The sequence below is a fragment of the Cibotium barometz genome, chromosome 20, assembly GCF_041138505.1.
Source record: "Cibotium barometz isolate CiBa-2024 chromosome 20, ASM4113850v1, whole genome shotgun sequence".
Classification (NCBI taxonomy): Eukaryota; Viridiplantae; Streptophyta; class Polypodiopsida; order Cyatheales; family Cibotiaceae; genus Cibotium; species Cibotium barometz.
In genome coordinates this window covers 14,594,961-14,739,139 of record NC_141065.1, presented here as the reverse complement: position 1 = coordinate 14,739,139, position 144,179 = coordinate 14,594,961, and the positions used below count along the sequence as shown (strand labels likewise).

Genomic DNA, 144,179 nt, shown 5'->3' with positions numbered 1-144,179 from the left:
AGCTAAAATGACCCTAGCATCCTTCTTTCCATCATAATTTTGAAATGTGAAGGCTTTCCGACTAATCTTGGATTCTTTTTGTGACCTTTGTGCTTGCAATGTAGCATTTACAGCCCTTTGAATAGTGTCATCTTCGTCATCAAAAGATAGCGAAGAGTCACGCTTGCGTCTACGACTCGAGAGCTGTCTCTCCAATTCAATACGCTTCTCTCTTTCTTCTACAATTTGATGTTGTAAAGAAAGGAGTTGCTCTGGCGAGATAGGCAAATCTGCCATAGTGCTTGTGCAAATGATGTAGATAAATAAAATTTTACTTTATTTGATGTAAATAAATAAAGCAAAAATGAGTACTTATCTTGTTTTTCTCCCGCAATTCGATCTTGGTTGAAACTGAACAAGACGTTGTTCAATGGCTGAATTGAATTCTCGTCGCCTCAAACAAATCTCGAACGATTCCGCGTGATTCAAGAGTCTTGGACTAGTCGAATTGTTGATGAAATAATTTTTCTGCACTTTGAAACCTGCTGAAACAGTCCTGTAAACCTTGCTCAAACTCTGTAATATTTTTTTGAAATTTTCAGAAGCGATTTCGAAATTTTCTGGCCTTTTCTAGGCAATTTTCAAGCTTTTTTAAAACCTGTAAATCACTTTTCTGCACCCAGAAATTTTCAGAATTGGAAACCTTTGAATTTCTCCTCAAATTTGAAAATAGGGAAAAGTAGAGGTTCAAAAAGTGATGTGACTTGCATGGGGATTGGGAAAAGTAAGCTTGATTAACTTTGGATTAGGGAGTTGATTAGCTTATGAAGAGGATTAGCTTGTGGTATTTTTTTTCTTCTCCACACGCCGTTTTGCGCCGGCAGGCTGCCACCGTGCGCTTGCTCTTGGATTTTCTTTGTGTGATTTATTTAATGGCTTTTTACATGCTTAATCTGCTCCATCCATTATAGGTTTGCTCAACCTTGAAGCTTTCTGATTTCTGAGAGATACCCGTGAGGTTTTTGGCTATGAGGATTTCATCCATACGGTCAGATTTTGATTTCACTGAGTATTTGGAAAAACCGCTTTTTGATAGAGAGGGATGGTTTTGCAGGGTGGTGAGTGGGTTTGAGAGTAGATCTAGTTTTGAATCTTTGACCTTTGGGTAAAGACCTGGAAAACACCCTTCTGTCCACTGGATAAATTCCTGCACTTTCTTGATTTTTGAGAAGTTGAAGCCCTTTCCTACCTTCTCCACAAATCTCCTAGCCCAAGCTCTGATATCACTGCAACCAGAATCTTATTCTAGGAATTGATTGTGGAAAGTAGAGAATTAATTCAATCATAAAAACCATTGCTTGTAAGCTTCAACTAAATCAAATCAATTGAAAAATTAAATACTTAAACAAAAATACTTAGCTCCAAAAAGACCATATTGGGTGCAATCTTCCCCCCTCTTGTGCGTGGCCTCTCCCCACACAAGAGTATTTCTTTATTAGCTTTCCTTTTCACCAAAATTAGGCCATAGCCCCCAAAATACAAGATGTGCTTTTTAGAGAGAACGGCACTCTTCTTTAACAAAAATAGAGTGTCAAATTGGGACTAGGGTAAAGCCATAGGCTTTAATAAATTCCACAAAAATAAATGTATCTTTCCTAAAGTTCAAAATGGAAAAATCATTTAATAAGTTTACAAGCTACTATGCTTGCCAAAAAGGAAATGTGATGATCCAAGACATTTCTTCCAAAGTAAACTCTTCAATTCCCATAGTCTTCATCACCTGAAAATATAAGCCCAATTAATTATTAAATTAATCCCACAAATATTAAACAGGCACAAATCATCACCAACTCATAACTACCAGGCGTAAGTATCCCAGGAATCACCCTGCCATACAAACCTAACTGAAATAATCATAGGTGGCCTCAAACATACGTCATATATTGCACGTATTAATATTTATAGTGGTATCACCCACGATATTAACCTAGCCGGCATGACGCAAGAGTAATCTAGGCGTCCCCAAATTACTCAAGAGGGGATAAATAATATTTTTCTAGAGGACTTAAAATATATTCTCATAACAATGTCTTTAGCATATCACTTGCAAATCGATGGTCAAACTGAGAGAATCAATCAAGGCATAGAAGACTATATTCACAGTTATGTTTGTGCTGATCAGAAGGATTGGGCGAATTACCTTGAAATCTTGGAATTTCATTTTATAACAATTCAGTGCACAGTGCTACTGGATATACGCCATTTGAGTTGTTGGCCACCGATAAAGAGGTCATTACACCTCTAGCAATTGCTACGGGAGATGTGCATGCCGAAGATGCACATGCAGAGGATTTTTTGCAGAAATGGCAGAAGACAATGCAGGTTGCACATCAAAATCTAGAAAAGAGCAAAGTCAGATATGTCAAGCATGCTAACAAAAAGAGACGTGATGATGAGTTTCATGAGGGGGACTTGGTCCTTGTTAGTGCCCAAAACATTGCACTGCCTGCCAACCTCACGCTGAAATTCAACCATCACTTCTACGGCCCGTACAAAGTTCTCAAATCTTACAATGGAGTTACCTACAAAATAGATCTGCCTGCAATTGTGCACATACATAATGCATTTCATATCAGCCTACTCAAGAGGTTTGTTCCTGATACCCGTTTTGGCTGACATGTACCGATGCTTGCCGATGGTGCCACCCCCGCCGTTACGCCTTTTGAACCAGAACTCATATTAAAATCACGGTTCCGGCGGGAAACGCCAGAATTCTATGTTAAGTGGAAACATCGGCCCATGACAAATTTCACATGGGTCCCAGAAGGTAAAATGATTCAAATGGCACGTCGGTTGGTTGTTCTGCAGTTTTACAACATCGTGCCCGTTGAAGTGAGATACAGCCAGAATAATGGCTTGAACAGGACTTCAAGCTCTTCAAAAGGGGGGGTGTATGTGAGGCATGGGATTCTTGGGATTCCTATCCGGCCTCACATGGTGCTCTCAAGGGATGCTTGGAGGCCCCGAATTCTTTGCCTCTATATGGGAGTACCTTGAGGTGGAGTAATGTGGCCTAGCCTGACCTCTCCTACCTTCGTTTAGATATAAGACGGCTTCTTGTGGGCAAGGGATCCCGCACCTCGGCGGATACCCATAAGTCTTTTCTCTCATCACTCTTGTGATCCCCATTGTAATCTCGTCGCGTGTCAGCATTGAATCAATACAAGTTTTTGGGTTGGAAACCCGCATTTGGGTGATACCATTTTCTACCGTAGCTTGTACGTTTTTGGTCATATCTCCTTCATACACTGTCCGTTTTCGAAGTTCTAGTACTCAAAACGACCGACTTGTCGTCCTCTTCAAGACGAGCTATAGGTCTTTGTGTGCAGCATTCAGAAAGTATTCTCTGTTTTCAGTTTTGTATTGGATTTTCCTAGTCCCAAGCGGGAACTCGGACCCAGAACACGACCTGAGATGACCGCTCCATGACATCCTCCACCGTAAGAAGATTAAGCTTGGCATTCACCGCGCCTGTTAGTGATGTTGGTCCGCCTTGTCTCGATGATGACATAGTATCATGCCAGTCCCAAGATGACCACTATTCGCTTTTTGAGTAACACCCCGTCTTGTAAGAGTGCCCCTCAAGATTGCAAGGCTACTTGAGGCCGCGCAAGTTGTGCTGGCTACGGACCAGAATGATGACATCTTCTATACTATTCTTCTATGCTGCTTATCTCGTTGCTTCTGTTGCATATCCCTCTGGCGCTGTGGACCAGGTACAAGAGTGGGGGCGGGGTTGCAGACGTCTTCTCCTCTTAACTATACTTGCTTTCTCTGATGGTGGATATTGCACCAACTAAGTGGGGTGTACATAGGTGGCCTTTTCTCCTTCTCGTCTTCCATTCGCCCCTCCTCCTTTCCTTTCTCTTCCCTTTTTCACAAATACTACTCTCTCGAAACTTGCCAATCATGCATTATATGCCAAATATGATAGTGATCAATAGCTTTCTGACGCTATTCGGGAATTACATCATGGACATACCATGCTATTACACCATGGACATATGATGTTGATCATGGACAACCCATTCTAGACCAATCTAAGCATGGACACTGCATTACAAATATGAACAGGCCATTCCAAGCATGGATAGCCTACTCATCAGTGTATAGAGAATCCATTTTCAACATTTTAATAGAGTCGGCGGCCATGAATACGATGGCTCATAAATTCATTAGCCCATGTAGCACGAGTCGTACTACCATATCACTATCCATGCAATTTCATAAGGAGTCCCATTTGGCTCATCGTGCCCTCTAGAAAGCTCCAATCCACCCTATCATATGCTTTCTTGAAATCTAGGAGAAGCACAATGAGGTCTTGTTGCTGCATATCTTGGCTGAAGCTGTCGCCTCCCAGAAGGTAAATATGTTGTCCAGGATTCTCCTATCCTGAACAAAGCTAGTATGAGTGTCATGGATCAAGTCTAGGAGAAAAGGTTGAAGTCTCCTGCTAATGGCCTTGGCCAATATCTTATAGGTTGTCCCAAGGAGAGTGATGGGTCTCCAGTGCTGCCGGATCTCCAATTTGTCACCACCCTGGGAATCAAGTGAATCAAGCCCTTTGAGAGCCTCTCCGAAATGGCACCTGTAATCATAATGTCATTGAAGGCATCTTGAAGGCCACCTTCCATGAGGTCCCAATGGTGAAGAAAGAAGCCCATCCACCCCTCGGCATTTGCCCCTGGGAAGTGCCATAAATGCCTCCGCCAACTCCGCAATAGTACATGGTGTCAAAAAAAATGACCGAAGAGAAGAGGGAACCACCTCCCTCGTATGCTGCCAGACCCTCTCGTGTGCGTCCACCACCTGGAAGATGCTGGGGCACCAGTGAAGGGATCAAAAAAAGTTCATGGGGCGATGGCTCTCACCTGGGGGGATCTAAAACAATAGCTCCATCCTGGCCACGCAACCTGCGAATACCATTTCTCCCCCTATGGGGTTCGGTTATCTGAAAGAAATCCCCCTGTGACTTTGTCGCTTGCCTGTGTCCAGAAAGAGGCCCCCTAGCATGATACATGTACTCCACACTCCTCTCCTCTATGGATCTAATCTCCGTGCAAGTGGCGGCAAGCTTATTTTGATCCACTGGCTATCTGGGGACTCAAGAGAATCACTCATAAATATGTAAGCGTAGCATGTGGGTTCAATAAAAGGGGTTTTTAAAATCCCTTTTTTACACATTTTTTTACGTACAGGATAGTGCTATTTAAAGTGGATATTTATAGATTGAATAGAAAAAGGGTGTGTTTTATTCATAAAAATTTTACAGATAAGGGGGATTTTAATTAGGTCTTGAATGCACGTGATATAGAGAGTTTACATATAGTGAACCCCCCAAGTCCGCCGGGGACCTCTCTTGAAGCTATAAGAGGCAAGACTCCTCCTCAAACTCCTCTCTTGCTCCCAAAAATCCTATAATCTACTCTAGGCTACCTCTTGTAAGAAACTTTTGATCTCCCCTAATCCCTCATCCAATGTGCACGCGCAGCAGAGCTTGAAAGAAAATCCTATCTCACCCATATCTACTCTATCTTGCTGCTGCTTATCTCAAGGTCCTGAGTGAGGATGTCCGGAATCCTTGAGCTCACATGCCTATGATGCCTCCAGGAGTCCTCTAAAGATAAAATAACTAGGGCATGATTAGAAAAGGAAGTACCTACCAAAATACCAATCATAACCCCGCGGTTCAAGCCCACTCATCAACATAAAACCTGTCAAGTCTAGAGAGGTTGGGGCCGGTGCTCCTCCTATCCGATCTTGAGAAGCAAAGGCTCCCAAGGCTACGTCCAAACTTTGAAAGATGCCAAGGGTCCTATCCCCTAACTGCAAGAATCATCTCCTCCCAGGTTGAGTACTTTGCTCCTGAAACTATGGCCGTGCCACCTCCAAGCTTGTCCTTTGCTGCCTCAAGCATGTTAAAGTCACCGCCCAAGCACAAAAAGTCAGCAGCCTGAGGGAGGGCCTGCTATACTGAGCTCCAAAAGAGGGCTCTACTTGCAGTAGTGTTCGGAGCATAGATGTTGAGGAAGCCAACACTATCCTCTCCAATAGTAATGGTAATCCACTAAGCCTGGCCCGAGACAAGGACTCCTAAGCCAGTCTCACTGTTGGCAATAGTTGCTCACACTGACATAAATACATGCACCTCCCTACGTCCTCTTGAGGGGCCGAAGGATGGGGAACATAAAGTATGACTCCTGCCTGGAAGAATCTTCGGGTGCACCCCTTTGAGAGATGATGCTCCTGAAGGAAAAGAATATCTATGGGTCCACCCACTATGGCCCTTTAAGCTCACCTCGTAGGAGGACACCTTGTCTCTGAAAGCATCGAGGCCCCCCTAAACCCTGAATGTTCCATGAAACAATCTTGCATATAAATCCAGTGTGATGCGGCACTAGTAGAACTGCCCTCCACTTGAAGAGTCTTGGGCGAGGGTTTAGACGGGGAATAATCACAATTTGTGTGAGAACGAAGGTGCACTAGGTGGGCACTAATCCTGCCCTCCATGTGACTCCATTGTTTATGAGCACGTGCATATGCATGCTCCGGACTCCATCGATCACATTATAGGTATCTGTAAGAGGGGGGAAGAGGTACCACAGCAGAGGTATGCATGAACACAAAGAGCAGCACCTCCAGACTGGAGACTACCATCTCTTCATCCTAGCCTCGATGTGGTGAACCTCCAAGCTCCATCCTAGCCAGAGTCCAAAAATGGGTCAAAATGTTGGTGATGCGGAGATCATGGAGATGGTGGGAGAGCTCAACTGCCTGATCTTGAATGGTAGCTACCACTAACTCAAGATCCCACTTTGTCCCTGGGGATGCGGGAAAGAGAAGATCATCATGCCCTTATCTGGCGTAGAGGGACTGGAGTGGTGAAAAACCACACATACCCGAACTGGGGGGCTACTATCTCCTCAAGCATGTCAATCCCTTCCGGTAGACAGTGGAAGAAACTGTAGTCCACAGACTATTCCAAGATCAAGGGGGCCCCACCTGGGGACTCTAGCAAGAGAGCCCTCATGGGGAGAGGCATAAATGGTCATCTCTACCGAATTGGAGAATTGGTGAATCAAGCGAAGGACTGATCCCGTTGGCTGCCCCCCTTCGCACTGGGTCAGGGGCTACTGGGGGCGACGAGAGTGCTTTGTAGAGGCAAAAGGGGGGGAGGGAGAGCTCGGATGACAAAGACAGGGCGGAGTGTGTTGCAGTAGGTAAAGTTGATGATGACAAAACTAGAGGAGGAGGAGGGGGAGGAGGTGGGGGAGGCGTCGATGAGAGAGGTCGGAGGGGCAGAGAGGCTGGGGAGGGGTGCTGCTAAGGGAGACCCATCAGAGATAAAAGCTAGGGGGAAGGGCTCGCCCCGGGGGCTCAGAGAGGCCCATCCTTAGAAGACTGAGGGTCGAGGGGGGATCTCGATGAGGGATAGGGGCCCGTCTAGGACTAGAGAGGGTGCATCACTAACGATCTCTGATAGAACTCAATCCTCCTGAGATCTGCTAGCCTAGTGCGCTCAGCTCTAGTGGTCATCTGTGGTGGCCCGGGCGCGGTCCAACCATCTGCCACTCACCGTTCGCCCACTAGGTCACCCGAAGTCGGGGCTTGCCCCTCTCTCTACCCCCCTAGTGAGGGTCAGCGAGAACCGGGGGGGGGGGGGGGGGGGGAACCACTGGAGGCAGTCTCCTGGACTGTCGCCAAGGGCAAGCTCTAGCTAAGTGACCCATCTGTCTGTAAATGAAGCATTGGCTTGGGAGGCTGGAATACTCCATGCGCTGTTGTATGGGATCCCCTCAAATGCTAAGAATAGAAATACAATGCAGTACTGACTCTGGCAGGGCCACATAGATGCGGAGGGATGGAATCCTAGCTTCCCTTGTGAGGGTCGAGGTAGTGGTAGGGGGGACTCCATCACTCTCCCAATGGCACCACCAATTAGCGGGAGAAGAGGAAGGTACACCTTCCTAAGGCTTGGGAAGCAAACTGTCACTGGGAAGCCCGAAACACCAGCCAATGGGTTAGACGTAGAATCGAAGCCGTGCTACCACCGAGCAAAGAAGGCATGCACCATATGTAGTGCAAGGGGACTCAACTACATGACTCAGTCTGATGTCGATGGCGAGTTGAACTCCATCTGGTAGTATCTGCATGAGGGTGAATATCGGTGATCTTTGCAGGTTTGCCCCAATGAGGGTGGCCTGAAAAAGATCCTTGAGCTATCTACGCGTGGGGAAAGTACCAACAATTTTGCAGACTAGGGTGGAGGCCTCAAGTGAGGCAACAGTCATGGCAAGAACCTATAGATCCACTTCGGAAGAGAAGGAAATGCAACCAATGGTGGCTTCAATCAGGAATGATGGAGCGGTTACCATGGAGTCCTCCTAAGGGTGAAGATGAATTTCTAGAAGCTCTCCGATTTCACACAATCACATGCGGTGATTTGGCCATTGCTTCTTGAGAAAGCTCCACAACATAAGCCAGAGCGATGGTTCCCCTGCATAGTTGTTGACACAACTAAAACCTGCTTAGTATCTGTTTACAAAATTCACCATAGTGTGATTGAGACCAAAGTGGCCCATGGTTCACAAGAAAGCATCTTTGGGTACATTTAAAATAGTGTCATTTAGCAACCATAGTGTTGTGCTATTTAATAACCAAAATGTTCTTCGCTTGGTCCGTAGAGATGCAAGCCCTCATACATGGTGTAAGTCACATTACCCTTGTGCATGGGTTCTCTTGGCAATTTCTCCATTTGTACATGCTTTGAAGATTCTTGACAGAACTCGAGATATATCCAGCATGGTTGTGTGTATGCATGGGTACATCCTGTGAATATGCAGAATGTGTAGTTTGCAATTGTCGAGTATATATGGATGTACATGCTTGCAGATACATGTTTGCACATCACTTTGTGGGTAGTCATAGTGCTACTAAACATATGTGCACACCCTTGGATTGGATTCATGGCCGTATATAGTTGCTGTAAACTTGGTGCCCGTAATGGTTTTGTGATTGTTAGATATCTATCTCTAGACAACAAATAAGCATCTTGGGAGTATAGCATAGTGTTTTGTTGTTTGACAACCGTAGTGTTGTGTTATTTAACAATCGGAGTGTTGTAAACTTGGTCCGTAGAGATGCAAGCACTCGTGTGTGTGGTCTATAGAGAGCCCTCTTGTGTCTTCTCACACACCAAACAGTTTATGTTTCACAAGAAACGTGAAACATGTTTAAAATTTAAACATGGACCCAATGTGGAACAAATATTTTGTTGCAAAGATGTCTGGGTCAAGTAGATTTAAGGTTTGTGGTGATCTTAAATTCAGGGAGGGGAGGGGGGGTCGTAGTAATCCCAAGTTTGGAATCAAGGGATTTCAAGTATGTATAACCCAAGTATAAGGACATTAACTATTGGGGTTCACTGTGCTTAAGTTGAGTATGTAGTTGCTCCATTTTAGGTGGAACATGGTAGATTCCATCTATTCAATAAATTTGGGAAGTACATGACATGTAATGTCATCTTGGGAAATATTAGTGTGAATTTCCTCATGTTCGTTTTGTAACTCCATAAAATTTGGAAGTCCAAGTGGTTGGAGTTACATGTAGCCCAAGATTTATTGGATTAATTTATAAGTATACTCCGGAGTGAGTATTGTAGAATTTTGAGATTAAAATTTAAATCTCCTAAATGCTGAACACTTGGTTAAAATTTATGCCGAGGTTTCTAAGGAGAAGAAGAGTGAGAGCTCTTCTAGAGTGATCAAATGAATCTCTTGGGTTATGTACTAAGACGGAGTGCTCAAGGGTGGACCCTTCATGCCCACTTGACCCTATGTCAGATGGGGGTGATAAAACTTATCGAGGGGAAAAGTGATAGTATATTTTAACTGATATTGGGTGTTGACTTCCAATGAGCTCAAATTTTATGGAAAGTCACATACCTAAGGTGCTTGTTATTTTAGATAAAGCCCTAAACTTGTCAATTTAGTGTGGCCAAATTGCCAAGAGTGTTCAGTGTGTAGTTGGGTTGGTGTGGAAGTGTTTTCACACTATGCTCAAGCATGGCAGGTAGCCGTGAGGTGGATCCACAAAATATTTGGGGCAAGTTCTTGAAGAACTTTGCTATTTTTATTCACAATGAAAGTTGAGTCTACGGCTACTATCACGGCCTAGGAGGACTGATTATCTAGATACCGAACCATAGAGTTCAGAGATTAACATAGTTGTTGTAGATGTCATTGGATCAACAAGGATTGGGTGCCGGCATGCCCCTAACTTTGTGTTGTAATGCCAAAGGTTTTACTTCAATTGAGGTGAGCGCTTCATAGTAAGTGGCTCAGCCATCTTGTAAGAGATGGCTCTTTTGGATATTTTGATGCAAGATAGTATATCCATGAGTATGGAGTTACTCAACCAAATCGAAGGGAAAGATTTGGCATTTTGATAGGCAAAGTAAAGTGGATGCCATTCTTCTTTATTTTGCCAAGAAAAGCAAACTTGTACATTTTTATGTTTTGTAATATGTTTATAAAGTGCTTATGAGGACCATTATTTATTCTTTATTGGTCATCGATTAGATTTGGGTAGTATATTGCCACCTATAGGTAGGTAGTTGCATTGCCACTGTAAAGAGGTAATAAATAAATGTTATACGTTAAACTTCATATCGGTATTGAACAAAAACTAGATATTGTGTTATAGAGATTGATTTTGTTTGTCTATCAGTGTAAGGTGTGTTGAAGGCATACCTAATCCACATATTGTAGCATATGTATATACATACTGAATAAGCAATAAAAATTTCTCATTTATTGCTTTATAGTAATTCATTTCCCATAATTGAAATGGTTTACGATATTGTTTCACCTAGTAGTAGAGGTGTCCAGTGAGATCACACTTGTAGAGGTGTGTCTAGATAATGCTATTAGCTTTTAGATGTGACCATAGATAGTCCATAAACATGTCCATAGAGACATGGTTGGCTGTAGAGACATAGATACATATTGCCAAGCAACCAAAGTGGTTTCAGGAGTAGACATGTGGATAGGCATGTATCTACTCATGGGGTGGGGCTAAGAGTGGTACTCTTATTGGTACATGTTACTCTTGATTTTCTAGTAGTGCATGGACACTATACATCACATAGACAACGAAAATCATCTTCGTTTACAAGATGTGTAAACTATTCTTGGAAGAACGTAAGAACTTTTGTAGAGAGGAAAGTGTAGCTTTCCTTAGACTATGTGTAAGATCAACTTTACCACATTATAGAACAATTTGCTAAAGACTTGTAACAATTGCATAAATTTGTTGAATTAAAACCGTGTGGTTTCCAACCACAAGATAAAAACATCTTTGATGTCATAGAACATGCAAAGGATTCCTTGAATGTTGGAGCACATTCATTATGAAGTTCTTGAGGATTTGAGAACTTCTAGCGTATACTAAAGGCATGTTGTTTTTTGATGCCTTAGTAGCAATTTGTGTTTTATTGACAACTCTCATAGTTACAAGTCGCAACTATGGTTTGGTGTTCCAGATGAAACACGAGTGTTGTATGTTTCCTTGGTCATGGTACTTAAGGAAAATATGTATAGTATGTCTTACTTTCCTAGTTGTAGTACTTAGGGAAGTTACAAGCATAGATGACCATATGGTCTACACATAGACACTTGTTTATAACTTTTTGAATTATTTTCATGGACAAAAACTCTTCTTGAAGGGAAGAGTAAATAGGTTGACAAAGTTTCTTCCAATTAAAAAGATGTGAAAACATCTAAGCTCGCCAGGCTCTTTATCAAACATCACTTGAGCTAATGGAGAGCTCTCGAGTACATCTAGTTTTTCATGTCAGTGGCATGTGAAAACAATGTATCACTAAGGCAACATAGTTTGTCTTAAAGTTGTAGTTGAGTCCTTGGAGTTACTGCACTTTCACATGAACCAAGAAGAATTCATAGGTTCAAAGATCAGAACACGAGGTGTACTATGTACCAATAGGCAATTGTTAAGTGGAAGGATAGGTCAAAAAAGGTTTCAAGTGAGAACAACTAAATGCGCTTACCAAAATCTTTCCCCGATTGTTTTCACACAAAAACTCTTTAGAAGGGGGGGGTAATGTCACGTAGCCTATAATGGCGCGTGGGAGCTCGACCAAATGCGGAGCCCAAATGCTAGAGTGTGGACGGGGAGTGCAACCGCCGGGGTCTAGGGATAAGGACAACCAAGTTAGAGCATTTGGGGGGCTGGGTAGGCTTATGGGTGGGCAGTAGACCCATAAGTGCCTAGGAGTGTGGAGTTATCTACACTATCCTCTATGGTTGGGTGGTGACCATGTCGGAGCCCTCCTTGGCTATGGTGGCATACGTAGTGATGCAATATGAGGAGGCATACTTCTATCAAAATGTCACCATTTAAATTGTCCATGAATAAGATTGTGGTAGTCAAGTTAAAGAGGGATCAAGATCGATGAAAAGACTATTGTGATAAGAAACACTCCTTTAGAGAGTTTACTGAAGGAGATATGGTCTTTTTGAGAGACAAGACAAAGAATAACAATATGGAATTGGTAGGGATAAAAGAGTCTTTTTCTTCTATGGTCCTCTGAAAATTCTAAGGAGATTTGGTAGACTAGCCTACTTACTTGAATTACCAACAGAGATAAAAGTTCACCTATAGTATTTCATGTAAGCTTGTTAAAAAAGTATGTTATTAACCCTACTCATATGCTGCAAGATATGCATAAGTTATAAGGAGATGGCACATAGCAATGAAGCGTGAAGCAATACTAGATATTGAAAAATGAGCAACTTATGCTGCAAGATATGCATAAGTTATAAGGAGATGGCACATAGCAATGAAGCGTGAAGCAATACTAGATATTGAAAAATGAGCAACTTAGGAAAAAAATAATCAACAAAGAAGTCCAATGCATATCATGTAGAAGATGCCACTTGGGAAGAATGGGACGAGTTTGAATTATAATATCTAACCTTTTTCTATGAGGTTAGAGCCTTTTGAAGGAGGGATGGATGTAAGGTCCCAAGTCATTGGACATAAAGTTGAAGTGGTTAGACTAAATGATGATTAGAAATCTAAAACTAAAGTTATGGTTTATACTCACTTCACATGGAAACACCCTCTAGTGGGGTAGGGCTTATTAGCTTAATTAATTTAGATTATGTGGGGGTGATTAGTTGAGAAACAAAAACTTGGGTTAAGTAAACCATATGGTTGGAAACTCATCTTGAAGGTGGAAGGTCCATGGGGAGTTGAGGTGTAGTGAAAGGTTGGCAACTCAATTAGATATTAAATGGGCAATAGGGGACACAACTTTAGCATCCCCAAAGTTGATGACTAGGGGAAAATGATGCCAAATTGTTGTGTGAAATCTTTGCATATTTTTTCATTTAGAAAGATGTTGGCTAGAGCCCTAGGGAGAGGTACATCATCACTCTAAGGAGGAGTCCTTAGGGCCAAACAACTAGGTTAACAACCCATGTGGAGAGAGGCTCCTAGTAGGAGACAACCATCATAAAAATTTCCCACACACAACTACCAACACCACGACCCACATGAAGGAGGCATGAGGAGCTCTTTCTTTCTCTTTAATCTCTTGAGGCAAGTGAAAATTCCATTCTTACTTATATAGTTTAAATTTTAGCGTACACTATGTGGGATAAAACCCCAAGTATAAGAAATGGAGAAGCCTTCACAACTTGGGTTAAAGTGAACCATATGATAAAAAACTCATCTTGAACTTGACAAGTGGAAGGCTCATGGGGAGTTGAGGCGGCATAGTGCTCAATTGGATATCTAATGGGAAATAGAGGCACAACTTTGGCATCCTTGGAGTTGATGAGAGGAGAAACACTACCAAATTGTTGAGCAAAATCTCTACATATTTTTCAATGCAAAAGGTGTGCATATCAGAGGAGTAAAAGGGGCGCACATTGGCATGCCCCTCTTTTTTACACCTAGTGGGCAAAAGTGGGAGACTAATTAGTCCCAAAAGAGGGCCACACAAAAAGGTGTGTGCTAGAGGATTGCATCATCACTCTAGAGGAGGATAAGGGCACAACTAAGCATCTAGTCTACATAGGGAAAGGTGCCCCCATAAGCTCAATAGAACACACAAGCATGATAATTGCTCTACACATAGCCACCAATAGCATGACCTATGTGAAGGAGGCATGAGAAGCTCTTTATTTCTCTCTGAGCTCTTAAGGTGAGTGAATTATCCCTTATTGCCTCTATATTTTAAAATCTAGGTTAAGAGTACACTATGTGGGATAAAATGCAAGTGTAGGTTAAAATCTAGGTTAAGGGTACACTATGTGGGATAAAATGGAAGTCTTGGAAAAGGAGACGCTCTCCCTTGGGTGCATAAAATTGGACACATCTTTTTATTTACATGTAGTTTGCTTGTTTTTTTCTCTAGCACGGAGGATTTATACTTGTGTGGGTGGGGGTAAATATACCAGAACAACAAATCTAGTAGAGTTGACAATCGCTCAAACATAATAAAGGTTACGGCACCTATATTAGGACAAAGAACCTCTCGTAATGCTCTTCAAGTAAGTGAAGTGGCCATGTGGCTTGTGGATAGGCCCTCATCTGGCTAATGATAGGCCCTCCTCTAGCTAATGATATCTCAATCTCAAGTTAAGTGGCCCACGTGGGTTGTGGATAGGCCCTCCTCTAGCTAATGATATCTCAATGTCAAGTCTTTATAATATTCTCCTCATGAGCATCCATATCCATAAGAGTAACTTGCTGAGAGATTAATACCCTAATCCTTTTTGGGCTCTCCGACCTCCTAGCACTTTGAGAGTCTCCACATACACTATTTTGTATTGCTCAAGTTTTGGCCCATGTTCAAAAGGGTATCGATGAAGTACTATATATATCCAAATGAGATGAATTTCATGGGAATGGAAGAAAGATTTAATTTTGAGCCTAATACATCTTTTAAATTCAAGGCTAAAATTGAGATCTTAATAGACATTAATTTTTGCATGTTTTTCAATACCATCTTCCTTATAGACTTGTCTTTAACCAGTTGCCATTTGTCATTCTCTCTCAATCTATAAACCGGTTGTCAACAAGTTGGTAGGTAGTTGCCATTTGTCATGCTCTCAATTTATAAAGTGGTTGTCAACTAGTGGTGGCTATAAACCCTTCCAACACATAAATTGGTTTCAAAGGGGTTGGAAAACAAGGGTTAAAAACCATTAAAGTGGCCCAATTTATAATCTGGTTTTTAAACCAGTTTTTAAGTTAACTACTACTGATGTTTATATAACTAGTTGTCAACTTATAAATTGGTTTTAATCATTGGGTTGTAAACCCTCACAACCTATTATCAGCTCGGTTGGAAACCTGTGGGGTAAAAAACCCTTTAGGGGTGCCCCAACTTATAAACTTGGAATCCACCAATTAGACAAACCATCAACTAGTTTGCAAAGCTCTGTGTTGCGAATCACATGCTTTTCTCCTAACCTCAAAATTCATAGATGAATTACTATGTGTTAAAGCAATTTGTGTATGTCTTCTTCTAATCATTTGAAAGATTTGCTACTACGAATGAATTTCAAAATATGCAAGCTACACTTCATCATCGTCTTTTAGTAGGCAAAAGGAGGGGTAGAAGTAAGACATGAATATGTTGATCTGAGTGCGGTTGTGGAGCATAGGCTTCTCCTTCCCGTAGCATAGGAAACCCCAGAGCGAATGTCTCGTGTGGGAAGAATGCTTGGTGAGTGTTTTTTGATCTCAATCATCATGCTTTCACATGATAAGACCACATTATTGATTCAATAAGTGTTATCATTGTTGGCTTTGAAGAAGGGGAGGGTGATGTCAGACCAAATTTGTCGATCAACGTAATGTGAAATGTTGGGCATGGCAAACCAAAAGGCAAAGATTCGAATTCAAAGTTTGTGAAAAATTACGGTCGCTGGTAACTGCGCCGGTATACTCGCCAGTCAATGTAATATGAAATGTCAAGCATGGCAAACTAGAAGACAAAGATTCAAATTCAAAGTTTGTGAAAAATTACAGGCGCCAGTATCAGCATCGGTATACTCACTGGTGGTAGTTATTTTAATTATTAGTGACCTTTATATTGATGCCTATACCGGTGTCTATACCGGCGACGTAGATACCAGCGCCCATAAAAATTACAGAACTCTGCCGCACGAATGTTATTCCTCCTTCTAGAAGTTTTTTGTTGGATTCAGAGGTGAAGCTCCTCATCACCCTCCCCTTTTTTTTCATGTTTCCCTCCTTTGTTGTTACCATGGATTTACTAATTTGTGTGTGTGTGTATGTGTATTTCTATGTGTTTGTTTTATTTTGCAGGTTTTTTTTCTTCTTCTCTTTCTTTTCTCCTTCTCTCACTACTCAAGGTAATGGTGTCAAAAGCAAGGGCCTTTGTTTTCTTTACCTCCCCAACTCTATTATGGCCTGATTTGCACTTGTTGGTTTGCTTGTGTTGTGTGTATTTGCAGATCAAGTTCTTTACACAACTCTTCACTTCCAGGGACCGTAAACCCTTACTACTTATGTGGTTTTTTCTCTTTTTTTACTTTATACTAGAGGCCTCGAGATGGGGAGGTAGGTAGATAAAGCTTATGTATAGGATTTTTACCTAGTATAGAGTTTATGCAAGAAGCTCATGCATAGAGCTTGCATAGGCTTCTTGCAAGCTCTATGCATAGGCTTCTTACAAGCTTGTATGAAGCTTATGCGCGTAGAGCTTACATAGGCTTCTTTACAAAATCTATGCATAGGATTCTTGCATGAAAGCTTGCATGAAGCTTATGCATAGAGCTTGCATAGGCTTCTTTTCGCAAGCAAGCTTGCAAAATGAAGCTTATGCATAGAGCTTGCATAGGCTTATTACAATGGCTATGCATAGGCTTCTTGAAAGCTCTATGCGTAGGCTTCTTATTACAAGCTTGCATGATGCTTATGCATAGAGATTGTATAGGCTTCTTTTGCAAGCTCTATGCATAGGCTTCTCCTTGCATGAAGCTTATGCATAGCGCTTGCATAGGATTCTTTGCAAGATCTATGCATAGCCTTGCAAGCTCTTGCTTAGGTTTACCTCTATGCAAGCATAGGTTTATCTCTATGCATACTTCTTGCATAAGCTAGATGCATAGAGCTTAATGCATGCATGCTTCTTGCATTAAGGTCTATGCATGCATTGATCTCTATGCATCTAGCTCTATGCATGCTTCTTACATACATGCTTAATGCATCAAGCTCTTTGCATGCATTAATCTCTATGCATGCTTCTTGCATCTAGCTGTATGCATAGATCTCTATGCATCTAGCTCTATGTATAGAGCTCTTGCATCTAGATCAACTCCTACATTGGATTCACTCACAATGTTTCGTATGCATCACACGTATTCATAGAATACACTACACGTTTCACACGTGTCAGAGCTAGTTGGATTCACACACAACCAACTAGGGTCACCCTCATCAAGAATTAATTCAAAAGAGTTGATTGGATTCACTCACAATCAAACTCACATATTTCTTACATGCGTCACACATGTCACAATTGGTTGGATTCACTCACAACCAAATTAATCACTTGGATCACCCAAGATATTCTTTTCCTCACTTATTGGATCACCTAATAATAAATTAATTCTCGTGACACTTACATATCCTTTTTGGAACTCTATCCAGGGCATGACACCCACACACTTAGGAGTTTTACTCCTCCTTGGTCATAAATTTTGGTGAGTTTAGAGATCACTCGCATACTCGTGTGGTTGTGACTTTTTACAAAGATTTTGGTGGAGATAATAGTGCATAGAAAATCCATACACGTGTCTTTTGATTGCCCCATGCGAACACCTCTTAAGGAGGACTCTTTTACACAAAAAAGGAAAATAGATATATTTTCAAAAATTATTTCAAAGAGTTTTATGTGGTCCTCATCATTTTATCTCTTTCTGATTTCGTCAGCTCTACTGTTGCAACAGAGCTGCTCTGGTTCATCTCTGATGTCACTACCCACTGTGCTCCTCAAGTTGCTCCTATTTCTCTGCACGTTGTCCACTACATTGTGGCGATGGAGTTCTGTGACTTTTCTTTACCGGTCATCTATGACGCTGATGCTTTTGTTATGTTGACGAACACAAGCAGGCTACCTTATGGGAGTTCCCACTATTTGCATTGGGTGTGCCTTTAAGGCAACCACTCTCTTCTTATGCTGTGGCGTACTGAAATCATTCCACCCACTGCTTCTCTTCAGCCGCGTCGCTGCTGCTAAAATCGTGCCACCACGAAGAGTTGTTCAAACAATTGATGGCTCTTTCTCTAGTGGCTAGTTGCCACATGTGTTTCTCTTCTCATAGTCTTGGGTTTGCAGCTCTTCTGGTCTCTGTGTTATGGCCTTTGGAGATGTGCTATCTATGCTACTATCAATTCTTTAGATGCTCAGTCTCTCCCTTCCTATGATATGTGGTGCTATTGATTGCAGCCAAGTTTACAATCCATGATACTTCTTTTACTTGGAAAAACTGGCTTCTTCTCTCTACTCTGCTAGAGACAAGCCTCCTTTTGTCTTCTCTACTTCGAGCTCACTTTGGTGCCTTCTTACTACGCCTCCCTTTGGTGCCTTGTTTTGTTGGTGCCTCCTCTACCTTCAGTTTCTTGCCTTACAGCACCTAGCCACACAACCACGACTCTTGTTGCTATCTTAACTATAAGAAGAAAAAGACCCTAATTTAAGAAACCCTAATAGCAAAGATAAAAGTCTAAATATATTTTTTCTAATTAATTCTCTAATTAATTGTTATGGACAACCCTAGGTGGCTCTGATACCATGTTAGAATACATGAATCTAGGGTGGCTCATAGCAAGTGATTAAGTCCATAATGAACAACTAAGAAAATGCTAATATGAGATTAAGAAAAAGATTAATCAATGACACAATGATTAAGACACAAACTCCATAATCTCATTGCAATAATCAAGTTCCATACACCCATATTTATAGCCTTGGAAAGGGCTTCAATCCATGCTTTGTGTGCACCCTAGTGCCAACCATGTGTTCATTAATGCTCACACTACATGTGCCTCCTTGCACTTTCCATGTGCTACCTTTTTGTCCTTTGACTTCACCTTTTACAAATCACCTTTTACAAATCACCATACAAATCAACCTTTGTCAATGTACCCTTAGTCTATTCCTCTTTCTAATGTGCATGCTCCTTCTCTTGCTCATGTGACTCACTCCCTACCTTCCTTGTGCTCCATGGCACCACATTTCTCAACATAAAAGAACATCCAAAAGCAAGTAGAAGAGCTTTTAGCAAGAGATATGACCTAGTAGTTCACCTTACGGAGCACCTATGTTTTTAGGAAAAAAGAAGAATGGTCACGCAATATCATTAATGTCTATCTATCAGGGATCTAACTTGGACCAACTACTCACTATGCACTTGTTTATTGAGCTATGTAAAAAGTGGTCATAGGCTTATCTTCAAAGGTGATATCTTCCTTGAGTAACTAGTAGACATTTAAATTCAAAAAGGGAATGCAATTATAGCAAATTACCAATCTCGGTGCTTACTATTAAATAACCCATGTGCAAGGGCAAACATAGAACATATAATGATGAATGATGACCAATTCAGAGAGCCTCTTGTCTTGGGAAATGAGATCATGGACCATGTTGAACAATGGACTACTCAAGAAGGCCTTGCACTTGTGCGGGCATAGCAATGTAGGTTGGTCCTTTGGCTGTCATATATAACCCAAATGACAACCCAACTTGAAGTGAAAAAGGTAGCCAATGGCTTCTGTTTTACCACTGACCATGTGGCATATCCCACCTTTGGGATGGAAAGTAATGAAGCCTTGGACTTTATTAATGATCTAGATAAGAATTTGAGAAGTTCCACAAGTTGATGGGAGACCACCATGACCCTAAGGGCTCGGGCAAAGATATAGAAGATGTAGAGAAAGATGCAAAAGAAGGGAATAGGGAGCCACCCTCTATAGAGTCATACCAAAGGGTTGGTAAGGAACAAGGAGAGGGGCCCTAGGATGTCAATTTCCCCGACCTAAACATTGATCCCTTTGATAAGCCACCGTAACCACAAGAAGTCCAAAAGCCACTAGAAGAGGGTGAAGTCCCACCAACACTAGGTCAGAGAACCATGCCTCAATGGGCACGAGACCCCCGCTTAGGAACTTTTAATCCCCTCACCTCTTCTTTGAAGTAGAAGAGGTGAGGGGGTAGGTGCCTTCTTCTTTGAAGTAGAAGAAGGCACCTACCAATCATCCACAACTATACTGATATTATCTACAAGGTGGTGAAGTCCATTCCCTATAGAGAGCCCATCCATACAATACACAAGCTGCTCGAGATCCCATTGATGTAACTTTACCTCGAGAGACAACTTGACTACAAAATACTCCAATACAAGAAAGAGGAGGATACAAGAGGATGACCAATGACAAAGCATTTAATAGTGTTGAAATGAAGAACCAACTAAGATGGCGGCTCTGCTACCTCATCAACTCGGATTGTGGGTCACGTATTGTGATGTGCCGAAATGAAGAACCAACCAAGATGGCTTCTCTACTACCTCATGAACCTGGATTATTGGGCCACGTATTGTGATGTGCCAAAATGAAGAACCAACCAAGATGGCTTCTCTACTACCTCATGAACTCGGATTGGTGGGCCACGTACTGTGATGTGCAAGACAATCAAAGAATCAACCCCATGCATATGCCACTACGCAAACATATTCAGTGGAAAGAGTATGAAACCAAATAGAAGATCAATTTGCTACTCAACTTTTCAAAGTTTGAATGAGCTTCATTTGGCATGTCCCAATAGAGGATTGGATGTGCAGACAGATTGATTACACATAGTTTATCACTTCCTATCACGTGGTCCCTAAGACATCCATGAAGTTCTTGGATACCATTCACATTTGCCTCCAGGATTTCAAAGAAGAGATAGCTCTTATACAATGATACAAATATGATGAATCCTATGCAAAATGTCATGCCGGGGGGCGGGGGGGTGGGGTCACTTAAAAATATGTAAGTCTACCATGTGCAATAAATAGGAGGGGTTTTTTAAACCAACATTTTGAGAAAAATTTTGTCAAGTAGGCTGTAACGCCTGTGATCCACGGCACGGATGGCCATGTCCAGGGTTCAGTAAGAGAGGACGCCCATGCGGAGTCATGGGTGGCCAGGCTAGTGTGGACGGCACGCCACACACTATATAGCCTGGGGGGTGAGGGGAAATCCTCATTCTTCCTCTATGGCTAGGTGGTGAGCCAGAGGCCATCCCCTCCTGTGGTAACGCCCGTAGCGGCGTTACGGATATCTAACACTGGTATCAGAGCATGGTTCGATGGGGTCGTCAGGGTCGTGTGCATGACCGGGGGACTGGAGCCCACTCAATGGTTTTCAACCATTCATCTCCTCATCCTTATCTCCACAATGGAGTGTGTGGAGGGAGGCAGCCAAGACATTTTTGAAGGGAAGAACTCTCTCTCTCTCTCTCTCTCTCTCTCTCTCTCTCTCTCTCTCTCTCTCTCTCTCTCTCTCTCTCTCTCTCTCTCTCTCTCTCTCTCTCTCTCCCTCTCCCCCCGTCACACACAACAAGCAATTTGCAGGTAAGATCTCGTTTTTTTTTCTCTGCGTTGAAGCTTGTGTGCAAAAAAAAATTTGGTTTGGTGTGGGGGGGGCGAAGACCAGCCCCACGACCCGTCTCTACTGTTTGGGGGGGGGGGGCGAAGACCAACCCCACGACCCAATACGGACGAGAGAATGTTGAAAAGCCAACATTGATTCTGCGTGGGGGGGCGAAGACCGCCTACTGGAGCATTGCGCCGTTTGAGGTGGGGCAAAGAACCCATGTGCGCCGTGCTGGAACAGCGCAAGCATTGTTAAAGGGGGGCGACTGCTGGAGGCTCGCGAGCAACGACCCTCGTTTAAGGGGGGAGCGAAGAGCCTGGGGCGGCTAGCCTTAGGCGGCTAGCCCAAGCGACCAGCCCAGCGGGCGGCCAGCCTAGGCGGCCAGCCAGGCGACGGCCAGCACCAGCAACGCGGCGGCGGCCAGCCAACGGCCACCTAAAATACCAGCAGAAGCAGCCGGCGAACTGCCAACAGAAAAAAAAAAAGAAAAAATTATCATATTTATTTTTTCATATTTTCATTATTCATTTTTTGATTAAAAATGAAAGTAAATTCACACGGATCCTCTCTCTCAGCTGGGGAGGGATAATCCCGGTAAGGGATAACCGATTTTTTCAGGCACAACTTTCCGAGCGAATTAAATTTTTTATGAGTTGCAGGGATTTTTTCTCTCGGATCGGAGCATCCCGGAGAAGCGGCGCTGTCTGGAGGCTCGCAGCGCAACACATATCGCGACAGGCGATCGTAAAGGGCGGTGACTATTCTCTCTCCACCACTGCTCATTTTATTAGCGTTTTTTTTTAGTAATTTCTGAGTTCTCGCATTGTTTTTTGCAAGAATTAAAGATGTCTGCTAGGCGTAGTGTGTCCCCACCGCCTTCTACTTCTCTAGGTTTTTCAAGTCTCTTGTCCTCGTCGGTCGCGGGTTTGACCCCGATCGAATTGTCAGGCCGTACACGCCCAACCATTGTTCGGTCCGGAGTGCGCTCGTCGATCACGCGTGATCCGCCAGTGCCCTTCTCGTCTATTGACCCCGCCTTAAGACCCGGCGAGCGCGCAGCCGGCCGCATTGGCAGATGACCCCTTTTTGGCCGACGAGCCAGAGGACATGAACACCGATGTCGCCGAGGGGACCGAGGAGGACCTCTTGGATTATGACGACGACGTCGTCGAGGGGACCGAGGAGGACCTCTTGGATTATGACAACGACGATTATGACCTATTGGACCCTGCTGACGTCCTGATAGAGACGGAGCTCTCTAGTGGACTGTTTAAATATCTTAATGCCAAACTAAACAATATGGGTAAAGTCCAGGCTGATTTAGTCATGATGCTATAGAGCATCTCCACACGGTTAGATGCACTGACAGCTGCCTCGGCTAGTACTCTGACTCCTCGTGGTAGCCGAGCTCCTACGGCACGGGTGAGCGTAGCCTCGCCAGTTGGCAGGAGTACAGGCCGATGCGCCTGCGGGGCCGTCCGTAACAACAGCTTCGTCGTTATTAAAAGACTTAAAGCCGCCTAGTTTTGGTGGCGAGAAGAAGGAGAGAAACAAGGACTTGGTCAATATGTTTCTAGCGAAGTGGTCAGATTTGCACGCGCTGCGACAGCAGCCTAGTCGGATACAGCCCGTAGAGGCTAGCCTCTCATTAACCGGCAAAGCGTACAAGTGGTGGATGAGTTTGACAACTCGTCCTGCCACTTGGACAGAGTTTGAAACGATGTTTCGAAAAGAATTTTTGCCTGTTAATGAGGCAGAAAGAAGCTGGGACAAGTGCTCGATGGAGAACAAATCCCTAACTCAGTACATCTCAGACTATAGGGAGATAGTACTCAAGCTAAAGGGAATCGATGCATTCCAGACATTGCAAGGCTTTAAGAGAGGCCTCAAAGATGATTACCTTGAGTACGTAGAGCCCTTACAGCCTAAAGACTTAGCAGAGGCAATTAAATATGCGCAGATATTTGATGACATCAAGCGTCGTAGTGCGCGTGGTGGTTCTAGCAGGGTCAAGGGTAGTGAAAAGAGGAGGTCAAGCCTCAAAAGAAATGGGTTCCGCAGTGATAAACAAGAGGATAGGACGGACCAAGAAGGACACGGTGGTCATTGGTCTAAAAAACCGCGACCATCCAAGAAGAAAAGAGACAGCGAAATCCAAAAGAAAGAGCAGTATATTAAAGTGCGAAAGAAAAATCACTGCTTTAATTGCAATGAAGTAGGGCACACAGTGTCCAAAGCCTAAAGCCAGCACGAGTGGCAACGAGCCCAAAAAAGATGGTAAATCTTCTAGGCAGTTGCATACAGTGCAGACTCCCTCTCAGTTCCGCAGAGTTCAGAGAGGTGACAGTGTGTCATTATGATGACCATCACGCTTGTTCAGTGACACCAGCGATGTGGCAGCCTAGTGTAGGTCCGCATGACATGGTGCGCATGTATGGCACCATAGGTGGCCGTAGAGTCACAGTTTTTATTGATGATGGAGCTAGCCACAACTTCTTGAACTACTCGTTAGTCAAGAAGTTGGGGTTGACTGAGACCCGGAGTGATCATGAGTATACTGTTGGCCTAGCCAACGGATATGACAAAACGGTATGGAATACCGTAGTATTGGGGGTCCCATTATCTATGCAGGACTACGAGGCTCCGCTTGACTTTCAGGTCATGCACTTAGCCAGAGTAGACGTATATCTAGGCAGGGAGTGGCTGTATGGCTTGGGCCCTAGTCTAGCTCGGAATTATTTACATAATATGCTATGTTTTGAGCACGGAGGTAGAGTCATTACCCTGCAGGGCGACCGTACTGTCCCTGCCACACCACTTATTTCCTCCATGGAGCTGTGTACAGCGGTCCGCAGAGACCAGATAGCAGAGGTATATGCTTGTTACCCTCTTTTGAATTCTGTTTTCGTAGATGAAACAATAATTGATGTTTGCGTAGACAAACAAGAAAAACAAAATAGCCTTGGACGAGACCCACTGTTTGAAAACCCTGTTTGGCATGCGTGTGATTCAAACAAGAAAAAATCCAAGGTGAATGAGACATTAAAGAAAAAGTACGTAGATACTTTAATGAATTTATTAGAGGAATTTCAGAATGTTTTTCCTGATGATCTACCAGATGGTTTACCAACATCTAGAGAAGTAGACCATGGCATCGAAGTTATGCCAGGATCAAAACCTATAAGCAAACCTGCTTATAGATTAAGCCACTCCCGAGGCACAGGAGGTGGAAAAACAATTGACGGAATATTTGAACAAAGGCTTTATTCGGCCTAGTTCAAGTCCGTGGGCATCGCCTATTCTTCTGGTAAAGAAGAAAGACGGATCTATGCGGATGTGCTAGACTATAGGGCTCTTAATCAAATAACGATTAAGAACAAGTATCCGATGCCATGCATGGATGAGTTGTTTGATCAACTCTATGGATCTAGATACTTCACAAAAATAGACCTGAGATCTGGGTATCATCAGGTTAGAATTAAACAAGAAGATGTTGCGAAGATAGCATTTAGAATCCGTTTCGGGCATTTTGAGTTTTTGGTTATGCCATTTGGGCTAACCAATGCTCCAGCGACATTTATGACGCTGATGAACAATATTTTACATCCATATCTAGGAAAATTCATAGTAGTTTTCTTAGATGATATTCTTGTGTACAGTAAGACACAGAAAGAACACATAGAGCATTTGCGTCTCGTGTTCGAGTTGTTGCGAGAGCACAAACTATTTGCGAAGAAGAGTAAATGTGAATTTTTTGAAACAAAAATTCACTACCTTGGCCATATTATATCTGCCGATGGTACGCGGATGGAGCCAGAAAAAGTAGAGGCTATTCTTAAATGGCCAGCGCCAAAGAATCTCGAGGAACTGCAGATTTTTCTTGGCATGTGAGGGTTTTACCGACCGTACGTGAAGGACTACGCGAAGATCGCAGTCCCGTTGACTGATTAGTTACGATCAAAAACTAAAAATATTAGTTGGGGGGACGCCCAACAGAAAAGCTTTGATAAGCTCAAGGTGACCGTAGCAGCTGCACCTGTTTTGACTATTGTCGATCCAAATGAGCCGTTTGTTTTGGAAACAGACACTAGTAATGAGGCCATTGGGGCCGTACTTATGCAAAGGGGACGCCCAATTGCATTTGAGAGTAAAAAGTTAGATCGTGCGTAGCGTAACTACTCGGCTTACGAGCGAGAGTTACTAGCGATAGTTCATGCACTGAAAAAGTGGAGACATATGGTGCTACTTTTGAGGTCCGGACGGACCATGAAAGTCTGAAATGGCTTTCAAGTCAAAATGAACTGAAGGGTAGAAAAGCTCGGTGGGCAGAGATTCTACAGGAGTTTGACCTTCAGATACGTTACCAGAAAGGTAAGTATAACGTGGTGACAGATGCACTTAGTCCCATGCCACAGATTAATGAACTTAGTTTCACAGTCTTCAAGAATGATTTCTTGGAGTCCCTACGTGGTTTATGTGAGCACGATCCATCTTTTACAGAGGTCTGGCGCGCTGTACGCATACGCACTTCTTCACAGACGCGACCACCTCCCTCATTGGCACGGATTGCTAGTCCGGAGAGACTGGCCGAAGGTGCAACGAGAAGGGAAGCGAAAGTTAGTCCGGAGAGACTAGCCGTGTCTTCCGGGTATAGTTGGGAGCTGGAGAGCTCTGACGTAGGCCCTTCATCACCTTTGACTGCCACGGCTTCAAAGGGGAGTGATAAACTTCGTCGGGGGGAGAAATATGCTAATTACTCCATTGACGATGGGTACTTACTCTACAAGGGTAGAATATGTGTACCAACTATTGGTGACTTTCGGGCCCAAATTCTTAAAGAAAGTCATGATAGTCCAAGTGCGGGTCATTCTGGGATTCAGAAGACCTATGCACTAGTAAAAAGATAATTTTATTGGCCTAGTTTGTTTAAGGACGTCCAGACTTATGTGCTGAAATGCAATAAGTGCCAGGTCAATAAACATGAACGTCTTAGGGTTGAAGGACTACTCCATCCGCTGGAGATTCCTCAAGGGAAATGGGAAAGCATTTCCATGGATTTCATTACCAGACGAGTCGAGGGAATGACTCGGTGTGGGTGGTAGTGGACAGGTTAACTAAAATGGCAAAGTTTATTGCCACGAAGAAAACTGTTAAAACACCAGAGTTGGCAAAACTCTTTATTGAACATCTCTACAAGCTATATGGCCTGCCCGCGCAGATATAGTGTTGGATAGAGATAGAAAGTTCAACAGTCATTTTTGGAGGGAAGTCTTCAAAAAGTTGGATACTACTCTGAGTATGAGTATGGCAGATCATCCGGAGTCTGATGGTCAAACTGAAAGAGTTAACCAAATTCTAGAGGATATGTTGCGTTCTTATGTTAGTAAGAAGTAATCTAATTGGGAAGAGTACTTGCCCTTATTGGAGTTTGCCTATAACAGCTCCAAACACTCAGTGCGACTGGATTTACACCATTCATGTTAATGTATGGATTCCAGCCGAGATCTCCGATGGCTGTAGGCCTAGAAAAGGAGAAGATTCAATCTGTCAACAGGATTTCCTTGAAGATATGAATGATATGCTCAGAGCCGCACGTGAGAGCATTCGTAGCACTCAGGATCGCGCTAAAACTTATGCGGATAAAGGACGTAGAAAGGTGACCTTTGCAAAAGATGACTTTGTATTCCTCAAGGTTCCTGCGCAGTCAGAAACCATGAAAACGGGAAAGTGTGATAAACTTTCTCCGAGATATTGTGGTCCTTTTAAAATCCTTAAGAAGACTGGGGACGTAGCATATAAACTTGAGTTACCGGAGAGTTCTCAAGTCCATCCTGTCTTCCATGTCAGTAAACTGAAGAAATCAGTTCACGAGTTAGAGAACGTAGTTTCTCCAGAGATTTTGGTGGACTTGATAGAGCCACCAAAGATACCACATGAACCTGAAAAGATTCTACAGTATCGTGACAGACAAACCCGACATAAAGTGTACCAGGAGGTACTTGTTAAATGGACAGATAGGGATGAGGATGTAGCTACCTGGGAACGCCGTAGTGCAATTTCCAAAAGGTTTCCCCAGTTTGTTTTCGAGGACGAAAACTCTTCTTAAGGGGGGGGGTAATGTCACGTAGGCTGTAACGCCTGTGAGATGACCGACGGTGGCAGACCGGATGGCCATGTCCGGGGTTTAGTGGGAGAGGACGTCCATGCGGAGTCATGGGCGGGCCAGGCTAGTGTGGACGGTAGGCCACACACTATATAACCTGGGGGATGAGGGGCAATCCTCATTCTTCCTCTATGGCTGGGTGGTGAGCCAGAGGCCGTCCCCTCCTGTGTGGTAACGCCCGTAATGGCGTTACGGATATCTAACAAATTTGCAAAAATCTACCTATATAAGGGGGTTTTAAATGGCATTTTGAAAAAACACTCGAAGTTTATAAAGAAAAAGGGGTCATTTTATTAAGTCAAAATTCACAAAAGGGTATTTTTTAATACCCTTTAAATGCACGTTGTATGTAGGTCTTCCTAAAAGTACACCCCTCCGAGCCTTCAACCTTAACATTGACCTTCGATATCTAGGCTATTTGTATGTGTCTAGTTCCAGGAAGCCTACATGAGTCAAGGCTTTTTAGAGATGTTCTCCTTTGAGTTCATTCTCTTCTCTGCAGTCCTACAACTTAATGTTCACCCGCAACAACAACTACTCCAATGCTTAAAGGTCGTGCAACAATTCCACATGCAAAGGCCGTTGTGAATATAATAGTTGAAGATGCCACCACTGATGAAGATCAGTCAAAACTTGCGAGGATGGAAGCAAGATATGACAAGGAGGGTTGTTCATACTTTCTGTACATTGGAAATCCCCGCTTGTAGCCTAATAGCATTTTACATTAGGTATGGCCATGGGCTCCATTGACGTAACAAGTGCCCATTATGGTAGGTATGGCCATGGGCTCCATTGATGTAACAAGTGCCCATCCATAATGGGCACCCACTTAAATTAGGAAGCTAGGCAAATCCCCTTATATATATATATATATAACTTTTAATAATGTGTAGGGGCCAAAGATTAAATCTTGTTCATCCTAAAACACAAACATATATTCACTTACCCTAAAAACTAGCAAATGAGGCTGCATTTTTTTTATTTAAAAAAAAACTTGAGCAGCAGGGCAAGAATGGCATGTAGAGAAAAATCATATGCAGAATAGAGAAAGCCATGCACCCCAAAAGACGCTTAAAAAGTGCTTTTTCACACTTGACGGGAAAAGCTTCCCTTGGACCTTTCCCAGTTACTCCTCAATCAAGCTTAGTTACGCATGTGAAGATCTATATGATTACTCAAGCTGCGCCTAATTATTTGTAGGTAAGAATCAAGGCATTGAGCAAGATAATTAAACCAAAGCATTATAAGAGGCAACAGTGAGAGTTTCTCCTAAAAATCGCATAAGTGAAAAGAATTGTCTTCTCAAATATATAAATGAACTGGTAGGAATCCTCTGTAAAGCTCATCTCTAAATTAGTTAAGTGAGTACAATATAACAAAGGAAATCATGCGACTCTAATAGTGAGGGGAACATTTACAGTAGCAACTATGATAATAATAATAAGAGATACCAGTGACAGTTAGGGTTGGGTACTAGGGTCAAAGGGATTGCAGATCATCCACAGAATGATGGGATATTGAGGCGGCACCGTCATCATTTTCAGCAACGGCTGCATCATCTGCACCGCCACCAACATGATTGCTATTACCATAATTATTAGCTGCGGCGGCGGCGGCGGCGGATGCGCCGCCATGTAGTAGTGTTGCTACAGATGGGGGGGGCTGCACAGGCTCATGCTTGATGTAGACCTTGCCATCAGCATCGTTGATGGAGATGATGACAGTGTCCCCAACCTGCAGCTTCTTCTTCCTGCGGTAGTCGCCCCAGCCGGTCCTCAGCATGAAGCACTTGCTGGATTTCCAGAAGCCGAACTTAAACTTCATACTCTGCCCATCCTCCTGGTCCACCAGCTCCACGGGTATGGCCGCCTCCCTTCTGGGTATGCCCCACAGCTCCATTAAGGAAGTCAAAGTTTGCTTCGACCTGTTCAGCAGCAGCCTCTCCTGACGCGCCACCACATCGCTGCGGAAAAGCCTCTTGGAAAACAGAATCCGCCGCCCCCATGCATCCAACTCAACTACTCTCCGGGCTACCCCATTAAGCACCAGCTTCTTAAGCGCATCATCATCCCAATATTCAATCAAGTTCTTAGCCTTACCCTTGCAGCAGGAGCGGGGCGCCGCTCTTCCATCATCGCTCCCGTAGCGCCTGATTAGTTTAGCCTTACCTTTGCCTAGCTGTCCTGCAAATGACGCACTAATTTCCCCTGCATCGTTCATCAGTTTAGCTCCTCCCTTGCAACCACTTGGCTCTCCGAGATGAACGTCACCTATAAGTCTAACCTTAGGTCGCCTTGGATAGAGTAGCTGCTTTTCCTTACCTTTTCCTTCTAGTTCGCGCCGTTCAGTACCAGCTTCGTCTTTAGTATTATGTAACCTTGGACCTTCATTAGAAGTGCTCGAGAATCTTACAGCTTTTCTCTTTTGGGGGTCTTTCGTAATGCAGGCCGGAAGTGGTTGGCTCAACGCACATCCTTCCAAGTTGGTGGTGACCGGAAGTGGGTCGTGCGCTGATTTGATCTTCTTTATGGGCGGAGGGGCGCCGCAGCCCACTTCTTCAATCTGGTTATACAGGCCTGGCAGTGCTAGCGACAGAACGCTGGCCAGCTCTTGCTTTCTGAGCGATTCTGCAGCGGTGAGTAGCTGCAGTGGAGAAGCTCGCTTCGTTTTATTACGATGTTCTGGAGCAGTAAATAGGGTTAGCTTGAGGTCCAGCCAGGTGCAGTAACTGGACTGCAGGGGGAGGTCCGGGGCAACATGTTGGAGAGGAAAGCCTGGTGATGTCGGGAAGAGGGCAAGGGTCGCACATACAGCATCCGAAGAAGACGAGTATGGAAGTCTGAGGGTTGCCCTCCTCTGCTTGCTGCTGCTATCGTCCCGCGGAGCCATTTTTGATGGCGTTGGTGCTGCTTGCGAACAAATACCCACCCTCCTTTTTATATATATCGTGGAAAAGCAGGTGAAAAAGCACGAGCGAGCTTGTATGTGAAAAAGCACGTGACGTGGCACTGGTCCTCAATTAGAGGTGAATTCGACGATCGCTATTCTTGTAGAAAGGAGCTTTAATAACTTAAAAGAATGACCAAAGGTTATTTGAATAGGAAGGGATATACGTTTGAAAATTAAAATGAGGCGTCTAAGTTAATCTTGCTTTAAACGTTAATTAATAACATAAATAATTATTATCGAGACATTTTCTTAATGTCAATTAAATTACAAACAATAACTAGAATTTAAGACTATTTAGGTATATGTGTCTAGTACAGTCATATAGATGAACTTCGAAGGTACAGAAATTTTAAAACACACACACACACACCCAAGTTTTGAACATTTGGAGTGTGTAGAGCTAGCCAAGTTTTGCTCAAAGTTTCCAATATGGTGTATTGGCTATCAACTTGTTTACAAAACAAAGAATGGGAATCATCTAGTAAGGTACATAATGCATCATCAATAGCTTAACATAATTCATCAACAATTAAGATACAATATCATAATCATGGGGCATAAATATTGGGGATTTTTCAATAGGGCTTTTTTTTGGGGGGCGGGGGGGAGGGGGGGTGGGGTGTGGTTTGTCATCAACAATTAAAAGATACAGTGGAGTGTTAGCATGGTAAGGTGGATCAAAATGCTTGTCCATGGACACAAGCTATAAAGCAAGACTTTGGATCATATATTGTGTTCCAAGAAATGACATTTATTAAAGGTAGACTTCTTAGACGTGCGACGTAACTAACATCAAAATTCAAGATTGTAAACTTTCTTGAAACATCAGACCATTGGAGTTATGTCCTCTAGTGCAATGGGTTTTAAACAAAGATGAAGGATTCTGAGCTCCAAGTGGTCACATGATGTCCTCAGCAGAATTATTGGCGTGAGTTTATTTCTCTATGCTCTTTCTTTCTCACCAGATTACTGGCTCAGGTTTTTGACATAAGATAAGATCTTTTATTTAGCTCAGTCAAAAGCTACAAGATACATCAGGCTGTAAGCATGTTAACGTGCTCTAAAAATGTTGTCTGGGACATTGCTGCTTGTTAGCTGTATTTTAAAATGTCCCACATTCTCCTTTTTCAATTTCAAATGTATTTGCAAATGTCATTCCCTCCCTTTCCAAAGTTTAAAAATAATGTCTTTACAATATTGTCATTCAGTTACACACCATAACGTGGACACGTGAGCTAAGCTCCATCTCTCTCTCTCTCTCTCTCTCTCTCTCTCTCTCTCTCTCTCTCTCTCTCTCTCTCTCTCTCTCTCTCTCTCTCTCTCTCTCTCTCTTACACACGCACACACCCTCTCCCCCCACCCCGTGTTGCCCTCTCTCTCAGCATCCCGACAGACTCCCTTCTTCCCTTCCTCCCACATCCTCTCCCTATTCTCCCACTCTCTTCCCTTCTCTACAAAGATATGGAGAACCGTACAGTGGAATCTAATCAGGCAGGTGTTTTTGCAATCAATGTCTTCAATGGAGGTAAAGAACTTTAACCACTATTTGTATGAAGGCATGCGTGATATCTTGGAAATTTTCCTGACTAAGTATCATTACGTATGTATGTTTGCACTTAGCAAGAGAAACTTGCAGAAGGGATCCATTACGAATGATGGATCCCAACTTATAGGACCCAGCTCTTACCGTCATTAGGGAGTATGAGAGAGAAAGGAAGAGGAAACAACCGGAGGATCAAAAACGCAAGAAGGGTGAGGATGAAGTACATGCTCTGATGAAGAAGAAAAAAACAAAATATCTTCTGCGATAGTGAAAGTTTTCAAGCAAAGGACTAAAGGCTTTGTTACAGAAGTGAGACGGGAAATCTAGAATCTAGTCATTCAGCATTCTGCCATGCAAGCAATCCAAGAACAGTCTACACGAGAGGAGGCTGTTGTTCAAACCGCAATCATTTCCAATGTGCGAAACACATTGGCGCTTATCAAGCAGCCATGTTGTAAACATGAGTTATTTTTTAAGAATACAACGTTGTCTATGATGTTGAATTCAAAGGAAAATATGCCTATTGAAAAATTATCATGGGTCCTTGAAGTCCCCCCTCGTAGCTTGTACAAGGCAAAATCCCGAGTGAAACCTCATGCTGATGGATTGTTTTCATTAGCTGCATGTCGTAAGCAACATTGCCATAGCCCAATCACAGATGAAATGAAAGAATTGGTTTACACATTTTGGAGAGATGAGACACGTGTATCCCCTAACAAAAAGGATGTTTGTCGGAAGGGAATGGGGAGGAAAAGTTATATAAGTCACCCCGTGTACCTGCTCGATGAGCCTCAGGTGATCAATCTAACTCAAGTGAAATAAATCAAGTCTCTACTAATAGCACTAGTGATTTATGTTTTACTCTACTTTGAACTCTATGCTAATTAGTAGTAGTAACTTCTTCTGCTAGTTAGTCCTTCATCTCATAATTAAAGCTTCCTATGATAAATAGCACTGCAAAGTGTGCTATCTAGCATCACATCTAAAAACCAACATGGTCTTACAGCTAGATGATGCTAACTATAATGGTCTAATAATAACAAGCATGGTCTGATAACTAGCATGTGCTAATAACTAGATTATGTTAACTAGCATGGTCTCCTAACAAGCACGGTCTGATAATAGCATGTAATTACAGCAAGTAGATGATGCTAGCATGGTATAATAACTAGCATGGCCTAATAACTAGACGATGCTAGCCTAGCATGTCTAATAACAAGCAAGGTCTGATAACTAGCATGTGCTAATAACTAGATTATGCTAACTAACATGGTCTAATAACAAGCATGTGATGCTAGCAGGTAGATATGCTAACTAGCATGGTATGATAACTAGCATAGCCTAGTAACTAGATGATGCTTACTCGCATGGTCTAATAAGTAGCATGTGCTAATAACTAAATTATGCTAAGATTATGCTAACTAGCGTGGTCTATGATGCTAGCAAGTAGATGATGCTAACTAGCATGGTCTGATAAGTAGCATGTGCTAATAACTAGATTATGCTAACTAGCATAATCTAACTAGCATGTGATGCTAGCAATGATCTTCGCTAGCAAGGTCTGAGAACTAGCATGTGCCAACAACTAGACTACGCTAACTAACATGGTCTAATAATAAGCATGTGATGCTAGTTAGCTAAGATTATGCTAACTAGCATGGTCTAACCAGCATGTGATGCTAGCAAGTAGATGATCTTCACTAGCAAGGTCTGAGAACTAGCATGTGCTAATAATTAGATTATGCTAACTAACATGGTCTAATAATAAGCATGTGATGCTAGCGAGTAGATATGCTAACTAGCATGGTATGATAACTAGCATGGCCTCATAACAAGCATGCTAATGACTAGATTATGCTAACTAGCGTGGTATAATAACTAGCATGGTCTAATAACAAGCATGCTAATGACTAGATTATGCTAACCAACATGGTCTAAACATTTACTGTTAAAATTGACATGCAGATATGTTACTTAACACGTGATGCTATGAAAGGCAAAGTGCTAACTAGCACTGTTTGATAACAAACAAGACAGTGCTAGTGCCAACTATCATCTACTAGTTCTAGCACTTGCTATTACCTTTTAAAGCCAAATCAGGTGATGAGTGCACATGTCCGTCTAGAACTGAGATTAATGCATTATTGTGAAATTTCACAGGTTGAGTTCTTCCACAGGTTCAATGTAAACTATCCAGACTGTAACATTGGGATGAGATCTTTTGAGATACTGAAGCCATTTTTTGTACATCAATTGAAGAACATATACACATGCTACTGTGAATACCATGTGCAAATGTCCTTTCTAAAGGACACATTGAACCACATGCAATCTCATACCTTTGGGCTCCATGAAGCGGGATGCAATTGTACATGTGGCATTTGTGCCACAAGTGCTAGCACGAGCATTGGTTGCTCGGCTTCACTTCACATTTTCAAAGGTGTCACACATCTATGGGAGTCAATACTCTGCCCAAAGAAAACAAATGCATCTTTCCATGCAGGAAGTGTCTAATAGGAGCACGCAAGAATTGTGGTGTGAAGAAGTTGGAAACATGCATCTTAGAGACAGAAAAGAAAGGTAAGACCATTACTGTAAAAGTATTTGAATATGTCGAAGGTAATGAATAAGCATGGAAACAGAAAAAAAAAATCTTTTGAATAAAGATATGCAATGATGGAAGTTTCTTCAACTCTTGAAAACCAAGCTCAAGCTCTTCATCACACATAACTACATCGCCGGATGGGGCAAGCACAACAATTCAAGGAATGTATACTTAAATTTCTTGATAATGTGATTGTTTTAGTTGTAGATTTTGTAGAGAATTATGCATTCAAGGAGACAAATGAGATCCAGTCCATGCACTGGCACTCAAGTCAAGTAACCATTTTTGTATACATAACGTACTATCAGAAGGCAGGGGAAGAAGTCAAAACAATCCACTTCTTCATATCAGATGACAAGGTGCATGACACATTGTTTGTCCAAGCATTGCTTTATGTTGCATTATGATTGGCTATGAAGACAAGGTGTCACTTTGAAACAACATTGGGTCTAGTCAGATGGTGCGACCTCACAATTCAAGGCTGCTAGGCCTTTCTATTTTATTGCAAGATATGTTGGACTGACAGGGATGGAGATGTTCTAATTCTTCTTTGGAATAGGGCATGGAAAGGGAGAGCATGACGGTGTAGGAGCAGTCATAAAAACAACATCGACACATGAACAATTAAAGAAAAATGGGATCACTTTAAAGTGTGCAGCGGATGTAGTTGGTTTTTATCAAGCCAACTTGTCTGAGGGAGCAACCGTAGCATATCCTTCCAAAAAAAGGGAATGTGCACGTGTGTTTTGGGAGATTAAATTGGGAGATGTGAATAGGGATTTTAAGTGGAATTGTGCCACTATGGAGAAGTCTCACTCTTTGTATGCAATTCGTGGTCACACAACCCACGGGATCCAACTACCCTTGCAACAAGATCATTGGCATGCTTTTGTGATGCGTGCATGCATTCATTTTGGAACCGTTGCACACTAACAAGGCCCATGTGTAGCCTTGGGAATATCACCATATGGTGCCATTGCCTGATGATGATGAGGTCCCTTTAGATGAGGTCATCGGATATGATGGATTCACTTATGAATGCCATTATGATGTGTTAGATGAGTAGATATGACGGATTCGCTTATGAAGGCCACTATAATTTGTTAAGTAGCGCTTTTGTGTTGGGTGACACTTTTGTGGTAAGTCCAGATGCGACAACCAATGATGAGGATGTAGATTTTTACCTTGTTAAGTGCATTGCAATAAAGGAGAAGGTAGAAAAGGGGTACATTGATGAATGGAAGAATTTAATTAACAAAGGTTCTTATGTTGTGCAAGGACTGTATTACAAGAAAATAGATTCCTACTCCTTCAAACTAGATAACAAGCAATCCACTATCCACACACTTTTAAATCTTGTGCGTTGTATCAAGATACCCATGGAGCACATGCCAAAAAGGAGGCAAGTGTACACAATCACTCCAAAAAGTTATGAAGAAATCTATAACAGCATGCCCTTTGGGATTTGACATGTAACTCGCTAGTTGTCAATATACTTTTGTTGATGCCTTGTTTGTCAGTTGTGGTATGCTAGTAAGTAGTTTGGGGTTATGTCAATAGTTTTCTTGTTGACAATATGTAAGTAGCATACCTATGACAGCTAACTAGCACCTGTGTGACTGTAGCACCTGTTCCAGAGAGCTGTTGTGTGACTGCTAACTAGCACCTGTGTGACTGCTAACTAGTACCTGTGTGTACCAGAGAGCTGTGTGACTGCTAACTAGCACCTGTGTGATAGCTAACTAGCACTTGTGTGACTGTTAACTAGCATATGTTCCAGAGAGCTGTTTCTAGATAGACTACTAACTAGCATATATTCTAGAGAGCTGTTTCTAGACATACTGCTAACTAGCATAGTTAGTGACTACTAATTAACATAATTAGGATTGCTAATTAGCACTTGTAGACTATTAATTAGCACATGTTTTTAGCACCTATAGACTGATAATTAGCACATGTGTGACTGTTAACTAGCATATGTTCCACAGAGCTATTTCCAGACAAACTGCTAACTAGCATATGTTCCAGAGAGTTATTTCCAGACAGACTGCTAACTAGCACGTGTGACTGTTAACTAGCATATGTTCCAGAGAGCTGTTTCCAGATAGACTACTAACTAGCATATATTCTAGAGAGCTGTTTCCAAACAAATTTTTGCTAATTAGCACAGTTAGCGACTATTAATTAGCACCTGTAGATTGTTAATTAGCACATGTTGTCAGCACCTATAGATTGCTAATTAGCACATGCTATTGGAGATGATGACAATAAAAGACTTGTAACAAAAATAGACAAGTAACCATGTATACTATTTATAGACAAAAAATATGTTCCATTTCAAACAATGCTTTGAATTACAAAAATTTGTATCATTACAAATAAGGTCCTTCAATTATAGGGGTCCTACTTTTGTGGCTTGATTTCATAACAGGACGTTTATACTTTTTGTGGTTTCCTTTCCTCTTTATTTCTCAGAGATCTTTCGCTCTACTCTTTGTTTCCTTACTCACTCTCACTCTCATGTAACTCTTATTACATTTGCCTTTCCCTCTCTACCCTTTTCGCTTCCATATCGGCCTCCATTTGCCGTTAACGGTTTTATGCTCTCCACCTTGCTTCATCTCGCACTCTTGTTTGATATTCCACATGACTTAGGACTACATCTGAGAATTTATGTAATCCTAGTTCAAAGCAGTTTGCAAGCGTATACTCTTGACGATCCGTGTTTTAAAGCCACAAAAATAGCCAATCTTTTACTATTTCTTCCAAGAAGTGTTCTCATTTTGCAAGGCAGTTTGGTGTTGCAGATTTGGAGCAATCAGCCAAGTCCCTTTTGGGTTCTGGCACACCTTGTATTTATTGTCATCCACTATCAAAGAGTTCTCGGGCGATCCAAATCCTAGGTGAAGATGCCAAAAATTTGTTCAGTCTTTTAAAGAACATTGGTTTATTCTGAACTTGCCAATTACTGCCACTATAGTCCTCTTTTGATAAAACACGTGCTAACCTAGATTTATGGGATGAAAACACCGTTTCGAGTATGCCATTGACTTTGGCGAATTTTTTTGTACTCCATATGAACACATGGAAAATTCAAAGGCACCAATCTAAAAATCAGTGAGCATCTTTTCGGTAGAACACGGTAACGCTACCATTAATGGGTTGCTTTACCGAGTCCTAGCTATAGGGAGGCGGTTGTTGACCAAATTGGCTCTCGACAACCTTGAGCAGTACCCATTAAAGCCAAGGATTAGATCCCGTCTTTCATCTTCTAAGCATTTGGGCACCCATATTGGGTTGGGCAGAGGGTGCCAATCAAGGATAATCACCTCCCAGATGGGTGCATGTATTACAAATAAGCATTAATTCTACACAGGCGCACAATTAAACGGTCATGCTGCCTTTCAAATTGAAGATGTTGTCTTTGGATCTGCCTAGCCTTCCCGATTTGCCATTTTTGACATCTAAGCATCTGGTTTACAAAGGGCAACTCCAACAATTGTAGATTGCCTGACCATGCACAAGAAAGTTACGTATTCAACAAATCAAAAAGGACATAAGCTAAAAACAAAGAGTAACTGAATGTTGTGATAGACAAGCTATGTTTGACAAGAATAGTTTCATGCCAACAATATGAGATGAAAATATTTTCCATTATAAATATTGGATACATTACATCACTGTGCAATTCAAGGCATAAGAGACAAATTCAATAAATTAGGACACAAGAGCAAGGCTACACAAAACATGGCATAACAGGACATAATAGAGTCGGGTTCATCACAGTTTTTTGCATGCACGGGAGCGAGTGGCCTTTTGTGCACCTACAGCCCCCTTCTTAGCACTGTCCTTAAGCACCTCCGTATCTTCTTCATAAGGTTGCTTCACATTTTTAGACACAGATGCTCCAGCCTTAGGGACTTTCCTCTTCAGCATACTCCTTTTCACAAGCCCTGCCCTAGAGGGTTGTTACCAACATCCTCAACTAGATGTTCACCCCCACTCCCATTCGTGAGGAGTCCCTCCATTGTGTTCACACCAAATTCTTTAACAACAGCAGCAACTATTGTGTTGAAGTCAGAAACATCAAATTGATCTTCAGACTCATGTTCGCCCGTCCCTGTTGTTTCAACTTCAACATGCAGAGGCTGGGCTTAGTTGAGCTTCTTTAGCTATACCAGAGGTATCCTTCTGGCGGGGTACTAGGACAAACTCATCACCTTCCACTATAACATCATAAGCTCCACATTCTGCTTCAGCATCATGACCTCCACCTTCATTCAAAACATCCTCCCCTTCAGCATCTAGCATGCCCTCCACTTCCTCTCTCTCTCCACCACACCCTCACTTTCCTTATACTTAGTTTGCATTCCATTGGACAATTTGGCTTCTGCACTCCCTCCCTTCTTGCAATGCTTGTCAGCTCAGGAAAAATTCTTCTACAATGCTCTGTTTTAACATACTTATCCATGGAGATGTGGCCTTAAGAACGATTTTAGCATCTACACCAGACAGACAGATGCATACAAGGTGCTGGTCAGCATACATAAGTGCTAGTTAATTAAACAACAGTGCCAGTTGTGCACACAGGAGTACCGATAATTCTAAAAGGACTACTAGTCAACAAACATCATTTATTAGTAAGCACACACAAGTGCTAGTTATCATACATAAGTGCGAGGCAGCATACGAGTATCACACTAGTATACAAGTTAGCATATTTGGATGCTAGTTAGCAAAGATAGCATACAAGAGTAATAACCATTCGTATAAGATGTCTAGTAAGCATAAGAGATTACTAGATAGCATAGAAGGGTAAGTATACTAGAGTGGTTGTTAGCATACAAGATAGCTAGTTAGCATATAACAATGTTACTTAGCATTCTAGATATGCTAGTTTGCAATCTGGATATGTTAGTTAATATACAAGAGTGCTTGTTAGTGTACAAGATATTTAGTTAGCATATTACAATGCTAGTCATCAACACTCTGGATATGCTAATTAGCATACTAGATATGCTAGTTAGCAAACAAGATATGCTCGAACGCATACTAGATATGCTAGTTAGCATACTTGATATCCTAGCCAGCTTTGTCATATGCCAACTAACAATCTAGTTTGCTAAATTTTCTATGCTAACAAGCATATCTGGTATGCTTGCTTGCATATTTGGTATGCTAACTAGTATATATAGTATGCTAGTTATCATACTAGATATGCTAGTTATCATACTAGACATGCTAGTTAAGCCAGCATACTAGATATGCTAGTAAGCATACTAGATATGCTAGCATACCAAATATGTTCGTTATTATAGAAAATTTAGCAAACTAGATTGTTAGTTGGCACATAACAAAGTTGGCTAGCATATCAAGTATGCTAACTAGCATATCTAGTATGCTTATGAGCATATCTTGTTTGCCAACAACTAGCATATCTAGTATGCTAATTAGCATATCCAAAGTGCTGACTAGCATTGTAATATGCATACCATATATGCTAGTTAACATACCAGATATGCTAGTTAACATACCAGATGTGCTAGCTAGCATACTAGATATGCTACTTAGCATAGAAAATTTAGCATACTAGATTGCTAGTTGGCATACTAGATTGCTAGTTGGCATATAACAAAGCTAGTTAGCATACTAGATGTGCTAGCTAGCATACTAGATTTGCTAGTTAGCATTGAAATTTTAGCATACTAGATTGCTAGTTGGCATATAACAAAGCTAGTTAGCATATTAAAGTGCTAGTTAGTGTACTAGATATGCGAGTTAGCATAATAGATATGTTAATTAAAATAGTAGATATGCTAATTAGCATGCTAACAGTGCTTAGTAGCATATATAATTATGTTGATTCGCATTGTTAGCACACAAGAAACTTGCTTCATTAGCATATCTTGACCTGCTACTCCATTAACACTTACCTGAGTTTGGTGTGATTGGATCCCTTTGTCCGGACAACCTTACACAACCAATTAGAGGGTATCATTTTCCCATATCTTGTAGCCCTGCATCCAGGCCCAAGCCAGGATGCACTTACAAAGCATAGCAAGTGATACCTATGCTTGCTTATGTGTGCACCCACAAAACTTATATGGGAGGGATTGAAGCTCATACTACAGTGCTCTCAGCTCTAAGAAGCTCCATACAATAATTAAAGTGCAATAGCTCAAATGACCAAATGGTCATAAAACGTAGCAGTTTGACATTATTGGTGAATGGTCTTCTCAACAAGAAGAAGGTCCAACATTTTACAAGGTTACAAATGTGTTGTGTGTGTGTGCACCCACGAAACTCATATGCTGCTAAGTCTAGATTGGGTGAAATTTTCTTATATGTTGCAAAGGTGTTGTGTGTGCACCCACAAAACTTATATGCTGCTTAAGTCTAGATTGGGTGAAACTTATATGTTGCAAAGGTATTGTGTGTGCACCAGGAAACTTATATGCTGCCTTGGGGGGTGCACTACTAGAAAACCCTAGGTAGTAGGTGCATTCAAAAGGTATTTAAAAACCCCTTAACTAAAAATTTTCCCCCAATTAAATTACCCCTCTTTACTTATGAATTAACATATTTTTTTTCTAAAGTTGAATTAAAAAACCCCTCCTATTAATGTAATCCTGTTAATTTTTCTCAATGTATCTAATTAAAAAAACCCCCCTACTGAACTCACGTGGTACACTAACATTTTTTGAGGTGAACCCCCCAAGTATGCTGCTAAGTCTATATTGTTCAAAAGATCATCAAACCATGTTTTCTTTGGCTCTATGCAAAAGACAACCTCGTTAGTGACATACTTAATCATGAACTAAAAGAACTCATCCTTGATTTTGGACCTCACAAACATGAGTCTCACCGAATAAGAAAGATGTCAATTCATTTAAGGCATGGTCCAAAGAAATTCACAAAGCATCCTATCCACTTCTTCGATGAAACACAGGTATGGATATGAGCTTTCTAGCATGTTTATTGCTGCATAATTACTCACAAAGTCAAAGTTGTTTATGCCAGTTTCAAGCCAATGTTTGACTAGCTTATCCAATTCTTAACGTATAGCAAACCCTTTGCTGCTATAAAGCTTTATGTAGGAAATTACCACTTTTGTTCAACCATCAGATTGTAAATTTTTCATGTTCAATTGTGTGCTTTATAGTACTCAAGGCACTGAATTGCACTAGTTTCATGTTGCTATTGTTATATATTAGTATTATGGTAGTTTAGCTCAATTCTTTTTAGTTATCTTGCATTAGTTTCATGCTGCTGCTACTATAAAGCAGATTGTTTTACTAATATAGTAGTGCCATAGTAGTTTACCTCAGTAGGAATTTTCTACATAGTACTAATAAAGGTAACTGCTAAAACTATATAGCATCTACATGTGTGATATAGCAGTTTGAATAAGCTACATAGATGCTCCCTGTGCTTTATAGCAGTTTGGGTGTGAGAAGCTCTCCTAGAAGTTAAGGCAAATGTTAGTTCTATATAGTTGCTCTCTATGTTATATAGTAGTCTCATGGCTACTAGCACTTCAGTATAGCAAAAAAATAGCTACATAGCACATCAAAGAATGTAACCTAGTTTTATAAACACTATAGAGTAGAAACAAAATACTACTGCTATATAGTATAAAACAGTTATATAACACTCTCAGAGAATGCATCCTACTATTATACATGTATTAAAGAACTAAAGTACTACTACATAGCAAAAAACAGCTATATAGCTATTTCAGATAAAGCAACCCAACTTTGAAAACATTATATACAAACAAAGAACTACTGCTATATAGTAGAAAATAGAAACCTAGTGTTATAAATAGAAACAAAGTACCACTATATTGAAAAATACAACTATATAGCACTTTCAGAGAGTGCACACAAAGTTGTTTATGGTAATAATTTAGTATGCTATATAACAAAAAAAAGTTGTTTATGCTAATAAATTAGTATGCTATATATCAGTTTAGCAATTCAGGGTGTGAAATTACATGTCTACTTTGCATTGTAATAAAATTTTAACTTTCTTTGGATGCAGACAGAGTTCTTTCTTAGATTCAAGGCACAATATCCATATGTGGTGGTGGATCAACACTTTGTACGAAAACTCAAGGAGAGAAATAGCTGCTATTGTAAAGCTCATATGCAATATTATACCTGAAGGAAGCCCTTAACTGTATTCGCTCAGAGAGATTTGGATACCATGGCTTTTCATGCAAGTGCAATGTATGCTGCAAGGAGTACTTCTTTGCGGGTTTTGGAGGAAAATGCATGGCTTCACAGTCAACATTTTTAAAGGTATCACTGAAATGTGGGAGTCTTGTTTGTGCCCAAAACCAAAAGACAACACTTATCATAATTTGCCTTGCCTTCTAGGTAAATGCAGTAGGTGTGGTGTGAAAAAGTTACAAATTTTTCATCGTGAGCACACAAAGGGTAATATATTATAACCCGTCAAGTCATTTGAGTACACTCAGAATGTGGCCAGGATAGGAAAGAGGACAAAGCACATTGAGTTGTTTGCAGAAGGAGCTCCCTATGTGTGAGGTATTGACGACAATCAAACAACATACACAGAAGTTTATCATCCACAATTTCAAATATAGATGGCAATCAAAGTAGTTTCAAACACGCATAGATCATTTCCTGGAAGATGTGATTGTTTCAGTCGTGGATTTTGCAGAGAACTACTCAATCTAGGAGCAGAATGAGATTTAGTCACAACATTGGCATACTGAGCAATTTACCATCTTGGTGCACATCTCGTATTGTCATGGTAAAAACAATGATATAGCCAAAGAAATTCATTTTTACATCTCTGTTGATAAAACACATGACACGTTATTTGTCTAACATTGTTTCATGCTCCATTTCAAGTGGCTACAAGATAAGGGGGTGACTTTTGCAAGGCATTAGGTATGGTCTGATGATGCCGCATCACAATTTGAAGCATCTAGATCATTCTACTTTGTTGGCAGGCATGAAGATTTTATTCTACATCTGAATCAAATTCCTCTTACTTGGTCTACTAGTTTTGATTCCAACCTATTTTGATTACTAGGTACATCGGTATGACGAATGTTGAAATGACCTAGAATTTCTTTGGCTCTCTGGACATGGTAAAGGTGAGCACAATGGTGCAAGAGCAATAGTAAAGAGATCTTTATCACATGAGCAACTAAAGACCAATGGTGTTGTCTTGAAAAATTCAAAAGATGTGCGTTTCTTAAAAGAAACAAGGAGTACAAGGACATTCTCTACATATCAAAAGGAGAAGACACAGATCCAAAGGCTATTCTGGGAGCATAAGTCTAGGTGATGTTGATAGAAGCAACCCTTGCAGCTCAAACAGTCGAGGGAGCTTGTGGCATTCATAGCATTTGTGGATTTTGTACAGTGGATACTTCACAGGTGAATATAAGGACGTTGAGCTGCTTTTGTAATGCATGTATTACGCACGTAAGACTTGGAGGAGCTACAAAACAAGTCACATGTATTATGTACGTAGGACTTGGAGGAGCTACAAAACAAGTCACATGTAGATAAAATGGTCACATCTGAAGTTAATGCCTGCACAAGCCCCATCAAGTGATGAAGAATTGACAACACTAGATCCTATTTATGAGGGATACGAAGGGTTCTTGGCATACTTGCTAGTTGTGGGAGATAATTTCCTTGTGAATGCCAAAATAGGAAACAGGGAGCAGGTTGAGTTTTATGTACTTCGATGTACAAATCAAAAGAGATAAGTAGCATATACTATGATAGAAGCATGGGGTACCAAATGCGAGAAACACATGCACTATGTTACTGGCATATACTATGAGAAGCAAGATGAGCACCACTATTGTTTAATGCTGGAGAGCCAACAGCAATACACTACACAAATCATTTTCGAGCTATTAAGTTTCCCATGGAGCTTGTGGACAAAGAAACAAACACATACTACTTGGCCATGGATGTCATTGAATCTATCTACTGCTATATGAAGATTCAATCATGTGACGTAAAATTTCATAATGTTGTGGAGACTTCTTATCCAATTATGGATGTATCTCTTTTATACAAAGAACTCCATGTTCAGACTCTTTAACCATGTGGTGTATGAACACATATAATAGAAAATTAGATGAGCAGCAAAAAAAACTCCATGTTCAGACTATTTAACCATATAGTGTATGAACACATATAACAGTAAATACAAGGATGCAAAAAATATGTATTAATTGTTTTCCTACAAGAGACTATATATCAAAATGGAGCCAGAACAACACACAAGCTCCCACTAGTCTCTTACAAGAGACTTTCTTACAAAAATACCTCTATAAACAAAATGCATGGTCGATGTATTGGCTAGACCGGTTCTTACAAAAGGCATAATCTTTTAGAATTCTTCCTAGTTCCTGTGGACTGAAAAATTTCCCACTCATCTTTGAACAAGAAATACACAGAACAAATCTCCTCAACCTGTTGGCAATACTATATTCATAGTGGTCAAGAGCCAACAGCCAATCCCAAACCCATTGCACCAGTGTGGTAGTCATGTATTCATCCATGTTTGCAGCAGTAAGATTCTCCAACTTAGGAAGAACCATGCAACAACCTTGATCATTGTGGAAAATCTTGTATGCATTATCATCCACGATCACGGTGTTGGCAATATTGTAACCCTCATTCTCATACCAAAAGGCTTCTAGTACCTTGAACATCACAGCCTTCTGTGTACCTGGAATGGTTATAACTGACCTATTAGCTAATTCCTAGCCATACACCTTAGTAAAATTTTCCCCCTTCTTTAGGGAAGCACAAAGACAAGAGAGCATCCACCTTGGGATGCCTTGCCCAGCTCCAAATAAAGACATTGAAGTAATCAAATGCCCATGAAAGAAACATCTTCGTGCCCTTATGAATGTACTCTATAGCTTGAATCATTATCCTTTACCTTCTCTATATGATGCACATAACGTGGGAGCACATCTCTCCAATGGAAACTTGCAAGAATAACTATTTTTCAATAGCCATATGCTCATTCAAATTCCTTGTTGCCACTCATGTAGTTGTGGGTCGTTGATTTCTTTATGCCCACTCAGGTAGTCCTCTGCCATAATATGTGATAGTTGTGGGTCTTTGCCTTCTTCATGCCCCCACAGGAGTTTGGCTGCCCACCATCATCCACATTGTTTAGCTTGGCTACTCATTGGGTCCACTATGTTGTAGCTCTTCACTTTCATCTTGTTGTCCAGCCATATTCTCCAATGTGGCTATACGCCAAGCTGCTCACGAGATGGTTGTACATGCAACGCACATCATAAGGTATACTCTACCCATCTTCATTGTTTCATTGCCCATTATCCACGCTATTTGACTGCTCATTAAATCCACTATGTTATAGTTTTTCACCTTCATCCTACCATGTAGCCAAATTCTCTAATGGTTGTACGTCGCAGGCGACTCATCTGGCATGTAGTTGCCCATCATAAGGTATACTCTGGCCATCTTCATTATTTTCTTGCCCATGTTTAACTGCCCATTGGGCCCACTATGATTTATTTTTTCACCATCCTTCTGTGCAACCATATTCTCTAAAACGGTTGTACGTCATGCGGCTCATCTGATGGCTAATACATGTAGCTACCTAGAGGCATACTTTGTCCATCTTCATTGTTTAGCTGCCCCATCATCATGTTGTGCATCCTTCACCATATGCACATACTCTTTCTAGCCATCATGCTTCTTTTAATCTTTATTCTTACCATAATCTTTCTAGCCATGAAATGGGGATGCAGTGGAAGCTTTTATGCATTCATTAAGAATAGAAGTAGCCCATTTAACTCTTGATAGGAGGCGAGAAGCTGGGCTATCCCCTAAGTGTTGACACAAATCTCTCTCTCTCTCTCTCTCTCTCTCTCTCTCTCTGTGTGTGTCTCTCTCTCTCTCTCTCTCTCTCTCTCTCTCTCTCTCTCTCTCCAAAGACATGATATATGGACCAACACCAAAACTAGATCAACAACAATGAGACAAGACACTTATGGTAGAAAAGCCAAACTTTGTATTAAATATGGCAATACAACGAGAGAATTGATGCTCGATGGGCATCTGATAGGGGTAGAATAGCTTAGGGAATATCGGTAGGCTAGGCTATTTCTTAGGAGAGGTCACTGCAACCTCCAATATCTTGGAAGATCGAGGTGCTATACCATGGGGTTTGTCGTCCGCCGAATGTTCTCGACCTCTTCCAGTGGTGTCTCACTAACCCCTCTCGTCCCTTCTATGCTATCGTCCTGCTAACACCTGTCCAAGTTTAAGACCATTTACATCTAGTATTCAATATCTTTAGCATTCACCCAACCTAGTTTGCATGCAATGTACATACCTTGGGTTGCCTCTGTAGTCGTCTTTCGCTTGTTCTTCTTCTTTGGCAACCACGCTGATAAAAATCACTCAAGAGAGCATCTTTATCCTCAACCACATCACTTTCCAATGTTGTCTCTCCCTTTGCACCCGGGTCATCTCAGCAGTTGCTACATGGTCCTCTCCATCATTTGGTAAATGCTTCCCCTCACACACGAGAACCTTATAGAATTTCAATTTTCTTAGCTGAGTCTCCTCAACAGCAACCTAGCATTCTTCAAGCATGGTCTTCAATTACACAATGCTCTCTACTACTTTTTACTCCATATCACGCAATGCTTGCTTCCCTTCATCATTTCTTGGCCAAAATTTTCATCACAACATTGTCAGATTGAAACATTTCACAAGTAGGTGAAGAGAACAGCTAGTAGAACCTCCTCTTCTTCACATCAAGGTCACCCTTTGACTCACATGCATGCATAATGGCTTCTGCTTCATGATCCCAATTCACCTTATATTTATCCTTATCAATAGCAAGGCAATGCAGAATTGCAATTTACCCAAACAAATCCCTTGGGACACCTCAACATAAGGCCCCATTAGCTTTGTTTACAACTCCCGCTTCACCCAATAGTAATTTAATTTGTTGCCTGCTTCCAGCTTTGGGCATGTGAAAATAGAAAACTAGTCCTCATCCAAAATGCTTACAAGCTTTAATCTCCATGGACTAACTCCCCCCTCTTGCCAACCATGTACCTCCCTGAACTCTTCTACTGTCCTGCAAAATTTCCATAGTGTACCAAAGTTGACCTCTAGGAGGTCAAGGCTTCTTGAGGGTCAAGTGGAGCTAGAACTAGGCTAAGAGGTCAATTTCTTAATGGGGCTTCTTTTAAATTTCTTTGATGGGCTTGTCTTTGCCTTCTTTGGAGACATGTTCACACGAATATGGTAGCGTGCTTCACTCAGAATCTACCTGCATAAGACATAGAGAGAGTTAGAATTATCTTGACACACAAGCGGCTTTTAGTTTATTCCTCAAAGCCCTTAGCGAATTCAACAGCTTGGCTATATACCTTTAACATTCTCTAAGGGTTCAACAATAGTAAATGCATCTCTCTCTCTCTCTCTCTCTCTCTCTCTCTCTCTCTCTCTCTCTCTCTCTCTCTCTCTCTCTCTCTCTCTCTCTCTCTCTCACACACACACACACACACACACACAAACAAAGTACTTGTGCATCAGTGTCTCAATCAAATCACAGGATATGTAGCTCATATCCAACAAAGAAGAGTCACAGTGCAAAAATGGCCTCGTCAAAAGATCGACATTTACATGCTCATTTGCAAGAACTCGTCGTGCACATGTGTGTATCATGAGATGGCCAGCCTTATTTGAAATATACTAGATAGTAGCCTTAATTGAGCCCTTTATTTTTCACTATAAAGAGCCCTATATAGTTTTCAAAGTGATCCACATTACCATACTAACACCCACTGTCATAATAGTGGGGGCATAACTATTGAGGATTTTTCAGTAGGGTTTTTTGGGGGGGTGGGAGGGGGGTTTGTCTCCACAACTATTGGTTTTTTAATACAAGGGCTTGCTTTTTAGGGGTGGGAGGGGGATTTCTCTCCACAACTATTTGTTTTTATTAATACAAGGGCTTGCTTAAGATGGAGGGAGTGCATAGGGAAAGGCAGGGATGGGGGTCTCTCTCTCTCCAAAACTATTGGGGATTTTTCAATACAAGGGACGCTCGAGAGGGAGGGAGGGCAAGGGGTGTAATGGTGGGGATTATGTCCATCTATATAATTTTGCATTGAAAAATCCCCAAAACGATTGGGGATTTTTCAATACAAGAGTTGCTTGGGAGGGAGGAAGGGCAAGGGTTGTAACGGTGGGGACTATGTCCATGTGCATAATCTAGCTTATGGAACAAGATTTTATGGCCCAAGGCCATAGTCATAAGGCCACACAAGTATGGAAGCTAAGGGATTATGAATTCTGAACATATAGGGCTAGTATAAAGGAGGCCAAGGGATTCTGAAGTGTGAATGCATGGGGCTAGTATAAAGGAGGTCAAGGGATTATGAAGTTTGAACATATATGGGGCTGGTATAAAAGGAAGCCAAGGGATTATGAACTATGAACACATGGGATAGTATAAAAGAGGCCAAGGGATTATGAACTGTGAACATATGGGACTAGTATAAAGAATAATTCATAAGCCCTAATGGAGGTTAATTACTTTTTACTAACCACAATCAACAGGTTTCTACCTTTTGAGCTCATGCTCTCAAGCTTCCACGTTGTCCTCTCCCTCATTAGATTGAAGTTGTGCATACTCCAAAGTAATGAGTGCAATTTCTTCTTCTCCCTTCCTTTCATATTAGAGCTCCATGTTTTGATCCATTCTACACGCAAACCCTAATTTTTGAATTTTTAAAATTTCCCCTAATTTGTAAAATCTTTCGTGAACCATTTGCAAACCATGTCTCTCTACAAGCTTTCCAATTTTCTTAGGAGAGCCTTCCCTTGAGCACTATTGAGCCCAAGCTTCATCAATTTTTCTCAAAACAAGCCCTAAAAGTAGTTTCTATTTTTCCCCATATTTTAAAATTTTCTTGCACGTTTTGGGCCATTTTCACTCACCCTACCCTCTCCCAAGTCTTACCAAGCCTACCTAGGCTTGTAAGGGCTTCATTAAGACCTTTTAGACTCTAGCTTTGGCAAGAGCAAACCATAAAGAGGAAGTGACTGAAAAATGGGTGTTAGACGACTAATTTTGGAGTCCATAGTGCATTTGATGACCATGATGCTCTCTATCAAGTGCACAAAGGATTCATTATCTTGTATGCAAGCCTTGGTGAGTGTTTTTTGCTATTTCTTGGCCTTTTTGACCTAGAACTTGGTTCTTGGGTGTTGCTTTGTCCTTCTTGAAACCCTAGCCTCCATAGCTATGGGGCTTCTTGTTTCTTCCACAAATAAAGTCTTTTACTTGCATGTGATGCTCTCCTAAAGCTCTTTGGACATTATCGATGCTCTCTTGAAGGCTTTACAATAATTTCTTGCTTTCTTGAAGCATTTGTGACATTTCTTCATCATATGGCTATGGTGCCCTACAAGTGTAAACCCCATTTCTTGGGTTCCATAACCAAAGGGGATATTTCTCTCTTCAACTCATCCCATGAGTGCGGCATGTTCCCTTGTTTGACCATGTGTCTCCACCATTGACGAGCATAGTCCTCCATATGCAATGATGCAAATTGAACTTTGTCTTGCTCATCTTTTGGTTAGAGCTGAAAGAATGTCTCCAATTTAGCAATCCATTCCTCCAAATCATATGGGTTTGAGTCATGGCCTTTGAACTTTGAGATTGTGGCCTTGTCTTTGACATCCTTCTCGAAGTATGGATTGAGTTCCCATGATGTGGTGGAGGTTTGAATTTTTGCATTCTAGAGTAAGATTCCAAGAATTAAGAGAAATCTTTGTACTCGAGCTTGATGAGATTAGGTAGTTTCATCCATCTATCATGTGCATCACATTGCCTCTCTATTGAGGACATGATCCCAATCTTGTGTATCATGCATGACCTCTTCTTCATCATGATACATCTCCTCTTTCACCATCATAGATTGATTTGCCTTTTGTTGGGTAAACACCCTCTTGTAATCCCCATAAGATGTATCCATAGTTTTGAATGGTACTTGTGGTGCTTTCCCATTCAATTTAGATGAACCGGCATGGAATGAAGTTGGTCCCATATCCTTCAAAAGTGGTCTTCTAGCATCCATCATGAGTCTAGTTGAGGGAACCTTAATGTTGAAATTGCAGGTAGCCTTCAAGAACGCCTCTTACCTAGCTTGCTTTCCTTCCCTATGGCTTTCAACATAGTTTTCTTGGAAGGTTTGCTTGCCAATGCCAACTTGATGCCCACCATTCCTCCCTTCATAATTACCGACTTAAGGTTGGCTTATGGGTTGGGTCAACCTTTCCTTCATAACTCCCATCTTTGTGACCATGGTGTCAAAATTGGAGCTCAAAATATAGTTGATAGAATCCAAATTCTCCATGAGAGGTTTGAAGTCAAGTTAATCCATTAGTAGTTGAAGGAGGGCGTCATTCGATGTGGGTTGTGCAGCTTGAGGATTCGGCTTATGAGCACTCCCCACATTATTCAACTCCTCTTCAACCTCCCTTGAGTCTTGGCCCATAGTGTCTTCCACATTGTCCATAGTCTCATGATCATTCATATCCCCTCCATCCATTTCCTCAATGGCCAATGACAACTTCCTCGGTCTCCCTTTTGGCTTACTGGCCATGAAAATACAGTTTTTTCCAAAAGTTGATGATAAAATAGACTAGAGATGTCGGAATGAGGTGATCTAAGACTTGTTAGAAAGCTCTATCTATCTATGGAAAAACAAAGGAAATTGGATGTGCCCTATAGGGTTGATGATAAAATAGACTAGAGATGTCGGAATGAGGTGATCTAAGACTTGTTAGAAAGCTCTATCTATCTATGGAAAAACAAAGGAAATTGGATGTGCCCTGGTGTTAGGGTTAACAGGGATATGGCTGAAAATGAAAATTTACCCCTTAAATTCTCAAAACTTATCAGCATTTTCTTGGCTCTTGAGAATGCTCTAGGAGTGTACTAAACAATGGTATAAGAGGTTTGATCTTGGTCAATGTGCAACCATTCTCTATTTTGACTTTTAGGTCAAAGTCGATCCTAGAGATTTGACCATCCGAATTGGGTGTACTTTGGCTTGTTGGAGAGTCCTAAGGTTTTATAATCATCCAATGATGTCAAATTTCTCAAACAAGTTGTTTTTGACTGGGCCAAAGTTTGTCTTTCGGTGAAGTTTGGCAATTTTTGGAAAGCCAAACGGATTTGACTAGTTGACGGCTTGATAGGAAGATCTAAGGGATTAATTTGAGAGTATATAAATGTTGAAACCTCAATCCAAATGTGCACAGACTGAATTAGAGTTTTCCATTTTTGTAGGAATTGTCAAAGTAACTCCAAGTAGATTCCAATTGTCTTCCAATTGCATTAGGTCATCCTCCCTTGCATTATAAGCATAATGAACACTCCAAAGCACATCACAATCACCATATTTTCCTTCAATCCCTTATGTGCATAGAATTTTGGAAAATTTTTGACATGGTACCCTTTGCACTTAAAGCCAAATCTCAATTTTCCTATAGGAGCCAATCCAAAACTCTATCAATGACTTGCACTTGAACACATTACATGCATCAATTAGCATCACTTAATGCAAACTCTTTAACCAATTCATGTGTAAATGTGTCCATAAATGGGCCCCATTGCCTACATGCAAGTATCCTTTGAAGTCTTCAAGTGTCGAAGAAGTGCATTGATGCTTGCCGATATCCTAACCAGGATCTTCCTATCCTCTTACCAAGTTTATGTCCAAGGAAAGAGTTGGGGCCACATCTTCACACCGAGTACCTAATCCCCTCCCATACCACCTTACCAAAGCACTAACGGCATGGTTGGTTCAAGACATGCTCCCCTTGACCTCTCCGTCATATGCCAAGGTACCCTCACACATCACTAGTATTCTAGGAAATGTAATGTGTGAGTACAATGTCTAGTGTTGGTGTATATAAATTTCAAATGTAAGTAGAGATAATTACAATGAGTTTAGCATAAACTCATGCCACAATTTCATATCATTAACCAACTGAGCATGGACTAATGCTTTCTTCCATTGTCCATAGTAGCTCCCAAACATTAAAACCACAACCAACAACCACAACTCATGCCACATATGGGACTAGAAATCGGCACTAGCCTCCTAGGAGGTTTTGGAGAGATTCACACACACACACACACACACACACACACACACAATTCTCCCAAATGTAGATGGTGTGCATAATCATTCTTTGACATTTTAGAAGCTTAAGATCACCATTTCTAGGGCTTCTTGGCATCATGAAAAGAGGGAGAAAAAATAAAAAATCCACACCTCAAAAATACCTCAAAATGGTGCTCTATGTGTTATTAAGAATGTCCTCGATCAAAGCCCCAAGGTTGTGTTTGCAAACGGCTACTGTGATGAATCCTAGCCATGGAAAAGCTTAGAAGAGAAGGCAAAAATGAGATTATCAAAAAATTAACAACTAATCACTCCCATTTAGTTCAAATTTAGTCCATAGCCTTTTAAAAATTTGGTCATGTACTCAGATTTGGTCTAAGAACCATAGTCTAACCAAAAATGTGCAAAAATCAATGGAACCATGGATCAAAACACAAGATCTCTAATACCAACTGAAATGGAGTGACCATAAAGCTGAGATTTGGGACAAATCATTTTGTAGATTAAATACAGTTAGCAAGAATCACACCTAATGCGTAAGTGGTTTAATCTCACACCATGGGAATGAAATAGCCTTCCATAAGTCAAAGTATGGTAGCTCAAGGCTCCAAGGTTCATTCAAATGTCAAATGATCAAATGATACAAATGAAGGTCCATAGAACTTGCCCATGCCCTAACTAAGGTTCCTACTTCATTATACTTATTGTCAAAAATTATTTACACAACAAAACTATCTATTCTATTTAGTTTTTATACTAGGCCGACCAAACTTAAAAATTGTCCGACCTCTATTACTAGTCTTAAGGAACTATGTATACAGAGTCCGTACGCTTTCATTATTTGACATTAAGTACAGAGAGTAAGGCCGCTTTATATGTTCCAACATCATCTTGCAAAGGATAAGTGTATGTTTGTATGGGTAAGATGACAAAGCACGTTTACAATAGGTCGGGTGGGTGAAGCCATGTTAACCTACAGAGTCGTTAATAGTTTATTATAGATTATCTTTAAGTTGATTGCCTCACAGTAGCACTCGTTGATGAGGAGTGATATTTGGATTAGTAGAGGTGTTCATGGACTGATTCTTGGATTGGTAGAGGTGGTCATGGAGCTTTATGCTCATAAGGAACTCTTAGCCTTTCTTTAATACTACATTGCATGTGGAGATACTTGGTTCTTGTGATGTAATCTCTAAGAGACTCTTTATCCTCCTTCTTTAGGTAATAAATTCAAGTCATAGGGCTCTATCTCACTCTGTTTACGACAAACACAACTATGAAAGTGCATCGTAAGTAAGCTTTTTCCATAGGGTTGAGCAATCTAAACCATTGCCCGACCTTGCCTTCTAACATTAGGGGGGATACAGACACCAAAAGGGACTCATATAAGAAATCCATTAGGAGGTAGATTAAAAGTTTAGCCCTACTTACTCAAATAGGAATAAGATGGTTTTCCATGCCTTTAATTTAATGAAGGGATAGGTGATTTTGGGTGGTTTTGTTTGGAATAAATGAGAGGAAGTGGTCCCCAGTCATGTATTAGAATATAACAAAAAGCTATTTATATCTAGCACGTATTAGAAAGAACTCATACTGACGTCATTGAATGCAGTACAATTATTAATTAGGTAAGATCGTTGATGTTGCTAACAATTTTTGAGATCGAAGAAATTCTCTACTCCAAAAAATCATCAGCAACTAAATTTTAACCCGACGGATTATACCTTAAATTTAACCTGGCATAATTGAAACTTTAGAAGTTCTAATACAAATTTCCCCCTAATGACATGTGGCATGCTCTGATTTGTCAAAAACACGATCGTTGTTAATCCATGATTGGTCAGCAAATGCACGTTTCAATGCCGTTTATTTTTTCAAAATTAGACATGGAAAGTACATGAATTTTAAATTTTTAAATACACCGGTTTGAGGTAGATTGTCATGCCTACTTTTTCTAAAGAGAAAATAAGGATAAATATTATTATTATTATATAGCGTTTTGGGGGCTCTCTATGGAGTTTAACTATAGCTGTGCTACTCCTAACTTTGAGGGTTCATTAAAAAGTAAATGCATACTTGGATTGTTTTTTAGAAGATTCGAAAATTCTTCTTGGGGACTTTTTTGAGCTTCTAAATGTAAGTTTTCGCATTTCGCACCAATTACGCAATTTCCTTATAAAATGCAAGAAAATCAAGTCCAAAAATTGGAAAATACAATGAAAACGTGAAGAAAACACTCATTCAATCACATAAAAAGACGTCAAAATTCTATACATTTTGGTTGACATTTAGGCAACTTTGGGTAGGCCCAGTGCCTAGAAAGAAATAGACACTAGAATAGAGCTAATAAGCCCTTGAACTTATCCTTGGCAATGGTGTGCCAAAGCTGTTCAATCAAGCTTACTCTCTTACCCTAAGAACACTTGTGTCATGGAGACTTGTCAAAGAGCAGTAAAAGTAGCTTTCTTGTGTGGGTGCACTAGCCTAGAGTTCGTATGACACCCCCTCATTGTCGCACTGAGGAGCTCATTTGCTATGAAAGCAAAAGCTAAAATCATACAGTAAGGCCGTTTTGTGCATCTATATGTCAATGCTTACAAAAGACGTAATTGTAACACAAACAGATGGCATATGGATACATTGTATCCCTTTCACAATTTCACAATTTGTCCAATTTGAACGAATCATGATTAAAATTTAATATATCCTCAAAATTTCAAGGAAAATAGTGACCACAAGTCAACTTCAAACAAAAAAGTAATTTACAATGGAGGAGACCAAAACAAACGTCTCTTTTGATGTTGCATCATGCAACTACCCTCCTGTGCATTTTTTACACCCATAAACCTAGCAAAGATCAATCTTTGTAAATACAAAATGTGAATTTTCCGTTTAAATTACTAAAAAATATAGTGTGTACATGAATGTTATCTATGTTTATCTAATTCTAGATTTTCGGAGTAGGTTCTTCCTTGCTGTGTGCTATCTATTGTAACTGAAATCTTAAGATAAGGTTGGTAATCTAAAAAACCTACAATGACCATTAAGTTAAGCTTTAAATTAAAACAGATAACATGAAATAGGGTTGAGCTTATTTTCAAGAAAGTTGCAACAACTGATCATAGGAAACTCATATGCACTTGATATGTGCATAGCATACCGTATCCATCTCCTAGGCCTTTTAGCATGCACTACCATATCACTGACCCATGAAACAAAAGCTCACTATATCAGTGAAGGTAAGAGAAAAGGGAAGGGAGGGGGGTGCGGACTACGCTACCATATCAGTGACCCACAAAGCTCACCATCAAACGCTCACCAAAAAGACAACCCCAAAGTTTTGTAATGAGATGCAGAGATATAATTTAAGTGTACTGGAAGAAGACAGAGAGGTACTTCGCATGTGAAAACAATTTTGGAGCGATGAAACCAAATGCATTTTTCAATCATAAAAATTTAAAAAAATGACATGGCACATGCACTGAGATCTGGCACCACTTGGTGGTTTCTGAAGACCTATGCCCTCAATTGACCAAAGTCACACATTTGATTCGAATAGAAGTTTCCCTAACTTAGATGCCTTCCCCATAAGTTACTCCTCCAGGCCTGGTCCAGTCTGCTGTAGAACAGCTAGAAAGGATAGCCCTTGCTTTCCGGCAGTTTAACTGTTTTTTATGTTATTGGCACTCCTATTTTTCTGATTCGAGGGGATAATCATAGAACAATATATATTACATTCGACGTAAGAATGCCTACCTTGACTTATACGCCAGCTTCAACGCATGCTTCTTTGGGACATACAAAATAAGGATTAAATCAAAAGGGGGGAGAGAGAAAGATAGATGTATTAAGTGTCTACTAATAAAGACTGGGCCAATGATACCAAAGCGATCAAATTGAGAGAGAGAGAGAGAGAGGTCATTAAAAGAAAGTGTCATCAAAATCAACCTCTACAAACTCAAGATGGCAATCACTTCTCAATATGGGTCTTAAGAGTTATCCTTCACTTTCGGGTAGAACTCCACATGACAACAAATTTGTGCAACTGAGATTCCAAGGAAAACTCAAGATACTACACAATCTCCTACAGGTCTCTCAAATCCTTCCCAAAAAAACTACCCAAGAGTTTACAAGTTACAAGAAAGTAACCTATTGAAGGCACCAAGTTGTGAGTGTGTCCATCCTTTTGAGCACACAATATTTGGCCACAAAATTCTCTACTTTGTAAAAAGGATGATAGGCAAGATATCTATACTTGATGTCCACCCTAAAATAATTAGAAGAAAGAATTTGTGCGTTGTATATGGTGAAAAAAAAACTTTAGGTCACCGGTCTAGAGAGCAGAAGATGCTGTGAACTCAACCGACGTAGAGATCCACTCAGCTGCCCAACCGAACACCTCCGGATCAAAGTGCATCATTAATCCAAGCGGTGTTATTGTTACCTGCAAACATTAAGAGCATTTGCCAAAGAGTTTGATTCCTGGTCTACCATAATATGATGCTTTGGCTACACCCACAACTAGCCTACAATTAGATAGCAACCTTGCCAAGAGGGAATAGAAGACGGGAACACTTACATAACCTTCTTGCAGGGCTCCAAAGTCGTACTCGCTATTCACGTCCCCAATTTCCATTTCCGCAGACTGGCACATGCCACAAAACCATGTGTCAAAGTCTAGTTAAGATAATAAATGATCACCCTTTTGATATAAATTGAAATCTAATGGGCTGGTTAAGGGCTTGAAAACAGTTAGTGTCCACGAGCGTCTAGCCTAGTGGTGAAGGGTTTTGCCTCCCAGGATGTGGGGTTGGTTGTTGGGGTGGGGCGGCTTGAAAACTAATAAGTTTGCTTTGATGTATGTAGCAGCCTTGATCAGCACAATATCAAAGCACTAAATAAACCATACTGCTGATGACATAGCGTATCCATCCAAATCATGTCATTGGAAGCACAAGGTACCATTTTAACCTTAAGAGGCCAAGTGGCAATCATGTGTCAAGAGCATCCCGCCCTCCAACCAATGCAACCCGTAAAATCCACACATCAGGCAGCCAAGCTTGCTGGCTGCCATAGATCATTTTGTATTTATTTGCTGAAGGAGAGCAAGTTTGTCAACAGTGAAAACATACAACTTCCCTGACTTCTCGCTATATAAGAGACCTCCGTGGTTCATGATAAGACTCGAGAAACTCGTGCGAGCCCACTTGCAACACAAGAAGTTCGCCTTCCTCATATAGAGAACCAACTCAAGCTTACAGGTCATCTCTTAGCTTGTAAGGCTTCAAAGTTAACCCATTTAAATGGCCCATGTGGTTTCTCAAGCACCCACATGGAAACATGCAAGCAATTGAACTCCAATAAACAAAATATATAGCAAGAATGAGAGTGTTGAAGGCTGAATACTGAGGGAATATCAGTGTCTGACAAAATGGCAAAAACTAAACTTGAAAAGTTCGACTTAAATCACGATATTCGGATCACTACTTGACTACCACAACTAGTTTCTGCTTAGTTCTGTCTCTGCCTTCAGCTTTCTCCAACTTTCGTGCAAATTCTTGGGATTGCAGAACAACTAAGTGGCCAATATAGGAATTTAAGTTGCTGTCAGCTGGATGGGGTTTCTCCTCTTGTTCTTTCCGCCTCTCTTGGAACTGCTATCATCTTATCGGATGATGAATGGCCAGCTGGCCGGCCTACCCACCATCTGGATCTGGTTAAGTTGGTTGTCTGGGATCTAGATCGCCCAGAAACTGGCCTGCCCATGCCTTTTTGTCTGGATCTGGTCCTTGAGATATATATACTACACATTCCTATACCGTTGGTCTTCTGGCAGGGTCTCAGGTCCATATCTTGATCCACGTCTCTTCTTTCTGGTCTCCAGATGACAGGTCCGAGTTCTGGTAATCGCTCTTCCCCACAATCTTCCTGCCTGTCTGGCACAAAATTTGTGAGGTCATACCCACTGTATATGTGCCAATACCCACCCCATCTTTTCTGTCTGCCCCTTCCATGTCTGGGCTCACTTCAATTTTGGCATCCGTTATGGAAAGCAGGAAGGGGAGACTGGTATCAGAGGATATGAGAGAGAATGGTAATTCATGCTTTGTACCAAAGTGTAGGCTTGTGGTTCAAGTCCTTAGGGTCATGAATAATGATCTAGACCGGTCACTAACTTTTCGTTATATAAATTGATCAAATTCATGCGAAGTACAAGAAAACACATTTAAGCTCATAAAAAAGAGAGACTGGGGGAAAAAGTAAGAAATTTTTGAAAAAAAACTAATTGCAGTGAAAGGAATAAATAAAAATTCATAGGGTAGGATTGTGAAAACATAGTTCAAAACTCACATCATTCCGAAAATGCAACTTCTTCTGAGGATCAGAAGGTTCGGGACCATTCTCAGGACCAGCCACTGACTCGATCTCTGTGTTCTTTAAAGGAGAATTCAACCGACGAGCTGCCCCCTGCAGAATTGCAAATATGAGCATGACAGCTTCCTAACACAAATTCACTTCACATGTACTCGAGTTTACCAATAAAAATTACAAACCTTGTTGCAAGAGAAAAGCAACCTACTTAGACATGAAAAAAGGTTACTCAGCCATTGGAGTACTATTTGTGAACAAGAATGATGATGAACAAGCCAATCAGAATCATGGTACTGGGCATCCATATTTATGAGGTCACTTTACTCATCAGGTGACAACTGTACAAACACAGGCTATACAGGCCAAGCTGTGGCAAGTAAAATCAGCAGTGCACGGACATCGGACATATAAAGGGCGCATATGAGTAAGCAATGTACAGACACAGCTAGACATGGCAACTGTAAAGACTAACGCATGCTGTATCTGTAGGGAAAACTTCTGACTTAAGCCCAGCTCTCCTCCATTATGTGTGATCTGAGTTTCCACCAGAGGTGCACCTGGTAGCGTCTGAGCTCAATTCATTTGTTCAGTGTAACCAGTGGAGTTCAAGGACAAGGATATTGAGTAAGAAGATATGCTTCCTCCAATGTGGGATACGCCCAGTGGTGGGATGACAACCACGTCCATCCCCAAGAACCCCTATGATTGGCTAGCTCATAGGTGGCAGCTGGATTTGAGGAAGCATGTTGGATCTCTTTGTAGTCAGTGCCCAAAACCAGTGGATCTGCAGAGGCACGTTGAAGTCTGTGCACCAATCCAAGGATTCAACTCCCATGCCAGAGGCACCAAGGAGGAGTGCCTAAATTCTTAGTGAGCTTACATCAGTAAAGTTCACATGTATTGGTAATGGTGTATACAGAGCCAGGAATCTTTGTATATACATACATACATAGATATGTATGTGCATCTTTATGTTTATCCAAGAGAGACATTGTGACTCTTGGACCCCATTACATCGGTATCAAGATCAGGCTTTCATGCTTGTGTTTTGGAATACCGAAATTCGGCATTGGACACTCTCAAGATCATGGTTTTTGAAGTTATGGCTTAAAATTTCTCAGTTGAGGACAATTGTCTAAGGCAAGGGAGATGTAGACCACGTGTACCTATGTGCTAGGGAATCACACACAAGAGTCCTAAACTACTGTTTGTAGTATGTACAAGAAAGAAGTAATACAACTAAATATCTAACACTATGGATATGGCTGAGTGAAAGCGTCGACTCTGTGCAGCCCTATGACCGGGACACTCCCTACTGCACTTCGCCTACAACAAATCGCTATGTGACGTCCAATGTTGAGGAAATCAAATGATCATGACGATTTGTCAACCCACGTATATACATGTACCAATGCTACTCGTCGTTTTGTTTTCTTGCTATCAGCCAGGTGCACGACCTACCACGTCGTCACATGGCACCTACCCACGGGCCTATCTCCATAAAAGGAAAAGATTCAAGCAAAGCTCATCCAAGGTACCCAAGATCCCGATCACTGCTAGCACTTCGCCTACAACGAATCGCTCTGTGATGTCCAATGTTGAGGAAATCAGATGATTATGATGATTTGGCAACCCATGTATATACATGCACCAATGCTACCGGTTGGTTTGTTTTCTTGCTATCAGCCAGGTCCACGACCTACCACGTCGTCACATGCCACATGGCACCTCCCTGCGGGCCTTCCATAAAAGGAAAAGATCCAAGCAAAGCTCATCCAAGCTACCCAAGATCCCGCACACTATGAGACCACTGAATCTCTGGTACAATGGATATGGCCAAGTGAAAACGTCAACTGCAGTCCTATGATGGCTACATTCCTGGCTAGCACTTCGCCTACAGAGAAATGATCTATCAAGTCCAATGCTAAGGAAAGCGGATGATTATGACGATTTGACTACCCACATGTGCACGCACGCGCGCGCACACACACACACATATATATATATATATATGTGCACCAATGCTACTAGTCGGTTTATTTTACAATTGTCGACTAAGTCCACGACCTGCCACATCATCACTTGCCACATGATACTTGCGCCTGCCCACAAGCCTATCTTTTGTGTACCACGGGTGAGGTGTGAGATATCACCATTTCCAGCATTTTTCATTTTCACATTTGTGGAAAGGTACTAGGACGCCCACCTCATGAACAAGTCGTACAAGCTTTAGGAACGGAGAATTATCCAATACAAGAGATTACGGGCACCCTTGAACCATTGGGAAGGTGCCCATACAAAGTTTCTTGGCAAGCACATGGAACTTTCTTGCTTTCTCTGCACGGGAAACAACCCCGCCCATTCCCTATGTTGTGCGGAAGGTCACACGTGTGAATACAAGCTTTAACATGGGCATTTATTATGGTGTTCACATCATTAATTGAAATAGTACGAGTATGCAAGGCAAAGCCAGAAGTCAGATAGCAATTGACAAGCAGAGTCAAACAAGGCAAGTGATACGTGGCACTGCCACGTGGTAGTAATGACGTGGTGGTGGTGAAGTGGCAATTGGGTATAGCTAGCCAACAACATTACTACTAGCCAACTTGAAGCATTGGTGCATATATATACATGGGTAGCCAAATCGTCATATACATCTGCTTTCTTTGACGCTGGACTTCATATAGGGTTTCTTCGTAGGTGAAGTGCTAGCCAAGAGTGTACAATAGGTCATAGGGCTATGATTTGACATCTTCATTCTCAATGCTCAGCCACATCTTGCTTAGTACACGTGTGTGTTGTATGTGTGATTCTGTCACTCTTCTTTCTATCTCTAGAAAACCAAGTGTTCTACATGACATTTTTTAAGATGGGCATCCCGGATTGTAAAGGGATTCACGCTCACCTATGGAGGGTGGACAAAGTGTCATTTGGGCACCTTGTTTTTCATGAGTTTTACACTCATTAGGACACCTGGAGCATTTTTACAAAGTTTGGGCTAGACATCTCAACATATGGAAACCCTTCGATGAGTCGTGAATCTCTACATTGAAAAAATTTACCAATGAGACCGACTTTTTCAAAATAGAGTAATCCTTGATATGCTTGGCAAACCTTACTCTAACGGTTGCAAAAACATTAAAAGAGCTCACATTAATCATTATTGCCAACTTTCTCCTATATCTTACAAAGTGTGTATCTACCCATACCTTCCGTACAACTATCGATTCATGTCTATACTTTCTCCAGTGTCCTAACCGTACAGGTTTGAACCTACTGCCTAAACCAATGTATCATTGCTTGTTAGCTTGTATGGCTATGAAGAGATTGTTCCACATGGATACAACACGCACACACACACATATAGTAGAGGACTTGATGAGCACGCAGAGAGCTTAGAGTTGGCATTGGAAACTCACACGTCAGTGGGTGGGGGTGGGTGTGGGTGAGGGAAAATTTCATGAACTGAAGTAAAAGCCCCTAAATCAAAGACCCAAAGGGGTCCAACCATAATGTGCTGTGTGTCCCTATAAAGGTGTAAGTGACCATAGGGTTTAAAAACCACTCAAATTAAAATGCTATAAGGCCTAGTGTGCCTAGCACCAGTACCTCCTAACTCCTACATACAACTCCACTGCAAATATGCATCTCTCCTACAAATCCCCCCTGTAGTGGAAATGTATATGTACAGAGTAGATCAATCCCCAAAAGGAATCAAGCCCAAAGCTTTGTAAAAAGCTTCTAACTTCTCATGAGGAAGCACCTTGGTGAAGAGATTTGCCAAGTTGTCATGTGATGGACAATAGATGAGACTAATATCAAATGCATGAAGCCTCCTACACATAATGATAATGTACCCTATTTGTGCTTGGTGCATTCGTGGAAAACTGGATTCCGAGCACTCTAACTGTCTGTTTGTAAGTAGGTGAGTAGCGTCCTAGTGATGGCATGCATACAAGTCATCAAGTAACCTCCTCAGCCATATGCACTCAACCAACCTCCTCAGCCATATGCCCTCAACCATGGCTGTGAAGATTGCTCTACTCAGCTTCACACGAAGATGTCGCCACTGTAGGTTGTTTTTTTTGCTAAGCCATGAGATAGAAGAATTCCCCAACAAAAAGCAAAAACCACTCGTTGATTGTCGTGTATCAAAGTCACCAATCCAATCTGAATCACTGTAAGTGCAAAGGTGAAAATCACCTCCCTTGGCATAGAACAATCCATAAGTTTGTGTACCCTAGACGTATCTAAAAATGCGCTTGACAACTTACCAATGCTTACTCCCTGGGCTATGCTTACCAATGCTTACTCGCTGGACTATGCATAAATTTGCTCAACAAAGAAACACCATAAGCTATATATGGCCATGTCGAACACAAATATATATAAGGCATCCCACAGCCTAGCTATACATGGTAGCATGAAAAGGCTCACATGCATCAAAGCTACTGAGTTTTATCCCTGTCTTAACCGGTGTGGCAATAGGCTTGCAATCCTGAGATCCTCAATGCAATACCTTTTCAAAAGCCCCCAAACTTACTTTGTTTGGGACATAAAAATGCCACCAACATGTTGCATAAACTATATGCCCAAATAGAAATGCAACCGACCAAGATCTGACATCTCAAATGCCTTCTGCAATTCAGCATTGAAAACTGATTGTTCCCTATCAAGGTCACATCATCCATATATAAAATGACTAAGACAATGTCTGAACCATCTCTCTGCACATAAAGTGTACTCTCAATGGGGCTATTCTGAAATCCCTGGCTAGCTAAATGTGCATGAATCTTCTCATACCAAGCTTGAGGAGCTTGCTTGAGGCCATAGAGTGCCTTCTTTAAAAAGCCATGCTTTGCTTTCATGTCCTGCAACCACAAAGCCTAGAGGTTGTTGTACATACACCTCTTCCAAAAGATCCCAACCATGGTGAGCTGCAAATGCAATGCCTGTTTGAATGGATGTCATTTTTGAAGTTGGAGCAAAGGTTCCTCATAGTTTATCCCCTTGGGAATAGCCTTTAGCAACCAACCTGTCAATGGATCCATCTCGCTTTCGTTTGATCTTATACACCCACTTCATACCAATCACATTCTTGCTTGCAGGCAGGTCAACTAGTTCCCATGTATTGTTTCTCTGTATGGAACTATACACTTCCTGCATGGTTGTCTCCTAATGCGCATTGCCATGAGCCTGCTCATAAGAGGACGGTTCCTCAAAATCAAACATGCTACCCATGCAACATAATCCACTTCATGCCTACTTGGTTCACCTCTTCTTCCTTCCCTTGTCCTCCTCTCAAAGGAGCACCAAGCTTGCTTTCTTCAAGGGTATGGATCAGCCATCTAGGGACTGTTCTAGCCTCTTCTATGGCTGTCCAACCATCCCTTACAACTTCATCAACACCTATATGTCTGATCCCAAGCTCATCCGGAGGTGTTTGCTGTCCCAAACCCTGCTGTCCAGAAATTTCAGTATGTGGGAATGTCACATGATGACGAAACAAGTCATCCACGTCACCAAAATCTTGCTTATGTGAAGAGGCAAGAGGCTGAACCAAATTTTCAGCAAATATGACGTCTCTACTTATGATAATCTTGTGAGTCGAGAGATCATAAAGTCTATAACCTTTACTCACATGATTATAGCCCACGATAATGCACTTCACGGCCTTACCATCCACCTTGGTCCTTTTCTCTTGGGGTACATGTGCATATGCCAAACTACCAAACACACGAAAGTAATCAACTTTGGGATTCCACTCATGCCAAGCCTCAAGCGGTGTGATGGTCTTCAAGGCTTTCGTGGGGCATCTGTTTAGTACATGACCTGCACATAAGATGTGCCTCAAGCCAAACCTTGTGTGGCAACTCTTTACCTCTTATCATGCACCTAGCCATTTCGATCAAAGATCTATTCTTCCTCTTGAGTATATGGCACCATGCATTGATGTTTAATGCCTTTCCCCTGCAAGTGTTCCTTCAAAGCATTGGACATATATTCACCTCCTCTATCTGTACCAAGAGTGTGAATTTTAGAACCCACAACATTCTCAACCATTGCCTCGAAGTGCTGAAAATGCATAAATACCTCGGATTTCTCCTTCATTTGATACACCCATGTGAATCTCGAGTAGTCATCAATGAAATTGACAAAGTACAAGTGTCCTCCGAAGGATGGAGTCCTCACAGACCACAAACATCGCTATGTATGAGCTGTAATTTACTTTCAGCTCTCACCACACCATCACGAGGGAAGGGCTTTCGGTGCATTTTGCAACTTCCAAAGTTAACATGCCCAAAGTGTGCATACCACAATTCAATTGCCTGCATAGAGGAAGTATCACTTGCAATTGAACATACATTATGTGCCTGCAAATCATAGGTATCCAACCTATACAACTCCACATGCAAACCTTGCATAGCAATAGAAGACAATGACACAAAGTTCTTATTTATGCTTGGCACATAAACCACATCTTTCATTTGGATTTTCTTGCCACTAGCAAGCACCAAGGGCACCTTGACTATGATGCCTTTTACACGGTGATCTGCCCATGACGCTCCTTTAACATGCGGAAGCTTGGTGAATAGAATAGGTAACTTCATTGTCAGAATTCAGCAATCTTTTGCGACAAAGATAACGCACAAGATAGATAGAGACGTGCACAAATAGAGAGAGAGAGAGAGAGAGAGAGAGAGAGAGAGGGGGGAGGGGGGAGGGAGTCAGGTACAGTATTGGGTCCCGAATACCCTCTATAGGGCCCCCACCCACGAATGGTGCATTTGATTTGTTAGAATGATGCAAATCTGCAAATGAAATCTGGTTCTCGACCTTTCACCTTCACCTTGGTTGAGAGCTCCCCTTGGCTGTCCTGGCCCTTCGAATTCAGCAACCCCTTGTGAATGATCAGATGCTTGACTGAAAATCATGCCTATGCTTTTATAAGTTCTAATGGTACTGGTCAGCTGGCTCAAACAGGGGTTGAGCCTGTAGGAAAATACCCCACGACCTGAATTACCCTCATGGGCAGCACTTCTCACACTTGGAAGTGGCCGCCCCTTTTCTGCTGTGTCCAGGCCATGCCTAGGGCATGCGATAGCCTACCCAGGCTGTCCAGCCTTACTCGCCGACAGGCTGGCCGAGGCCCAGGGGCTGGCCGACTTGGCCTATAACCCCTCTAGGCCTGGCTGCCTTGCTGCCCAGGCCTTCCTGGCTAGTGGGCAAAGGCCATGGGCCATCTTGGCCCCCTTGGGTGGCCTAAGGCCTACCCTGTGCCCATGTTCAAGGGATACCACTCCCTTTCTAGGGTAGCCCTAAGGGCTGCCCCCTTCTACATGCTTCTAGACCGATGCCTGGCATCTCACTACAAACCAAACACTCAAGACACCTGACATTACTCCAGAGGGAGACCACAGTATGGACTGGCACTGCTTCATCTGCAGGACAATGCACACTTGACCAAAACCATGTACGGGACTTGTACACCTGACCTTGGACGCTTAGAGTGAAACCCTGACTCGTTGATCCCGGACTAGGGCTCACATGGGACCAGTTTCCACTCCTAGTCCTACACTTGCTATTCAGATATGTCCACGTGGCATCCAAGTGCGGGATGCAAGTGACATCCCCTTTTGCTTAACTTGACGGAAGCTACATCACCTCTAGATAGTCCGTCAATAAAGCCAGATAGTCTTCGAAGAATTCTTTGCCAAGCCAAACCGCTTTGTGAGTCCCTCGATCTTGAAACCTTGTGAGAAACTATCTTTGTCTTTGGTTGGATCCATGCTTGAAGCACATGGTTGTAGCCAACTGACATGAAACACATCGTGCATAGTCCAGCTCGGAGGTAGCTTCAACTTCATTGACACCTCATTGACCTTTCACTGTAGAGAAAAAGGTCCAAAGCTTCCAAACGATAACCTTGGGCATCGCTTGCCCACTGTTTCAACTGTTGCTTCATAATCCCAAGATAAAGCCAATCTCCTTCCGAGAAGCGACTGGAATGGTCTTCTAAACGCTGCTTCACAAGGAGTCCCGCTAATAGTTGAAGAAAATGAATCATTCAAAACTACTTGAACTAAAGGCAAATATGATTCTAGAACACTTACCTTGCTGATCATGGACATAAACACTTCAGCACGTCGAAAAACCAACTGGTTATAGATTTCTCTTTGACCATCTATCTGTGGGTGAAATGCACTGGAAAAGTTCAATTTAGTACCAAAATTGTCAAACAACGCCCTCCAGAATTGACCGGTAAACTTGGCATCTCGATCTGGGAGCAAAATGATCCTAGGAATCCCACCAATTGGATACCAATGCCGAATGACATCTTCGGCGGTCACATTGGCCCTGCATGGAATAAGCATAACAAATTTGCTAAATCTATCAACAATAGTTGAGCATTGAGTTTTACGCTTACCCAAACTGGGAGGCAAATTTGTAACAAAATCCATCGATATATCTTGGAAAGGTCCGTCGAGAATGGATAAAGGTTGTAACAACCCTATCTTCTTCCCATGAGGAGCTTTCCCTTTCTCACAAACATCACAGTGTTGCACATGAGTGAACACATCTCGCCTCATTCTTGGCCAATAATATTGTCTTTTTAGCTTCTCCGAAGTCGAATTTATGTCCCTATGACCACCAGTGATGGCGTCATGGAGAAGAGCTGTCCTAAACGACTTCATGACACAAAGGTGGCCTTTGAAAAAAAGCCGACCATCTCGTATCAAAAAGTGACATGGTCTTGTGGCATCCAAGGCATGTTCCCACTATGTACCGAATTCCTCAAAATCCGCGTACGTGTGCTTCATGTCATCTAGTCCTCTACCAACAAGGTCAAGTCTAGTATTCTGAATCAGAGTCACTGTTCAAAGCATCGGCCACTAGGTTGGCCTTTCTTGGAAGATACTCAATCATACCACCATGTTTCAGGGCCTGAATTACTGCTAGGAGTTCTCGATCATAGACCAAGTAATTCTTTTCTGCAAGTAGTAACTTATGGGACATGTAAGCTATTGGATGGCCATTATATTGTAAAACAGCTCCAATTGCGATGTTACTCGCATCGGTGATTACTTGGAACGGCTTGTCCCATGAGGCAAGCACTAGACAAGGAGCTTCTGACAAAGCTACCTTGAGGTTCTTGAATGCCTCCAAAGCTCGTGGAGTCATTTGGATCCGTTGCCTTCTCGTCTTGACACCCTTAAGCAGATCTGCAAGATCCATCGAGAGGTCAGAGAATATGTCGATGGGAGTTGAATATACTTTGCATATGTCCACAAAGGATCCGATATCGAATTAAAAAACAATAGATAAACGTAGCGCGACCTACTCTCTCTCTCTCTCTCTCTCTCTCTCTCTCTCCCCCCCCCAACCCCTTTCGCCTGCTGCTCTTGCACCTCCCTTCCTTCTTCGAAGCTGTGCCCCACCCTCCCCCTCTCAACGCCGACCCCCCATCTTCTATTCTTTTCTGCCCCCCTTCGTAGCCTCCGTTTAGACTCGCTTGCCCTTCCCTCCCCCTCTCCGTGCGCGCACACCCCCCGCCCCCCCCCCTCTCTCTCTCTTAGCTTTTTCTTTTTCCGCCCCTTTCCCTTCGCCGCCTTCTTTTTCTTTTGTCTTTTCTTTCTATTCTTTCTTTCTTTCTATTTCTTCTCTTTTTTCTTTTCCTTTTTCCTTCTCTTTTCTTTTCTTTCCTCTTTTTCTTTCTTTCTTTTTCTTCTGTTTTTTCTTTTCCTTTTTCCTTCTTTTTTTTTTCTTCTTCTTCTTCTCTTCTTGTCTTTTCTTTTTTCTTTCGTTTCTTTTTCTTTCTTCGTTTTTCTTTTCCTTTCTGCGTCCTCCGCCCCTCCCTTTCCTCTCTTCTCCACCATCTCTAGCCCGTCCTTGTTCCTCCGGCAACGCCCTCAAGTTGTGGGTATTTCTTCATTGTCTCGGCAATTTTCAGCCTCTTCTGGTCTTCGCCCCCAAGAGGACTCCATGGAAACCGCTCCGTCTCCCCCCACCGAGGCCGCTATTACTTGCCTTTCGTTTTCCGAAGCGGACCTGCAGCTTCTCATTAAGACTGTCGCATCCCTAGAGGCCTCCACTCTGGTATGCAAGATTGTCGGTAGCCGCCCCGCGCGTGGCCAACTCAAAGATCTTCTTCAGGCTAGCCTCCTAGGTGCGCTAGCAAAGATCACAGATATTCATCCTTTAGGGTGCAGCTACTACCAGGTTGAGTTCGACTCACCCCAGCGGTGTCTGATCTTGTCATGCAGCTAAACCCCATTGCACTGCGTACGGCCAAGGCCTTCTTTGCACGGTGGCAGCACGGCTTCGACCTGGCATCTGGCCCATTAGCTGGAGTTTCAGGCTTTCCCGTGACAGTCTGCTCTCTAGGCCTCAGGAAGGAATGCCTTCCTCTTCTCCCAGTAATTGGTTATGCCATCGGGAGAGTGATGGAATCCCCCCCCCACCATTGCCTCGTCCCTCACACGAGCAGCGGGGATTCCATCTCTCCGCATTTGTATTGCCTCGCCGGATTCTGTGCCTCACATGATATGCATTCCCAGTCTTCGAGGCAATCCCATTATGTAGCGAGTGGAGTATTCCGGCATTCTAGGCCAATGCTTTATTTACAGATAGATGGGTCATCTGGCCAAAGTTTGCCTTCGATATCAGACTAGGTGACCGCCCCCGGTGGTTCCCCCTCCTATCTCCCACTCAGATCCTCATCAAGGGGCCAAGGGAGGAGCAGGTTCCCAAGCCACGGAGCACAAGGTTCCGACCATGGATAACCCATCAGCCGAAGAGTGGCAGATGGTTGGTCCCCGCCCCGGTTGCCAGCCCAGCTCCAATGCTAAGCGTCGCCGTCATGCGCACCAAGCTGGCAACATGCAGGAGGATTCGGTTCTGTTAGAGAACCGTTTCGAGCACTTATCACAGCACCCGCCCGCCGCAGACGGCGGACCCCCTCCAGTCACAGAGAGGGTCCCCCCGCCCCTCCCGAGGTGGCGGCCGATTCCTCGTCGACTTCTCCTCTGGCCTTTAGTGCCCAGTGGGGCAGGTTGACCCCACCCTCGCTTCGTCAAGCCTTCCCCAGCAACCTTCCTCTCCAATGGATACCTCTCAGCAGCACCCCTCTCCAGCCTCTCCGCCTTTGCACTCCCCCTCGCTTCTCCCCTGCCGCCTCCCCTCCCTCCCCCACCCTCGCCTCCCGACTCTTCTCGCAGTCGCTCCATTTGCCCCTTCCTCTTTCTTTGCGCCTACGATCCCCCCCCCTTCCGCCTCTCCATAGCATTCCCATCGGCCCCCTGCAGCCCTTGATCCGGAGAGGGAACAACCGGCGAGTACCGTTCGCCACATGATTCATCGTTTCTCAGAGCCGGTGGAGATGACCATTGCGGCCTCACCAGTGAGGGCTCTCCCACCGGAGTCTCCAGGCGGGTCCCCCAAGATCTTGGGGCATCCTGTGGATTATAGTTTCTTCCGGTGTCTTCCGACGGAAGGGACAGACGGAAGGGACAGACAGGTTCGAGGAGACCGTAGCCGCTATTTGGGTATGTGTGGTCTTCCACCACTCTAGACCCTTGAGCACAGTCCCCGAGACAAAGTGGGATCCAGAGTCAGTGGCTGCTACCATACAAGATCAAGCAGTTGAGCTATTGCATCATCTGCAGGATCTCTAGATCACAGACGTACTTACTCATCTATGGCCTTTGGCCAGGATGGAGCTTGGTGGATCAGCACACTGAGACTGGGAGGGAAGACGGTGACCTCCAGCCTGGAGGTGCTACTTTTTGTGTTCATGCATACCTCTCGCAGCACCTCTCCCCCCTTCTTACAGATACCTTCATTGTGATCGATGGAGCACGAAGTATGCATACTCTCGCGCTTGGGCACAGTGGCAATACATGGAGGGCAGGATCCACGCCCACTTGTCACAACTCCGCACCAGCACAGATTGTATACCTAGATGAATCCAGGAACATGCCCAAACTCACCTTTTAAGAGCGTGCATGTTATATACTCATGGTAGTCAACCCACAAGACTATATAACTATCAACTCCATTATGCATAGTATGGACTATTCCCTGTCTAAGCCCGTGCCCAAGACTCTTCGAGTGGAGGGTAGTTCCGGTAGTTCCGTCTCACACAGAGATTGATATGAGGATTGTCTCATGGAACATTCAAGGCTTAGAGGGGCCTCAGTGCTTTCAGAGATGAGGCGTCCTTAGAGGAGAGCTGCATCAAGCTATGGTGGGGGGATCTATCGACATTTTTTTCCTTTAGGAGCACCATCTTACTGAGGGGCAAACCCGCCACTATGGGAAGATTCTACCAAGCAAGAGTCGTACTTTTTGGTCTCCATCCTTCGGCCCTTCAGGGACGCAAGGAGGAGTGTGTCTCTCTATCGATGAGCAGCTTATGCCATCTGTGATGACAGGATCAGGAGTCATAGTTCCAAGACGTGCTCAGTGGATTACCATTCTGATTGGAGAGGATAGCGTTGGCTTCCTTAACACTTATGCCCCAAATGCGGCTGCAAGTAGAGCTATCTTTTGGAGCACTGTCCAACAGGCCCTTCCCCAGGCCGATTTTTGGTGCATGGGCGATGACTGCAACATGATAGAGGCGGGAGAGGATAGACTGGGAGGTGGCACAGCCACTGTCTCAAGGGAGTACTCTGCATGGGAGGAGATGATACTGATTCTTAGGGGACAGGACCCTTGGCATCTTCCAGAGTTTAGGCGCAGCCCTGGGAGTCTTAGCTTTTCTCGATCGGATAGGCAGAGCACTGGCCCCAATCTCTCTCGGCTGGATAGGTTTTATGTTGACGAGTAGGCTTGCAGCCATGGAGGCATGGTTGGTGTTCTGGCAAGCACTACATTTTCAGATCATGCCCCATTTATTCTGTCCCTAGAAGGCCCATGGAGGCATGACAGACATGCAAGCTCCAGGATTCCAAACAACCTCATTCAGGACCCCGAGATTTGTAGCCAGATCGAGCAGATATGGGCGGGTCCAGACTTTTCCTCAGGATCTGCAACGTGCACTCTGGATGAGGGCCTTGGGGAGGGCAGCACAGAGGAGATTGGAGGGATTTCAGGAGCAGGAGAGGAGTCTTGAGGAGGGGCCTAGCCTCTTTACAACGTCTTCAACAGAGTTCCCCGAACAGCTCGTGGATTGAGAGTCAGATCGCAGCTGCCCACACGGAGATTCAGTCCATTGGGGAGAGGAGGTGGGAGTATAGATACCATGCCAGGGCCTCATTCTAGACTCAAGCTGGTGACAAAGTTACTAGAGACTTCTTTGAGATAGCCGGCCCTCACAAGAGGAGAGACGGTATTCGCAGGCTACATGGCCAGGATGGAGTTATTGTTTCCGACCCCCCGCAGGTGAGAACCGTCGCCACGGATTTCTTCCGGTCTCTTCTCACCGGTGCCCCATTATCCCCCCAGGTGATGGATGCGTGCAAGAGAGTCTCGAGACACACAAGAGAGGTGTTTCCCCCCTCCCTTCGATCTTTCTTATTGACCCCTTTCACTACAGAGGAGCTCGCGGAGGCGGTGAAGGCATTACCCAAGGGCAAATGCCCGGGGGCGGACGGGCTTCGTGCTTCTTTCTTTCTTCGCCATTGGGACCTCATGGAAGGTGGCCTTTGCGCTGCCTTATGAGATTATGCTCACAGGTGCCATGCCACAAAGGCTCACAGAGGGCTTGATACATTTGATTCCCAAGGAGGGTGGTGATAGATTGGAGATCCGGTAGTGGAGGCCCATCACCCTTCTAGGGACGGGCTACAAGATTTTGGCCAAGGCCATCAGCAAAAGCGACTCCAGCCTTCCCTCCCATACTTGACCCATGACACTCAGATTGCTTTTGTTCAGGAATCGGAGTATTCTGGACAACATCTTTACCTTTTGGGAGTATTCTGGACAACATCTTTACCTTTTGGGAGGCGACAGCTTCGGCCAAGATGCAACAGCAGGACCTCATTGTGCTACTCTTTGACTTTGAGAAAGCTTATGATAGAGTGGATTGGAGCTTTCTTGAGGGCACTATGAGCCGGATGGGATTCCCCATGGAGTGGATTCGTGGAGTCTTAGGACTTTATTCAGCATGTCATAGCCAGGTTCTCATTCACAGAGCCCGAGGCGACAAATTCCCCCTTTCCCACTCGGTTCAACGAGGCTGTCCTCTGGCACCGTACCTCTTTCTATTTGTCGCCGAGAACATGAGTACTTTTCTCTCCGCCCAAGAGACCGGACTTCAAGGATTGCGCCTTCCCCTCCGCACACAGGAGGAGCTGCTGGACTCAAAGTTTGCAAACGACACAGCAGCCTAGCTTGCTGGAGATGTTGGGAATCTCCAAATATTCGCGGAGGCGATAGAGATTTTCTGTCGTGCATCAAGAGCACAGATCAACTGACACAAGTCGTGTGGTTTTTGGGTAGGCTCAACACCGACCCCGACTTGGCGACCATTTGAGGCTTTCCAATGGATCTCGAGGGGCACTCCAGTCTAATGCCTCGGCTGCCAGGTTGGGATTGTTCTCTCTCCCGAGGAGCAGCTCGCTCCGCTTCTTCTAAGTATTCGGAAGAAGCTTCTATATTCGAGCTCGGTGAGGCTATCCATTGCAGGCAGAGTGGTGGTGGTGAACCACCAAGTACTGCTTGCCACCATGTGGTAAATCACCTCGTGCTGGGCCTTTCTCGGGCTTGTATTGGCCAGGTACAACGTTTGATCCGGAACTTCTTGTGGGCCGGAAGTGATGGGAGGCCAACCAGGGCCAAGGTGGCATGGAGAGTGATCATTCAGCCACGTAGTAGAGGGGGGCTAGGTCTCATTGATCAAGCTATACCCGGTGGTGAGCCTTGGAAGGATTTCCTCTTGGCAGGGATTTCAGCCCGCACTCTGAGCCTTGGAGGCCCGTGGCCGCAGAGCACTAGATGGATCTTCACAGAGATGCGAGCCCGTGGTTTTAGTCCTGCCTTTGAGAACAGATTTGCAACCAGTCTACTTTGTGCTTGGGATCATCTCAGGCCAACCCTCAGACAGATTGTTCCCGTGGCCTCAAAGGAGCGGCTTCGGCAGCCTTTGATCTGGAACCCCCTGATCCGCCACATGCTAGGGGGCCCGACCGCACATATCCTGGGGCACCTTGAGCATGGGACCAACCAGGTCTCTTAGAGATTGGGTTGCACACAAGCAATTACCTCACGAGGAGCAGGAGAGAGGCCTGAGAGGGATCCGGGGTAGAGACAGGCTCAGCATCGACATTGACTCAGCTATTCCTCCGAAGTGGCAGACTCCTATTCCAGACCCGACCCCACCAATATGGCTAGGCGTGTTCACCAAACACGATATTCTCGTGGCGGTCTATGGAGCACATGAGGACAGTTGTCTGCTCACTTTTTCTATTGGATTACATGGCAGATTAGAGAGATCATAGCACCCCTTGGAGGATTTCCGAGGCTACACCTTCTTGCAGAGAATGAGGGTGATTGGTTTTCGAACACGTGCATGGCACATAGATCCAGCACCGGCCAAGGTGGCCGAGAGAGATTTTGGCGGTTATGGATTTGGGAGTGCCGACCTCTCACGCGGTTAAAGTGGGACCCTGGAGAGTGGACATGGCAGGATCCCGCAGATCGGGTGGAGACTCTAGATGCCCCTTTCTTTGCATATACAGCGAGGCTCAGCCGCAAGATCCAGATGTCAAAGATAGATGGCACACCGGCAACAGCAGCACACTGGTAGTCTCAGGGCCTATCACAGCGCTTCCTTTCAGATTTCTAGAGGAGCTTTGGGACAGCTTTCGGCCGAGGAAGATCACTCTCTTCCTTTGGTTGACGGCACACAGGAGTATGGCAATGGGTACTTAGCTGGCGATCAGAGGGCGGCCAACAGCTTGCCCGAGGTGCGGCCACCCCCCAGGAGTCTCAGTGACATTGCCTTTGGGTTAGCTCGAAGGCTCAACAGATTTGGCAACGGATTCTCCACATCTTTGCTATGGACAGGGCATCGACCCGGATTATCACTTGGGGTACTGTCACGTGGGCCACCGAGGCTAGAGTGGTCAGGACTTACGAGGAGGTTGGGGAGGCCATGCCCTTCAGGTCTCCCACCATCATATTGCGGTAGTACCAGTCACAGCCCCACCTGCAGGTGTTTGGCGTCCAGGCTTATGCTAGCACTGGGAGATTTGCAATAGCATAGCAGCCAGGCACATCTAGCATGCTAGATGTAGCGAGGCCATCGAGGATACCCAAACTCCACCTGAAACGAGACCCAAGCAGGGGTCACCCCTTCCTGGACTCACTTCTCCAGTTAGCACTTTATTATACACTCTTAAAAGACAATAGCACAAGACAAAATAGCAAAAAGTAATTAACAACTCTGAGCATAGATAGATGACACCACACTGAGGCCGGAACGGCCGGCCCCCCCCCAAGGAAATGATATTATTACTTGGGAGAATTTGTTACAAGTACACGGGCCCAAGGCCAGATTTCCAATAAGCAATGCACAATGAAAACAAAGTATCAAACCCAAACATGTTTGTTGATGCCGAGTCTGCAGTCACCAAGGGCTGCCCCGTCCATAGCACCTTCCAGAGTCACACTTCGCGTGCAATCCACCCGTCCCTGGCACTACGGATCACGCCGTGCCAGTCCTAGCGATGGGGCACCCTCACGGAGTTGACTCGGTGAATGGAAGAGGAGTCCAGACATACGAGAGCAGGAGAATTCCTCATTCTTCGCGATGAAAATCTTCTGGAGCCACCGTACAGCCAGTAGGAAGAGTGAAACAACCTGGGCCACTTGTAGGAAATGCGTATGTCCTAAATCCACGCGGATAACCCCACTGGTTTGACCTGCTATACCTGCTGTACCTGCTACTGTACCTGCTGTACCTGCTGTACGACCAGAATCAGCAAATAATGAAGGTATTGTACCTGCTGTACCTGCTGGTGTACCTGCTGTACCTGCTGTACGACCAGAATCAGCAATTAATGAAGGTACTGTACTTGCTGTACCTGCTGGTGTACCTGCTGTACCTGCTGTACGGCCAGAATCAGCAATTAATGAAGGTACTGTACCTGCTGGTGTACCTGCTGTACGACCAGAATCAGCAATTAATGAAGGCACTGTACCTGCTGTACCTGCTGGTGTACCTGCTGTACGACCAGAATCAGCAATTAATGAAGGTACTGTACCTGCTGTACCTACTGTACCTGCTGTACGACCAGTTTCATGAGAATAATGAGTGCTCCAGCCTGTTTTTCTCTAAATCCCAGCCAACAATTGTGTTTTCTTCCTCCAAAATGCAAGGGAGAGGGCTGGAAGTGAGGCGCCTTCCTCCCATGCAAAAGATTGGGTGTGGTAGGTGGGGTAGGTGGCCAACCCCCACCCCACATGCTATAAAAGGGTGCCCAGGCCAAAAGAGGGTGCCCACACTTATAAAGTGTCCACCTATTTTTAATGAAGTATGAAACCTGTAAGTTATAAGGCTTATAACTTAAAGCTCTTATTTAAATAAGGATTTCCCACCTGTTCACACGCCACAAAACCTGTCAGAAGACAAGGCATTCCACGGCTCACGGGAGGGCGTCCCCGACCCCTGAGCTAGACACACATGTCAGGCATGCAAACAAAACCAGTTCACGCGAAAACATTTCAAAGGCAGGCAAACATGAGTGCACAATGCAACATTGTTAAAGGATAATCTCCGTTCATGTACTTGCACAATACTTGACATTTCCGGGCACAAACAGGCCCACCGGAAAGTCAATTCCAGGTACACACACAGTGTACAATCCACCCGTCCCTGGCACTACGAATCACGCCGTGCCAGTCCTAGCGGTGGTAATCCAGAAACATACACCGTGTGCAATCCACCCGTCCCTGGCACTACGAATCACGCCGTGCCAGTCCTAGCGATGGAGCACCACTACGGAGTATGCTCATCCAGAGCCCAAAGCTCACACAAGAAGATAAGAGGACCATTAGATAGCTCAATGGTGACATCACCGGCTGAGACCATCGGGAGCATATGACTCGACATCATTGACACCCTCTACGGTCCGTGGGGGAAGCTATAGGGAGGTTCTAACAGCATGCGAAAGCCTTCTTGAGACTTTGGAGGCCTGGCCCTTTCCTTACTGATAGAGGCGGTGACCCCATTTGGCACTACAAACCACCTGTGTGGTTGCCCCCCCCCCCCCCTATGAGATAGCCTTCTCCTCATAGAGCGGCCAGTCGGAGGAGAAGCATCTCTCCCCCTTATGATCACTTGTTTCCCGCCCTTATATGAGGCGAGTTTGTATTTAGCCCTTCGTGGTTGTAGTTAGCCCTTTGTGGCTGTTTTCTCTTTAACTAATTGAAGGATCTTTTTCCCAAAAAAAAAAAAGGGATCCGATATCGTAAGCTGGTTGTGGTATCTCCCAATTGACTATCTCGACCACCTTGGCCGAATCAAGTCAGATGTCCTCGGCACTAATTATGTATCCAGGGTAGTGAACCTCGACCAAATAAACTTCCCACTTCTTGTCATTGACATAAAGCTCATTGCTTTCCAGCAACTTTAAAACTTTCTCCATATCAATGTCATGTTGCTCAATCGTAGCTGAAAATACCAATATGTCGTCCAAAAATATCATCACACACTTTCCAATCAAGTCCATGAATATCCCCATCATCATGCGGTTAAATGTGGCTGGGCATTCATCAAGCCAAAAGGCATGACCACAAATTCATAGTGTGTCCATTCCGTACGGAAGGCTGTCTTGGGAATGTCTCCCTCAACAATCCTCACTTGGTGGTACCCACTCTTCACATCCAATTTCGAGAACACCTTGGCTCCATTCAGCCTCTCGAGAATGTAATCTATTCGAGGGATCGGAAATTTTCTCTTGATAGTCAACTTATTGAGTGCACGATAATCGACACACAATCGGAAAGAATCATCCTTTTTCCTGACGAGCAGGACTAGGGCTACAAATGGCGACACACTAGGCCATATGAAGCCAAATTGCAACAGCTCTTGGAGTAGGCGGTCCAACTCCGCTTCCATTGCCTTAGGTAGGCGGTATAGAAACTTGCTCGGAGGATCCGAACATAGGAGGAGGTCTATCTTGTGGTGTCCTCTGGTCTTGATGGGAGGATCTAGGGATGGAGATTGTCTCGAAGCAAAATCTTCTGAAACTTGTCATGGCATGGAGAGCTTGGTCCTTCTCGTAAGCACTAGCCACTGTCTAGGCAGTCTGGATATAAATCATTGCACATTATGCACCTTTCCGTATTTCTAGTTTAGCCTACAAGTGGCTTATGAGAGGAAAGCTCGGGATTCCTGGCTCACACTTAATGGTTACTGGGGCTTTGGACACATTCCAGGTAACCTGTCCCAATCAATGTCTGGGTGACACTTGTGAAACCACTGAATTCCCAAAATTATGTCTACTCCTACAAGAGGAGCAACCATAAAGTCTCCCACAAACTCTATGCACTAAATCACTAGCTTAGCACCTTGAGCCTCAAACTTGATGCTCGGTGCCATGCCTGTGCTAAATCCCTCAACCTTCTTGTCTACCGAAGTCAACAAGGACCGGGCTCGCCGAGCGGCATGTTCCGTGACCACATCCTCCATGTTGCGCTATCAAATAAGACGACGACTCTCTAGCCATCTATGTAACCAAAAATCTTGAGTAGTTCGTTGCGCTCATACTCCTTGTCTTGGGCGCCCTTCTGCTTATCTTTAACCTCCCAACTAACGATTGCACCAACCCAAGACTTGAAAATCCGAAGAACTAGGGACAACTGCTTGGGTTTGTGTGGGAATGGGACTCACCATATAAGTCGTGGAGGCTGGGGTGGTAGTCTGCAGAGTGGTAGTCTTCCTAGGAGAATCCTTAGAAGTGTGTTCTTTTGTGTGTGAAAAGAAACAACTACCCTCCTTATATTGAGGGATCTCTTCTACACTTAGTTTCCCACCAGTCTTGCCTGCCTGAGCTTTCTCATCTAGAGTAAGCTTGGGTGCATTAGTCAAGTTCTTGGAGCCAGAGGCTCCCATGCTCTGTCCAGGGGAAGATTCTAGCCTTTTCTCCCTGAGGCGAGTGCCTTGGGAATGGAAGGCTCGGAAGTCTTGGGCTTTCCACCGTTGTACTTCATTTCAGCACTCTATGCAAGCGAAAGTGCATCGTCGAAGGTGGCTAGCCAAAACATATGCACTTCCCACTTGATTTTCTTATCAAGGCCATAAAGAAACTGCCCTTTCTTCTCCTTGTAAGAAATGCCTAATTGCAAACATAAGTTCGAATGTAGGACTGGTTGCGGTTCTAAGACACAACCCTGAACTCGTCTTTGAATCGCTCGAGGTAATGGATGGTAGAAACCGCTACTTAAGATCTAAAGACAAACTCGTCCCAAACATAAGCTGCCATACCTAATATGGTGTGGGCATAAGACCACTGGGTCCACCATGGAATGGCCTCAACTTCTAAATACTAACGAGCAAAGATCACTCTGTCATTATCATTTTTTCTTACACCAGCAAAATAGGCTTCAAATTGATGCAACCAAGAATAAAGGATTGTGGGGTCGAGTTTACCATTATACTTACTAAAGTTCATCCTTTCAAGAGAATGGCTCGAGAAAGAAGCTGGTGTCACTCTTGCGTCTAATGCTACAAGAAATCTTTCGTGCTCCACGGATTGCCTGGTGTCTTCTTGTTAAGCAGCACGGGATGCTGCCGCATGGTCTTCCATCAATCGAATCTCCAATGCTCTCATCTGCAACTGGAGTGTCGAACTTAGCTGCTGTAGTAACCCTTCAGGAGGGCCACCAAGAAGAGAATCCGCTATCGAGATGTGAAAAACAGAAGGAGAGAGGAGGAGACAAAGAAAAAGGAGCTGAAAAACGGGTTCTTTTTCCAAGGCCAAGATCTGTGCCTTCTACTCTTCCAACTTGGTGCTCTGGTCTGCAATTGCTTGCATCATCGTTTAAAACATGTCATGCACAATCATGTTTGCCGCCCTCAAAGGACTGCCTCGCACTCCTTGTTCCGAAGTTCTTTGTTCTCTCTCTTTGTCGAACCTCGCCATACTGGGAATATGCAGTTCCTTTCCGGAACGCAATAAAACCATCCACTATGCGTGTGGGGACTTTCTGGATGCTTTCGAAGGCATCCGGAGGCTAAAAACGAACCGCCCTTCTAGGAAGAGGAGTCACACCGAAAGGGGGTGGTCCTCTGAGTCGAGAAACCAACCACACAAGCGAAAAAAAAAATCTTTTTTTCTTGTTTTCTAGCTTAAGCTTCACACTTGAAGAAGGCTTCGACACCAATGTAACATGCAGAAGCTTGGTGGATAGAATCGGTAACTTCAATGTTCAGAATTCAGCAATCTTTCGCGACGAAGATAACGCACTAGATAGATAGAGATCTGGAGAGAGAGAGAGAGAGAGAGAGAGAGAGAGAGAGAGAGAGATGGAGTCGGACACAATATTGGGTCCCAAATACCCTCTATAGGACCCCCACCACGAATCGTGTATTTGCTTTATTAGAATGATGCAAATCTGCAAATAAAATCTGGTTCTTGACCTTTCACCTTCACCTTGGCTGTCCTCACCCTTGGAATTCAGTAATCCCTTGTGAATGATCAAATGCTTGACTGAAAATCATGCCTATGCTTTCATAGGTCCTAATGGTGCTAGTCGATTGGCTTAATCAAGGGTCGGCCTGTAGGAAAATACCCCACGACCTAGATTACCCCTTATGGGTAGCGCTTTTCACACTTGGAACTCGCCACCCCTTTTCTGTTGTGTCCACGCCATGCTAGGGCATGAGATGGCCTGCCCAGGCTGTCCAGCCTTCTTAGCTGCTGGCCGACAGGCTGACCAACTTGGCCTATAACCCCTCTAGGCCTGTCCGCCTTGCTGCCCAGACCTTCCAGGCCTGGCCAACAGCAAGCCACAACCTTCCTGGCTAGTGGGCAAAGGCCATGGGCCATCTTGTCCCCCTTGGGTGGCCTAGGGCCTACCCTGTGCCCACGTTCAAGGGATACCAGTTGAAACTCGCGGCGGATGCCCGGGGGACTAGGGCCTTTGACACACTTGTTGATACCATCAATGCATATTAAAACATTTAAAAGCTGGACAAAACATCCACAAATGCTGAAAATGGAGCTTGCACACATGACACCACATAGAGGCCGGAATGGGCCACCCCCCCCCCCCCCCCCCCCCCTTGGAGTATTTTATTACCCAAGGAGAATAATATCATGTACAAGTTTTCACGGCCTTACTCTCCCCACGGGAGATGCCGGATTATCCATATACAAATGCCATAACACAGCCCAACACGAGGCTACCAAGCCGGAACACAGGCTGTAGAAATGCCGAGCCAACAATATAATCCATATACCTCCGTGTGGGTACTGATTCTTCCACAAAAACCACGGGTCTTCATGCAATACAGCTGGTACAACAGGTTCAGCTCTCCATTCAGCCGGTACAGCCGGTACAATGGCTGGTACAGCAAGTACCATGGCTGGTACAAGCAGTACGATGGTAGGTACAACAAGTACAAATGCTGGTACAGCATGTACAGTGACTAGTATAGCTGGTACAGTGGTTGGTACAACAAGTACAAAAGCTGGTACTGCCGGTACAATGGGTGGTACAGCAAGTACAAAAGCTGGTGCAGCCAGTACAAGGGCTGGTACAACAAGTACAATAGCTAGAAATCATAATAAATGATTAAATACCCTTGCCTTCAGTATTTCTTCGCGATGGAAGCCTCCAAAACAGTCCCCAACAGTTGGTATTCTTCATAGGCAGCCTTCAAGTGAGAGAGAAAGAGAGTAGCCATCATTAGGGCAGCCTGTAACGGTGGTAGAGGCTAGTGTGCAGCAAGAGAGCCTCTATTAATGAAGAGAGAGGGCTCCAATTTATAGATTTGGGCCTCCCATGAGCTAAAATGGCAAGAGAAGGCTACAATGACAAGTGGAGAGCCACTCAATAGCTGAAGTGACAAGTGTGAGGCCACTTGTCTCACTTTGATCCACTTTCTAACAAGTGTCAGGCCACTTGTCTCACTTTGGTCCACTTTCTTGCCACATGTCCCAATCTAAGAGATGGGTCCTTCCATAAACTTTATCTCTAAAAATATCCCAACTGGTAGACATTCTGTCATAGGCACTTTGCCAACTCTTGGTATCTGCTCAATTCCAAATGTAATGACACGAACAGAATTTCCATCGGAGTCGGGCCAAAAATAGCAACTCTCCTAAATTTTAGGAGTGTGGTCCTTTGCATTCTAGGATAATACCCCATTCCCAAAGCTTGTACTTTCCAAATATTTAGACATCCTGGAGTCCACCAACCCCTTTCATACTGGGAGATGTCCAGGCTGGTGACATCCTCCCCAACTTCTTAAGAGTTGTCCCCAACTTTAAGCTTCAAGCCATATATTCAAGATATAATCATGTCCCATCAAGTGGGCGAGACGAGACAATCTCAAAAATCTAATATAATTGAAGAATCCATGTCCCAAAGAAATGGGTGAGACTAAATAGGTCTCCATAATACCAATATCAAAATCATGTCCCAAAATAAATGAGCGAGAATTCCATGGAAGATATGCTAGACACAGGCACAAGAGCCAATTGTGTCTCAATCACCAATATCAATGAGATAATCATATGCCAATGAAAATCACCAACCGGGTGCTAAGACACTTAAATAAGAAACTAGTGCCTCGCACAGAAACATGTGCTATGCACAGAAACTGGTGCCATTCAAGAGCGCAAACCATGGTGATAGAAAAGCTGGTTCTCCATAGTTTTGGCAATCCTTTCTCCCAATCCCAACAGTTCCCATGTTCTCCCATACAATCCCAACTCTGATCAACAAGCATGGTGTGGAAACAATGAAACACTCACTCCACAATCGCAACACGAATCCACGTGTATGGTGGAGTGTTCATTGAATTGCCCTCTCACAATCCCAACATGAATCCACATGCATGGTGAGATGAACAATGAACCTCTTGGCCTCTGTATGGGGAGATAGTGATTCTAATATGGCATAAAGATAAATAAATAAATCCATGTCCCAAATAAATGGGCGAGACAAAACAGTCCCATAAGTCCAGATATCATAATCACATCCCAAGTAAATGGGCGAGACAAAACAGTCCCATAAGTCCAGATATCATAATCATGTCCCAAGTAAATGGGCAAGACAAATCAGTCCCATAAGTCCAGATATCATAATCCATGTCCCAAGTAAATGGGCGAGACAAAATAAGTCTCCTCCCAACAAGGCATCAGTCCACATGACCCTTGGCATATACATAAGTCTCGTGCCAACCAGGCATCATGTCCACTTTACCACTTGCACTCCGTGTTGGTACTCTGACCACTCACCTTGGATGAGAGGTGGGCTCAAGTAACAAGATAAAGCAATCACTCACAGGCATAGATAACCTAGTGTTCCATAAGCATTTCTGCTACACATAGTTTATAGGCATTTCGGCCACCAACTCACACTACCCTCTCAAGTGCCCATGTTCCCTTCCATCTGCTCTCTATTGTTCCACCCAGATATGGTAGAAACAATCTTCAAGAGAGCACGTAGGACAAGAGAACACTACACACGGCATGTTGTGCTCAACACTACCCTCTAAAGTGCCCATGTTCCCTTCCATCTGCTCTCTATTGTTCCACCCACACATGGTAGAAACAATCTTCAAGAGAGCACGTAGGACAAGAGAACACTACACAGGGTATGTGAACCATGAGTTTCATAAGTCCAATGCATCCCAAATAAAGGGAGCTATAAAGAATAATCCATCCTAGTAAAAGGGAGTCATAAACATAACCCATAAACCTGAGGATGGATCCAAATCCCTAGGAATCCATAGACCTGTATACCATAACACTTACCACATACTCCGTGCTAACCACACACCTTGAAGTAGAGGTGAACTTTATCCATAAAAGCATCATATCCATGAGATAACCAAAGATTTCTTCTCTATAAACTCAAACAAATTCGTCCATAGAAATTGCTTGTGAAGCCCAATATCTATATAAATCTCGTCCAAGAAAGAAATCTCCATAGATATAATCCATCCCAATAAAGGGAGCCCTAAACAATGTTTCCCTGAAACCATCTCAAGGCACACAACACCACCTTTCTCCTTGCATGGCTATACAAGGGTTAGTGAACATCAAAAACACTTCATAGCAAAAGCACTAACTTTGCAAACTCAAAGTATGCTTAGCTTTTCTTTGCCAGGTTGGTCATGAAGCCAAAAGCAATATCTCGTCACCATATCATTAAGATATCTTGAGATATATCTCCATATAGCTTGCCTGTAAGCTTGATAATATAATCCACAATATCCATATGGAAAGAGTGTTAAATGTGTGCACATAAAGTCAACTCCATACTTCCAAGATAAATTTTGTGAATTTATAAATCCTTAGACCAAGCTGTCTATTGCTCATGCTCTTCCTTCACAGGCTCTGAAGTGGCTGGCCATGCTTAATAGCAATGATGGTAAGTGTGGTCCCCACTTGAGATCTTTTCTCTTCCTTATTGATAGAAGGAAGCCTCCGCTTCCAAGAAAGCCAATGCTCTGATACCAATGAAACTCGCGGCGGGTGCCCGGGGGACTAGGGCCTTTGACACACTTGTTGATACCATCAATGCATATTAAAACATTTAAAAGCTGGACAAAACATCCACAAATGCTAAAAATGGAGCTTGCACACGTGACACCACATAGAGGCCGGAATGGGCCAACCCCCCCCCCCCCCCCCCCCCCCCCCGCCCCCGCGGGAGTATTTTATTACCCAAGGAGAATAATATCATGTACAAGCTTTCAGGGCCTTACTCTCCCCACGGGAGATGCCGGATTATCCATATACAAATGCCATATAGCTGGTACAACAGGTTCAGCTCTCCATTCAACCGGTACAGGGTGTTCGACGAGACTCCTACATCTTCAGAGGGGGGTGGTGAGCTTCTTCTTCCTGCACCTTCTCCTCCTCCTCCTCCTCCTCCTCCTCCTCCTGCTCCTGCTGTTACTGTTACACCTCCAGCTGAGGATACTCAGTCAGATGATGATGACCCTGCTCCTCCTCCGGCGAGTTCGAGCAGATCTGTACCTGGTTGGTATTATCAGACAGTTCGTAACTCTGGGTTACGTGAGCTTCCTTATGCTCCTTCGCCTGGTTCTCTTCAACGTTCTTCCAGAGTTACAGGGAAACAAATACATGAGGGCAACATGTTTGTTAATTATGCTCTTATGTCTACAATCATTAATGGTCCTTCTGATCCCACTTCTATAGACGAGGCTCTTTCACATGAGTCTTGGCGTCATGCTATGCAGACAGAGCTGGATGCTATCGAACGGAATGGCACTTGGATTTTGGTGCCTCAGCCTCTGCAGCGTAAGGTGATTGGTGTGCGTTGGATTTTCAAATCAAAGTTCCAAGCTGATGGCAGCTTGGACAAGCACAAGGCGAGGTTGGTTGCCAAGGGTTATGCTCAGCACCTTGGTGTCGACTTCGATGAGACCTTCGCTCCGACGGCCCGGATGACTACCATTCGCACCGTTCTTGCACTTGCAGGACATCATAGATGGCCCGTTTTCCAGATGGACGTCAAGTCGGCTTTCCTTAATGGAGAGCTTACACAGGAGGTTTATATTGATCAGCCGCCAGGATTTGTTGTTTCGGGTAGACAGGATCATGTGTACCGGCTGAAGAAGGCTTTATATGGTCTAAAGCAGGCTCCGCAGGCTTGGTACCAGCGGATTGATGAGTTCTTTCAGAAGCTCGGCCTACGCCGTTCTCATGCAGATTCGAACCTTTATATCCTCCTTGAGAGGGGGTTTATTGTTATCATTGTGGTCTATGTTGACGACCTCATCTTTACAGGTTCTTATTCTATAAAGCAGGCTTCATATGGTCTAAAGCACGCTCCGCAGGCTTGGTACCAGCGGATTGATGAGTTCTTTCAGAAGCTCGGCCTACGCCGTTCTCATGCAGATTCGAACCTTTATATCCTCCTTGAGAGGGGGTTTATTGTTATCATTGTGGTCTATGTTGACGACCTCATCTTTACAGGTTCTTATTCTGTGCGCATCCGTTCTGTTGTGGATGCTTTGGAGACAGAGTTTGAGATGATGGATCTTGGCCTCTTGCATTATTTTCTTGGCTTTGAGATTTGGCAGACCTCGAAGGGCATTTTCTTCTCTCAGCAGAAGTACACTCGGGAGATTCTCGACAGATTTCAGATGACTGGGTGCAAACCAGTATCTTCACCTATGGATATTGGTGAGAAGCTTTCTTCACTTGATGCTTCTCCAAGGACTGATCAGGGACAGTATCGGGTTCTCGTCGGTTGTTTGGTATGGTTGACCTACTCCCGATTGGACATATGCTTCGTAGTCAGTTTATTGAGTTCCTTCTCATCCAAACCCCATCAGCAGCAGTGGCGGTGTGCTCTCAGAGTTCTTCGGTACTTGCGTGGCACTCTGGATTTTGGCATCTTTTATGGCCAAGGACGCACTCTTGTTGGATGGTATGACTTAGACTGGGCTAGAGATCCAGATACACGACGTTCGACCACTGGTTGTGTTTTTTCACTTGGGTCTGAAGCCATTTCTTGGAGCTATAAAAAGCAACCTACTGTGGCGCTTTCCTCTACCGAGGCGGAGTACCGTGCAGTTTGTTATGCTGCATGTGAGGCGATAAGGTTGCAGAGATTATTGGAGGAGCTCCGCTGTCCTCCTACCGGATCTACTCTTCTTTGGTGTGACAATCAGAGTTGCATCATCGCCAAGAACCCTGTGTTTCATGCTTGTACGAAACACATTGAGATTCAGTATCACTATGTTCGTGAACGGGTTCTTGCTCGAGATTTGCATTTGGAGTATTGTCCTTGCGCAGAGAATGCTGCAGATTTGTTCACCAAGCCGATTTCTCAGGCTTCCTTGGCTCCTCATCTTCGAATTCTCGGAGTTTGTTCAGCATCTAGTGCTGAGAGGGGGTGTTAGCACTTTCATCCCCAGTTTCTGTCCTTTTATGGTGCCCATTTGGTCCCCTTTTGTATGGCCCTTGCTTGTGGGCTGGCCACCCCTTTTTCACTATTTTTCTGGGATTTTTCCCAACCATTCTGGCATTTTCCCAGTCGGCCATGTCCAACAGCTCCAGTCGGCCTGTTTATGAGCTCCAGTCGGCCAGCACTTTCCCACTATAAATAGTGGGTGCTGGCCTCTCATTTTTCATTTAGTCTTATACATATTTTGCTCCCTCACTTATGAGACCAACAGTGTCTCTTGCTTGGGACTGTTTTGGTTCAGTATATTCAGCATAGTTTGCTCCATATCTCTCTCTCTCTTGCACTCTCTGTTCAGCACATTCTAGTGCCACTCTGCTTCCGCTCTGTGCACTCTTTCAATGGCCTCGGCGACAAAAAGAAAGACGTATGGTGCCAGAGGACAACCCTATCGAAAAGGTTGAAATCTCCTGTTGATGGCCTTTGCCAAAATCTTATAGACCGTCCCTAGAAGGGTGATGGGTCTCCACTGCCGGGTCTCCAATCTATCACCACCCTCCTTGGGAATCAAATGTATCAAGCCCTCTGTGAGCCTCTCTGGCATGGCACCTATGAGCATAATCTCATTGAAGGCAGCGCGAAGGCCACCGTCCATGAGGTCTCAGAGGCGAAGAAAGAAGGAGACTGGAAGCCCGTCCGCCGGCAAGCATTTGCCCCTAGGAAGTGCCGTCAATGCCTCTGCCAACTCCTCAGCAGTAAATGGTGTCAATAAGAATGACAGAAGAGAAGGGGGAACCACCTCCCTTGTATGCCGCTAGACCCTCTCGCGTGCATCCACCACCTCTAGAGAAACTGGGGCACCTGTGAGGAGGGATCAAAAAAAGTCCGTGGCGATGGCTCTTCCCTAGGGGAGGGATTTGAAACAATAGCTCCATCCTGGCCACGCAACCTGCGAATACTGTCTCTCCTCCTGTGGGGGCCGGCTATCTCAAAAAAATCCCCTGTGACTTTGTTATCGGCCTGAGTCCGGAAAGAGGTCCTCGCATGATACCTATACTCCACCCTCCTCTCCTCTATGGATCCAATCTCCGTGCGAGCAGCGGCAAGCTGACTCTCGATCCACTGGCTATCCAGGACCTCTCCTGAAGGCGCTGCGCTGTAAAGAGGTAAGACGACTCCTCAAACTCCTCTCCTTCTCCCAGAAACCCTCTAATCAGCTCAGGACTGCCTCCTACAAGAAACTCTCGATCCCCCCTCAACCCTCATCCAATGTGCACGCAGCAGACCTGAAAGAAAATCCAATCCTGTCCATATTTGCTCTATCTTGTTGCAAATTTTGGTTCCTGAATGAGGCTGTCAGGAATCCTCGAGCTCACATGCCTATCGTGCCTCCAGGGGTCCTCTAAGGACAGAATAACCGGGGCGTGATCAAAAAATGAAGTGCATGCCAAGATACCAATCATACCCCCTTGGCTGCAAGCCCACTCATCAGCATAAAACCTGTCTAGTCTAGAGAGGTTGGGGCCGATGCTCCTCCTGTCCGATCTCGAGAAGCTAAGGCTCCCACAGCTACGCCCAAACTCTGGAGGATGCCAAGGGTCCTGTCCCCTAATTGCAAGAATCATCTCCTCCCAAGCTGAATACTCTGCTCTTGAAACTGTGGTCGTGCCACCTCCAAGTCTGTCCTTTGCTACCTCTATCATGTTAAAGTCACCGCCCAAGCACCAAAAGTCAGCCTAAGGGAGGGCCTCCCAGACTCCAAAAGAGAGCTCTACCTGCAGCAGCGTTCGGAACATAAACATTGAGGAAGCCAACGCTATCCTCGCCAATAGTAATGGCAATCCCTATGCACGCCCCAAGACAGTGACTCCTGAGCCAGTCACTGTCGACAACAGCTGCTCACTGACAAATATACACACGAAGGATGGGGACCACAAAGTGTGACTCCTTCCTGGAAGAATCTTCCCGCATCTATGGGTGCCCCCCTCTGAAAGATGATGCTCCTAGAGAAAAAGAATGTCCATGGGTCCCCCCACTATGGCCCTCTGAATCTCACCTCGTAGGATGCCTCGTCTATGAAAGCACTAAGGCCTCGTCTAGGAATAGAATGTCTATGGGTCACCCAACTATGGCTCTCTGAAGCTCACCTTTGAGGGTGCATCGTCTCTGAAAGCACTGAGGCCCCCTAAACCCTGAATGTTCCATGAAACAATCCGCATATCAATCTCTGTGTGATGTGGCACTGGCGGAACTACCCTAGTCTTGGACGAGGGTTTAGACGAGGAATAATCACAATCCGTGCGGGGGCAAAGGCATGCCAGGTGGGCACTAATCATGTCCTCCATGCGACACCACTCTGTACGAGTGCGCGCATATGCATACTCCGGACTCCATCTATCACAATGGAGGTGTTTGTAAGAGGGGGAGAAAAGACGTACCAAGCTAAAAACCCCTTGAAGGCAAGAAGCACCAACCTGCACAGGAGGGGAGAGAGAAGAGAGGCGGAGAAACGAAGAGGACAGAAAGAAAAAAGGGGAGGGAAGGCAGGAGACCGGGGAGGGGGGGAGGGAGCGAACAACGGGGACAAAGGAGTGCGCAAAGAGGGGGGCGGGCAGAGGAGCGAAAGGGGGGGAGCATTGGAATGCGCAGAGAGTGAAGAAAAGAGGGGGGGGGAGAGAGAGAGAGAGAGAAATGAAATGAAATGAAATGAAATGAAATGTTATATTAACGTCTTCAAAAGGCCATAATGACCTATGAGACCAAAAGTTACATCATGGTGGATCTGATACAATGTCTGGATAAAAAAACCCAGAAAATGAAAAAATAAAGATGATACTACTGGCACCTAAAAAATGAAACTGGAACTGGAAGGTACACTATGGAGGTACCTCCATCTCATAATATGTGCCGCATCGGACACTGGCGGATCTCCTCAATATCCTGTGTGGTCAGCACCCTGACTGGGTGTCTCGCATGCCTCGCAAGAATAATCCGAATCTGCCGCTGCAACATCCGTCTATGCTGGGATGCCCTCCTCCGTGGTCGTGGTCGTGAGAGAGAGCAAGGAAGGGGTGGGGGGCGACAGAAACATGACAGAGGGGAGGGAAGAAGGCTGAGGCGCACAGCGGGGCGACACGAGGCAGGGAAGGTGTAAACCGGCCTTGGTCTTCACGCAAAACCAAAGGGCGATGCAAAAACAAACTTGCACACAAAACACTTCAACACCTAGAAGAGGAAAATAAACATGGGGAGCTAGAGTGCTCCTGCAAGCAATACACGAACACCGATTGGCCCCAAAACGTAGTGGCCCCCCTTGCGGTATTTCTTTAATTGATTATAAGAGCTTTGATTACAATAAGGCCGGAAACTCAACCGTCACAGTAGAACTCCTAAAGCCTGCAAAGACCTTGCATCATGGCTTCATGTCCACTCGGCATCCACAAACGAGTCCAGCCATTGTTCACATCAAAAGACTCCCACGCCTTGAGTCCTGCATATAGAAGTCTTATCCCATGATCAAGGCTGCCACAACCATCCACAGCCTCTCACCCTATGAACAGCATCACACCCTCACACATCCAGTGCTCTTGCTTCACAACAAAGACTCCAAACTATTTCCCAAAAGAGAACTCGCATCACATCACAGCATACTTTACAGTTGACACACCTATATCATCCCTCTCTGCCTTCCAAGGGTACTTTCCTTCTGAGTCATGGATTCCCGACGCCTGTCCAATCAGTAGCAAGGCTATACAAAACATGTGTCCATTCTTGTAAGCATTGCCTGCATGTGACCTATCTCTTGGAGAAACCAAAAACATGCTTCCTCGAGAAACCTATGACCTGTTTCCACCTTAAACCCTTAGGCCTGTTTTCCCCTTGAAACCTTCGTCCTGTTTCCACACAAAACCATACGCAGCACCATTCAAAGATAGTGCCAACAATAGCATTACATCCAGTGACCTGTTTCCTCATGAAACATCTGGAAACATAGATATGCCCACAACTGTAGGTCCCTCTGTTCCTTTCAAGTAGGAAGAAAGTAATCAGCTCTAGAACATGCACCCATGCGAGCTTGCATCACTTCCATGCCAGGAAACACATCCAAGTGACCTGTACTTGCAGCCAACCAAAACAGCCCATAAACAATCCCTGGAATCGACTCTCCAAGCTGCCAAACCCCTCCTCCCAAGAGAGAGAGGGAGAGAGAGAAAAGTGCATGGGCAAGGCTAGTGTCCAGCCCGACGCTCCCTGCTGTCCAGCCCTGCCAGTCCTCAAAAGAGAGAAAGCATGCTCAATCCAGCCTTGCTTCCTAGCAAAAGAGAGAGAGAGAGAGAGAGAGACATGGCAGTTCAGCCCGCCAGTCTGTTGCACAAAAGAAAGGGCCATGTGTGTGCTGCAACCCCACTTGTAGCAAGAGAGGGAGAGAGAAGCCCATGGATGAGCCTACTGTCCAGCTGGACTCTGCGCTCCCTGCTCAGCTTTCCTTTTCCTGCAGCCCAGCCTGCCAGCCTCCTCATGAGAAAGAAGAAGAAGGTGTGTACATGCTGTTCTGCCCCGCTTGCTTTTCACCAAGAAAGAAGCCTGTATCTGCAGCCGCCAGCCCCTCCATAAGAGTGTGTGCCCCCCTCAGCATGCAGTCCAGTCCTCTGTGTGCCAAAAAAGCACTCTCCCCCCAAAAAACAAAAACGAGCTCGCCTGATTCCTCCAAAAATAACGTAGGCCTTTCGCTTTTAAAAAAAGGCCACGATGCTCCCCAAAAGGGGGATTGCTTTTTTTAAATCTTTAAATCCTTTGTCCCCCCCTTTTCACATGGGGTTACAAAAAAGGTTCTTCAAAATTTTGACCCCGAGTGTGACTGTTTGGCGAAAGTCATGCTTGCACTTGTGTCCTACACACTGACCACCATGTTCCAGTGCACACTTGCATACTGTCAGAAGGGGCATGACTCGTTCTATGTAGGAACTTCTTTGATACGTAGAAGCTTTACAAAGAATCCAAGGTGAGGGTGCATGCAGCACCAAATTTTCCACAGTTCCTGAGCAACTTTCCACAAAGCATACACGAGACTTTCACAGGGTTCTCTTCTCAGAGTCGAGTTGAATCAGTGCCGCAAAATACTCCCAAAACCATCTTCAAATCAGCCCCAAAACGGTCTTCAAATCAGCCCCAAAACAGCCCTGTAGGTGACCAGCAGAAGACAGGTACTACACGGCTCCAACGTGCTGCCCACGTCATCTCTGGCCGGCAGGTCAGCAACTTCTACCAGCTGACGACCAGAGCCCCCACAGTTGCTCAGCTCGTTGTTTGCCACCCTGTTTGCCGATCTGCAGGCGCCTCCCACCACCTCCATAGTGCTCACAACATCATATCAACAGTAGATCAGCAACAAATTGGGGGATTTCTTTTTATTATGCAGACATTGTTAAAATCAATCTTTTCACAAATTAGACGAAAATCGAATAATTGATGCTCTTGCAGTCAACACGATTTGGGGGTTTTCAGAAATTGGGCACAAAAGTGCCCAATTAAAGCTTCTACATCAACTTGCGTTTTTTTCAATTTTAGGGCAAAATCCTAAATTGAAGACCATGTGTTCACAAAAATTTGGGGCTTTAAATTGGAGCCACGCCAACAGCATTGGAATGGAAACGCCACCAAAAGAAACCAGTCTTCACCAACATACACTCTAGGGGGAGTTTTTAAAACGTCCAAAAATTATCTATTTCCTATTTTATGTTTAAGTTCAAGGGTTCTCTACTCCAGAAGTCCCCCAAAATATGACTTAAAAAAACCTTATGTGTTTTTATTATTTTGTAATGCCTTGATGTTATAAAAGGCTTCATTTCCCTGCTTAGAGCAAGGGAGAGTTGTTTTTGGGTAGCTGATGTAGGTTGTCATGTGTGGTCAAGCTCTTATATCAAACCTAACATGAGAGTTCAGGTGTTGCAGACTGCAGTCTAGAGTCCAATCACCACGGCTATTTCTCAGACAACACCCACTATTGCTCCGAAGGGGGGTTTGTTGGGATTCCGAGTCTCATGTGTGTGAACCATTCTATGTGTGTGAACCCTTGTTTGTGTATCCGTATGCGTGCGCGCGCGCGTGTGTGTGTGTGTGTGTCAACAGCCCCTAAAAAGGGTTGATGTGTTAGTAGCATGTGAACACACTCTTATGAGTGGATAGGGTAAGTGTGTCATGTGGCATGCACTTATTGGTGTGTGTTATTTGTATGGATCAAAAGATAAGGCTGCAAGACTACAAAAGAATTGTACTTGATGAGTGAACATCGCTTCTATCATATCAATCAATCAATCAACCATCATTAATCGTGCAATCATCTCTCTTGAGCTTTGTCACATCTCTCTCTCTCTCTCTCTCTCTCTCTCTCTCTCACGCCCAGTGGATCTACAGAGCCTTCTACAAGCTACCCCCATGCTCGATATCCTTGATGCCCCCCTCCTCCTACCAAGGGGTTAGCTCCATAGGCAGTATGATGATGATGATCCCATTTTTTATAATATGGTCAGATTTGCAATTCCCGGCTCATAGCTCGTCTTTGTTTTCTTTTGTACCATGATGAAATTACATGGACACTATTGTATCACTTTTGGTCTCATGGGTCTTTTGAAGACATTTAATATAACTCTCTCTCTCTCTCTCTCCAGCACACCATGGATTTCTTTGATCTACCTTAGCTTAGGTTCTCTTATGTGCAAACCCTAATGTCTGCATGACTACCCATTTCTCCCATCATGTTTCTGCTTCTATATTTGAAAAATGCCCAGAACTTTTTCAGTATATTTAACTTTTTGGCTGCTGTGGCAGAGGAGAGAGAGTAATAATCATGGTCCCATCAAAGATCACCGACCATTGGGAGAGCTTTACAAGGTAGTGGTAAGTATAGCTCTTACATTGGCCATAGAGAGCAGCTTGATAAGAGTTGGCATACTACTCAAGTTATCCATGCCTGTGAATAACTTCCAGGAATTTCAAAGCTGAGAATCAGGTGTAGGCATCATAAGTCCCAAATGTCTCGAAAATAACAGCCCAAGAATTCTTTGGACCACCAAGCAAAGCATTTTGAATTATCGTGAATATAAGCTGCATCATCCCAAGTATATGAAAAAAAGAACTCATGTGGATCTTATAAATCATATTCTGAAATTGTCAAGGTTTTTTATACAAACCATACCACAGCAGAAGCAGCTAAACTAAGCTGAGCAAGACGGACCCCAATGGCATTTTCCTTGCACAAACCACCCCCAGACAAGCTCCTCTGTGGGGAGACTACATGCCATTTTGCTGCCAACCGTGAGGTTCCTTGCCGTGTAACTTTGAAGCCCTGCACATGCATCCAATGATAAATGCCCTGATCATTCAAATGACAAAAGAAAAAGATCGGTATCTTTTCCAACATAACATAACATTTATCAAGCACCATGATAATAACCCAACCTTATTTTTTGAGGGACTTGTTGGAACATCAACATTGAGGAAAAATCCATTGGGGAAGACTCCTGTACTTAGATCACGAAGGGCTGCCTTGATTAGAGGCAGGCAAATGCAAGCGGCTACTTTGAAGTCAGTGTCACTACTTTCCCCTTTCTTCCTGATTATTTTCAACCAAAGTGATTTCACACACAGGCCAACAGTAGCAACTCAAATTATGAAGGTTGATTCACAGAAGCTCAGTGCATAATTGGATTTACCAGTTAAGTGAGAGAGACATGGAAGGCACCCCACAAATAAATGCCTCACGAGCACCTGCCACAGTTCCTGAATAAAATCTGCAATGTAGAAGGTACTACCAAGAACATTAGACAATGGTAATCTTATTAACAAAGTAGGGCTTTTTTACATATGCTCAAATACCTACATTTTCACTTGTTACAGGCCTGCGTGTTTACTTGTCACAAGCTCAATGCCTATGACAAGTGAACACCTGTGCGGAAGCTGTGAGCCTCATCGCATACTGTTGTCCCTATCTAAAACAGATTCATTTGGGGACTCATAAATTAAGGCCAATGCCAAACCTTTTAATTATCTATTCTCTAAAGCTAAAGAGGATGATTAGAGATTATGCGTGTGTAGAGACAACCCAATGTGTTGATTGCAAGGTGTAACTATTTGGCATTCCTAGCTCTATTCACATGATGGAACACACGCCCGGACATTGGACACGTGGAAGAAGGCATGGGGACAGGGACCAAAGGGTTTGCACATGGAAAAGCGCCAGTTTTGGTCAAAAAGCAGAGAAAAGCAAAAAGTCAAACTGAGTTGACCGCAAGACGAGCACCGGACTGCGCAAGACCAAAAAGCAAAAAGCTACTTCAAAAAAAGTAGCTAGAGCCAAAAAGCAAAAAGTTACTTCAAAAAAAGCAACTCTAGGGCCAAAAAGCAAGGCCCTAAAGCCGGAAAAGCAAAGCGCAAAAGAACTTTGAAAAGCTGATCTTATTTGAAGTAATAAATATTCTATTGTAAAATAGTAAAAGGAGGAAAGCAAAGTGAAAAAGACTAAAAGCATGGATAGCTTTTTTGGCAAAAAGCAAGATCCCCTCCTCAAGTATAAAAGAAGCATGAGTCTCTCTTCATCGCCAACATCCAAGCGAGGGCTTCATCAATTGAAGTTTGGAGTTTGCCGCCACCGACTGGAGCTACTGCTGCCACCTTCTGCCAGTGCACCACCACTGAACTGCTGCCAATTGATAGTGCCGCCTGTGCCAGCTAAGAACGCTGCCTGCGCCGCCTCCGTACACCCTGAATGCGCTGCCAGCTCCACTGCCAGTTGTATTGTCCGCTCCGGGTCCAGCGTTGTGTTGCGCCACCTGAATTGCCTGGCTACACCACCTGAACCGCCTGGCTGCACCGCCTAATTCACCACCAGCGCTTGCTGCCGCCGCCACTTGCGCCAGCTACCAACACTGCCTGGCTGCTATACGACTGCCTATGCCGCCATCTATTGTGCGCTGCTGCCGCCATACGCCTACTGCCTATGAAACCGGCCTCTGATAGAAACCAAAGTGTGGTAGACTAGCAGTCACCCAAACCACTTGTAATCCAGCAAATAAAACAAATATATGGGAGCTAGAGTGCTCCAACACGAAAAGAAGAACGACACCTGTTGGCCCCAAAACTTGGCGCCCCTTTCGGTATTTCTTTATTCAAATTCAATGGAAAAGTTTAAATGAGTACATCATGGCCATTCATGGCTTGTATGGTTGCATGTCCAATATGCCAATCCTCTGGACCTCTTAGCATAGAGGTTACACATAGCCTTGTGCCCCAAAAACACCACATTGTTATCTCCTCTAATCAGCCAAGACAGTGCATCCATGAGGCCTTGAATACGCATCTAACTGGCCCATGCACACAACCACAAACTCAGCCATGAAACAGTCCACAAACTCTTCCAAATCAGTCCAAAAACTTGCCCTGTTTCCACCCTCCAAACTGCCAAACCCTTCCTCTCACAAAGGGCCAGAGAAACAACTCCGAAACAATCACGAGCCAGTGAAAAGAGAGACTCAGTTAGACACTTCCTGCAGTCCCACCTGCTCACAAAGAGAGAGAAACTTACAGTCCTCGTATGGCTTTCCCCTAGAGAAAGAAAGAGAGAAAGTACACAGTGGCCGGCTGTTCCTGCTCAGCAGCGTGCCTCTGTGTCTCCTGCAGTCTGCCACTTTTCACAAGAGAGAGGAGGCGTGAGACAAACTCTGTTCTGTCCTGCCTTCATATCTTGCAGCCGCCTGCAGTCCAGCACCTTTTTCCATGTGAGAGAGAGAAAGAGAAACGCCTGGGAGAACCTGCTGTCCAGCCCTGCACTCCCTGCAGTCCAACCCGCCAGTTCACAAGGAGAGACAGTCCGACTCCCTGCAGTCCAACCCGCCAGTTCACAAGGAGAGACAGTCCGACTTCTTGCAAAGAGAGAGAGAGAGAGAGATTCAGTCTTCGCCTCCTGCAGTCCACTTCTCTGTGTCCAGCCCACCTGCGTGATGCACATAAAAGTATGCTTGTGCGCCTGTGTGTACTGCAGCGCAGCCCACCAGCCTCTTCCCAAAAGCGAGAGAGAGAGAGAGAGAGAGAGAGAGAGAGAGAGAGCGTGCTGGCCCAACTCCCTCTCCAAAAGAAGCGTAGGCCCCAAAATAGCCTAGGGGCCACGATGCTCCAAAAAGGGGGGTGTTCTTTTATTTTTTAAAGGTTTTAAACCTTTGTTCCCTTTTGTCCCCTCCACACATGGGGTTATTTAAATAAAACATTTGCCCCAAGTATGAACCTTAAACATATATCTTGCTCACCAACCACCATGCTCACACTTATGCTGCACAAATTCACAGGGTCATGACATACCCCCCCTCTAGAAAAATGGCAAGCGTCCTCGATTGCATTCTAGTGATACAGCAAGACATCCAAAGTAGAACCACACTAATAACGAAGGCTGCCCAATACAATGAGATATCAGCCATGTGATCCAACTAAAAGTGAAAAGTACAATATGGCAAGATCAACGTCCCAATCTCTGTGAGCCATGTATATGTAGCAACATTCACTACAAACCAATGGTGTAGTAACAATCCAAGTTGTATACCATTGTGAACCATACACAACCACAACATCCAATGTGACTAGTACACATATATCATAGAAGTCCCATAAGCAGATGTACTGTCAGTTATCAATACCTTCAGGTGAGACAAAAGCTGCACCAAGCGATCTCTAGATGACATCTGAGCCTGTCTGTCTCAAGGGAGCGGAGGTGCTACCCCCCTCTTGAGCATTAGGCAATGCTCCAGACCTATGCTCTGCTGAACCTGAATGAGCCGTACCAAGAGTCGGCTCCAACTCAAAGACATCAAGATAAAGCTGCAATACCTGAGGGGAATCTGCTAAGTCACCCTCCTCCATCTACTTCGCATCCATCGGTGAATAGTTCTTGAACTTCACAAGATAGTGACGGGAAACTTTACCTCGTACCTTTCTTTCCTTATGTGCCAATATATCTGCTCGGAAATAAGAACCTCATCAAGATAAAGCTGCAATACCTGAGGGGAATCTGCTAAGTCACCCTCCTCCATCCACTTTGCATCCATTGCTGAATAGTTCTTGAACTTCACAATATAGCGACGGGAAACTTTACCTCGTACCTTTCTTTCCTTATGTGCCAGTATCTGCTCGAGAATAAGAACCTCATCAAGTTCCTCCACAAGCGACTAAGCCTCATCTCATACATCCTCAAGCACATCCCCATGGAAAGGTCTAAGTAGACTGACATGAAATGCATTGTGAATCCTCCAGTGATTTGGTAGCTTCAAACGATAGGCTACCTCACCGATCTTTTCCAATATCTAAAAAGGTCCATAATAGCACATGCTCAACTTAGGGAATTAAGCGCTCTTTACCCTTCATCTTTTGGAGCCTAGCTTTCTCAAATCGCAAAAGAACCCAGTCACCCAATGCAAACTCTAATGCACGCATGTGATGGTCTCCTGCCTTCTTTTGCTTTTGTTGAGTTTTTTGGAGTGCCAACTTAACTCTCCTATAAGCTTCATTCATGTTCTCCACATTCTAATCAGCTTGAAAGATCTTATCCTTTGTGTGCAAAATGGATGGTACCTTAACCCTCCTTCCACAATCTCAAAAGGCGCCTTGCCCGTCGAGGTATAGATGGTGTTGTTATAAGCAAACTCCACCAAAGGAAGATACTTTTCCCATTGTTGCTTGTGCTCTGACACATAGTACTTGAGAAGATCTAAAACTGTGGAATTAGCTTCTTCCAACTGCCCATCTGTCTGTGGATGAAACGATGATGAAAACTTGAGAGTTGTACCCATGTTGTAAAACAACCCTCTCCAAAATAAACTCGTCATCCGTGGATCACGGTCACTAATGATAGACGAAGACATGCCATGATACTTGAAGATGTTCGCCATGAACAACTTCACCATGTGATCAACTTTGATCTTCTTACGCATGGGAATGAAATGAGCCTGCTTACTGAACTTGCATATGACAGTCCAAATGCCATCATTCCCCGTTTGTGTCCTCGGAAGATCAAATATGAAATCCATGGCAATGCTCTCCCATGGTCTATCTGGAATAGGTAAAGGCTGAAGTAACCCTGGTGTCTTCTGACGGTCAAACTTCACCTTCTGACATATGATACATTGCCTAACAAAAGCATCAACATCCCTTCTCAAGGTCGGCCAATAAAAGAAAGCCTCAACTGCCTTTACCGTGGCCTCAATGCCCCTATGACCTACATACGGTGTAGCATGACTTTCAATCATAACCTTGAGCCGTAACTGCCTGGTAACACACAGTCTACCATGCATCAACAAAAAGCCATCCCTGAGAGTATAATGATCATGCCACTGACCCTCGGACATCTGATCATAGACCCTGCCAAAATCCTCATCCTAGGCATACTGCTCTTTCATCTCATCATGCTCATGATGATAAGCAAGTGAAGCTGCTGAGACCTGTGGCTTGGGTGACAAAACATCTGCCACAACATTCTTTTTGCCTTCCACATGTACAATCTAAAAGTGGAACATAGACAAAAAGTTGGCCCATCTCATATGCTTCTCAGAAAGTTTAGTTTGCATGAGGAAATAACGCAAGGTCTGATGATCTGTCTGCTCAGTGAAATCAACCCCAAGCAAATAGTGTTTCCATGTAGAAAGAGCATGAATTACAACCAACATCTCTTTCTCATGGACCTACAACCAATATACGACTCTCGTAGGCTATCACATGTCCTTCCTGCATGAGAACTGCCCCAATGTTGTTCCCACATGCATCACACTGGACAACAAAAGCCTTTCGGAGATAAGGTAGTACCAATACGAGATCCGAAGTAAGCTTTTCTTTAAGCTTTTTAAAGGCTACAATTTTCCGATCAACCCATTGAAACAGAGTTCCCTTCTTTGTTAAAGCATGAACGGGCGAAGCAATCTCAGTAAAATACCGTATATACCGCCTCTAATAAGAACACAATCCCAAAAAGCTGCGTACATCATGCACGGTCTTTAAATCTAGCCAATTGAGAATTGCTTCCACTTTCGAAGGATCCATACGGACTCCATCTTTAGACACGATATGTCCCAAGAAGTGTATTTCTTCCAGGAAGAACTCACTCTTCTTGCCATTTAGGACCAACCTATGCTTCCGGAGTTCTTCAAACACTGTGGCCAAATGCTCCCTATGTTCCTCCTCTAAGCGTGAATGCACAATCATGTCATCAAAGAATGTGTCCACAAACGCTCTATGAGGCCGAAAAATCCTGTCCATCATCCTGTTAAAGATGGCAGGAGCATTTGTCAAGCCAAAAGGCATGACTAAGAACCATAGTCACCAGGGAACGGGAACGGATATGGGAACGAGGGGCCAATCCGGAACGGGAACGGGACCCCTTGCAATCCGGAACGGGATCCGGAACGACACGTTATCATATTTCAATACACATGAGTAGACAAATATACAATTAAAAGCAAGCAAAAAGAGACAAATATACAATTGAAAGTAGACAAAAAGAGACAAGAATTTGATAGCAAACTCAATGACCTTGTTCATATTTAGAAAACCAGAAGTACAATAGCTTGTACAATGTACAGCCACATAGTGAAAGCTAGATAGCTAAGAACAAAGAAACCTAAAGTCCTAGGTGATATCAAATAGGTGCAAAGATGTCAGCTAGATCATCCATAGATGCATCATGCATCGATGCAGGTGGAGGTGGAGGTGGAGGTGGAGGTGGAGGTGGAGGTGGAGGTGGAGGTGGAGGGTCGTCATCATCCGACTCAGACTGTGGCTCCATATCTATGAAGCTCTCATGGTCAAAGTCACCACTAGCAACCTGGGCTAATAGTCGCAAGTTGACTGACACATACACAAGGTCATTTGTTCTGGTAGTGAGTAGCCGATTTCTCTTCTTCGAGGCAACATGGCTAAAAACACTCCATAGTTGCTCAATTGGAGAAGAACTTGCATTCTGACTGAGAATGCACATTGCAAGCCATTGTAGCTCTGGAGTACCCGATCCGTAGTTCTCCCACCAAAGAGCACCTCCCATAAGTGTCCTATCTTGCTGGGCATCTGCTGAACCAAAATTACCTGTCTTTGCTCTGTACTTTCCCAAATCAATTCTAATCTTGCTTCTCATCGTAGCATCAGGCACCAATCTGGCAAGGATTTTGTCCCAGCCATTTGTGACTTCTTCATCCGATTCCTGGCCTTTGCCTTGAAACTCTGGATCAATCACAAATGCAGCTGCATGCATTGGTGAGTGATATTGGTCCCACCTTGCTTGACACAAACTTTGAAGTTCTGCCTTCTTTGTTGTGTCGGGCTCCAAAGAAAGGATACGCTCCACCATCTTGTCCATGCCCTCATAAACTTTGCCAATGCAAGGTTTTTTCCCATCCACCATACGCAGCATGTAGATAATGGGCTTCGTAATGTTGACAACATGCTCAATCTTCACCCACAAAGGAGCATCCATGATGTGGGTGTGACAAGTTGTTCCTTGTGTGCTACGGGCAGTGGGGCACGTGCTCCACTCATCACTCACTACAAGCTGCTTGAGAATGTTATGGAGTGCAACTAGCCTCTCTAGCATAATAAAATTATATGCAAAACGAGTTTCCGAATATTTTTTAAGATCCAAGTTTGGGGATCTTTTCCTAAACTCGGAGAGGCTAAATGTGTGCCGAGTGATGAATGAAACTATGTCTTTTCCCTTTGCTATGCATGGTGCTACCCATGAAAGACCATCAATGTCTTTCAGAAGATTATTCAAGCCATGTGCAATGCATGGAGTGAATGTGATGTGTGGATACCTTGCCAAAAGAAGGTCGCCTGCAGCTCGATTTGAGGCCTCCCCATCACCAATGACCTGGATCACATCTTGAGGACCCACTTGCTCAATTGCCTCTGCCCATTCCTCCACGATGACGTCGGCATACTTGCCCGTTGGAGAGGCATCATGGAAGACACAAAAAATGTGTTCCCTCGAGAGTATGCGATGATGCCATGGATGGAGCGAGATTGGCTATCACTCCATCCATCACTAATGATGGAGACACCGTTGCGTTGCCACCCTTCCTTGACGTTTTGCATGGCTTGCTCAACAGCTTCCTTTTCCTTTGCCAAAAGTGTGGTTCGAAGGCTCTCCGAAGAAGGGGGAGTGTAGGTTGGTCCAAATTCAGCAATGAGACGAACCATTTCCCGAAAATAAGGGGACCTTGCCACATTGAAAGCGATGTGGTCATGGTAGAAGAACCTTGCAATAGTTGCATCCATGGCTTCTCGTTTGCGTGGATTCCAAGAACCCGCAAGAGTTCTTTGCGTGCCTTTGGGGGGTGGCGGTTGATGCACGGAAGAAGAGCCTACGGATGTGGAGAAGTTGCTTGAAGGAGTTGTAAAGAATGATGGGTTCGCAGCCATAGCTCTTGGAGGAGGAGCACGAAAAATCACTTCATTATGCCTAGCTTCTAGCTCTCTCTTTTTCTCAGCTGAGATTGACAAGCATGGTTGGATTTCTTGTCCCGGCTCATGGATTAGGTGACCTCGAACTCGGTTGACTCCCCCATGTTTGGTGCTGCCACAATAGCGACATTTCCACTTCCTAGCTCCTCCACCTTGATTGGCCTCAAGAATATCCACCTCATCCCACCATGACCATGCTTCGTTCTTCTTGGCTCTCTTGGTTCCCTTAGGAGGCATTATATGAGAGAGAGAGAGAGAGAGAGAGAGAGAGAGAGAGAGATTGTACTTGGCTTTGAGAGAGAGATTGTACTTGGCTATGAGAGAGAGAAAGCTGTCTTGGTTCCCTTATGAGAGAGAGAGAGAGAGAGAGAGAGAGATTGTACTTGGCTATGAGAGAGAGAGATTGTACTTGGCTATGCACACTGTATTTGCAGCTGCACTCTGCAGGATTTTATAAGTTCTCAGAGAGGTACGTTTTTTTTTTAACGTAGATATTGACGTTTTTTTTTTTGAACGCTGCAGGGCAGCCTGCAGGTCGTCTTTCAACGTTTTTTTTTAACGTTGCATAATCTATTCGTTTTTTGTTTTGTTTTTTTTTAAGGGGTCGGCGGCGGCGCTCAAAGCAGGTATTCATTTTTTTTTTTTTTAATACAACGGGTGCCCAACGTTTTGGGCACCCTTTAAAAAAGGCCCAAAATTTGGGCCTTTTTTAAAGGCTGCCCAAAACGTTTTGGGCACCCTTTAAAAAAGGTCCAAAATTTGGGCCTTTTTTAAAGGGTGCCCAAAACGTTGGGCACCCGTAACCCGTTTTATTCCAAAAAAAAAAAAAGGATACGCTGCCGGCTACTAAAACGTGGAAAAAAAAAATGTTAACGTTGCCGTTTCGCGAATTAGGGAAAAAAATTTAAAAAAACGTTGCTCCATGTTCCACCGTTCCCAAGGTGGCTTCCTCCACGTTCCCCCGTTCCACACCAGTGGAACGGCGTTCCCATGTGACTATGCTAAGAACTCATATAGCCCAAAGGTGATCCGAAATGCTGTCTTATGCACATCCTCAGGTCTAATGCATATTTGATAATACCCGTGGGCTTTTCAAGTCTATCCGACTAAAGACTGTGGAGCACTATAAGCAGTCCAATATGTCATCGATCCTTGGAATACGGAATCGATTCGTGATGGTGTTCTTATTTAGCGCCCTGTAATCTATACACATGCGCCAAGAACCATCTTTCTTTTGCACTAAGAGCACAGGTGAGCAAAAAGGTGGTAAGCTAGGTTGAATCAAACCCTTTTTCAACAACTCTTGTACCTAGCTCATAATTTCCTCTTGTTGGGTTGCACTAATGCGGTACGGCGGCCTATTTGGTGGGGTACTCCCCGGAATAAGATTCAATAGCATGATCTTCTGGCCTTTCCAGAGAAAGTTCTCTTGGCAATGACTCGGAAAAGCAATCTTGGTACACGTAGGAAATCAGTCATGTCTTTATCTAACATAGACAAATTAGATTGAGATCCATCATCTTTTGCATCCTTTACAAAAACCAAGTACGCGAAAAGATGCTTTTTCATTATTGAGAAAATGACCGAAGCCGATACAATAGGAACAGATTCCCCTTTAAGCTTTACATCCAAAATATGTTCTTTCCCTCTATGAGTCAAAGTAATCTTCCGGTTGTACGTATCCACCACCGCATGTACTCTATGACACCATGGCATACCCAACAAAACATCACCTATCAAGTGGCATGATATAGAATTCCTCACTGTCCACATAACCCTATACGTGAAGCCTCAGCTTCCCAATAATAGGGGTAACGGGTTTTGCATACCCAAGACAAGCCATATTTGCCTCATACAAAGGCCCCATCTCCTCTACACGGATCCCCAATCTGCCAACCAAATCTGGTGAGATAAAGTTGGCTCTAGCACCTGTGTCAAAGAAAATCAAAGCATTCTGATCTCTAACTTTGTCCCATGCCCTGCACAACTCAGTCTCCTTACCACCTGGCTGTTACCCAACAAGATCAAGAACTAACCGTGCAGAAGGCTTTGCTTTCTTAGACTTGGACTCCCCTTTAGTGTTAGAGTCCTTGTTGGACTTACGTTTGGGACAATTGAAAGACATGTCCCTCTTCGGTACAGAAAAAGCATTTCTTGGCATCTCCTCAGGAGTTCTCTTGGGCATTGGTAACATCTTACGCCGCTTCTCTGCAAGAACTGTTGCATCACGCGATGCATGACCTGACTTCTCAGTTTTCTTGCCAATGCTTTTGCTGCCCTTAAATCCACTTGAAACCCCAGTGAGTAACGCATTTGCCGTCATGGCATTCTCTATCATCTACGACATATTTGTTACTCGAGTCTTAATGCAATAGTCACGCACTTCCTTGGGCAACCCACAACAATACTTCTCAACCTGCTCTAACAGTGGCACTCCACGATAGGAAGTAACTGGGAGTAAAGCTTCCCAAAACTTCTTGTTGTAATCCTCAAGATTCTCACATTTCGATGCATCCAACTTATGCCATGTTGTCATTACATCCACCTCAAATGTAGATGTGAGCCACACAGAAGAGAACACTTGTTTAAATTGTACCCAAGTAGATGGTGCTATGCCCTTCAAAAGAAGAGTGGACCACCACTGCAATGCATTGCCCTTGAGAAAAGTTGCAACCTTTCTCACTTTCGAGGATTCCGTGTAATTTCCACCAAAAAAAATAGCATCAAACTGCTGTAAAAAGGTAAGAGCCTTGAGCCTGTCTTTGGCCCCACTGAATGTGTCAAATTTCACCGCAACTCCCCCTTCCTTATAATCCTTCGCCTTACCCATAGGCGTTAGATTATCATAAGGAAGTGGCCTCACAAGATTGCTACCCCCTGCATTCATGTCCATAGTAGGGTCAACATTGCCAGTTCCCACACCTTGCATACCATGCAATCCTACTGATCCTCCCATGTTTCCAAACATACCACTATGCATACCGGGCTACGTGGCCCCATACATGTTTCCTTGCATTCCGGGCTGCATGCCCCCATACATATTCCCTTGCATTCCAGGCTGCATACCACCATACACCAGGCTGAAAATTAGCTCCAAAATTCCCTTGCATTTCCATGCCTCCCTGTGGGTAACCCCCAGTCATAGATTGGAACACGAAACCACCGCCAAAATAGCCTGGATGCATAGATTGCTGCAGAATAGGTGGCTGTCCGAAAAAGGAACTCTGTGGGTTTGCACCATAAGTGTTCTACATGTTAGAAAACTGTCGAAAAGCAGGATCCTATGGGAAGGCACCACTATTACCCTGAGGTGGGTTCCTAGAACACACCTTCTTCTTCTTCTTAGGCTCAGAAGGGGCCCTCATAAATTCAGCAAGCTTCTCACTTTGTGTGAGTTGCATAAGCACATCCACTAAACCTGCCAAACGGGCTTTGAACTCGGCATCATCTTCCTCTTTACTTGGCATATCTTTTGGCTACATTACATCCTCATAACGTGCATCTTCTGCAGCCTATTCTCCTGCAAGTACATCCTCAGATTCAGTCCTCTCAAGAGTGGTCTCCTGTTGTTCCTCATCATCATAGTCATAGTCATCCTCATAGTCTGACATCTTGCTGAAATTTTCAGCAACGACTTTCATCGAGACAACCACGAGCTCACCCCCTTAAGAAAGTTGGTGATGGTCCCGGCAACGAAACCTTGAAACCGGCCTCTGGTAGAAACCAAAGTGCAGTAGACTCGCAGCCACCCAAACCAGTTGTAATCCAGCAAATAAAACAAATATATGGGACAAGGTAGGATCAAAACGTACGTACGGATCCAATCCGTACCGTACGGATCGATCCGTACGTTTTTTTTGGGTTTCGCCTGCGATAAACGTTTCGCCGTTTTGTCCTTCTGTGCAGCGTGCCTGCGTCTTGTGTCTGCGTCTTGCGTCTAGACTCTAGAGGCCGTACGACCTCAACCTTCCGGTAAGGGCCAGCCGCCATGCTCTCTCTCCTCTACAGTCGCACTCTCTCTCTCTTCGCTACTGTCGCCGCCGCCTTCTCCCTGGGCCGCCCCCTGCTCACCACTGCCTCAGTTCGCCTCTGCCCTCACCGCCCCTGTTCGCTTCGCGCCTCTATGCGTAGCCGCCCTCTCTGTTCGCCCATTGGCGCCCAATACGGCTGGCAATATGCTGGCCGGTCCCCTTGCTCAGGCCCCCAAGGCAACAACATAACTCTCTCTCTCTCTCTCTCTCTCTCTCTCTCTCTCTCTCTCTCAGCCTTAGCCCAACACCTCTGGACCGTGCACGGAGCTCTCTCTCTCTCTCTCTCTCTCTCTCTCTCTCTCTCTCTCTCTCTCTCTCTCTCTCTCTCTCTCTCTCTCTCTCAGAGCCTTAGCCCAACACCTCTGGACCGTGCACGGAGCTCTCTCTCTCTCTCTCTCTCTCTCTCTCTCTCTCTCTCAAGTTTTATATGTCAATGTGAACATGGACTGAAATTTTATGTAGGTGGCTGAAATTTCTGAGATTTTATGTATTTTTATGTATTTTTACCAATGGTACGTATTTTTACGTACCTTCAAATTTTTTTCCGTACCAAACAACGTACAGTACGTACGGATCCGTACAGTACATAACATTTGGTACCACCTTGATATGGGAGCTAGAGTGCTCCAACACGAAAAGAAGAACGATACCTCTTGGCCCCAAAGCTTGGCGCCCCTTTCGGTATTTCTTGATTCAAATTCAATGGAAAAGTTTAAATGAGTACATCATGGCCATTCATGGCTTGTATGGTTGCATGTCCAATCTGCCAATATCTGGACCTCTTAGCATAGAGGTTACACATAGCCTTGTGCCCCAAAAACACCACATTGTTATCTCCTCTAATCAACCAAGACAGTGCATCCATGAGGCCTTGAATACGCATCTAACTGGCCCATGCACATAACCACAAACTCAGCCATGAAACAGTCCACAAACTCTTCCAAATCAGTCCAAAAACTTGCCCTGTTTCCACCCTCCAAACTGCCAAACCCTTCCTCTCACAAAGGGCCAGAGAAACAACTCCGAAACAGCCACGAGCCAGTGAAAAGAGAGACTCAGTTAGACACTTCCTGCAATCCCACCTGCTCACATAGAGAGAGAGAAACTTACAGTCCTTGTGTCGCTTTCCACTAGAGAACGAAAGAGAGAGGAAGTACACAGTGGCCGGCTGTCCCTTCTCAGCAACGCGCGTTTGTCTCTCCTGCGCGGATGCATTATCTCGGAGATCCATGAGCCATGCGGTTTCTATGGGTTATCATATAGATTTTACTTTAATGAAAGATCTTTATGCTACCGATGAGGATTTCAAGGATATATGGAACAAATTGCAGAATGGAGATTTGGTGACCTCCTATGTCATGAAAGAGGGTTTCCTTATGATGCAAACCCAGTTATGTGTGACTAAGGATTTGAGACCAAAAGTGATGGAGGAATGCCATGCTCCACCCTACATGGGGCTTGACTACAACTCAAACTTCGGAGAGCTATTTCTATTGGCCTAGCATGAGAAAGAACATTGGGCTATATGTTCGAGAATGTTTGGTTTGTCAGAAGGTCAAGTTTGATAGACAAAAGCCAACAAGATTATTGCAACCATTGCCGACTCCGAATGTTCCATGGAAGAATATTGCTATCCTTGGATTACCAAAGTCAAGAAATGGGAATGATGGTTTATGAACCTTTTCAGATTACCAAGAAGATCAACGAATAATGTTATCGGTTGGACCTTCCAGATCATTGGAGGATACATAATGTCTTCCATGTGAGTTTATTGAAACCATATACTAGACTACCCCCAGAGGAGCTTGTCTTGGAGGATCCACCATAGGTAGAAGAGCAAGAAGAGATTTTAAAACCAAAACGGATTGTTTCATTCTGTGAGAAAAAAGGAAAGATGGTCCGTCAAAAAATTCCTCTTGAAATTCAAGAATTATTCACCGTTGGATGCAAAATGGATGCCAGAGGAGTACTTCAAGGATTGTCTAGAGATACTTCGAGCTTATGAGGAAGTGGATGGTCCAAATGTATTTGAAGTACACACATAGACGTCTTGCGAACAAGATAGATTCAAGAGGGAGGGATTGTACCTCTAGCCCTCTTCATTGTATATATATATTGGAATGTAATTGATCATTATCTTGCTTAGCCCTGACGAACACTCGGGCGGTCATAACTGACTAGATGGCCTTGATGAGTTGATTGTGCGGTTTCCTTCGGGAGCCACATAGCTCAGAATCGGTTTTCGATGAGACCAAACAAGACAATCCATGAACACAAGGATCTTTACTTATGCATTGCATACTGATGTGTGTTTGAATTTCTTTCACTTAGTGTGTTGTTTTTGATGTGTGAACAATGCTTGGATTTATGGCATGAGATAGTCCATTGGGCTCCAGACTACTTGGCCAGTATCTAGAATACCCAATAGACGCAAATGATGCATACATGTTTGTTGAGTAGCTTCTATCTAGTTTTTGTAGGAGGTAAGCATGGATTTATTTTATCTAACACATGTTGCATGCCATGATAAAGTACCATCAAGAACAAAGCCATTGGTTAAAGAAAACGCATAGAGATGTTACCAAACAAGCAGATGACACCACAAATATGGGGAATGACCAAATGCACAAGCTCACAAGATGAGGCTAGTACTTGGAACATATGGACATGCTTGCAACACTTGTATTCCGCAGTTGAGAACAACTACGATGTAAGAGGAAGGGAATGTAACTATTTGGCCTTTCTAGCTCTATTCACATGATGGAACCCTTGCCCGACATTGGACACGTAGAAGAAGGCATGGGGACAAGAACCAAAAGGTTTGCACATGGAAAAGGGCCAACTTTGGTCAAACAGCAGAGAAAAGCAAGAAGTCAAACTGAGTTGACCGTGGGTCAGGAGCACCACTGGAAAGAGGGGACTGAGCACGACCAAAAAGCAAAAAGCTCCTTCTTCAAAAAGAAACTTTTGGGCCAAAAAGTAAGGCCCTTGTAACATGAGGAAGCTTCGTGGTCAAATCAATAACTTCAATGCTCAGAATTCAACAATCTTTCACGACGAATATAAAGTACAAAACTAAAGTAGATGTGCAAAAGAGAGAGAGAGAGAGAGAGAGAGAGAGGGGGGAAGGGAGGGGAGGACACGGTATTGGGTCCCAAATATCCTCTGTATTTGCTTTATTTATTTTTTTATTTTATTTTTTTTGAAAAACGATCCTTCTATTAGTTAATGAGAAAACGCCATAAGGCTACAAAGCTCACCTCACAAGGAGGGATAAAAAAACACAGTGAACACCGGAGCTCCACCCCCGTGGCTGGCCGCTCTCTGGGGGGGGGGGCTACCTAGTAGTACATGCGGGAGGTGAGAATAGCCAAACTGGAGGCCTGTAGTGCCAAGTGACATCCTCGCCCCTCGCGATGAGGAAAGGGCCAGGCTGCCAAGTGCAGAGGAACGCCTTGCGGCGACCTCTCATGCGATCCGAGTCGCCCTGAAGTTTCCCCCAGTGTCCTCTCAAGGTGTGAATGATGTCCACCCAGAGGGCCTGTATGACCTCCGCCGATGATGTCGCCTGGCGGTCTATGGCCTCCCTGCATCGGGCTCTCCATATGTGCCAAGCCGTCATGCTGCTGATCATCTCCCATCTGTGCCCGTCCCCCTCCTGGGAGACTGCCGAAGAGAGGTCTGGCGTCGGAACCACCGCCATCGCCCTGTCCGAGACCTGGATGGTCACACTGCCAGGGACGTCCTCGTATCCAAGGGCCGGGCCGCTGTCCGTGGCGCAAGCCACCGCACCCCACGTCGCCATCATCTCACCTGGCAAGCCTGCAAAAACCATCCTGAGAGCGCGCTGCCAGACCTGCTGTGCCTGTGGGCAATCCCATAAGCAGTGCCGCTGCGACTCCTGTGCATGGCCGCACCGAGGGCAGGACGCTGGGTGTCTGCCAAAGCTAGCCAAGCCCCCACAGCCAGTCCTCTATGTGCTGTAAGCCAGAGAAAAAGCGTCACCTTCCGGGGCCGGAAGCTGGCCCAAAGGCGCTGCCAGAAGTCCCTAAGGAAGGCATGGGAGAGCCCCTGTCGCCGCCAGTGCTCGGCCGCCACCGGGGTGCCCGCTGTCCTGTGCCTCTGGATCCGCCGCCCCAGCCTCGCTGTGTACTGAAAAAAGGGGGTGCCTGGGCTGGTAGGGGCCGAGTAGGGATCTCGCCAAAGCCACTCGCCTGGATCCCACTGAAGGCGAATAAGAGGCCTACTGTCCCAAGCCCATAATCTCCAAGAATAGTCCTCGCCTATTGAGGCCGGTGAGGGTTCTACATGCCACTGTCTCTGATGAAAGCCGACCACCCGCACCCTCTGAAAGATACAACCCTGGAACTCATCCAAATCTAGTCGGGTCCTCTGAAGCTATGAGTTCTCTGAATTTCTGAAAAAGAATGGTATTCGGAGACAGTTTACATGCAGATACACTCCGCAGCAAAATGGAGTTGCTGAGCGGAAAAACAGGCACATTGCTGAGATTGCGTGAGCATTGATGGAAGAGAAGAATATGCCGCATTGCTATTGGGCTGAGGCTGTTTCTACAGCAGTATACATCATGAACAAGACTCCAACTGCAGCCATACATGATGTAACTCCAGAGGAGAGGTTTACTAGCAGAAAACGAGATTTGTCTCATCTGAAAGTCTTTGGATGCATTGCATATGTGCATGTGCCAGATGAGCTGAGAACTAAGCTGGACCCCAAAGCTGAAAAATGTGTGTTTATTGGATATTCCCTTGAGCAAAAGGGATACAGGTGTTATAACCCTGCTACACGTGAGTTGAGGGTAAGCAGGGATGTTGTCTTTGATGAGATGAGCAGCTGGTATGCTGCTGAAAAAGAAGCTGTTGGAGCTGATGTGAGTGGAAGTGTGGTTGCACAGAATGCAGGTCAGCAATCACAGTCTTTGAGTGGACCAGGAGAGTCCTCATCTAGTGGGTCTGTTGATAGACCATGGAGTGGCAGGCTGCGTCATAATACCAGCCCTGCAAATGTGATTACTACATCACGAAAAGGAAAAGAGAAAGTGGTTGAGCCCCTTGGTATGCCTGACATTTCTGCAGGGCATTCTCATGTTGATGGAGAGTCTAGTGGCTCAGATATGAGTCTTGATGAGGAGCTTGGGATCCCAGCTATGAGAACACCTGGTGTAAAGAAGGCTATGGAGGCCATGAATGAAAAGCTGCGAAGATCAGGGAGAGTGAAGAACCCTGTGCAGAGATTTACATATGATGGTTATGTGGCACATCACTATGCATATATGGCAAAGGTTGTGCAGGTTATTGAGCCCACATGCATTGATGAGGCTATTGGAAATGTGTGTTGGGAGAAAGCTATGGATGAGGAGATGGATGCACTATATGGAAATGAAACTTGGGATTTAGTGCAATTGCCTGAAGGCAAGAAAGCCATTGGATGCAAGTGGGTGTACAAAGTTAAACATAATAGTGATGGAAGCATAAACAGGTACAAGGCTAGATTGGTAGCCAAAGGATATGCGCAGACATATGGGATTGATTATGAGGAAACTTTCAGCCCAGTTGCCAAGATGGCAACGGTGAGAGTTGTGATAGCAGTGGCTGCGTCAAAGCAATGGTCTTTACATCAGATGGATGTAAAGAATGCATTCTTGCATGGGGATTTGCAAGAAGAGGTGTATATGTTGCAGCCACCTGGTTATGAGGATGTGGGTCACCCCGAGCATGTTTGCAGGTTGAAGAAAGCCTTGTATGGCTTAAAGCAAGCACCAAGAGCATGGTCTGACAAGATTTCTGAATATCTTGTCACTATTGGCTTTCATGTAGCCAATGCAGATTTCTCGCTGTATGTGAGACATGGTGATAGAGGGGTTGTGCTTGTTGTCATCTATGTAGATGACTTGATCATTACAGGGGACCATGATGCAGAGATCTTTGATGTAAAGATCTCGCTTAGACAGAAGTTCGAGATGAAGGATCTGGGGGAGCTCAGATATTTCTTGGGCATTGAGGTGATTAGGTCACCACATGGTATTGGATTACTGCAGAGACAGTATGGCTTGGACATGTTGTCCAAGTATGGTATGATAGGCTGTAACCCTATTTCTGTGCCATTGGATCAGAATGGCAAGTTGAGTGCAGATTCAGGAGAGATCTTGGAGGATCCTACTATGTACAGGAGCATAGTAGGAAGTTTGATCTACATGACGATCACCAGACCAGATTTGGGCTATGCTGTTAGGTTGGTGAGTCAGTTTATGCAGGTTCCACGGAAACCGCATTTGGATGCAGTGAGACGCATACTGAGGTATGTGAGGTCTACTTTGCATTGTGGACTATTCTATGAGACTGGGACAGAGATATGTGTACATGGGTACACAGATGCTGATTGGGCTGGTAGTATCTCAGACAGAAGATCTACCAGTGGATTCATGTTTTCTTTGGGGAGTGCTGCTGTGACTTGGAGCAGCAAGAAGCAGCCTACGGTTGCTCTATCGAGTACGGAGGCCGAGTACAGAGGAGCTGCTATGGCAGCATGTGAGGTAGCTTGGTTGAGAAAGCTACTTGCAGATTTGGGTCTATCAGTGGATAGACAAGTTGTCATTTTCTGTGACAACATTAGCAGTATACAGTTGGCCAGAAACCAGTCTTTCATGCTCGTATGAAGCACATAGAGGTCCACTACCACTTCGTCAGAGAGAAGGTCTTGGTTGGAGACCTTGACCTTGTTTATGTCAGCACAGAGGATCAGGTAGCTGACATCTTCACCAAAGCATTGGATACAGAGAAGCTCCGCAGATTCAGGGCTTCGCTTGGTGTACATGAGATGGAGTTGAGCTCGAGGGGGAGTGTTGAGATATCGAGCTCTAGTGAGGCGGTGGACACTGATGACCCGCCTGGGGGATAGGCCCCGCACTTACACTACTGGCATGGTTGGTGAGATCTTGGGTGATATGCGGCCAGTGGGATGACAGGCTGTGTGACAGCCACTCTAGAGACTGGCATAGTTATAGCGCCAGCTCATTTAGTCGGGTTCACACTATAGAGAACCCGTGTATGTATTGGTTGAGTACCTTTCATATTGTGTGTACTCTTATTCTTGTATATGGTGTGTTGAGTGTTGAGTAGAGAAGAAGAAGATTTTCAGCCTCTCACCTTGTGTGTTCTCTATTAGGGTTTTGTGAGTGTGTGTGTGTGCTTGCAAGAGCTCATGCTCTCTTCCCCCCTGCATCTTTTCACCTCACCTAGTGATACCCACTCTTCAAGTCCAGTTTCGAGAACACCTTGGTCCCATTCAGCCTCTCAAGAATATAATCTATTCTAGACATGAAGAACTTACTCTTGATAGTCAGCTTATTGAGTGCACGATAATCGACACACAATCAAGAAGACCCATCCTTCTTCTTGACAAACAAGATCTGTGCTGCAAATGGGGACACACTGGGACGTCTGAAGCTAGATTACAATAGTTCGTGGAGTTGGCGGTCCACCTCCGATTCCATTGCCTTGGAAAGGTGGTATAGAAACTTGCTCAGGATATCCGAGCCTAGGAGAAGGTCTATTCTGTGGTCCTCCAATTTAAAAGGGGGGAGCTAGGAAGGGAGATTGTCCCGAAGAAAAATCTCCTTAAACTTGTCATGGAGAGCCCAGTACTTATCTGATGCACTGGCCACCGTCTGGGCAATCTGGATGTAAATCATCACACACTATGCACCTTTCCTGATTTCTCATTTAGCCTGTAAATGGCTTATGAGAGGAAAGTTTGAGATTCTTGGCTCACATTTAATGGTCACTAGGACTTTGGACACATTCCGACTAATCTCGAAAGTGTGCCTATCCCGATCAATATTTGGTTGGAACTTGTAAAACCACTAAATTCCCAAAATTATGTCTGCTCCTACAAGAGGGACAACCATAAAATCACGCACAAACTCTATGCCCTGAATGACTAACTTAGCACTCTGAGCTTCAACTCCGTGGGCGAGGGCCATGGCGTCTAGGGCGTCGAGCTCTGCATAACTCAGTGGCTCTATCAAGTGTCACACCTCTCGGCCGAGCTCCTGCACTAGCCTGTGGTCCAAGTATGGTGGGTGGATTCACCCTCGGAGTGTTGGTATGAAAGAAGTCAGTGAGAGCTATGTGTGCTGGTCCTCGAGCAAGTACAATTGATCCGGATCTCACTAAGGACTTCTTGTGTCTGCGGAGCTCTAGAAGAAAAAGTCCCAAGCATCTCTGATTCTGGAAAGTGGTCCGAACCGGCTTGGTGAACAAATCTGCAGCATTCTCCGCGGAAGGACAATACTCCAAACGCAAATCTCCAGCAAGAACCCGTTCACGTGGAACCTCCCCCAAATCTCATAGTATACAGGGCATCGGCATATGTAATGATCCTCTGTCTCGAGCTCTGTGTGACAGAGCTGGCATATCTTGTCCTCTGGTGCGGCCGCCCTGAACCCTAGTGGCACTGATGGCTTAATCCTAATCATGCACAAGATCATTGCCGCTAGGGGCCTCTCCATCGGCTTTCACCAATCATATACCTCCTCTGTATCTGTCTCGGCCGGCTCTCTCCTCTGTCTCCTTCTATGGTATAAGCTGGGACCCCAGATGGGGGCACCATACAATAGTACAGGTGTAACTAGAGTATCAAATAGCCAAAGCTTCATCCTCGGCTCTTGAAACTGTATCTGTGAGCATTGCCTCTCTAGCAAGCCAAGGGCTGCATACCCCTCATCAATCTAGCTTCGGCCACCTTCCACATCGAGAACTGAGGTCCAGTAAAAGTGATCCCAAGGTATACATACACCCGATTGGGTCCTAATGTGCCGTATGGTAAAAAGCGCCACATTAATGATGATAAAAACAAGTCATGGAGCTTCATGGAACAAGCCAACAGCCCCTGTAGCAAACCGACCAGCACCTATTTGCCCTATATAAACATAGGTTAGCAAAAGGTCTAGGTATCTCATTATTCACAAAGTGCTGAAGAACTCCAAGGGCCAAGACAGCCAAGGGGAGAGCCAAAGCAAGGTGAACTTGAAGGTCAAGGAATTAGGTCATCTACAAGATGCAAATTTACAGCCAAGGAAGATGTACAAAAAAGTCGGTCGTTTTTATCATTCACTAAAGCAAATACACCTGTCCATTAAGTATTTGACTTCACTCAACATCACCATGAGAGAAAGTACTCAGACAAGTGGCTGAATCATGGGAACAAGAGAAAATTAAAACCATTGATTGTGCCTAATTATAAAGGCCACAAGGTGCAAGCATGAGCTTTTATAGCCTTTAAAAAGGTATCCACCTTTACCTATGATTTCTCCCATGATTATCTCCGTCTCTACTAAATTATCTCCTTCTTTTGACTCCACCTCCTTACGACTATTATCTTCTTCCTAAACAACCATAAACTGTGGTTAATGTCAACCATTCTATGGGCCTTACACTATGCTACCCCATTATAAAAGTCATGCACCCAACGTGCATATCTAACCGCTTCTATTTCTGTTTCCGTTGCACATAGATATACATTGTTCTGCATCAGGTTTCATTAGCCATGAATGAACACTTGGAACAATTGCAACAAAAGCAGGATCTGTTACCGTACATATGATATCCGCAATTGGATCCTTTGTTTATTCCACTGAGAACCTATAACCATACAGCCCCATATCTTCACCAACATTAGGCACTTATGTAGTTACAAAATAGCACAAAGAACTATAAACGTAATACTCTAATGTGCTTATAATATGCACACATCCTTGTGCAAAAAGCTGAGTTAACAATGCTGCAGTTTGTTTGCTGTAGGATGATGGATCAATATAACGTACCAAAGAAGGCTTCTTCTGAGAGAAGAGCACACCAGACAAGCTAAGAGAGACACAATCTGCGGGTGTTCCTGAATCAATTTGTCAACAAAAGATGCATACATGATGCATTTAGCAGATATTGCAACTAGAAAAAGAACAGCTGATTATACTTAAGTAGCATCCCTATGCATGTAAAAGGCCATAAACAAAAGAGACCCAAAAGGGGGGAAACTTGGGACAGTAACCTGACACTTCATACGCAATGGCTCCTTTGATAACAACAGAGCTCACTTCCAAAGTCTCTCGTAATGTAATAGAATGCCCAACACCAGACTTATTGCTGCAAATCGGATTGAGATGATTAAAATGCTTTATGAAGGCACATGCCCGGATGTGTGTGCATGCAGGCACGTACGTGGTGTGTGTACACACCTTCAACACGTGTGTGTGTGTGTGTGTGTGTGTGTGTGTGTGTGTGTGTACACACCTTCAACACCATGCCATGTGAAATTTGAATGCATGAAAGAGGGAAAAAGCAACAAAAACTTCACTACCATATCAAAATCCCACCATTTTGCCATGAAAGGATAGAAGTTGGGATGGGAAATGCATTGTACACATATGTCAAAATTGGATTGGAAAGTCAGATAAGCCTTCAAAAAAAATCCCAACAAAAGATCAACTTGATGCCATGATGAATGTCAAAGCACAATGCAATAGATACATTAGCGTCAAGGTTGAATAAAAGAGACCCAAGAAAACCAACAGCAGATCTCATATGGACCTCAACCCAAATATAAATTTGAAAGCTTCAATGGGTTAAAAAATGGATGGCGATTGGATAAAATGCAAAACTATACACACGCACACACATGCATGCACACATACAATGAAAGCTTACATATGTACATATACTTAAGTTTCTCAGAAGAAACAAAAGCCTACAACATGAGGCGCTTACCAATCCGGGGCACAGACGTAGACATGACAGCAGTCACTGTTGACCAGGGCTTCCACCAAGGCTCTCAATCCTGGGGCGTGGATGCCATCATCATTGGTAATCACCACGTATGGCCGATCATCATCATCATGACCAACAGTACCTTCAGACTGCTCCATATGGTGCACAGGCTCTGTAGCACCAGGGTGCTCTCTTTCAGCAGCCACCCCTTCGTGGGTCTCATCACCACCGTGACTTTCATCATGGACTGTATGATGATGCCCTTCAATTTGGCGATTCATCAATGCATCCTTCAAACTTGACACAAAAGAAGAGGGGGTCTCCATTCTTTTTTCGACAGAAGTCATTAAAACGAGGGATTCGGAGGCTTATAAGCATTTATCACATGACTACAATGGCAAATCAGGCTATTGCAATCTAGCCCAGAAAATAATATGCAGATATTGCATGAAAGGGCTATGAATTCATGGGCTCTGGTAAGATGGGCAGTGATGAAATAACGATTATAGGGCTCTTTCAAATTGGGTATTCCTTCCTTTGATCCAACAGTCCTTTCTGCTCTGATCAGACCCTTACGATTATTCCCCCCGTACCCAAAAAAGCAAAAAAGCACAGGAGAGGCAGGGGACCCAAAAGCAGAAAACCTCCAGAATTTAAAGGCAGAAATGTACAGAGAAGGGGGGAATATCAGGAATCCAAATGGTAAACAACACAAAATACCAAGGACCCAAAAACGAAAATCAGGACTCAGGAGAGCCAATCGCAAAACAGCGTAGAAAAGCACAGAAAAGCGGGAGATTTCAAGGACCTAAAAGCTAAACAATACAGAAGAGTAGGTTGGAAAGAAGTAATGAGTTGGCGGTTGCGTCGCTGTAGCGACTAGCGAGCCGAATCAACTCGGTTGACTGTTTTTCCCTCTGTTATTTTGCCGGTAGAGTAGGCAAAATGCAGGTTGTCACAGCACGAAAATGCAGTTTCTTTTTTTTTTGGCACCCCTTCCCAAACCTAATTTCCATGTCATCTGCCTAGCTGGCATCCGGCCGGCGGCCGTCAGCCACGTTGTTTGTCGTGGTACCGTTAGAACCCATGCCTAGAGTCACATGTTGCTATGTGACAAAGAAAGAATGGCTTATCTTGGAAGTTGGAGGCCTGGAAAGCACAAAAGAGATAGAGCTCATAAGGTGGTATTGCAGCATAGGGGTCACCCTTGTGAGAGAAAAGGAGAGCTCATAAGGTGGTATTGCAGCATAGGGGTCACCCTTGTGAGAGAAAAGGATAGATCTTATAAGTTCGTATCGCAAAGTAGGGGTCACTCTAGAGCTGAACATATGGTGGAAATGCTAACGTGTGTGTGAGCATGTAGCATCCTTCTCACATGTCTCCCAACAAGACTTTGATGCCCACTAAGGAAGGCCATGTATCACTAACTCTCCATACCCAAGGACAAGTAAATTGAAGGGAGAGAAATCAAGAGCAATGTAAAAAATGTAGAACCCTTGATGAATGTTTAAGTATCAATTCTAAGGAAACTCATGCATGCACACCTTGACTCGTAAAGCAGTTTGTATGTGTGGATAAAAACCAACAACATCTTAAGAGATTTGAAATTTTTCAAGTCTTTAGTTTCAAAAGGTCCTTATCTCTTGTTATAAACTACCTTCATTTCTCTTGCACACTTTCTTTTCTCCATATTGCTTAAGTACTTTTTCTTTTTCTTTGCATTATGTAACGAAGGTATATCCTTTCTTTTCCCTTGTAACTGAGTTCTTACAAGTCATCTTGTGGATAACGTCACCCCATTGCCTCACTCTTGGTCTCATGTCCTTTCATTGTCATGTCACTTATCCTCCCAAGTCCCCAACCTCTCTTTTCTAACCATCCACTTAGAGATTCTTTAGGATATGTACTTCCAAATACTCTTAGTCCATAAGTAAATCCTTCCACAACCTACTAAAAGCAAGAGATGTGTGTGTATGTGCATGCGTGCGTGCGTGCATGTGTGTGTGTGTGTGTGTGTGTGTGTGTGTGTGTGAGAGAGAGAGAGAGAGAGAGTAAGTGAGTGAACATGTATGCATATATGTGCACACAAGCATGCATATGTGTGCGTGTATATGTTGTATGCACATTTGTGTGTGTGGGTAAGTGTGCCCATGCTTATCCATGTGTGGTGGTGTACATGATGGTACGCTTACAAATGGAAATCTTAGCTAAATGTAAGTGCTTGGTTCTATGAAGATCCTATTCAGACCTAAACCCTAGGGCGATCATTCTTTTAAGAAATGTTCTTATTACTTGCATTATGCCCTTGTATAGTAGCCCTCTTTATACATTTTTTAGACATCTTAGGACCCCTAATTTAAATAATATCCTTTTAATTAGGTCGTTTAAAGTATGTGTACAATCATAACCGCGTGTCTGTGCTTGTATGCATGCAAATGTGTGTGGCATGCATGTGCACACGTGTGTGTGTGTGTGTGTGGCATGCATGTGCACACGTGTGTGTGTGTGTGTGTGTGTGTGTGTGTGTGTGTGTGTGTGTGAGAGAGAGAGAGAGAGAGAGAGAGAGAGAGAGAGAGACTTATCTCTAGGGCGTGTGGGGAGTACTTACATGCCTTCATATGCTCCTACAAATAAAATTGTACGTGTTTGGGTGTGTTTTCTTGTGCTTTTGTTTTATTAGTAAATTTCCCCCTCTTTTTTGCCATGTACGTTTTTCAAAAGTTCCTTGCTAAATGATAGATCCTTGCAATCTAGCATATGGCCTCATGTATCAAAAGCTTCACTTTCTATTTCAATCCTCTCCTAGAGTCCCATTCCATGACACCCATCACAAAACATGCACAAGTTACTCTATGAGAGAGAGAGAGAGAGAGAGAGAGAGATTATAAGCCACGTAGAATGAAGTAAGCGATTAAAAAACTCCACTCACCACATTATAAACCACTCTTGCTGGTAAAAATGTGTAAGAGAGACAAAGGCAGGCAAAGATAGAGAGATTATAAGCCATGTAGAAAGAAGTAAGCAATTCAAAAACTCCACTCGCCACATTATAAACCACTCTTACTCCAAAAAATGTGTTCATATAATTGTAGCTCTTTTTACATTTATGATCACAATGATTGTTAGGTTTATGAAAGAACAAGGTGGCTTACGTAGAAGCACGAGAGATTAAGCCTATAATTGGGTGGTTAAAAGATGAACAATACTAATTTACCACATGGGTTGCCTCACACATTTTTTAGAACCATTCTAATAATTCACTTCTTAATGAAGTTTTAACAATACTAATTTACCACATGGGCTGACCACACATTTTTAGAACCATTCTAATAATTCACTTCTTAAATGAAGGTATAATAATACAGGTACAATGTCTCTCTAAGCATCATCATCACATTTCAAAGTTTATCCCCACTAAGAAGCTCTCCTTCTTTATTTGAGAGGGCTTGCATGACTCTCTTTGTTAAGAGAAGCTACATGATTTATGAAAAGAAGTGTCTACGTAACCTTGGGGGGATTATTCTTTTAAGGAATGTTCCTATTACTTACATTCAAGTCCCTATATAGAAACCCTTTTTATACATTTTTTAGAGATTTTAGGACCCCTAATTTAAATAATATCCTTTTAATCATGTTATCTAATGTATATATACAATCACATCCTCCTATCTTTTAGACAGATGCCTATAAATGCACGGCATTGTATGTTGCACAACTTAATAATATCCTTCCAGTTTACTCACGTGATATTATACATTTGTATAGAGAGTAACCGCCCATGCACACAATTATGCATGTGCATGTATATTTACACCTATGTGTACACGCTTGTATGCATGCAGATGTGTGGCATGCATGTGTGTGTGTGTGCGTGTGTGCGTGTGTGCATGTGTGTGTGTGTGTGAGAGAGAGAGAGAGAGAGAGAGAGAAAGACTTTGCTCTAGGGCGTGTGAGGAGTACTTGCATGCCTTAATATGCTCCTACAAATAAAATTGTACATGTTTCAGTGTGTTTTCTTGTGCTTTTATTTTATTAGTGGTTTCCCCCCTCTTTTTGCCATGTACATTTTAAGTTCCTTACTAAATGTAAGATCCTTTCAATCTAGCATATGGCCCCATGCATCAAAAGCTTCATTTTTTATTTTAATCCTCTCATAGAGTCCCATTCCATGATACCCACAATCATAAAAGATGCACAAGTTACTCTTATCTGTTGTTGATAGAATTTGTTTTGGGCAAGCAAGTTACTCTATCTTTCTTACATTTTTATAGTTGGATATAACTTATTTTGGTAGGAAAATGTTGGCAAATTGTTTATTAAAATAACATGCATCTCTCTCTCTCTCTCTCTCTCTCTCTCTCTCTCTCTCTCTCTCTCTCTCTAGTAGTTATGATTTGTTATATAGCATCATCATCATTATCATGTATTATAAAAACTTCTTAATGAAGTTTTTATAATACATGACTACTACGAAAGGTATAATGTATCTCTAAGCATCATTATCACATTACAAAGTTTATCCCCACTAAAAAACTCTCTTTCTTTATTGAGAGGGCTTACATGACACTCTTTATTAAGAGGAGCTATATGGCCCCTTGCAATTTACAAAAAAAATTGTCTAGCATATTGTGCACACAGTTGCTGCCATTTAGCTAGCTAACTCAATTACAAAGAGACACACTTTAGCATTGCCACTCCAAGTCATTGTGGACTTAAGGGTTGTTCATGCTTAAAATTCTTAGCTTTTGGTACTTTAATTGTATTTTCAAAGGGTGACAATATGTCCATAAAGTCTTTTAAAGGAAATGCTACTACTTGTGTTATCATAATTAAGGAAGTGCTCCAACATTGGCAGGCACTCATTGAATAGATTCATGCTACCAACCCAAATGTTATATTTTTGCATTACATTAATTATAGCTTATAGAGAATAATATCAACTTAAGGAAAACATTAGAGAGGCACTCATTGAATAGATTTATGTAACCAACCCAATGTTATATTTTTGTATTACATTAATTATAGCTTATAGAGAACAATATCGAGTTATTGTGGCAAACCATGTTACAAATGGTCTAGATGGACCAAACCAACCACATCACCCGTGCAATGAATGGGATAATATTAGACTAAACAAAGAAGTAGAGGTCCTACACAGCTTTTAGCCCCATCCGAGTCCATTTAGGCACCCGTTTGGGCCACGCAATCCCGACGAAAAGGTGTCTTGATGGATATCCTTCTACCCTAAAGTGTGGTCTATTAATCCACAATTACATGCATCCTACTTGGTAACCAAGTCTACACAATCTATCTCATAACCATTTGGCCAAGTCGAGTGTCTAAATAAGACATCAAGGCATGCTTAACAACCATAACCCCAATGTCTAAATAGGGCACCTAGGCATGCTTCACATAATAACATTTACTCCTCATAAAAGGGGCCTTGCAAATTAGAGCAAACATGTCACCTGTATAATCACAATATTGAGAGTAGATAATTCATTTCCAACCACCCCCTTAATGTCCACTTATAGGTAAACTACTTCTTCTACCCAATGCCAAGTTGATGAAAATGCCGCTCTAGCAACTCTCTCCCAATTGCCTTTATGAAAATATTCACACAGTTCTCTATTGTAGGGCAATAGACCCGCTCCTCTCCATCCATGATTAATTCACACACAAATTTACATTATAGCTTATTGTGCTTTGTGTACAAGCATGGAGGAGAAGGTTTTTACAATTACCATGTAACTTCGGTTATCACACAAGTATGTTGGTTACTCTTATGTAGCTCTCATGTCCCCTAAAATTATCCTCAAACAAGACAGCTTCATATGACACAAAGAAAACTACCTTGTAATAAAAGAAAGGGCCACTATAAGCTTCTCTGATCTAAAGGGTAGTTCCGCTCTGTGAAAAAAAAAAATCTTTTTTGTCAAAATCTCCTACCCAATATGAGTCACAATATCTAGCCAAGGTCCTAATTGAGGTATAGGTGATACCATATGAGTCACAATATCTAGTCAAGGTCCTAATCGAGGTATAGGTGATACCTTAGTCTAGGTATACGTGATACTGGTCTTCCCAAAGTTAAGGGAGGATATGACACTATCACGGTTATAGTTGATAGAGTAACAAAGGTAGCTCATCTTATTGCAGTTAAGAAGGTTATCATTGCTACTAATATTACTCAATTATTCCTTCAAAGAGATGGTGCATTTGCGTGGCCTATTGCATAGAATAGTCAGTGATTGGGATTCCAAGTTTACTTCTAGCTTTCGGACTACTTTATTTGAGTCCCTTGGCACGCATCTAGACATGAGTACAATTTACATCCAGAGACTGATGGCCAGACAGAATGAGTGAATCGGGTAATCGAAGATATGCTTTGAGCCTATTTATTGTAGTCAAGAACCTCAAAGGTGGATGGGTTATATCCATTTAGCGGAATTTTCATATAATGCCTCTTTCCATCAAATCTTGGGTATGTCTAAATTTAGGACTTTATATAGATAAGAGTGTATTATCCCTCTAACTTGGTTAGATTTGTTGATCAAAGTTGAGGTGAACAAGCAGATGTTGGATGAAATGTAAGAAGCAAAGGTAAAGCTTATCCTAAAAATGGCTCTGGATTGCCAAAAGAGATATGTAGATTTGAAGAGATTCAATGAGAGTTTTAAAAAAAGGGGATATGGTATTCCTAAGGATCAGGCCTAAGCAAAGTTCTTTAGTATTGGGAAATTTTAAAAAATTGACAAATTGGTATTGTGGTCCCCTTATGTGATTACAAGGAACATAGGAGATCAAGTATATAAACTCATACTACCTCCTCATTTACAGATTCATAATGTTTTTCATGTTAGCCTCCTTTAGAAATATATTTTGGATGATATGTATGTTTTGGATTATAAACACATAGAACTCAATGGTCAGTCTAATTTTCATATTAAACTTGAGAAGATATTTGATATTCAATAAGTATCCATGAGAAACAAGATTATTCGTAAAGTCATTATTCAATAGAAATTTTATCCAGTAGAGGATGTTACTTGGGAATGACTTGATGAGCTTCGTTGAATCTACCCTACATTCTCGAGTTGAGGACATATCGATTTATTTTAGTGGGGGACTCTGTAAGGTGACCCTTATCCCTAACCATGTAAGAACAAGCATAGTAAAATTTGAATTTTCATGCTTATAGAATTTACTCTAGAATGTGAATGTGGTTGATAATAATGGGATCTCACTTGTGTCTAATAGTATCTCCCCATGGAGATAGGACCCTTGATCCTGACACTCACTAAATCTTGATCTTGGGTAGCTTTTGATGAAGTGGCTTATAATTATGTCAAACAACTTTTTCTTTTGGCTTTGGTGTGTAATACCCCATCTCAGTTAGGTTCTTGTGTAGGCTTGGTGTTGCTATCTAGGTGTAAATTGATGAATCTAAAATTTAGCCCAGTTTTGTTTAGGGGTTATAGTACAATGGTTTTTAACTTGAAATTGAATAATTGATAAGAATTTAAATGTAGCTTAGAAATGCATGGACTTTTTAGTCACATAAGAAATAAGTTACAGGGACCAATTTCCATTGATTTGGCTAAGGTTTTATAGGGTATAGTATTTTTGAATTATTGGAAATTAATTAAGTGGATAAAGAGGAGCCTCATTTGGCACCTTGTGTAGGGTCTTGACAAGTTTCCCCATTCCTCACATAACTAGACTTTGTGGTGGCTTCCTTGCTAACTTGGATCTCCTCTTACCTAATCCACCATTTAAGGCTCATTGACAATCGAACTGAGTGATCTAGATTTTTGGTTTGCCATTTTGGAAATCGGAATTGAAATTTTAAATTGTTGTGTTGTATTTCATCTTGAAATTCTTGCACTTCCCTCTTCCTATTAAGCTTGGAGTGTACTTTGGTCTTCACCACTTGGGAGATTGAATTGTTTGGAGCAAGGAGGAAGGTGGGCTCTCAAATCCAACTCTCCATCTTTGTAATTTCAAGGGATATTGCTTAAGGAGTGGTACCCTACTCCTTTATGCATTGCTAATGATGTAATTAATTGTTTGCTTATCATGTTATGATTGTCTATTGGTGATTTGATTGATGCAATGGATCATCATAATTGATGAATGATCTCTGGTTTTAAAAGATGAAATCGGTATAATTTAAGTCTTAATTATGAATATATTAATTAGTATTGATAATCTTATATGTTTGCTAGGTTATGTGTAAACTAGATTTGAATTAAGAAGAGATTAATTAGGATTAATAATCTTATGTCTTCAGTGTTACCATATTATAGTAGTGATGTGTGTGAACACACTTAGGACCGTCGGGGCACTTTTTCCCTCACTAGGAGGTTTTTTCCCCCGTGCATTGTATATACGCCTATTATCTTCTAGGGCTTGTGATCTTTCATTTTTGGCACTCATAATATACTACTGTGTTGTGCTCAAGCTTCCTCATCTTCTTGAAGTTGTGTGTGCATTCCTGCAACCCTAATTCCAACAATTGGTATCAGAGCAGGCTTCCTCCTCCCGGGCAGCATCACCGGCACCTGCCGCTTCATCTCCTCCGATTGCGACGAGGTTTCACGAGCGTCTACAGGTTAGTATATGCCGTGGGTAAGCCCGTAGGGCTAGTTCGTTTTAGAATTTTGATCTGAAGTCATTTCGCCCTCCGTTTTTGCATTCCAAGTACTGCGCAGGCAAAATCGTCCTACTGTGCAGATTTTCTGTCAAGATTAAAATCTGCAGGACAGGTGCCCATTCGTCTGTTTTGGGCTGTGCTACATAGCACAGGTCGATTTTATACAGGTTTACCTCTTACAGACAGCATTTACATCTAGTAGTACAGTCATTGGCCATGGCTGACAACAATGATGTATTCCGCATGTTGGCTGCTGAGGATAAGTTGGATGGCACCAACTATCCATTGTGGGCATATATGATGCGACATGTATTGGTAGCAAAGGGGTTATGGAACATTGTGCAGGGTATTGATGCACGTCCTATTGTGGCTGGGAATGCTGCAAACACATCAGAAACAGGTACTGTTGATGATGGTGCAGGCACAAGTGCTGTAGCAGCTGTTCGAGAACCACCACTTTCAGCAGAGCAGATTCGTTGGGATGGTAGAGATGCGCAGGCTCATGCCTTGATTGCGCTGTCTGTCAAACGTACCATTATCCCACATATTCGCTCCTGCAGGACTTCTAAGGATGCTTGGGATGTACTTGCCACATTGTATCAGGCAAGAAATGAGGCTCGTGTTGCTTATCTCCGAAAACAGTTGGAGAGTGAGCATATGAACGAAGGTGATTCTATGGATAGCTTTTTGACAAAGATCAAGGATTTCAAAGAGCAGCTCATTTCTGCAGATGAAATCCTGTCAGACAGTTCACTTGTGCAGACTGTTTTGAATGGTCTACCAGATTCTTATCAGGGTTTTGCTTCCACTCTTCGCTTGATGATGAAAGGCAATCCCAATGCCTTATCATTTGAGGAGTTAGTTTCTGTTTTGCTGCAAGAAGACCAGTCAAGGCAAAACAGGAATATTATGCGTGTCGCAGATCAAGCTTTCGTTGCTAGTCAGAGAAGCGGGAAAGGTAAAGCTGGCTTTTCTTCTAGTAAGCAGAAATCTGCAAATGCTGCGCAACCAAAGAAGGAAGACAAAGATGAGAAGAAGGGTGACAAACAGAAGACATTTTGCAAGTACTGTAAGGGAAATGATCATGTCATCAAAGCGTGTCCTAAGCTGGCTGCGAAAGAGGCTAAGAAGAAAGAGGCTGGTATGGCTGTTGCAGATGCCTCTCCTTCTAACAATGAATCTGCTAATGTTGTGCTAGATACAGAATGGGCATTCAATGCGCAGTGCAGTTATGACCCATCTTTGCATGACACATGTATGTCTGCAGTAGATTCAGATGTATGGTACTTTGACAGTGGTGCCACTAAGCATATCACCTCGCAGCGCAGTTTATTCACTTTCCTTGAGTCTGCTCCCACAGGGAATACTGTCACCTGTGCCAATAACTCCTCTTATCCCGTTAAAGGAGTTGGACAGATTGTGCTGAATGTTGCAAATTGCAACACCTTTACACTTTTTGATGCATTGTATGTGCCAGGGATCAAAAAGAATCTGCTGTCAGTCTCCGCATTTGCCAAAACAGGTTTGGTTGTAAAATTTGTGGATGACAGATGTACTGTTCATGATCTCTCTTGTGGTGACATCATTGTAGCATCTGGTTCACTATGTCGAGGGCTGTATAAGCTCAATATGGATGGCAAATGTGTAGAGGATTCAACATGTGCTATTATGGATACGCAGGCTATTTCAAATGCAAAACTGTGGCATGCACGTTTTGGTCATCTGAATTTTGCAAGTTTGCTGCGCCTGCAGAAATCTGAAATGGTGTCTTCTTTGCCTAAGCTTGAGGCACCTGTCAAGCATGTTTGTGAGGGCTGCATATTGGATAAAATGCAGCGTGCTTCCTTTCCCAAAGATGGATCAGTGAGAGCTGAACGCAGATTGCAGCTTGTTCACAGTGATGTTTGTGGTCCCATGCAAACTCCATCATTTGGAAACTACCTTTACTTCGTGACTTTCATTGATGATTTTACCAGGCATGCATGGGTATATCCTTTGAAGGCAAAGTCCGAAGTGTTTTTGTGCTTCAAACAGTTTTTGGTTATGGCTGAAAATGTGTCAGAAAGTAAGATGGGCACCCTCCGTTCAGATCGAGGGGGGGAGTATATGTCTTCAGAATTTAATGCATTTCTGGCTGAGCGTGGGATAAAACACCAATGTACAGTGCCGTATACACCACAGCAAAATGGTGTGGCTGAGAGAAAAAACAGGTCTCTCATGGAAATGGCAAGATGTATGGTTAAGAGTCAAAGTCTACCACATGGTTTTTGGCTTGAGGCTGTCATGTGTGCCACTTATGTACTAAACAGGTGTCCCACCAAAGCATTACAGGTTGTCACTCCATATGAGGCTTGGCATAGCCGCAAGCCATCTGTTGGCCATTTACGTGTTTTTGGTTGCCTGGCATATGCATTAGTGCCTGTGCAACATCGCAGAAAATTGGATGACAAAGCTGTCAAATGTATTTTTGTTGGATATAGTGCTGAGAGCAAAGGCTATCGTTTGTATCATCCACAGACAAAGCGCATTTTGGTTAGCCGTGATGTTGTATTTGTGGAAGATGCAGTTCAGCCCTTGGTTTCATGTACTAAGGAGACAGATATCAGCTCACGTGATGTCTATGATACATTGTTGCCTCTTTTCAGTGGTGCACAGTCAAGTGCAATACCTCATGAGGCAGTTTTTCAGCCTATGCAGGTTTTAAATGATGGCACAGATCAGCCTATATCTGATGCAGATGTGCATGATGCACTTGAGGATGAGAGACAAGAGATTGAGGGCTCTAGGAACATGCCTAGATGGCTGGTGCAGACTTTGCGTGACAGCAAGTTGGATGCCCCTTTGTCTAGTCGCACTCGTTCTGGCTCTCATGGTGCCTCTTATGCGTCAGATTGTTATGCATTGGCTGTTTCTAGTATGTGCGATGAAAGTGAGCCTGTTTCATTTGATGAGGCACAAAGTTCAGAAAATTGGATGGCTGCTATGCAAGCAGAATACGATGCTATTATGAAGAATAGTACATGGTCTTTATGTGACTTGCCCCCTGGCAAGAAGGCCATTGGCACTAAGTGGGTATACAAATTGAAGCGTAAGCCTGATGGCACAGTGGATCGCCATAAGGCTAGGCTTGTTGCAAAAGGTTATGCTCAAGAGAAGGGCATTGATTTTGATGAGACTTTTGCTCCCACATGTCGTATGACCACTGTTCGTGGCATCTGTGCATTAGCAGCTCATAATGGTTGGAATGTACATCAGCTGGACATAAAGACTGCGTTCTTAAATGGAGATTTGCATGAGGAGGTGTATGTATCGCAGCCTCGTGGTTTTGTTCAAAGAGGGCAGGAAAACAAAGTGTGCAGGTTAAAAAAGGCTTTATATGGTTTAAAGCAAGCTCCACGAGCTTGGTATGAAAAAATACATGCATATTTGACTGCACATGGGTTTCAGAATAGTCCAACAGAAAGCACTTTGTATGTTAAACGTGTGGATGGTGTACATCTAATCATTGCTCTCTATGTCGATGACATGCTGCTCACAGGACCAAATGAGAGTCATATTGCTGATTTTAAGGCTGATTTGAATGCCTCTTTTGAGATGTCAGATTTGGGGCATTTGCATCATTATTTGGGGATACAATTTAAGCAGTGTGATGGAGGTATTGCTTTGTGTCAGACAAAGTATATTGAAACATTGTTGCGGAGATTTGGCCTTGAAGACTGCAAGCCTATTGCTACTCCAATGGAGACAGGTTTGAAGTTGAGTCTTCATGATGCTGGAGATCACTTTGATGTCACACTCTATCAGACAGCTGTTGGTTGCCTCATTTATGTATGCATTACGAGGCCAGACATTCAGTTTGCAGTCTCACAGGTGAGCAGATTTATGCATAGCCCGGGCATTAAGCATTGGCAGGCAGTGAAGCGTATCTTTCGCTATTTGAGTGGTACTCGGCATCTTGGGTTGTTTTATCCCAAGGGGGGATCATTGCCGCCAGATTTACATGTTTTTTCAGATTCTGACTGGGCTGGTTGTTATGACACACGCGTGTCCACGAGTGGTTTTTGCTTCATGCTTGGAAGCTCATGCATATCATGGTTGAGCAAGAAGCAGCCTACTGTGGCCACTTCTAGTTGTGAAGCTGAGTACAGGGCAGCTTTCACAGCTACGGTTGAGTGTGTGTGGCTCAGACGCCTTATGGCTGATTTGGGTGTTGGGCAGCCATCTGCCACCACCATCTTCACTGACAGTCAGAGCGCATTGGCAGTTGCGATTAACCCAGTGTTCCATGCTCGTACGAAGCACATTGAGGTGCACTACCATTATGTCAGGGAGAGACTCTCTGCAGGAGAGATCAATTTGGCTTATGTGCCAACACAGGATAACCTTGCAGACCTTTTCACAAAGGCTCTGCCTCGTGAGAAGTTCGAAGCTTTTCGCAAAGCTTTGGGCTTACTCCCTTTTGTGGATTCGTCCACATAGCTAGACACTTCCCTATACATGAGTGCTAGCTCTTGTTCACCGCATCACTCCAGGGGGGATTTGTTACCATATTATAGTAGTGATGTGTGTGAACACACTTAGGACCGCCGGGGCACTTTTTCCCTCACTAGGAGGTTTTTTCCCCCGTGCATTGTATATACGCCTATTATCTTCTAGGGCTTGTGATCTTTCATTTTTGGCACTCATAATATACTACTGTGTTGTGCTCAAGCTTCCTCATCTTCTTGAAGTTGTGTGTGCATTCCTGCAACCCTAATTCCAACATTCAGTAGGTTATGTGTAGACTAGATTTGAATTAGGAAAAGATTATGTATTAATTGGGCATGAAAATTTAATCACCTCATGGTTTTCTCACATCTTATGGATTATATGTAATGAGTAAGGATTCGGGTAATTATTCTTATGGGTATTAATAAGGATTTTTGATAGGTTAGTGCTGATTAGTAGGGCTAAAATTTATGATTAGCTATCTAGTCACGGTTTCTTGATTTCTCTAATCCTTAATGCTTCTTGATTTGATTAGGGTTATGATTAGTGAATATTAGAACTTATTATTTAGTACATATGAATGGTCTTTTATCTTTGTGGTTTAGGGTTTGATTGCAAGAAAGGGATCTAGTGAGAGAATAGAACTCATTAGTTGGAGTCCTCCTCACAACTAGACTCAATTGGAGTCTACGCATATTGCTCCTCAATGCCTAAAGTAGCCACAGGTTTATGAAGAAAGACATGAAAGCCTATGCAAGAAGCTAATAAACATAAGACATGTGGCTTTTATAGGCCCAGATGTGTGAATATCCTTAAGTCCCATGTGCATATGCATCCTAAAATTACTTCATTACAAACCATCCCTTCCTATAATGATTTCATCCTCGAAATTGAAGGGTGGTCATGCACAAACAACATATACAAAGAGGCTATGTAGAGCCACCCAAGGACTATGCAATCAAAAACCATATCAATTTGTATAAGTGGGATAGCCTCCAAGATGAAATGGAAAGGATAGGAATGTACTGATGATGATGATGTAACCACCTTGATCAAATGGAAATCCAAGCTATACAAACTTTAAAGCAATGACTCTCCAACCACCTAGGCAAATGGAAGATGTAGGGAACTAATGTCGATGATGAGGTTACCCATATATCCTCCAAGGTCAAATGGATAACCATAGTCATGAATCCATCAATGTGTAATGGCCCTCATGAATGGTGGAAGTAAGCAAGAGCTCACAAGCCCATCCCCATGACCATAATGTGAATCTAACATCCAAGGTATTTAACAAATAGACCCATAACTCATGGCCGGAATGTTGAATGGTCCTGGCACAAATGAATCACCCTATAGGACAAAACAATGGTGTGTTTGAATGACATGCCACATAATCATATATCCCAAGTGGCATATAATGCATCCAAAGATAAATGTGTCTACCCTAAAGAAGATAGGATCACGTTGACATCCATGGAGCTAAATGAACATAGTTCATAGTTGACATCATACAAAAACAAATGCAAACAAATGCCATCATCCCATGTAGTATCACTTAAACGATCCAAGACATGGTCCATTACATCATCATGTGTATGAGCACAATCCATACCATGTAAGTACAATACCATCCATGTGTGTGTGATCATCCAAAGCAAAAACATGATCAGTATCATAATCCATACCATGTAACATATCCTCATGTACTATTAATACCGTCCATATGTGTGTGATCAACCAAAGCAAAAGCATGATTATTATAAGCATAATCATCATTGAATATTGACAATGTATCCACACATAAGAAATGAGTAGCATTATCCCCACCAAGTCGTTGTGACCATGGGATTCTTAAAGTCTCTAAGGTCATCCTCATAGGTATGGTCTATCTCCATCAATAGTGCCCCGATATGACCCATATCATCCCGTGATAAGTCAACCTCCATCATCATTGCATCTAAGAAGATTCCTGGATCAAATATAAACTCTCGAGATCCACATCATATGATCCACTAAAGATCTAATCCATGTACCTAATCTTGCCTCTCCTACGTGGCTTTGCCTTAATAAAGTCATCATTACCCTCATGTGTGCAATGCATGACTACTCAAACACGTGAACTATATCCACAAGAATGCTACTAGCAAAGTTACGAGAACTAGGAATAGTGGACAAATCATGAATCGTTTCACATGTGAAAATCCTAGAAGATTAACCTAACACATCACTACCCTCATGTACAATTCCTGATTACTCAAAACACATGAAATATATCCACATAGACGCTGCTAGGAAAGTTATGAGTACTAGGAGTAGTGTGGAGATGACTTGAGAATGCCTCGACATGTGAAAACCATAGAAGAGTAGCCTAACACATCTAATACAAGAAACTTAGGCCTATGCTCCTCATGGTCCAACAGATGCTCATAGGTAACCAATGGATACATCACTAACCATGGGCATTCAATGCACGATCAATTAAATGCTCACGGTCCTCTAATATACCCTTACGATCATCTAATGTATCCAAATGATCCATAGGAAGATACGTAAGCATTATGGGCATATCCTCACCCATAATGCTTGGTGATATGCCTACCCTTGTCCATATGATCTAACTCACACACATCAATACCACATACATCATCATCATGTGCATGTGTTAATATCATCACCATGTGCATGCGTATCGATGTCATCATATACATGTATACATGTGTATCAATATCATCATGTGTATGTGGAATACATCAGCATCATCATCATCATTCACATCATAATACAATGAATGGGTCTATCTAGGTGAATGCAAATTAATGAGATGGCTAGTAGATGTCATAGTGGACGAGTTATAGAAATAGTTGAGGCCCATGCAAACAGCACTGCGACAGTGACATATGTGTAAGCATGTACCACACGTCTTTTAAAGAACCAATCCTTTCATGCCATGAATAATAGAATGCTCTCTAAGAGTGAAAATCATGATCATCATGTGCCATGTAGCCATGAACATCAACGACACCAAGATCATGACCATGCATCATCCAACCCATCATGAAACTCTTGATAAGTCATGCCCATGGTGAATACTCTCATGGCATGCCAACAAGATCAGGCAATGCACATGTGTTTCCTTGACTCTCCACCAAAGTGAGATTATAGATGTGTGGTAAGAGAGGTGTATAAGGGTAGTGTGGAGGAGTATATGCTAAGAAGGTGTGGCCAATTTTTTTGGGTGTGAAGAAGACCCAATACTAATGACATTTGGAGAAGTGAAGTGCGAAAAGTGGATAGAACCCTAAAGGTTAAGGGTTATAGGAGTTTTTTTTCCCAAAATCAAGGAGAATTTCTTCTGATGTTGCGTTGTTACCCCACACTAGTGGGTAGCCTGCGAATTCCCCTTGAGGACGTTTGATTTTGGTTCCCTCTCTACTAAACCTTGAATCATGGTGATGATGTCCCCCTTGTTTGTACTTCAAGTTAATTACCTTGATATTTCTTGCTCATGCTTTCTCTTTGGTCGACTCCTTCCTCTTATTAAGCTTAGAGATCTATAGAGCTCTATGATGGCTATGATGTGCTTACTTCTGATGAGAAGATTGGCTTGCTTGAAGTAATACAATCAATTTTCAAGGATGGCTATGATGCATTGGTTTCTACTGTTAGTTTGTGATCATCAACTTCCGTCATTGTAAGATCCGTTGACTTCTTTAGACTCTGCTTAAGACCACGATGTCACACACAGCTCTCTGAGGCCTGCATGTGTGAGTAGACACTTTCTTTCTTTGCTTCTATTGCACACACAGGCCTTGCCCATTATTGTGCATGCTCCCTTTGCTTTATCAGTGAGTGTGCAATGGTCACATAGTGCCACACAACTCTCTCCATCACTTTGAGAGAGAAATGATTGCTCCGACCAAAAATGTTCGTTTTCTAAAATTTTCCCAACAAATAACTTTATTTGCTTTTTTGAGAAATAGTGTAACCAAAGTTCAATTTATAATCATGGCATTAGGAAATGCACTATTTGTGTGTGACTGGGTTGACGCCTACTTATTTGTACTTGGCAGTAGAATAAAATTTGGCCCTTAAGCAAGCTTGTGAGCATTTTCAATGATCACCTAATCACTCTCTTCTACCTTTGTGAGTTTTTTTTAACGTCATCTTTAGAAGATTCAACACCAACCTTAGCCTTTCCATTATCTATTATCATCCTCACTGTCAAGTAATTCTTTGTCATGCTCTTCCAAAAGAAACTGGAAACACTCTGGATCCTTCTCTTTGAGCTATTCCTGTTGTTTTTTGTGCTTTTTCACTTCAACGAAAAGTGATTTGTTCTAAGAATGTAGACTCAAGTATGATGAGAAACATCTGATTTTATATTACAATTTTGGAGAATGTGGTGTTTAATCAACCCCTCCCCGAGGAAAGAGAAGGAATCAAGGGAGATTTTAGGGTTGATAGCTTATTAAACCTGATGAAGGAAGCCTCCAAGAGCTTGACTACATCATTGACATTGCTACTATCATTTCTTGTACACACAAACCAACTATTTCTTACTTCACCCCTTTTTCAATACATGCTGCCCTTGCCTTAATCCACCATTAACTTTGCTAATTGTTGTATTAAGCTTCTTAATACAATAATCCTCTATAAAATTATTGTTAGGCATCATTAAGGCTTCTTAATATAGTAATCCATTATAATTAGCTTGTTGCAGCTTGTTTAATGATTATTTAAGTACATATAAATAAGATTAGCATTAATCTCATGCTCTTTATCTCCTTTATTAATTAATACACTATCTAAAATGCTCTTAATCGTTAAGTAATATTATATTTATTACTAATCACCTTGATTAAACCTCAAACCTACTTAATCTCAACATACACCAACATAACTACTTCTTGTCCACTTGTTTTTTCCCCTTTCAACCTTTATTTGCAGCCTTTCTTAGCATATCAATGATTCTTTGTAATAAAATCACTTAAGAACCGAAAAAGGTTGAAAGATTGAGCACTTAATGTATTTCATTCCAATCCTTTGACGAAATCTAATTTTGCATAAGAACTTCAACTTTGCACACTTTCTTGTTTTAGATTTGCAATTAACACTCCAAGATCTTCTAAAGATTTCTAGAGAGCAACTAATTTTCTCGATTTCTCCATTAAGATTTGTACAAGGCCGAAGATCTTTTATAAATCCCTCAGTAAACAAGAAATCCATCAAGATTTTTGCGAAAATGTTGGTTTTAGGGTTTGTTGTGATATAATGAAAAAATTATGGCTTAAAAAGTGATGAGATTAAGGTTTAATCAAAGATTATGATAATAGAAACTCTAATCAAGAAGATAATAAAGAAACAGTATAGTTTATAGTTTTTAAAAATCATGATTAGCATATATCCAAAAATGATTAATACTAATTCCATTACTAATCCACTCTTCATAAGGATTAAAGCAAAGCTTAAAAACTGTATAAAACCTAATCTAAAAATGATTAAGAACTAAGTAAACATCTAAGCAAAGCTCTGATACCAATGCAAGAAAGGGATCCAGTGAGAGGAGTCCTTCACAACTATGGTTAATGGTTAGAGTTCATACAGGTTGCTCCTCAATGCCTAGAGTAGCTATAAGTTCATGAAGAAAGCCATGAAAGCTTGTGCAAGAAGCTAATACCTCCAAGAAAGGTAAAGTGTATTGTAATGAAGCAACAACTTTAGATTAGGTCTAGGACAATGGTCATGGGCTCAAGTATAAAAGGGGGCTCATGGACCATTATTGTATCTTTTGGACATATTATGATATTTGGTCATCTCGACTCTAGGAGCCTCGTAGCTTTTATACCTTGGCTTATGGAAGGCTATTTTCATCCTTTGGTGAAAGGCTAAATCACTTAGGCATCATGGTCATTTGTATGAGATTATCTCATTAATCTTGCATTAATCCATCATGATATTCCTATGTTTACGTATATTTTTAGGGATCACGGGGATGCATGAGTTGATGATCACAAGCATTCGACTAGTGATAGTATGCCTATTATTACTCATGAGATTGATGATGCTTCATATATTCTTAAGCATATGATAGACCATGAGGAGCATCGGCCTGAGTTCTTGGTGTTAGATGTGTTAAGCTACTCCTCTAGAGATTTCACATTTGGAGACATTTCTCATATGATCACTACTCCTAGTTGTCATAGCTTACCTCGCAGTGTATGTGTTGGGATAGTTCTTGAGTAGTTAGGCATAGTGCATGAGAGTAGTGATGAGTTTGTTGAGGTGAGACCTCGCAGGAGAGGCATATTTACACACATGGATCTAGAGTGTTTAACTTTTGATTTGGAGATCTTTTTAGATCCAGTGTTAATAGAGATTGACGTATTATATGATATAGGTCATATAGGAGTGCCATTGATGGACGTAGATCATACCTATGAGGATGACCTTAGTGACCTTAAGGATACCATGATTAGTGATGTGGTTGATGATGCCATTTATCTCTCATGTGTGGATACCTTATCGGTATTCAGTGATGATTATGGTGATTTTGATGATTATACTTCTACTTGGGATCATCATATACACATAGGGGATTTTATACATAAGGATATGGTGCATGGTTTGGATCATGCTTATACACATGTTGATGTAATGGATCATGCTTTTTTGGTTGATACTATATGGGGCGATGGCATGGATTTGTATTGATCTTGATTTTGAGTCATTTTCTTGTGGCTTCCATGATTGTTTACATGATCCTATTTTCTTTGGAGCTGAGACATTTATCTTTGGGTGTATCATATATCATTTAAGGTGCATGGTAGATGACTATGTGGTATATTGCTCAAATGCACATGTCACAGATATTGGGTTTAGTCTACATGATGATTTTTTCATACCAGGATTATTTGATATTCTAGCTATGGGATATGATTTCATTTAGTGGATACCCTAAATGCCGGCTTCATACTGTTATTTATGAGGAGGGGCGTATGAGCTTTCCCCCGGACTCCAACTTTTTCTTCGATCTAGAAGCTATTACTATATTAGTTTCAGGGATCTGCAATGCATACCATGGCTATCCATTTGATATTGGTGGATAGACGGCTAGATTTGACACTGACATTGGTTCTTTATATCTTCCATTTGATCCAAGGAGGATGAAGAGCCATTTCTTTGGAGTTTGTATGGATTGGATTTCCCTTTGATCTAGGTAGTTGCTTGGTTAGATTCATCATCGAGACGGGAGTCCATCATCCTTTCCACTTGATCCAGGTGGTTGCTTGGTTAGCCTCATTGTTGGGAGTTTATCATCCTTTCCATTTGAGCTTGGTGGCTTAATGACTTTGGTGATTTATGTTTGGCATATCTCCATCCTCAACATTGACACTACAATTGTGAGGGATTTTGGCTTCCATATATAGCATTTTGTATATGTTTGATTTTTGCACGACCACCCTTTTGATTTTGAGAACAAAATCATTATAATAGGGAATGGTTTGTAATGAATCAACAACTTTAGATTAGGTCTAGGACCATGGTCATAGGCTCAAGTATAAAAGGGGACTCATGGACCACTATTATATCTTTTGGACATATTATGATATTTGGTCATCTTGACTCTTGGAGACTCATGGCTTTCATACCTTGGCTTGTGGAAGGCGATTTCCATCCTTTGGTGAAAGGCTAAATCATTTAGGTATCATGGTTATTTATATGATATTATATCCTTAATCTTATATTAATCCATGGTTATTATCCCATATCTGAGCTTAATGACTCCATTTCATCTATATTGTGTCAAAAAGGAGTCCTCACAAACTAAACTCAATAGAGTCATAGCTCCTAAATGTCCTCACAAACTAAACTCAATAGAGTCATAGCTCCTAAATGTATATTGTGTCAAAAAGGAGTCCTCACAAATTAAACTCAATAGAGTCACACAGGTTACTCCTCAATGTCTAGAGTAGCTAAAGGTTCATGTGAAGAAAGCCATGAAAGATTGTGCAAGAAGCTAATAGTTCCAAGAAAGGTAAAGTTTATGTTGTGTTAAAAAGGTAATAAGCTACCAAATACACCACATGTGTGCCTTTTATAATCCCAAGGCCCATGTGCCCACATGTGTAAATATCCCTAAGCCCCATATGCACATGCATCCTAAAATTACTTCATTACATTGATGGGGTTGAAATGAATTAATGAGTATATAAATGAAACTAAGGAATTAACGAGTTATGTGAGCATGTTATGTTAAGGGTTTTGATTTTTTAGAAATTCAAACTATAAATTTTGGTGAAGCAAATTAAGTTAGGAGATTATGTGTAAGCATATATTAAGATGCATGGTTAGAGTAATTATTGACTAGTCTAGGGTTTCTCATGTCTTAATAGAGAACTTGAAAATAGAGAATCCTAGCCTAGGTAAAGATATGCAATTAGATTTTTTTTTTCCTAAATAAAAGAAGTTAGTGATTTTTCATTCAGGATTGGTTGTGTAACTATGCTTACAAATAAAGCTAGTCTAGTATGCTTAAGAAGTCTACGAAGATGAAACAACGATTAAAGATATACTTTAAGTTACTAAGATTGAGGAAATGCTTATGCTTTTGTTTTTTAATTGTTTTCTCAAATAAATATTGAGTGAAGTGATAGATTATCATCATCTTATGATTTTTTGGGATCTGTTTAATGATTAGTGAAGGAAGTGAATGAGGTGCGTATGTTCACCAAATTCTCCAACACATGAAGTTAGATCCCTTCCTGGGAGTAGATCTTTAAAATGAATAAGACATAGGCATGAGTAACGCATTTAAGTCCTTGACATGAAATGCAACTAAATCTAAGACTCTTGGACAGAGTGACTCTTTGAAAATGCATGAGTTTGAGAATGAACATAAGCACTTTCATGAATCCACAATTGAAAGATTCAAGTCCTAGGGGATGGAGCCATATGAACACGTATAAGATGTAGGATTAACAAAAGGATTGGATTGTTGATGATGAATTGTATTCATTATCTTATGTGCATGCAAATTGTAAGAATTGATGGTGGACACTAATTCCTGTGTGTGGGATAGTGATCTTATGTTTCCACAGACCCCTCACTTAGGTGAAGATGCACCTCAGTGAAGGAAAGATGAGGAGTTGAGGACTTGACTCAATCCCTCCTTTTAGGGTCCCACCAAATGGATGACCAGGATGAGGTCTCAGAGATGCAAACCAATTGAATGGGACATGACACAATGACTCTTGGAAGAGGCTAGTGGAAATCTATGAAATCCTAGGGTTTAAGCATGTACTAGCCCCATGGATGTATAAAGGATAAACAACTAACGTATTTATGGAGATGAATCCAGTATATAGGCAACCAATGAACTTACATGACGATGAGGAGATTGCCTCAAGTAGCAAGATTATACCAAGATGAATTCAGTTTGAAAAGAATGTTTGAAGTTGCATACTTATGGCTCTTAGACTAGAGATGAATGAGAGAGAGAGAGAGAGAGAGAGAGAGAGAGAGAGAGAGAGAGAGAGAGAGAGAGAGAGAGAGAGAGAGAGAGAGAGAGAGAGAGAGAGAGAGAGAGAGAGAGAGAGAGAGAGTTAATTAATCCCCAAGAGAGAGAAGAAAGTACAATTAATCCATCCCCGAGACCAAGTGTGGTAGAGGCTATATTATGGGAAGGATGGATCTAGGCTTGAGTCTTCTCCTTTACCAGGCAGAAATATTAAATTTCCTCTTCTTAGTTACTGAAAACTAAAAGTATTAGTCTGGATAAGGGAAATATAGCCCCATGGGTTCAGAGGAGTTTCCGTCCGAATCCCAAGTGGGAGGCACCCATCCTCGTGAGGGCTAGTTTGTGTGACAAGTAGTTTCAGAGCCAAATCCTTTCCTATTCGATGATGAGGATTATTTGATGATGATTGTCGTTTATATTGGAATGCAGATCATGGTAGAGCCAGTTTCTCTTGGATGATGCTAAGAATGACTAGAAGAGCTAGATGAGTTCTATTGAGAGTAGTTGAAAGGTTATGCCCGTGTAGGCACTAAGATGACCCATGAGTGGACTTTGAACCTTTGATTATTTTTGGAAACCGAAGGAGAAGAAAACCACCCAAGTGATGGTTAAATTGGAGAGGCTAATGTAGGAGAAGTTGCCAAGCAAAGGACCATGCCTCAAAATTTAGGGCCTTGTTGATGAGGTTAGATGAGATTAACCACTCGGGACTAGACACTCTGAATCAATGGTTACACTTCGACAAAGCAATGGCATCCATAAATCTAGAAATGCTCACATTTGAATAAGTGGTGGGGCAACAAACTGTCAGGGTAGAGAGAGTATTGAAGAAAGAACCTAACCACTCGGGACTAGACAAACTGAATCAATGGTTACACTTCGACAAAGCAATGGCATCCATAAATCTAGAAATGCTCACATTTGAATAAGTGGTGGGGCAACAAACTGTCAGGGTAGAGAGAGTATTGAAGAAAGAACCTAAGAAGAAGAAGAAGAGAGGTCATATATACATACATACATATATATATATACATACATACATATATATATATATACATACATACATATATATATATATATACATACATATATACATACACATATATATATACATATACATATACATATATATATATGTACATATACATATATATACATATATATTTATTTATAGAAATATATACATATACATATACATATATATACATATACATATACATATACATATATATACATACATATTTATTTATTTATTTATAGAAATAAAACTGAGTACAACACAAACTCCCATCTGTTCTTCAAAAATACAATTGGCAACATCATAGTGCTATATCCATGTTCCTCCACCAAGTCAAAGGAAGGGAGGAATATTCCTCAGAGTCTAATTTAAGAGAGGACATTTCAAGTAGAGGCACCAACACGGATTAAGAAAAATCGAGAACAGAAGCCTCATGGAAGAAGAAAGGCAAAGAAGGCATTAGATAAGGAAGAACTAAAAGTCACCCTAGCCAAGATGACCAAAGGACATACACTAATTGATAGTTTTGGAGTAAGGCTGGATGTATAGTGTACAAAAAGTGTAATAACCAGGGTCATACCAAGGAAGAATGCAAGATGCCCCTTCCTTAGAAGTGTGCCATTTATGACAAGACAAATCAAACCAGAGATAAATGTTACTACAACACATGGAACAAGAATCCAAGGGTAGTTGAAAGATAACAGAGACAAGCCCCACCATTGGCACCTCAGAATGCACGGAAATATAGATAAGGAAGAGGTGGTATATTCAGACTAAGAGGAGCAAGATTAGCCTATTATTATTGTAATGCACCCAGACACAAAAGGACTAACTATTTTGTTTAGTAGAGACACTAACAAGAGCTTTAAGCCACTAACTATTTTGTTTAGTAGAGACACTAACAAGAGCTTTAAGCCACAAGATAACAAGGTGATGCAGCCAAGGAGGATAAGCACATACAGAGTAAACACGGTAAGAATTGAGACCTTATCCAAAAAATTGTATGGGGAACCCTTGGAACTGATGGGGATGTGACCAAATCATATGGTTAAATGCTAGGACAAACCAAAAACAGAAAGGCTAAATCCAAAAGAGTGGATGGGGCAACATAGAGTTTGGGACCAGGTCTCACCAAACTAGTAAAAGAAGCTTAAGGAGTGATCCGAAATATGCAGGAAAGATCTTGCCACCTAGAGCTAGCTGGAAATAATCCAGAGTAAGATGTCTTGAATGAAAGAAGGAAGGAAATAACTCGTGATGAGAAACCTATGGTAAAGGAAACTTACAAGATGGAGGAGAGATGCTAAAGTGCCAATTGAAAGAGCTCGAAGCAATTCAAAGAGAAAGGGGCAATGAACCCATTAAATTAGATATGTTAGAACATAACTAGAAAAGAAAGAAAGAGAAGCACCACACCAATCAAAAAGCAGGATGGAATCAATAAGTCTAGTTAAGAGCATTAAAAAAGCAAGAAGAGTCTAGTGGGATATAAGCTATGGGAGAAAATCAGTAAGATGAATCTAAACATTACATTAGACTAACTCCTCTCACTTGTGCTAAACTAAAAGTTGCTCTAGAAGTTGGTGCCTTAGGGCAAAGTTGGCAACAATGCCAATAATGGACCTGGAAACCACAATAACAGACTACATTAGTGTAGAAAAGGTGGTAGATTGTGACACGTCAATTCTAAAGGTCATGGTCAGGCTAAGAGGACAAACTATACAACACGTCATTTTGGATGAAGGACTCGGAGCAAATATACTATCAAAGGGCTTAGCCAAGAGAATGGGCATAACTGCAATATAGCTAGCCCCATTCCAGGTAAAGATGGTAGATTAAAGGAGAGTTCGACCAATGAGCAGGAGGACTAGCAAGGGCAGTAGGAAAAGAAGGATACCCCTACTCTAGAATAGGAACACCAAGAGGTCTTGGGAGAAGTAAGAAAGATGCATGGAGAAGGAGAGCAAGATAGTCAATAGAAAATCTAAGCAGAGTCTACAATTGGTGATAGCTTTGGTCTCACCAACATTATGGTGGGAATCTTCAATCCCCCAAGATAATCCTAGAAACAATAGAGTCCACCAAATCCGAGAGCTCTCAAAAAAGAAAATTTCACTTTGGAGATAAGAAAGCAGGGCTACCTAGTAATAAGAAGCAACAACACCTATACAACAATAGGAGAGAGAGGTACTTGCATCATCGCATATATAGTGTAAGGACTCTTAGCCCTAGGGAGGACTGGGCAGGAAGTACCTATCCCACCCCCAACTTATACATAAAAAGTAGTGGTGACAACCACTAGATCCCCTGTATTTCCTAGCACAATGGACGTAAGATATGCACAAGAAGCATTGGGTTACCCACAAAGGTCCATTGTAGAGGGCCAGGCAAGATTCAAAATCTTGCAATGAGCCTATAAAGCAGAAGGACAAGGAGATCCAAAAGTGAATAGGAATTGTTACTAGCTGAGGTAAAAGTACAACAGGGATAAAAGGTGAAAGAGCAAGTCGCAAGACTACAAGAAGTGAATAGGAATATCGCTAAAGAGCTAGCTAGCCT

General features: G+C 43.0%; 1 protein-coding gene, 1 non-coding gene and 1 pseudogene across 2 annotated transcripts; 1 reads left to right on the top strand and 2 right to left on the bottom strand.

The window, feature by feature from the left end:
• Positions 1-35,799: 35,799 nt before the first annotated feature.
• On the top strand, positions 35,800-36,467 carry LOC147627562 (uncharacterized; annotated as a pseudogene).
• A 20,660-nt stretch (positions 36,468-57,127) lies between these two features.
• Positions 57,128-119,197, bottom strand: LOC147627560 (uncharacterized). Its single transcript, XM_086814475.1, has 10 exons — positions 117,939-119,197; positions 117,223-117,317; positions 116,999-117,066; positions 116,773-116,816; positions 95,350-95,427; positions 95,096-95,249; positions 94,833-94,982; positions 59,555-59,671; positions 57,783-57,848; positions 57,128-57,647 (listed from the first exon to the last, which is right to left on the bottom strand). The coding sequence occupies exons 1-10, from the start codon at positions 118,283-118,285 to the stop codon at positions 57,537-57,539; spliced, it is 1,230 nt and encodes a 409-aa protein (XP_086670601.1). The 5' UTR covers positions 118,286-119,197; the 3' UTR covers positions 57,128-57,536.
• On the bottom strand, positions 103,788-103,907 carry LOC147627561 (small nucleolar RNA SNORA11). Its single transcript, XR_015268411.1, has one exon. It is a non-coding gene; the product is annotated as a small nucleolar RNA SNORA11 (small nucleolar RNA).
• Positions 119,198-144,179: the final 24,982 nt, after the last annotated feature.

What these genes read in the sequence shown, in the direction of transcription:
- LOC147627560 (XM_086814475.1), bottom strand. Translation starts at nt 118,285, where the DNA reads ATGACTTCTGTCGAAAAAAGAATGGAGACCCCCTCTTCTTTTGTGTCA. An exon ending in TCCAATTGCGGATATCATAT is followed by an intron (nt 95,428 to 116,772) that starts GTACGGTAACAG and finishes TCTACATTGCAG; the next exon opens with ATTTTATTCAGGAACTGTGG. An exon ending in ATGTCTCTCTCACTTAACTG is followed by an intron (nt 95,250 to 95,349) that starts GTAAATCCAATT and finishes GAAAATAATCAG; the next exon opens with GAAGAAAGGGGAAAGTAGTG.